The sequence below is a fragment of the Carcharhinus amblyrhynchos genome, unplaced genomic scaffold (assembly GCF_965287045.1).
Source record: "Carcharhinus amblyrhynchos unplaced genomic scaffold, sCarAmb.v2.hapA scaffold_40, whole genome shotgun sequence".
In the NCBI taxonomy this organism is placed as follows: domain Eukaryota; kingdom Metazoa; phylum Chordata; class Chondrichthyes; order Carcharhiniformes; family Carcharhinidae; genus Carcharhinus; species Carcharhinus amblyrhynchos.
The window spans coordinates 5,191,272-5,334,365 of record NW_027649781.1 but is presented as its reverse complement, the minus strand read 5'-3'; the positions used below and the strand labels follow the sequence as shown (position 1 = coordinate 5,334,365).

Sequence of the window (143,094 nt, the reverse complement as noted above, 5' to 3'; positions counted from 1 at the left end):
CCAGCGAATGAAGAAAAAAACCCCTTAACTGAGCATTAATTCCAATTATTTAACTGAAAATAGATACTACCCAGTTTAGAATGAAATGGCCAGGGCTGTTCCCAATATAGAATCTATCCCCATAGTCTCTGAAGATGTTCTTCAGGGCACACTTCTTCTTGTGATGGTTGATCTGTAGCGTTATCACGACAGCCAAAAGGCTGCACGTGTGTCTAATATCCTCAAAAATGTTTCAATGTGGGGTAGTACGGTACCACAGAGTGTTAGCACTGCTGCCTCACAGTGCCAAGGACCCGGATTCAATTCCTGGCTTGGGTCACTGTCCGTGTGGAGTCTGTACGCTCTCCTTGTGTCTGCGTGGGTTTCCTCTGCGTGCTGCGGTTTCTTCCCACAATCGGGATGTGCAGGATTGGCCATGCTAAATTGTCTCTTAGAGTCAGGGGGATTAGTTTGGGTAAATGTATGGGGTTATGGGGATAGGGCCTGGGTGGGATTGTGGTCAGCACAGAACACGATGGGCTGAATGGCTTCCTTCTACACGCTAGGATTGTATGATTCAACGTACTTCTATGATTCTATAACTTTCCAGAAGATTCATAAGAACATAAGAAATAGGAGCAGGAGTAGGCCATCTAGCCCTTCGAGCCTGCCCCGCCATTCAATAAGATCATGGCTGATCTGTCGCTGCTCAGTTCCACTTTCCCGCCCTCTCCCCATAACCCTTAATCCCCTCTCTTATCAAAAACCCATCAACCCACGTCTTAAAAATATTTAGCGAGGCAGCCTCCACCACTTCAACGGGCAGAGAATTCCAGAGATTCACCACCCTTTGAGTGAAGAAGTTCTTCCTCAACTCCGTTCTAAACCGCCCCCCCCCCCTTTATCTTGAGGCTGTGCCCCCTAGTCCTACTGTCCTTTCTGAGCGGGAAGAGTCTCTCCACCTCTATCCTATCCATCCCATTCATCATCTTATATGTCTCAATGAGATCTCCCCTCATTCTTCTGAACTCTAACGAGTACAAGCCTAGTTTATTCAGCCTCTCCTCATAGCTCAACCCCCTCAACTCCGGTATCAGCCTAGTAAACCTCCTCTGCACTCCCTCCAAAGCCAAAATATCTTTGCGCAGGTGCGGCGTGCCCTCCCTACCTCTGTAATCCCCTCCATCCCTAAAAACCTCTGAGATATCTGTGCTCCTCCAAAGCTCGGTCGCTCCAACACTAGCAGCTGCATTTGCAGTCGCTTGGGCCCTCAGTTTTGGAATTCCTTCCTCTACACCTCTCTTCAATCTTTCATTTTGCTGCTTAAACCTGCCTGTTCCCAGGATTGTTTTGCCTTAGACTGAAACTTCCGGGGGTTAGAATGTGAGCTGATGTTCTTCCAGGATTACTGATCCGGTAACATGACCCGAGAGCAGCAGCTGAGTTACTGCGAATTTCAACCCCCACCTCCCCCCCCCCCCCACCCCCCCCCCCCCGCCACCCGCCAACAAAGGCCGACGGAAGAGAACCCTAAGAGACTCCTTACAGGGCAGGTGCTGGGAGTCTGCTCCCTCTTGGCTGGAGAACGCTGGAACATTGGGCGGACCATAGTCTGATGAAATGAGGTGTCAGCCCACTCAGGACTGAGATGAGAAGCAATTCCTTCACTCAGAGGATTGTGGATGTTTGGGACTGTGGACATTCACCTGTTGAATATATTCAAGGCTGAGATTGATAGCTACTTGGGCAATAAGGGAAGTGAAGAGATGTGGGGATCAGATAAGGAACCGAAATTGAGATAAAATATCTGCCATTCACAGAACCCTACAGTGCAAAAGGAGGGCATTCGTCCCTTTGAGTCTGCACCAACCACAATCCCACCCAGGCCATGTTCCCGTAAACCCCACATATTTACCCTGCTAATCCCCTCGACACTAAGGGGCAATTTAGTACAGCCAATCAACCTAACTGGCATATCTTTGGAGTATGAGAGGAAACCAGACGACCCAAAGGAAACCCACGCAGACACAGGGAAAATGCCACACAGGCAGTGACCCAAGCCAGGAATCGAGCCCGGGTCCTTGGCGCTGTGAGGCAGCAGTGCCAACCACTGTGCCACCGTGCCGCCCTAGAAAAAGGCAGAAGAGAGTCCGTCCAGATTCCTTGATTATACTGGCTGCTTCGCCAAGGCAGCGGGAAGTGTAGACGGAGTCAATGGATGGGAGGCTGGTTTGTGTGATGGATTGGGTTTCATTCACGATTCTTTGTAGTTTCTTGTGGTCTTGGGCAAAGCAGGATCCACACCAGGCTCTGGTACAACCAGAAAGGATGCTTTCTATGGGTGAGTAAGAAGAGTGAACCGGCTGGGATTTTTTTGAATACAAGAGTCTAACATCACGGCCCCTGACACCAACACCAGATCGTTATTCCCAAATTTATTTTCTAATTCTCAAACAAAGCTTTGAACTCACGTTCTTCTATATATTCTGTCCCTGCTTCTGGTGCAGTGAGAAGTATAGCCACACTACCATACCCCACGTTAGCAGGGTAGTCAGGCATGGAGCACACATTAAGAAGGGTAAAGTAATTCCAGTTGTAGTATAACTTGCGTATTATGTTTCCAATGCCTGGCACACCTTCCCTGAACTATGTGGGGAATGTCAATTAGAAATAACTTCTGGGATTGAAGTATCAGGTAACCCAAATCCCTTTGATTTAAACATCAAATGCCAAAAGTTAGTGATTAATATGATTACTACCAGGGACCAACCTGAGGTACCAGTTAACCCTTAATTAACTAGGAATATGGTGGTAGTTGTATTATCGGAGTAGTAGTAATCCAAGGAGTGGGAGTTTAAAATTGCACCCTGACAGTTATGAGAATTAGGATTCATCTGAAAATGGATAAAGTTTGGGGTTTTACAGCTCACTTGTCCCGAAACCCGTAAAATCCCGCCCAAGATCAACGGATCTTTCATTGAATCCTTACAGTTCAGAAGGAGGCCATTTGGCCAATCAAGCCTGCACTGACTACAATTCCACCCAGGCCCTATCTCCGTAACCCCATATATTTACCCTGCTAATCCCTCTGACGCTAGGCTCAATATTAGCATGGCCAATCAACCTGACCAGCAGATGTTTCAGACTAGGAGGGAACCTAGAGCACTAGGAGAGAACCCACGCAGACATGAGGAGAATGTGCAAACTCTGCACAGACAGTGACCCAAGCTGGGAATCGAACCTGGGTCCTTGGCGCTGTGAGGCAGCAGTGCTAACCACTGTGCCACCATGATCACCCCAGATACTGGGTCGTCACCTCACCACTTATATCTTCACAAATGCAGACAGGTGTTTGAGGATGACACAAGACACAGTATGTATCTTATGGGAAGGTTATGAGAGGCTACTCTAAAGACGCACTGGGGAATCTCCTCCAGATGTTCCTAAGTAAGGGTTTGCACAGCAATTGCCCAGAAGCCCTGCTCACCTCCACAGGACTCCCACCACACCCCTAATCCCACCAAGGGGCTGCCGCTAATCTCCAATTTCCCTCCTCTCATATGACTCCTCTAAAGCCCCTCAAGCCCCCCAAGGGACTTCCCCCATCACCTTCCTCCTCCCCCGCACAACATCCCTCCCCCTACCCCTGTACCCTGGGATGGCAGGTCTGTTATATGAGGAGAGATTAAGTCAGTTAGGATTGTATTCACTGGACTTCAGAAGGTTGCGAGGGGATCTCATACAAACATCTAAAATTCTAACAGGGTTAGATGGGGTAGATTCAGAAAGAATGTTCCCGATGTTGGGGGAGTCCAGAACTAGGGGGTCATAGTTTGAGGATAAGGGGTAAACCTTTTAGGGCTGAGCTGAAGAGAAATTTCTTCATCCAGAGTGTGGTGAATGTGTAGAATTCACTACCGCTGAAAGTAGTTGAGGCCAAAACGTTGTGTGATTTCAAGAAGGAATTAGAAATCTTGGGGCTAAAGGGATCGAGGGATATGAGGGGAAGGGGGATCAGGATATCGAATGTGATGATCAGCCATGATCAAAATGAATGGTGGAGAAGGCTCGAAGGACCGAATGGTCTACTCCTATTTCTAGTCTTTATGTTTCGATGTAAAGTGGAGAATCAGACATGACCATATTGAACGGCAGAGCAGGATCTGTGGTTTTACTCCCTACGCCTCTTTCTTGTATTCCTAAACTTAAACCGGACAAAAAGAAGAATAAGCGAACACTCCGTGATTACAGGACCAGACTTTGGTCAATAAAGAGCCTCTTTTTCTTAATCAAGACTAACATCATGTTTGAGCTTTAACTGTTCCTTTCACGATCCAAAAAATAACCCCATTTCTTCCTGCTTTCCACCGGCGTTTTATTCACTCTTTCTTCATTTTTAACTACTGCACCTCTCTGTTTTCAGCGACGCAGATCCAGATTCATATCATGAGGAACCAGAACACCAGGCTCTGCACGATAGAATCGAGGTTATACTATACAGTAAGCAAAAGTGACATGAATACCAAGTTCCTTTGTGAAGTGGTGTATCCTGTTGAAGGTGGCAATGATAAGCAGAGCTCCAAACCGTTTACGATGGAAGTGCATTGTAAGTATCGATTTGACTCTTTCAGAAGAGTTGAATACTGTCCCATTTTTGGGGGCTTAATACCTAAACCACCTCCCACTCTCATTTCCTCTCCACCTCCCCCCCCACATTCAATGAGATTGTCCAATGGGACTCCAAAGGGGTTAGGTTGATTGGCTATGCTAAATTGCCTCTTAGTGTCCGGGGGGTTTAGCAGGCAGCACCAGAGATCCGACACAGGGAGGACGTGCAGACTCCAGACGGCTTGGTTCACTGTCTGGGCAGAGTCTGCATGTTCTCCCCATGTCTGCTCTGGATGGGTTTCCTCCGGGTGCTCCGGTTTCCTCCAACAGTCCAAAGATTTGCAAGTTAGGTGGATTGGCCATGCTAAGTTGCCCCTTAGTGTGCAAAAATGTGTGGGTTAGGTAGATTAGCCATCCTAAATTGTTCCTTACTGTCCAAAGATGTGTAGGTTAGGCGGATTGGCCGTGTTAAATTGTCCCTTTGTGTCCAAAGATGTGTAGGTTAGGCGGATTGGCCGTGTTAAATTGTCCCTTTGTGTCCAAAGATGTGCAGGTTAAGTGGATTGGCCGTGTTAAATTGTCCCTTTGTGTCCAAAGATGTGCAGGTTAAGTGGATTGGCTGTGTTAAATTGTCCCTTCATGTCTAAACTTGTGCAGGTTAGGTGGATTGGCCATGGTAAATGCATGGGGTTACGGGTATAGAGTGGGGGTGGTCTGGGCCTGTTCGCTTTTGGAGAATTGGTGCAGACTTGATGGCCTGAATGGCCTGTTTCTGCACTGTGTATGTAAGCACCTCTAACAGTGTCATCTGCCCTGCGAGAGGGGCTAGCAGAGCCCTGCCCTACCACCCTCTGAGCCAGAAGGTCATGGAGTTCAAGTGCCACTCCAGATAGTAAATACCTTTTCCCAAAGGTAAGGGAGTCTAAAACTAGAGGACATAAGTTTAAGAAGAGAGGGGAGAGACACAACAGGGTCCAAAGGGGATATTTTTTTCACACAAAGGGTGGTGAGTGTTTGGAACAAGCTGCCAGAGGTTGTAGTAGAGGAGGTACAATTTTGTCTTTAAAAAGCATTTAGATAGTTACAGGGGTAAGATGGGTATAGAGGGATATGGGCCAAACGCGGGCAATTGGGACTAGCTCAGAGGTATAAAAACAAAGGGTGGCATGGACAAGGTGGGCCAAAGGGCCTGTTTCCATACTGTAAACTTCTCTGACTCTATGAGTGTAAAACAGCAGAGTGGTGTGATCAGTGATGGCAAAATCAAGGGAGCTCTGCACCATCAAAGAGGTACTGGACTGTCTCAAAGACAATTTCCATGTTCTAATGAGAATGGCGTCTTGTAACAATATGCTAATTACCTAAACTAATTAACTTTGATGTTTGTAATGGATTGAGACATTAAAACAGGGACTGGGACTACCAATAAAAGTTTCCATGGCCATTATTTCAGGACAGTTTGCCCTGGTACTATGACCAAATGTCCAGGCTTCAACGAGTGCCACTGAAACAAAAAGGAAAGGCAGGTGTTCCGGCTGCTATTGTTTGTGGGATCTTTCTGTGCATGAGCTTATGACCGTGACGTCACTTCTAAAGCATTTGATTGGGTGTAAAGCGTTTCTGGGGGGATCCCGAGCTCCCCAAAGGCCGTGTACAAATCCAAGCTCTTTCTCTTGGTCCCTAAGCAATGCTTGTTTCCCACCTTTCCTCCGCCCGCCCCCGATCTTCCTGGGCACAGATTCCATCCAAAGCGTTACGATAGCGGTGAGCCCATCCAGAGGCGAGATCAAAGAAGGCGACACCATCACCCTCCATTGCCTGGCAGACACCAACCCTGCACCAACAGAGTATTCCTGGAGGAAAGATGTAAGTCACAAAGGCTGAATGGTATTGACTTCTTCTGACTAGATTTGATTTATTATTGTCACATGTAGCATACAGTGAAAAGTATCATTTCTCGCTCGCTATACAGACAAAGCATACTGTTCATAGAGTATATAAGGGAGAAGGAAAGAGAGGGTGCAGAATGTGGTGTTACAGTCATATCTAGGGTGTAGAGAACGATCACCTTAATATTCGATTTGATTTATTATTGTCAAGTGCATTGGGATACAGTGAAAGGTATTGTTTCTTGTGCTATAAAGACATACCATTCATAGAGTACATCAGGGAGAAGGAAAGGATAGAGTGCAGTCATAGCTAGATTGGCCAGGTTAAATTGACTCTAGTGTCGGGGGATTAGCAGGGTAAATGTGTGGGGTTACGGGAATAGGGCCTGGGTGGGATTGTGGCCAGTACAGACTCGATGAGTCAAATGGCCTCTCTCTGCACTGTACAGATTCTATGATTCTAGGATGTGGAGAAAGATCAACTTAGCGCAAGGTAGGTCCTTTCAAAAGTCTGATGGCAGCAGGGAAGAAGCTGTTCTTGAGTCGGTTGGTACATGACCCCAGACTTTTGTCACCTTTTTCCCGATGGAAGAAGGTGGAAGAGAGAATATCCGGGGTGCGTGGGGTCCTTGATTATATTGGCTGCTTTTCTGAGGCAGTGGGAAGTGTAGACAGAGTCAATGGATGGGAGGCTGGTTTGAGTGATGGTCTGGGCTATGTTCATGATCCTTTGTAGTTTCTTGTGGACTTGATCAGGGCAGAGGTCAGACCAAGCTGTGATACGACCGGAAAGGATGCTTTTGATAAAAGTTGAATGAATCTGGTCAACTTTTCTTCAAGCGTCTGGGCAGGATTCCAGTATTTCCCTTAGCTTAACTATCCCGTGGGTTGTCCCAGAGTAGGTTCAGGGGAGATTCTGACTCAGAGGGGTTTAGTTTCGACCGGACATCCCATTGGCACCTCAGACAACCTTGTGTACCAACTGCCCGCACCTGTGGAGTCATCACAGTGCAGGAGGAAGTCATTCAGCTCATCGATTCCTTACTTTGTCTCTGTCGAACAATGCAGTCAGTCCCATTCCCCGCACCCCACCACCTCCACCACACCCCCCCCGCCCATCCACCACCGCTCTACAGGTTTATTTCCCATGGGTCGGGCAGCACGGTGGCACAGTGGGTTAGCACTGCTGCTTTATAGTGCCAGGGATCCAGGTTCAACTTCTGGCTGGGGTCACTGTCTGTGTGGAGTTCGCACATTCTCCCCTTGCCCGCGTGGGTTTCCTCCGTGTGCTCCGGTTTCCTCCCACAGTCTGAAAGACGTGCTGGTTAGGGTGCATTCGCTGTGCTAAATTCTCCCTCAGTGTACCCAAACAGACGCCAGAGTGTGGTGACTAGGAGATTTTCACAGTAACTTCATGGCGGTGTTAATGTAAAGCTATTAATAAATAAACTTTAAAAACTTTGCCGAACCAATTTATTCTAGAAATTGTAGGGTTGCTATTTCAACAACCTGACGCTGGTATAGCAATAACCCCATCACTCAGCAGTGTTTTGGCAGCAGAGATGGTGATGCCACTGGCAATGGTCTTATGCTGGGTTCAATCTGCCAGATTAACCCTTGGCTTGCTGCTGGGTTTGTGGAGAATTAGGTCAGCTCCTGCCTCGAGTGTTGAAGGCCGGATTATAACTCGACCCCACCCAGTGGGAATACGGTGAAGGGGGCTTTACTCTCTGGCCACAAATCAGGCACCTGAACCCAACCCAAGCCACTCCGGCTGGGGTTAGGTTATTGATTCCGAATCCACCCCCTCCCTTCCCAACTGCCTGAGGATCCTTCGGCAGCACCTTCCAAACCCACGGCCAGCACCCTCTAGAAGGACGAGGATAGCAGATATCTGGAAACACCACCACCTGGAGGTTCCCCCTCCAAGTCACCGGCCATCCTGCCTTGGAAATTGTGGTAATGAATGAGGGGTAACAAGTGAGGTAGTCAAACACATCATGATCTTCATTCATCTTCACTTGTAAGGGAATAGAAATGCAATACAGCACGGACTCAGAACTGGAGGCAGCTAGTTAGACAGCTTCCTCCTGTAAGATTAGACCCACGTTACTGACAACATCACTGCACGCTCACTCCTGCTGAAGGTATCCATGTTTATATTCAAATAGGAAGGTGCTTTCTGTAACACTCAACAACAGAAATATATCACTGTTCCCGCACTGTTGCTGGCTCAAAATCCTGGAATTTCCTTCCTAACAGCACTGTGGATGCACCTACACGTCAGAGACCGCAGTGATCCATACTCACACACACAACATATACATACACATATAAACATATGCACACAAACATATGTGTGCACACACGCAACACACACACGTAAACATACACATGTAAACATACACACAAACATACACATACACAGATATGGACGCGCGCGCGCACACACACACACACACACAAAAACTGTTACAACACAGAGGTTTTACCTCACATCGTAATCTGCTACTATTATTTGGGAAGTTGTTAACTATTCTTAATTAACATTTCAAGATTTTTTAATATAAAGGCCTGATACTCGCTTTCAGTGAATAATTAACAAGGTATGTTATTTAAATAGCCAGGAAGTTTAACTAAACAAGTAACATATTAATTAAGGTAAGGTTCAACTGAAATACTGCTCGAATAATACAAGGAGCATTCATTACCAAAACAGTAATAACAGAATTTTAGTCACTCTCAAAGAAACTATATACAACCAGGCCTGATAGCATTTAGAAGTTTAGAAGGTCGTCGGTAGGTATCCACTGTCTGTAGGCACTCTCTGATTTGGCACTTCTCACTGGTTAGAGAGTGATTTATCTCATGAGCTGTCTGAAGCTGGCAGAGTTAAGAACTAACTGCTCCAGTTGATCTAACTGCCTTTAACTACTGCAGGTGGTCTGTCCCTGCTTCTGGTTGAATTCTTGGCTCAACCCCTGGTGGAATTGAACTCAAGGCAGCTGAGTTCCTCTTTTATAGTCAAAATGACCTATCACCATGCCTGTACTTGGATTGGCCTGAGGCTGACAGCAACAGCAAATTCAAATCTGATAGTTTCCCTTGAGCTGAGTTCCTTCTCTAAACTCATAGGCTAACAAAATGCGAAAACCTGCAGAGCTGGTTACCAAGGCAACCATGATACTTTTAGTCTCTGAAACAAATGTTACAACTTAGAGTCTGTGTGCATTCTGCCTTTTAAACATCTCAGCATTCAACAACACCAGCTTTTAAAGGTATCGACACAAGCCAGTTTTAAAGGGATCACACACTGTATTTTACAATCTTTACAGACATTCTGTACATCTTCATAAGCTCAAATTCACAACACACATACAGACACACACGCATGCACATACACACACACACATATATATATACACACACACACATATATACATGCATACATAATCACACACATACACATATATACACACACATACACACATATACATACACACATGCACAATCACACACATACACACACACATATACATACTCACATATATACATGCACACACAATCACACATACAAACAGATATGCATATACATACATACATACACAAACACACACACACATATGCACAGAATATACACACACACACATATGCACAGAATATACACACACACACACACATATGCACAGAATATACACACACACACACACACACACACACACACACACAGAGTGTTTATGGTGATATGCTGTCAGTGTTTTACTAACTCTTGGATTTGGATCTTAGGGGGTGCTGATCAGCAATGAGCCCCAGCTCATCCTCCGGGCAGTGACCAAGAGTGATGAAGGAGAGTATCACTGCACTGTCTTCGACTTTGACTTCAATCACAAGTCAGCCGTCACAGTAATCCGAGTGAGAGGTAGGCCTTTCCCTCCTGGGCTCATCAACTACACCAATAACAGTGTTTATATCTCTCTCCACTCAAAAACTGGTAAACGTTCTGAATTCTCTTCCCCAGAGGGCACTGGATGTTCCGTCATCGAATACAGTCAAGGTTGGGATAGACAGATTGTTCATCTCTTGGGGAATCAAGGGAGTGGGCAGGAAAGTGGAGTTAAACGGAAGATCAGCCGTGATTGTATAGAATGGCGGAACAGGCTCGATAGGCCAAATGGCCAATTCAAAAAACAAAGAAAATTACAGCACAGGAACTTCAGCCCTCCAAGTTTGCACTAACCATGCTGCCTGACTGAACTAAAACCCCCTACCCTTCTGGGGACCATATCCCTCTATTCCCTTCCAATTCATGTATTTATCAAGATGTCCCTTAAAAGTCACTATCGTATCTGCTTCCACTACCTCCACCAGCAGCGAGTTCCAGGCACTCACCACCCTCTGTGCAAAAGATCTGCCTCGTACATCTCCTTTAAATCTGTGTCCCCTAGTAATTGACTCTTCTACCCTGGGAAAAACTTCTGACTATCCATTCTGTCCATGTCTCTCATCATCTTGAAGACTTCTATCAGGTCGCCTCTCAACCTCCGTCGTTCCAGTGAGAACAAACCAAGTTTCTCCAACCGCTCCTCATAGCTAATGCCCTCCATTCCAGGCAACATCCTGGTAAATCTTATCTGTACCGTCTCCAAAGCCTCCACATCCTTCTGGTAGTGTGGCGATCAGAATTGAACACTGTATTCCAAGTGCAGCCTAACTAAGGTTCTATAAAACTGCAACTCTTGATATCTTCTCTTGCCCTGATGGAGTGAAGCACTCCCAAAGACGCCTCACAGAAGAGTTATCAGGCAAATCCTAACAACCAACCACACAAGGCACGGTGACACAGTCATTAGCACTGCTGCCTCACAGTACCAGGGTCCCGGGCTCGATTCCCGCCTTGGGTCACTGTATATGAAGAGTTTACATGTTCTTCCCATGTCTGCATGGGTTTCTTCCAGGCACTCCAGTTTCCTCCTACAGTCCAACGATGTTAGGTGGATTGGCCAAACTAAGTTGTCTCTCAGTGTCAGCAGGATTAGTAGGGTAAATATTTGTGGTTACAGGGATAGGACCTGGGTGAGATTGTGGTAATTGCAGACTCGATGAGCCAATTGGCTACTTATTCTGCAGTGTGGGATTCTATGATGGCAATGTTTGTGGGACAAGAAGTGAAAGCCTTTGTCAGAGGACTGAGTTTTGAAAGAGGCAGAGAGATTCATGGAGATAGTTCCTACGCTTGGGAATCAGGAAAGCACGAAAGTGGGAGTGCTTTAAGGAGGGGGTGGTGGGAGAGTGGAGGAGGGAACAGAGGAACTGGAGGCACACAGAAGGTTGTATGGTTGGAAGAGAAGGTTACAGAGCAAGGAAGGAATGGGATAATGGAGGGATTTGAAGAAGAAGACGGGAATTTCAAACGCAATGGTATGGTCGGACTGTAAGCCAATGAACTTTAACAGATATACTGATTTAGTTGGTTTCTTTGTGTACTTTTTTTTGCAACAAGAGACAATAAGGATGAGTTAGATGGATTAGGAGGCCAGATATGATTAGTATACATGTGACAATAATAAGTAGTATATTGTATATTAGTATAAAACTAGTATAACTATTATAATTAGTAGTATATTACTATAAAACGAAGAAGAGTGGCAAAAGTAAACATTGGCCCTTTAGAGGATGAGAAGCGGGATGTAATAACTGGAAATGAGAAAATGGCTGAGGCATTGAGAGGTATTTTGTGTCGATATTTTGTGTCGATCTTCACAGTGGAAGACACAAATAACATGCCAAAAATTGATGACAGGAAGGCGATGGCAGGTGAGATCCTAGAAACTATCATTATCACGAAAGAGGTAGTGTTGGGCAAGTTATTGAGGCTAAAGATAGACAAGTCTCCTGGTTCTGATGGAATGCATCCCAGGGTACTAAAAAAGATGGCAGGGGAAATAGCAAATGCACTAGTGGTAATTTACCAAAATTATCTGGACTGTGAGGTGGTTTCTGCAGATTGGAAAACAGCAAAAGTGGCGCCACTGTTTAAAAAAGGAGATAGACAAAAGGCAGTTAACTATAGGCCAGTTAGCTTAACTTCTGTAGTAGAGAAAATGCTTGAATCTGTTATCAAGAAAGAAATAGCAAGACATCTGGATATAAATTGTCCCATTGGTAAGACGAGGAATGGATTCATGAACGGCAGGTCATGTTTGACTAATTTGGTGGAATTCTTTGAGAACATTACATATGCAGTGGACAATGGGGAACCTGTGGATGTGGTGTATCTGGATTTCCAGAAGGCATTTGACAAGGTGCCGCATCAAAGACTGCTGCATAAGATAACGGTGCACAGTGTTACGGGTAATGTATTAGCATGGATAGAGGCTTGATTAACTAATAGAAAGCAAAGAATGGGGGTAAATGGGTGTTTTTTTGGTTGGCGATCAATGGTGTGCCTCAGGGATCAGTGTTGGACTGAAATTGTTTACGATTTACATAGATGATTTGGAGCTGGGAATCAAGTGTAGTGTGTCAAAATTCGCAAATGACACTAATATGGGTGGAAGAGCAAAGTGTGCAGAGGATGCTGAAAGTCTGCAAAGGGATATAGATAATCTAAGTGAATGGGTGAGGGTCTGGCAGGTGGAGTACAATGTTGGTAAACGTGAGGTCATCCATTTTAGTAGGAATAACAGCAAAATGGACTATTATTTAAATGGTAAAAAATTGCAGCATGCTGCTGTGCAGAGGGACCTGGGTGCCCTTGTGCAGGAATGTCAAGGAGTTGGTTTGCAGATGCAGCAGGTAATTAAGAAGTCAAATGGAATTTTGTCCTACATTGCTAGAGGGATGGAGTTTAAAAACAGCGAGGTTATGTTGCAGCTGTATAAGGTGCTGGTGAGGCCATACCTGGAGTACTGTGCACAGTTTTGGTCTCCTTATTTGAGAAAGGATATACTGGCACTGGAGGGGGTGCAGAGGAGGTTCAACAGGTTGATTCTGGAGTTGAGAGGGTTGGCTAATGAGGAGAGACTGAGTAGACTGGGTCTATACTCATTGGAATTCAGAAGAATGAGGGGAGATCTTATAGAAATATATAAGATTATGAAGGGAATAGATAAGATAGAAGCAGGGAAGTTGTTTCCACTGGTGGGTGAAACTAGAACTAGGGGCAACAGCCTCAAAATAAGGGTAAGCAGATTTAGGACTGAGTTGAGGAGGAACTTCTTCACACAAAGGGTTGTGAATCTGTGGAATTCCCTGCGCAGTTGAGGCTACCTCATTGAATGTTTTTAAGGCAAGGATAGATAACTTTTTGAACAGTAAAGGAATTAAGGGTTATGGTGAGTGGGCGGGTAAGTGGAGCTGAGTCTACAAAAAATCATGACCTTATTGAATGGCGGAGCAGGCTCGAGGGGTCAGATGGCTTACTCCTGCTCCTAGTTCATATGTTCAGATACAGTGAAAAGTAATATTTCTTGTGAGCTATACAGACAAAGCATACTGTTCATAGGGAAGGAAAGGAGAGAGTGCAGAATGTAGTGTTACAGTCATAGCTAGGGTGTAGAGAAAGATCAAACTTTTAAAAGGACCTGCCTTATATTATATTAATATAAGGTAGGTCCTTTCAAAAGTCTGATGGCAGCAGGGAAGAAACTGTTCTTGAGTTGGTTGATATGTGACCTCAGCCTTTTGTATCTTTTTCTTGACCGAAGAAGGTGGAAGAAGAATGTCCAGATACGTGGGATCCTTGATTATGCTCCAGATACGTGGGATCCTTGATTATGCTGGCTGCTTTTCTGAGGCAGTGTGAAGTGTAGACAGAGTCAATGGATGGGAGGCTGATGGATTGGGCTACGTTCATAACCTTTGTGAACTTCCTTGTGGTCTTGGGCAGAGCAGGAGCCGTACCAAGCTGTGAGACAACCAGACAGAATGTTTTCTATGGTGTATCTGTAAAAGTTGGTGAAAGTTGTAGCTGACATGCCAAATTTCCTTAGCCTCCTGAGAAAGTAGAGGTGTTGGTGGGCTTTCTTAATGGTAGTGTTGGCATGGGGGGACGGGGACAGGTTGTTGATGGCCTGGTCACATAGAAACTTGAAGCTTTTGATTATTTTCACTTCATCTCCATTGATGTAAGACAGTGGCATGTTCTCCACTGCGTTTCCTAAAATCGATGAATATCTCCTGCGTTACTTGCCTTTTCTGGTTTAATTGATTTCTTTGTGTACTCTGTTGCAGGAAAAGAAGATGACAATGAGTTAGATGGATTTAGAGGTAAGATATCCAATGGTTCATTGTCACAGAACTGCTCAATGCTCAATCCTGCGTTGACCATCAGGCCATAAGATATAGGAACAGAATTAGGCCATTTGGCCCATCTAGTCTGCTCCACCATTCAATCATGGCTGATATGATTCTCATCCCCAATCTCCTGCCTTCTCCCCATAACCCTTTGTCCCTGATATTATTGCTAGACTATTAATCAAGAAACTCAGCTCATGACCTGGGGACCCGGGTTCAAATCCCACCACAGCAGCTGGTGGAATTTGAATTCAATGATTTTAAAAAATCTGGAATTAAAAATCTACTGATGACCATGAAACCATTGTCGATTGCCAGAGGAAAAAACCATCTAGTTCACTTATGTCCTTTAGGGAAGGAAATCTGCTGTCCTTACCCGGTCTGGCCTACATGTGACTCCAGAACCACAACAATGTGGTTGACTCTCAACTGCCCTCCAAGGGCAACTAGGGATGGGCAATAAATGTTGGCCAGCCAGCAACGCCCATGTCCCACGAATGAATACAAAGAAGTTATTTGAGGAAATGGCATGATGCAGAAGGAGGTCATTCAGCCTGTTGTACCCATGCTAGCTCCTTGAAAGTGTCTTCCACCTTCATCCCACTCCCCCTGTTCTTTTACCATGACCCTGGAGTATTTATCCGATTCCCTTTTGAAATTTATTAATGGAACTTCTTCCACCTCCCTTTCAGACAGTGCCTTTCAGATCACAGCTTACTGTATTGCTACCTACAAAGGCGGCACAGTGGTTAGCATTGCTGCCCCATAGCTCCAGGGACCCGGGTTCAACTCCCGGGTTGGGTCACTGTCTGTGTGGAGTCTGCACATTCTCCCTGTGTCTGCGTGGATTTCCTGCGGGTGCTCCAGTTTCCTCCCCCAGTCCAAAAGATGTATGGGTTAGGTTCATAGAATCATAGAATCCTTACAGTGCAGAAGGAGGCCATTCAGCCCATTGAGTCTGCACCGACCACAATCCCACCCAGGCCGTATCCCCATAACCCCCCATGCATTTACTCTACCTAGCCTCCCTGACACTAAGGGACTCTCAACTACCCTCTGAAATGAAGTTAGGGATGGGCCATAAACGCAGTGATGTGGAGATGCTGGCATTGGACTGGGGTAAACACAGTAAGAAATCTCACAACACCAGGTTAAAGTCCAACAGGTTTATTTGGTAGCACAAACCACTAGCTTTCGGAACTGGCTGTTCCTTCATCAGGTGAGTGGAGGTTGTGTTCACAAAACAGGGCATATAAAGACACAAACACAATTTACAAAATAATGGTTGGAATACAAGTCTTTACAGGTACTCAAGCTTTAAAGGTACAGACAATGTGAGTGGAGACAGGGTTAAACACAGATTAAAGAGATGTGTATTGTCACCAGCCAGGACAGTTAGTGAGATTTTGCAAGCCCAGGCAAGTCATGTTGATTACAGATAGTGCAACGTGAATCCAGGATCCCGGTTGAGGCTGTTCTCATGTGTGCGGAACTTGGCTATCAGCCTTTGCTCTGTGACTCTGTGCTTTCATGTATCATGAAGGCTGCCTTGGAGAACGTTTATCCAAAGCTCAGAGGCCAAATGCCCGTGACCGCTGAAGTGTTCCCCAACAGGAAGGGAACACTCTTGCCTGGTGATTGTCAAGTGGTGTTCATTCATCCGTTGTTGTAGCGTCTGCATTGTCTCCCCAGTGTACCATGCCTTGGGACATCCTTTCCTGCCATGTATCAGGTAGTCAGATGGCAAGTGTATGTACCTGGTGGATGGTATTCTCATGTGTGATGATGTCATCGATGTCGATGATCCGGCATCTCTTGCAGAGGTTGCTGTGACAGGATTGTGTTGTGTCGTTGTCACTGTTCCCCTGAAGGCTGGGTATTTTGGTGTGAACAATGGCCTGCTTAAGGTTGTGCAGTTGTTTGAAAGCAAGAAGTGGGGGTGTGGGGATGGCCTTGGCGAGGTGTTCGTCTTCATCGATGACATGTTGACAGCTCCGGAGAAGACGTCGTAGTTTCTCTGCTGCGGGGGAATACTGGACTTCGCAGAGCAGAGACTGATAGCCAAGTTCCACACACATGAGGACAGCCTCAACCGGGATCTTGGGTTCATGTCACACTATCTGTAATCCCCATGACTTGCCTGGGCTTGCAAAATCTCACTAACTGTCCTGGCTGGAGAAAATATATACTTCTTTAACCTGTGCTTAACCCTCTCTCCACTCACATTGTCTGTACCTTTAAGACTTAATTACTTGTAAAGACTTGCATTCCAACCATTAATTTGTAAATTGAATTTGTGTGTTTATATGCCCTGTTTGTGAACAGAACTTCCAATCACCTGAGGAAGGAGCAGCGCTCTGAAAGCTAGTGGCTTTTGCTACCAAATAAACCTGTTGGACTTTAACCTGATGTTGTGAGACTTCTTACTATAATTGCTGGCCAGTCAGTGATGCCCATGTCCTACGAATGAATGTAAGAAAATCCCCTCCCACCCCAGACAATGGTGAGCTGTCTCTGCCTCGGGGAAAACACACACGGGGAAGCGGGGGGGGGGGGGGGGGGGGGGTATCCCGGCAAAGGTGGGGGGGTCGGTGAGGAGGGAAATGCGAATAAGGATTTTGCTGCAAAATCTTTCTCATTTTATTTCTTTAATGTTTTTTGCAGTGGTTGCTGAAGAAAGTCATTCTAAAGGTATGAAACCCGTCAGGAGGATGTCTGCAAACTGGTTAAACTCCACACGCACATTGAGTGTACAACTGGAGTGAGATTGGTGGAGGAGCATTTAAGACAGTCACGTGACATTCTCCCCCCTCTCTCCCCGTGCCCCCCACCCACTTTATCAGAAATCTATCGGCAAGCAGAACGGGGGTTGGGGGGACTGCCAAACGATGACCACGGGAACCTTTAACCTGAAATCCCTGCGATATGATTTCTATTAAGACCGCATGAAACAGGCAACTCAACAGGCTTTGTGTGACGGATTGTTGTTTAGGGAGCTAATGTGCAGGGGGCCTCCTCCTTACAGCCCGTGGGAATTAAAGCTCCGTGTTTCAATAATTGGTGACATTGCAATGCCAGAGGCGGAAGGCTCATGCCACTGTCCAACCAGGTCTTCAATGTACACATGAGGCCAATATTTGTGTAACTGCCTTACACTGAATCCTGCTGAACTCCATTCGGCCCATTGACTAGGCATTGTTTCCTCTCTGACTCTGTCCCATTACGTAGCCTCTATATCTCATTGCAGTCTACTATCTGTCCCATGTATCCCTCACTACTATATTTAGTTACCTCTATATCTCACTGAACCCCACATTGTGCTCTCTCTCTGTCCCACTTTGATATCGTCAATATTATTTGTACCCTTTCTGAGTTGCCTGTCTTGCCTGGTCTTAATAGAAATAATATCACAGGAATTTCAAGCTAAAGGTTCCCGTGGGTGGTGGTGGATTGAATAGTTGTCGTTTGGCAGGCCCCCTTCCTCTCGTCGGTAGGTTTCTGATAAAATGGGTTGGGGGGTGGGGAGGGTGCGTGGGGAGAGGGGGGATTTCTGTCTACCACATTCTCTATCCTAATGAACAGCACCTTGTCCTATTCCTATGCTTGTCTCTTACATTCTGTATGCTTGTTAAGTGACCAGACCCTATTGTTGGTCTCCTATTGTGTATCTATCTCCCACTGTCTCCCAGTGTGTATCTATCTCCCACTGTCTCCCAGTGTGTATCTATCTCCCGCTGTCTCCCAGTGTGTATCTATCTCCCGCTGTCTCCCAGTGTGTATCTATCTCCCGCTGTCTCCCAGTGTGTATCTATCTCCCGCTGTCTCCCAGTGTGTATCTATCTCCCGCTGTCTCCCAGTGTGTATCTATCTCCCGCTGTCTCCCAGTGTGTATCTATCTCCCGCTGTCTCCCAGTGTGTATCTATCTCCCGCTGTCTCCCAGTGTGTATCTATCTCCCGCTGTCTCCCAGTGTGTATCTATCTCCCGCTGTCTCCCAGTGTGTATCTATCTCGCGCTGTCTCCCAGTGTGTATCTATCTCCCGCTGTCTCCCAGTGTGTATCTATCTCGCGCTGTCTCCCAGTGTGTATCTATCTCCCGCTGTCTCCCAGTGTGTATCTATCTCCCGCTGTCTCCCAGTGTGTATCTATCTCCCGCTGTCTCCCAGTGTGTATCTATCTCCCGCTGTCTCCCAGTGTGTATCTATCTCCCGCTGTCTCCCAGTGTGTATCTATCTCCCGCTGTCTCCCAGTGTGTATCTATCTCCCGCTGTCTCCCAGTGTGTATCTATCTCCCGCTGTCTCCCAGTGTGTATCTATCTCCCGCTGTCTCCCAGTGTGTATCTATCTCCCGCTGTCTCCCAGTGTGTATCTATCTCCCGCTGTCTCCCAGTGTGTATCTATCTCCCGCTGTCTCCCAGTGTGTATCTATCTCCCGCTGTCTCCCAGTGTGTATCTATCTCCCGCTGTCTCCCAGTGTGTATCTATCTCCCGCTGTCTCCCAGTGTGTATCTATCTCCCGCTGTCTCCCAGTGTGTATCTATCTCCCGCTGTCTCCCAGTGTGTATCTATCTCCCGCTGTCTCCCAGTGTGTATCTATCTCCCGCTGTCTCCCAGTGTGTATCTATCTCCCGCTGTCTCCCAGTGTGTATCTATCTCCCGCTGTCTCCCAGTGTGTATCTATCTCCCACTGTCTCCCAGTGTGTATCTATCTCCCACTGTCTCCCAGTGTGTATCTATCTCCCACTGTCTCCCAGTGTGTATCTATCTCCCACTGTCTCCCAGTGTGTATCTATCTCCCGCTGTCTCCCAGTGTGTATCTATCTCCCGCTGTCTCCCAGTGTGTATCTATCTCCCGCTGTCTCCCAGTGTGTATCTATCTCCCGCTGTCTCCCAGTGTGTATCTATCTCCCGCTGTCTCCCAGTGTGTATCTATCTCCCGCTGTCTCCCAGTGTGTATCTATCTCCCACTGTCTCCCAGTGTGTATCTATCTCCCGCTGTCTCCCAGTGTGTATCTATCTCCCACTGTCTCCCAGTGTGTATCTATCTCCCACTGTCTCCCAGTGTGTATCTATCTCCCACTGTCTCCCAGTGTGTATCTATCTCCCACTGTCTCCCAGTGTGTATCTATCTCCCACTGTCTCCCAGTGTGTATCTATCTCCCACTGTCTCCCAGTGTGTATCTATCTCCCACTGTCTCCCAGTGTGTATCTATCTCGCACTGTCTCCCAGTGTGTATCTATCTATGTGATTATATTCTCTATACTCTCTATGTGGTCATACACTCCAGAGAAAAAAAATCCCAGTCTATCCAACCTCTCCTTATAACTCAAACCATCAAGTCTTGACAGCATTCTAGAACATCTCTTCCGCACTCTTTCTAGTTTAATAATATCCTTTGTATAATAGGATGACCAGAATTGCACGCAGTATTCCAAATGTGGCCTTACCAATGTCTTGTGCAACTTCAACAAGACATCCCAACTCCTGTATTCAATGTTCTGACCAATGAAATCAAGCATGCTGAATCCCTCCTTCACCGCTCTGTGTACCTATGACTCCACTTTCAAGGAGCTATGAACATATACCCCTTTGTTCTGTAAATTTCCCCAACATCCCACTATTAATTAAGTCTTGCCCTGATTCTGTCTACCAAAACGCATCACCTCGCATTTATCTAAATTAAACTCCATTTGCATTCATCAGCCCACTGACCCAATTGATCAAGATCCCATTGCAATACTAGATAGCTTTCTTCACTAACCTTCTACTGTTATCTATTATCACCTCCTGTGTCCTGTTGTTACTTATTGTCCTGTATCTGAGCCTGTCCCATTTACATTCCCCATGTCTTGCTGTTACCCTGTTGTGTATTCTCTATGTCCAAGTGCAGCCCGTTATGTACAGTTCTGAAGCCTCTTGCCACTCAATAACTTGTATTTGGTGCAACACCTTAATGTAGGGAAAGATCCCAAAATACTGGAAACAAACAGTTACGGTTAAGGTTAAAGTTGGCATTAGAGTTAAAGATATGGCTGGAGCTAAGGATAGGATTAGGGCACGGTGGCACAGTGGTTAGCACTGCTGTCTCACAGCCCCAGGGACCTGGGTTCAATTCCAGCCTCATGTGAGTGTCTGTGTAAAGTTTGCACATTCTCTCTGTGTCTGTGTGGGTTTCCTCCAGGTGCTCCGGCTTACACCCACAGCCCAAAGATGTGCAAATTAGGTGGATTGGCCATGCTAAATTGCCCTTTAGTGTCCAAAGATTGTAGGTTAGGTTGATTTGCCATGCTAAACTGCTCCACAATGTCCAAAGATGTGTAGGTTAGGTGGAATGGCCATGCTAAATTGCCCCTTCATGTCTCAAGCTGTGTAGGTTTGGTGAATAAGCCATGCTAAATTGCTTCTTAGTGTCCCAAGATGTGCAGGTGAGGTTGATTAGCCCTGCTAAATTGCCCCTTAGTGCCCAAAGATGCATAGGTTAGGGAGATTAGTGGGGTAGATACATGAGGCTGCAGGGTTAGAGCCTGGGTGGGTTGCTGTGTTGGAGAGTTGGTGCAGATGCAGTGGGCTGAACAGCCTCCTTCTGCACTGCAGAGATTCTACGATTCTAAGTCAAGCCTTGTTATCATGAGGCACAACAAAAAGCTTGGGGGAAAAAGTGCCTCTTTTAATAAGAGGTCTTATAGGAAGCGATGGAATTGGAGTGATGAGGCTGGGAGTACCAGAGCATGGGTGTCTTGGTTGTTCAAGATAAGGCTGGTGTTGGGAGAAAGAAGATAGGAAGAAGTGGGAAGGGGCTTAAGACTGGAGGAGGTCATAGGGACAGGGAGGGAGGGAGGCCACGTAGTTATTCAATGGCAAGAGGGAGGAGTTAACCTGTAGCTTTGTTTCTGGTTGGCATACCTTTATATATGTCTCACTACAGATTGGTATGATTGCTTGCAGATTATCAGGGGCAGTCCAAGTCACTGAACGGGACTGGCATGGTTATTGGAATCTTAGCGACGTTAATGTTGGTGGCCATAGTCACCATCATCGCCTACTACATGTGCTACTACAGGAAGAAGACAGAGAAGTGAGTCAACTTTTTATATGGGGGAGGTGATGGCCTAGTGGTATTATCGCAAGACTGTTAATCTAGAAACTCAGCTAATGTTCTGGAGAAGCGGGGTTCAAATCCCACCATAGCAGATGGTGGGGTTTTAATTCAATAATTAAAAAAAAAGCCGGAATTAAGAATCTATTGATGCCAATTGTCAGAAAAATAAATCTGATTCACTAATATCCTTGGACACCTTAGAGTCCTCACACAACAGTCACTGAAAGTAAGCGTTCAGGTACAGCAGGCAGTAAGGAAGGCAATTGGTATGTTGGCCTTCATAGTAAGAGAATTTGAATGTAGGAATAGAAATATTTTGCTACAATTGTATAGGCCTCGGTGAAGCCACACCTGGAGTATTGTGTGCTGTTTTGGTGTCCTCATCTGAGGAAAGATGTCCTTGCTATAGAAGGAGTGCAGCAAAGGTTTACCAGACTGATTCCTGGGATGGTGGATCTGTCATATGAGGAGAGACTAAGTTGGTTTGGATTATATTCACTGGAGTTTAGAAGAGTGAGAGGTGATCTCATAGAAACTTATAAAATTCTAACAGGATTAGACAGGGTGGATTCAGAAAGAATGTTCCTGATGCGGGAAGTCCAGAACTCAGGTGTCACAGCTTGAGGATAAGAGGTAAACCTTTTAGGAATGAGGTGAGGAGAAATTTCTGCACCCAGAAGGTGGTGAATGTGTGGAATTCACAACCACAGAGAGTAGTTGAGGCCAAAACTTTGTGTGATTTCAAGGAGAAATTAGATATAACTCTTGGGGCTTAAGGGATATGGGGGGAAGGGGGGAATCAGAATATTGAATTTGATGATCAGCTGTGATCAAAATGAATGGTGGAGCAGGCTCGAAGGACTGAATGGCCTATTCTTGCTTCTAGTTTCTATGTCCTTTAAGAGAGGAAATCTGCCATCCTTACCTAGTCTGGCTAAACATTACTCCAGAGCCACAGCAATGTGGTTGACTCTCAACTGCCCATGGGCACCTGGAGATGGGCAATCAATACTGGTCCAGCCAATGACGCCCATGTCCCATAATGAATTAAAAAAACTCTCTGAAAGATGCAGTGGAATTACTCAGGCCATTCAACCACCAAGCACCTATCTATTCCCTTCCCATTTTCTCAAACTTGGTCTGCAACTTTGTATGCTTTGGCCCTTCAAGTGCTCATCTAAATGCTTCTTAAATGTTGTGAGGGTCCCTCCACCACCCTTTCAGGCAGCAAATTCCAAATACCCACCACCCTCTGGGTGAGAAAGTTTTTCCTCAAATCCCCCCCTAAATCTCCTGCCCCTTATCTGAAATCTATGTCCCCTGGTTATTGACCCCTGCACAAGGGGAAAAGTTTCTTCTTGTCTACCCTATCTATGGAGAATCTAGGATCAGAGGACTTAATCTCAGAATAAAGGGGGCACCAATTTAAGACTAAGATGAGGAGGAATTTCTTCTCTCGAAAGGGTTTGGAACTCCTTGCCACAGAGAGCTGTGGGGGCAGAGCCCTTGTATATATTTAAAGTTGAGCTATGAGGAGAGGCTGAATAAACTAGGCTTGTACTCGTTAGAGTTTAGAAGAATGAGGGGAGATCTCATTGAGACGTATAAATGATGAATGGGATGGATAGGATAGAGGTGGAGAGACTCTTCCCGCTCAGAAAGGACAGTAGGACTAGGGGGCACAGCCTCAAGATAAAGGGGGGGCGGTTTAGAACGAAGTTGAGGAGGAACTTCTTCACTCAAAGGGTGGTGAATCTCTGGAATTCTCTGCCCGTTGAAGTGGTGGAGGCTGCCTCGCTAAATATTTTTAAGACGCGGGTTGATGGGTTTTTGATAAGCGAGGGGATTAAGGGTTATGGGGAGAGAGCGGGAATGTGGAACTGAGACACAACAGATCAGCCATGATCTTATTGAATGGCGGGGCAGGCTCGAAGGGCTAGATGGCCTACTCCTGCTCCTATTTCTTATGTTCTTATGTTTTTGATCAGTAAGGGAATCAAGGGTTACGTGGAAAAATTAGGAAAGTGGATGTGAGGAATGATGGATCAGCCATGATCCTATCAAATGGCAGAGCAAGCTCAAAGGGCCAAATGGCCTCCTCCTGTTCCAACTTCTTATGGTGTTGGGTAACTCAGCACAGACTCAGGATGAAGAGAGGCCTTGCTGTGTGCCCCACAGACTCAATGGAGCCTGAGACCTTGCTGTGTGTATCACAGACTCGATGGAGCCTGAGGCCTTGCTGTATGCCTCACAGACCTTATGCAGCCTGAGGCCTTGCTGTGTGTCTCACAGGCCTGATGCAGCCTGAGGCCTTGCTGTGTGTCTCACAGGCCTGATGCAGCCTGAGGCCTTGCTGTGTGTATCACAGACCTGAAGGAGCCTGAGGCCTTGCTGTGTGTCTCACAGACTCAATGGAGCCTGAGGCCTTGCTGTGTGTTGTCCAGACTCGATGGAGCCTGAGGCCTTGCTGTGTGCACCACAGAATAGATGGAGCCTGAGGCCTTGCTGTGTCCCACAGACTCAAGAGAGCCTGAGGCCTTGCTGCGTGCACCACAGATTAGATGGAGCCTGAGGCCTTGCTGTGTCCTGTGTGTCCCACAGACTCGATGGAGCCTGAGGCCTTGCTGTGTGCCCCATTGATCTGATGAAGCCTGAGGCCTTGGTGTATGCCCCACGGACTAGATGGAGCCTGAGGCCTTGCTGTGTGTACCACAGACTAGATGGAGCCTGAGGTCTTGCTGTGTGTCCCACAGACTTGATGGAGCCTGAGGTCTTGCTGTGTGTCTCACAGACTTATTGGAGCCTGGGGCCTTGTGTGCAACTTAGCACAGGTAAAGCCTTATGTAACTTAACTGTTCTACCTGGCCTAGTTGATAATGAAGCTTTCTTTTATCATGACATTGAGTTAAAGTTTGTTTGTTAAGGAAACCTTTGGAGGACGTAGAGGAGAAGAATGCTTTGGATCCAGGAATTGCCTCTCCCATTGGGGAAAAAGATGTCAGAGAGGTGGGTCCTTAATTCACAACATGGTATAGTCCAGGTCAGAGACTCCAAGGTGTTTTATGAAGTCAGCCTAGACGATAAGATTTGCACTTTGAGTTTGGCGTGTGTAAGCATAAGATGTGATTCGAACGACCCACTAGGGAGCTTTTATCAAACAATGTTTATTCAAGAATACAGTTAACACGTATCGAAAGAAAATTAGCAATTACTTTTACCAATCACAAACAAAAAACAATCATGATATTGTAATGGGGTGTCACAGTGGTTAGCACTGCTGTCTCACAGCACCCAGGGACACGGATTTGATTCCCGGCTTGGGTCACTGTCTGTTTGGAGGCTGCACATTCTCCCTGTGTCTGTGTGGGTTTCCTCCGGGTGCTCCTGGTTTCCTCCCACAGTCCAAAGATGTCTGGGTTAGGTAGACTAACCATGCTAAATTGCCCCTTAGTGTCAGGGGGACTAGCTTGGGTAAAAGCATGGAGTACAAGGATAGCGCCTGGGTGGGATTGTGGTCGGTGCAGACTTGATGGGTCGAATGGCCTCCTCCTGCTCTATAAAGATTCCATGAACATGAACAACTAAATGCACTGTTCCAACGCAACAAGCCTCCCTATAAACGTACACCCAGGCTTAGCACAGAAAATAAGTATCCTCTCATGATGCTGGATCTTGCAGCTTTGCAACACCCCACTTTGAATTAGTCCATTGAATGGAGAATTGAAATTCTGCCCTCCCAGCCCTGTAACCTTCAGCAGACCTCAAAGGTCGAGACAGAGCAACTGTCGGCCTCTAGCTTTTAGCCAGCGAACCGCTTCAAGAGACAGAGGCAATCCTTGCCTCCAGTTACTAGCCATCCAGCCACCAAGAACTAAATTTCCAATACCAGGGAGGGATACAGAATCATCCTGCTTGTCACTCTAGAGTCCAAATATCTTCTAACTAGCCATCAGCCAAAACTGAAAGTGAAAGAACTCTTGGGAGATAAACTGTCCCGTCAGACCTGTCAATCAATCTTCCCACAATAACTCCAAAAAGGTCATAAACTCCCAGAGAGTGCATTCAGCCCAAATTAAAAAATAAACAAAAACCAATTTAAATCATTTAAGCAGCAATGAAAGATGCCACTACAGACCTCACAGTGTCAATAGTAAAATAAAATAGGCTTGCTTGGGGTGGCACGGTGGTGTAGTGGTTAACACTGCTGCCTCATAGCGCCAGGGACCTGGGTTTGATTCCTGGTTTGGGTCACTGTCTGTATGGAGTTTGCATGTTCTCCCCACTGTCAGCATGCTCCGGTTTCCTCCCAAAGTCTAAAGAAGTGTGGGTTCGGTGGATTGGCCATACTAAATTGACCCTTAGCGTCAGGGGGACTAGCTAGGGTAAATGCATGGGGTTACGGGATTAGGGCCTGTGTTTGATTGCTATTGGTGCAAACTTGATGGGCTGAATGGCCTCCTTCTGCACTGCAGGGATTCTATGATTCTTACAAACTGCAGAGAACTTGGTTAGAAATAAATTTTTCAAAGGTAGTGTCACAAACAGGATTGTTATCTCTTTCCCAGTTCCCTCTGTCATATATATTCCCTCCAGATTGAGTTGATTGTAGCATCCGTTCTCACAGTTGGCTCTCATTCAGAATCCCTGGTCTTGTAGTCCCGATTTCTGCCTCTATGGGCCATGACCCTTTGCTGATGGTCCCTGGATCATTCAGCCAGTTGGATGTCTCCAACTGCTCCATTTCCCTCTCTCTCTATCGCCACAGTTGTTACTTTCCAATGGATGCAGAGCCTGGCATGCGCCTCAGTGCCCTCCATCCATTGTGTTGTACCCATGCCAGCTGAGACAGACTCGTTCCAGCCGAGGGCGTGTGGGCAAGCACATCATTGGCATCACATGGGTGGATACTTAATGGCCAAAATGGCCTCCATTCAGCTCCCATCGCACAAAGATGCCTTTCTTCAACCAAGTCAATCACTTCACGGGCTGGCACGGTGGTTAGCACTGCTGCCTTTCAGCACCAGGGACCCCAGGTTCAATTCCTGGCTTGGGTCACTGTCTGTACAGAGTCTGCACATTCTCCCCGTATCTACATGAGTTTCCTCCAAGCGCTGTGGTTTCCTCCCACAGTCCAAAGATGTGCAGGATAGGTTAATTGGCCATGCTAAATTGACCCTATGTCAGGGAGATTAGATAGGGTAAATATGTGGCGTTATGGGAATAGGGCCTGGGTTGGATTGTGATTGGTGCAGACTCAAAGGGCTGAATGACCTCCTTCTGCACCAATTCTATGATTCCCACCCTGTCCGTGTTTTACCACTTCATTCCCCATGGCTTAGTGGTATTATCGCTAGACTATCAATCCAGAAGCTCGGCTAATTTTCTGTGGACCTGGGTTCGAATCCCACCATGGCAGATGGTGGAATTTGAATTCAATAAAAAATATCTGGAATTAAGAATCCACTGATGACCGTGAAACCATTGTCGATTGTCAGAAAACCCCCCACCCGGGTTCACTCACGAATGTTCTTTAGGGAAGGAAATCTGCTGTCCAAACCTGGTCTGGCCTACATGTGACTCCGGAGCCACAGCAATGTGGTTGACTCTCAACTGCCCTCTGAAATGGACCAGCGAACCACTGTGTGTCAACCGCTACAAAGTCTAATGGCATTGCAGGTCAACCCACAGCACATGGACTGCAGCGATTCAAGAAGGCAGCTCACCACCACCTTCTCAAGAGCAACCAGGGATGGGTAATAAATGCTGGCCAGCCAGCGACGCCCATGGCCCAGGAATGAATGAATAAAAAGAAATTGGGAGCTCAGCGGTTTACACTCCCACCTCTAAGTCGAAAGGTTACGCATTTTGATCCCCCGTTCAGAGTCTTGAGTACATGAGAAATATGAGAACATAAATCGAGATCCCCTGGGCCGAGTGGAAAGTGGCACATGGCTATTTTTTAAAGTTTATTTATTAGTCTCACAAGAAGGCTTACATTAACACTGCAATGAAGTTACTGTGAAAATCCCCTAGTCACTACACTCCAGCGCCTGTTCGGGTACACTGAGGAAGAATTTCGCATGGCCAGTGCATCTAACCCGCGCGTCTTTCGGACTGTGGGAGGAAACCGGAGCACCCGGAGGAAACCCATGCAGACACGGGGAGATCGTGCAAACTCCACAGAGACAGTGACCCAAACTAGGAATTGAACCCGGGTCCCTGGTGTTGTGAGGCAGCGGTGCTAACCCATTTTGCCACCATGCTGCCCCCAGTGGATAATTTATTCGATAATAGCACCCCCCCCCACCCCTCTCCTCTCCCGTGTGAGCACCCGGGGGGGGGGGGTCTTGCTATGTTAAAGGCGCTATACCTGTGCAGAACCTGCACATTCTCCCCGTATCTGTCTGAGTTTCCTCTGGATGCTCTGGTTTCCTCCCACAGTCCAAAGATGTGTGGGGTTAGGTGGATTGGCTATGATAAATTGCCCCTCAGTGTCAGGGGGAGTAGCTTGGGTAAACAGGTTGGGTTATGGGCTTAGGGCCTGGGTGGGATTGTGGTCGGTGCAGACTTGATGGGTCGAGTGGCCTCCTTCTACACTATAGGGATTCTATAATTCTATGCTAAATGTGAGCTTTGGTTGCTCTGTTGAGTGGCAATATTTCGAGACCAACACCCACTCCCCTCCCCCCACCATCAGTGCTAACCACTGTGCCATCCACTTTGAAGTGGCCCTGGGTAGCAGGAATTGCTCCTGGGCAATACTTACCCTCAGCCCTCATCATCACAACTGGTCATCATCACCTTTCTGTTTGTGGGAGCTTACTGTGCGCAAATTGACTTCCCGCAGCACATCCGACAAAGCTCTTGATTGGCTGAGAAGTGGGGCTTCCAGCGGTGGGGGGGGTGAGGTTGGGGGGGGGCAGGGAGGCAGCTAAACAAATTCAGATCTTTTCTTTGTTTCTTCTGCCTCAGGAGCCGTGAACCCGCAGACAGAAGATCCACCCTGGCGAGGTCCCCTCCAGCAAAGATTCCAGGACAGAACTCAGGCGTAAAGAAAGCCAACGGTCCACTGAAGTCCTTTGCTGCGAACGTTTTATTTCTGGTTTTTCAATGTAATTTAACAAGAAGCCTCCAATATCCATGACCTTGCCATAACAATTATCTGCTAAGTCTCCATGGGGAAAAGTTGGCCTGCCCTTTGCACTATTATCGTTGGGTCATTTTTTTTGCTTTTTGTAAACTTATTTTCCTTGTCAAACGAAATACTCATTTTCTTAGCCGATGCTCTAATGACTGCCCATGTGAGCTAGTGAGGAGCCAGAGGTTCTATCCTCTGGATTGCTGCATATATGTTCTATAGAAATGCGGGTAATTTTAAGGAATACTCAAATTCTCTTCATACCATTCCCTATATCTTGCTCATCAATGCCCATGTTTTATATAATAAGGTTGTGGGGGTGGTGTATGGGGTCTTTGATTATGTCCAGGTTCGTGGGGTCCTTGATTATGCTGGTTGCTTTCCCCAGGCAGTGGGGAGTGTAGACGGAGTCAATGGATAGGAGGCTGGTTTGTGTGATGGATTGGGCTACATTCACAACCCTTTGTAGTTTCTTGCAGTCTTGGACAGAGCAGGAACCATACCGAGCGTGATACAGTCACTGCCCCACAACCCTTCATTTGATTCAAAGGATCCGATGCAAGCATTGGGTGGACCTTTGTAAGCTGTGGACTGACTTCGCTGCTTTGTATAACATTTCAAACCTAAATAAAGTCATTCCATTTTAAAGAACGCAAAGAGTCCTAACATCATTACAGCACAGAAGGTGAACATTTGTCCCATAGAATCATAGAACCCTACAGTGCAAAAGGAGGCCATTTGACCCATCGAACCTGCATCAACCACAATCCCACCCAGACCTTATCCCATGCATTTACCCGAGCTAGTCCCCCTGACACTGAGGGGCAATTTGGCATGGTCAATGCAGCTAACCCACATGTTTTTCGGATTGTAGGAGGAAACCGGAGCACCCAGAGGAAACGCATGCAAACATGGGGAGAACATGCAGACTCCACACAGACAATAACCCAAGCTGGGAATCGAACCCCTGCACTGTGAGGCAGCAGTGCTAACCATCAAGGGCATGCCAGCTCTCCGTTCAATCTAGTCAGTCCTACTCCCCCTCGTGCATGGACATTTAGTTAAAACAAGTAACTAATAGCAGCATGAATGTCTGGCAGCAGAAGGTGAAACAAGGGTCAGTGCCACGCGGAAATGAAACATGGGAGGGCTGGGTGATGTTACCCACTGTGTGGGTGACGATACCCACTTTCTGGATGAGGTGCAGTGAGTTCACGGGGGTTGCAAGATGCTGAACTCGATGTTCGGTGCAGGAGGCAGTGAAACGCTGGATGGGAAGAAGTGGGGGGCAGTTTAGATCGGAGTTGAGGAGGAACTTCTTCACTCAAAGGGTGGTGAATCTCTGGAATTCTCTGCCTGTTGAAGTGGTGGAGGCTACCTCACTGAATATATTTAAGTCACGGGTAGATAGGTGTCTGATAGACAGGGGAATTAAGGGTTTTGGGGAGAAAGCAGGAAAGTGGAACTGATCCACTTCAGATCAGCCATGATCTTATTGAATGGCGGGGCAGACTCGAAGGGCTAGATGGCCTACTCCTGCTCCTATTTCTTATGTTCTTAGAAACACTGCTTGGGCAGCACAGTCGCACAGTGGTTAGCACTGCTGCTTCACAGCTCCAGGGACCTGGGTTCGATTCCCGGCTTGGGTCACTGTCTGTGTGGAGATTGCACTTTCTCCTCATGTCTGTGTGGGTTTCCTCTGGTTTCCTTCCACAATCTAAAGGTGTGAGGGTTAGGTTGGTTGGCCATGCTAAAATTGCCCCTTAGTGTCCTGAGATGTGTAGGTTAGGGAGATTAGTGGGTAAATATATAGAGATATGGGGGTGGGACCTGGGTGGGATTGTGGTCGGTGCAGACTCGATGGGCTGAATGGCCTATTTTTGCACTGTAGGATTTCTATGATTCTATGCTTGTCTCCCCAGGACTCCGATTGGTGAGAGAGTGAGTAAAGTCACCCAGACAGTGGACAATGTCACTTAGACATGGGTAAGGTCATCCAGACAGCAGATAATGTCACCTGGATGTGGGTAATGTTGTCCAGTGGGTAAAATCACCCAAACAGTGGGTAACGTTATCCAGTGGGTAAAATCACCCAGACACTGGGTATCGTCATCCAGTGGGTAAAATCGCCCAGAGGGTGGGTAATGTTGCCCAGTCAGTGCGTAAAATCTCCCAAGCGGGGGGTGCAGTGTTAGCGGAGACCACAGGATTTGATCACATCTTTTTACCCCCAGAGGAAGTTGGACAATTTCCAGAAGCACTGGGGGGCATGAGTGAGTCTGCTGTTACCATTTACACCTCCTCTGCCCCTAAACATCTCCCAGCATTCCCTGCCCCAGCTCACTGCCTTCCCGCCTCCAGCCACTGAGCGGCGCTGCACGTATAGGTCCTCCAGCCACTGAACAGCGCTGCATACGGAGATCCTCTAGCCACTGAGCGGCGGTGAATGGGGAAGTCCTCCAACCACTGAGCGGCGCTGCATGGAGAGGTCCTCCAGCCACGGAGCGGCGCTGCACGGCGAAGTCCTCCAGCACTGAGCAGAGCTGCACGGAGAGGTCCTCCAGCCACTGAGCAGCGCTGCACCGAGAGGTCCTCCAGCCACTGAGCAGCGCTGCACGGAGAGAACCTCCAGCCAGGCATGGCGCTAGAGGTGGAGGTCCTCCAGCGTGGTGTGGCGCAGGAGGCGGAGGACTTCCAGCCTGGTGTCGCGCTGGCGGCAGAGGTCTCCCAACCATCGGCCGTCGCTGTTACAGGTCCTCCAGCCTGTGGGGGCGCAAAGACTGGCCATCCAGCCTGGCACTGGACGGGGAAGTCCTGCAGCCATGACAGCCGCTGTTCCTGCGTCCTCCAGCATGTGGGGACGCTGTTACTGGTCCTCGAGCGCGGCATTGTTCCTGGTCATCCGGTCGATGGCGGCGCTGATCCTGGTTCGCTGATCTGTGAGAGCGCTGTTCCCTGGTCAGGTCCTCCGGCCACTGAGGGCGAAATTTCCAGTGATCCTCCGGCCTGCAGGGGCGCTGCTCATGGTGGTCCTAATTCCTCCTCTCCCGGCCCGTGGAGGCGAGGAATGGCCGGCGGTCCTCCCCGCCTGTAGGGGGGCTGTATTTGGCCATCCTCCGACCTCCTACTGGCATCTTGGGCGCTGCACCGGCGATATTCCTGCCACTGAGCGGCGCGATTCGCGGAGGGTCCCTGGACTATCATCCCGTCCTGTGGGGATGCTGTATTAAGGCGGTCCTCCGGCCACCTAGCGGCGGAGTTCCGGGCGGTCCTCCGGCCTGTGGGGACGCTGCAGATCTGGGTCCTCTGGCCTGTGGGGGCACTTTTCCCGGCGGTGTTCGGGCCGCTGAGCAGTGCTGTTCTGGACGGTCCTCCGGCCACTAAATGGCGCTGTAGAGGTCGGTCGTCCCTCTATCCATCTGCGGGGGCGCTAGAGACGGCGGTCCTCCGGCCTGTGGAAGCGCTGTACCCGCCGGTTCTCCAGCCTGTGGGGGCGCTGCAAATGGTAGTCCTCCGGCCTGTCGGGGGCGCAGTGCCGGGCGCTCCTCCGGCCTGTGCGGGCTCTGCAGACGGCGGTCCTCCGGCCTGTGGGGGCGCTGCAGACGGCAGTCCTCCGGCCTGTGGGGTGCGCAGTGCTGGGCGGTCCTTCGGCCTGTGAGGGCGCTACACCCAGCGATATTCCGGTCTCTGTCGCTCCCAGTTTGCGGCCTAGACGGGCGGGCTGCGCTGGGACCTGGAGCTGGATTTATTCCCCGAGCCCAAAGGGTGAAATGGCGGCGGCAGCAGCGGCAGCTCAGCAGCAACAGCCAGCGGGGGGATTGAGCCTGGAGCAGGCGAAAGGTGAGGGCGAGCAGGAGAGAGAGGGCCTGAAACTGGGCCCTCACCCAAGGGGATCTCTGATACTCTCTGTGACACACACTGATTCTTGTCTCTGTGACACACACTGATTCTTGTCTCTGTGACACACACTGATTCTTGTCTCTGTGACACTCACACTGATTCTTGTCTCTGTGACACACACTGATTCTTGTCTCTGTGACACACACTGATTCTTGTCTCTGTGACACACACTGATTCTTGTCTCTGTGACACACACTGATTGTGTCTCTGTGACACTCACACTGATTCTTGTCTCTGTGACACACACTGATTGTGTCTCTGTGACACACACTGATTCTTGTCTCTGTGACACTCACACTGATTCTTGTCTCTGTGACACACACTGATTCTTGTCTCTGTGACACACACTGATTGTGTCTCTGTGACACACACTGATTCTTGTCTCTGTGACACACACTGATTCTTGTCTCTGTGACACTCACACTGATTCTTGTCTCTGTGACACACACTGATTCTTGTCTCTGTGACACTCACACTGATTCTTGTCTCTGTGACACTCACACTGATTCTTGTCTCTGTGACACACACTGATTCTTGTCTCTGTGACACTCACACTGATTCTTGTCTCTGTGACACACACTGATTCTTGTCTCTGTGACACACACTGATTGTGTCTCTGTGACACTCACACTGATTCTTGTCTCTGTGACACACACTGATTCTTGTCTCTGTGACACACACTGATTCTTGTCTCTGTGACACTCACACTGATTCTTGTCTCTGTGACTCACACTGATTCTTGTCTCTGTGACACACACTGATTCTTGTCTCTGTGACACACACTGATTCTTGTCTCTGTGACACTCACACTGATTCTTGTCTCTGTGACTCACACTGATTCTTGTCTCTGTGACACTCACACTGATTCTTGTCTCTGTGACACACACTGATTGTGTCTCTGTGACACACACACTGATTCTTGTCTCTGTGACACACACTGATTCTTGTCTCTGTGACACACACTGATTCTTGTCTCTGTGACACACACACTGATTCTTGTCTCTGTGACACACACACTGATTCTTGTCTCTGTGACACACACACTGATTCTTGTCTCTGTGACACACACACTGATTCTTGTCTCTGTGACACACACACTGATTCTTGTCTCTGTGACACACACACTGATTCTTGTCTCTGTGACACACACACTGATTCTTGTCTCTGTGACACACACACTGATTCTTGTCTCTGTGACACACACACTGATTCTTGTCTCTGTGACACACACACTGATTCTTGTCTCTGTGACACACACTGATTCTTGTCTCTGTGACACTCACACTGATTCTTGTCTCTGTGACACTCACACTGATTCTTGTCTCTGTGACGCTCACACTGATTCTTGTCTCTGTGACGCTCACACTGATTCTTGTCTCTGTGACGCTCACACTGATTCTTGTCTCAGTGACGCTCACACTGATTGTTGTCTCTGTGACGCTCACACCGATTGTGTCTCTGTGACGCTCACACTGATTGTGTCTCTGTGACGCTCACACTGATTGTGTCTCTGTGACGCTCACACTGATTGTGTCTCTGTGACGCTCACACTGATTGTGTCTCTGTGACGCTCACACTGATTGTGTCTCTGTGACGCTCACACTGATTGTGTCTCTGTGACGCTCACACTGATTGTGTCTCTGTGACGCTCACACTGATTGTGTCTCTGTGACGCTCACACTGATTGTGTCTCTGTGACGCTCACACTGATCCTGTCTCTGTCTCTGTGGTACTTACACTGATCCTCTCTCTCCTTTCCTAAGTGGTTTTAGCTGAGGTGATCAAGGCCTTCAGTTCCCCTGACAATGCCATGCGTTTGGAGGAGGCTCGGGACAATGCCTGTAACGACATGGGGAAGATGCTACAGTTCGTGTTGCCTGTGGCAACCCAGATCCAGCAGGATGTTATCAAATCGTATGGCTTCAGTAACGACGGTGAAGGCAAGTATTACACTTGATGTTGGAATCCAACTCACAACCACACAGAGGAGAAGTAGGAGGCAGCCACCAGCCCCTTCAACCTCTGCCGGCCTTAACTCCTCTCCGTTCCATTTCCCCATCGCCCTCTCTCTATTCCTCACTCTGTCAAATGTTTGTCCATCTCCACTTTAAATATTTCCAATAATCCAGCTCCACCACCCTTTGGGGCAGAGAATTCCAGCGATTCGCCATCCTCTGCACAAACAAATTTCTACACACCTCAGTTTTAAATGACCGGCCCTTTATCTTGTCGCTTTGTCCCCTTGTTTGGGACTCTCCCACTCGTAAAACCTCAGCATCTACCCTGTCAAACCCCCTCAGGATGTTTGAAAACCTCACTCTTCTAAACTCCAAGCTAACCAGATCCAGACAGTCCGATAGGATAACGCTCTCATCCCAGGAATTAGCCTGCTGATCTGCTCTGGACTGCCTCCAATGTTCCTCCAGCCTTTTTTAGATAATGGGATCAAAACTGTACACAGTACTCCCGGTGAGGCCACACCAACACTGCACAACTTCAATAAAACCTCCCTGTTTTTAAACTCCAATCCCTTTGCAGCAGTGTTTGCCTTCTTAACCACTTGTTGGATTGGCCTGCTAGCTTTCTGTAGAATCCCTACAGTGCAGAACAAGGCCATTCAGCCCTTTGAGCCTGCACCAACAACAATCCCACGCAGGCCCTATCCCTGAAACCCCACATGTTTACCCTGCTAATGGCCCCAACCGACACATCTTAGGGCCCTAAGGGTCAATTTAGCATGGCCAAGCCACCTAACCCTCACATCTTGGACTGTGGGAGGAAATCGGAGCCCCAGGGGGAACCCACACAGACATGGGGAGAATGTGCAGACTCCACACAGTCAGTGACCCAAGCCAGGAATTGAACCCAGGTCTTTGGCACTGTGAAGCAGCAGTGCTAACCACTGTGCCTGATTCACAGACAAAAACCACCTTCCCCGGCTCCCATCAGGCTGGGTACCATCCCCTACACTGGAGGACAACAGGCTCCCACCCCCGGTCCCTCCCTATGCTGGACTTCCCCTCCCGCTCCACGCTGGTGTTGGGTGGGCGGTGGCCCCTGGCCCTCCCCGCGTCGGGGTGGGCGGTGGTCCCTAGCCCTCCCCGTGCCGGGGTGGGCGGTGGTCCCTCGCCCTCCCCACGCTAGAGGGGGGTGGTGGTGGCCTTCCCCATGCTGGTAGGGGGTGGGGGGGCCATTCCACCCTATGCCTGGGTGGCCCCTCCCTTCCCCACACTGGGTAAGACCCCTCCCCCTTCACGCTGGAGTCCCCTCCTCCTTGCTGGGGTTTCTCCAGCCTGCCTTCTGAGTGAGTGCGTCCAGCAGGATTCCAGCTCCTGTGTGTAATGTTCTGGTGGACTGTCATGGGATGAGTTTTAGAGGGAAGCTGAATTGTAAGGACATGTGTACGAAGGTTTTGCAGCCATCGGTGACCCTGTCACCCAAGCTGATTGACAGTAACCAGCTTAATTTACTCTGATCCTCAGGCTTCAGTAGAAACCTCTGGGTCAAAGAGATTAGTTTAAATTCTTTTGCAGGATGTGGCAAGGCCTGTGTTTATTGCCCATCTCTGGTTGCCCCTTGAGAATGTGGTGGTGAGCTGCCTTCTTGAACCGCGGCAGTCCCTGTGATACATTCACAGTGATGTAAGGGTGGGAATTCCAGGATTTTGACCCAGCCAATGTATTTCCAAGTCAGGATGGTGAGTGACTCGGAGGGGAACTTGCAGGTGGTTGGGTTCCCAGGTATCTGCTGGCCTTGTCCCTGTAGATGGAAGTGGTGGTGGGTTTGGAAGGTGCTGTCTAAGGAGCCTTGGTGAGTGTACCTGCAGTGCATCTTATAGATGGTACACACTACTGCTACTGTCAGTGATGGAGGGATTGAATGTTTGTGGATGTGGTGCCAATCAAGCGGGCTGATTTGACCTGGATGGTGTTGAGCTTCTTGAGTGTTGTTGGAGCTGCACCCATCCAGGCGAGTGGGGAGTATTCCACCACACTCCTGACTTGTGTCTTGTAGATGGTGGACAGGCTTTGGGGAGTCAGCAGGTGAGTTACTCACCGCAGTATTCCTATCCTCTGACCTACTCTTGTAGCCACAGTATTTATATTCCCGGCCTGGGTCATTGTTTGACCAGAGTTTGCACATTCTTCCTGTGTCTGCGTGGGTTTCCTCCCACACTCCAAAGATTTGTGTATCGGTGGATTGGCCATGCTAATTGCCCCTTGGTGTCCCAGGATGTGTAGATTGGAGGGATTATTGGAGTAAATATGTGGGGTTGAGGGCTTGGGTGGGATTGTTGGTGCAAACTCAATGGCCTGAATGGCCTCCTCCTGCACTGCAGAGATGCTATATGGCTGGTCCAGTTCAGTTCCTGGTCAGTGTTAATCCCCAGGATGTTGATAATGGGGGCTTCAGTGATAGCAATGCCATTGAATGTCAAAGGGGCAATGGTTCGGTCCTGTCTTGTTGTCATGGAGTCGTAAGACTCAATAACTGAGTCTGTCTGAGCAGTGATGTTTATTCCCCTGTTTTTGATTTTCTCTTTCAAAGGTGTGCTGAAGTTTGCGAGAATCATCAAGACTTACGAAGGGCAGGACCCAGAGGTCGCAGCGATGTCAGCCAAGCTCAAGTCCATGTTTCTGCCCCCCATGACAGTTCCTCCCCACAGCGCAGGTCTCTCTGCGTCCTAACACCCCTCAGAGTGATGGAGGCTGGGTGGGGGGGTGGGAATGGTGCTGGATTTCTCGTTTGAGATTTCAACACAACGATCATGCATTTAAAAGAAAATTCATTTCTCTCCAGTGGGAGTGCGGACACTTGTCTCTGAAGCGGGCGCGTTCAGACTCCTTCCTCCCAAAATCGGTGTTCTCGTGGTTGGTTTTGGGACATTGCCGAGCCTCCGGCCTCCCTCGCTGCCACAGTCTTTCCGTGGCACTTTGGTTAGAAGCTCTGACTGACTGGGGAAGTGATTGGCTGGGCATCGAGCCCAGTGGTAGAAGGACGATGTCCATAGCACGCCATTCTGAGGCAAGGCAGTGTTCCCTGCATCATATTGAAGCGACCTTTGTGTTCCTCGGGCTGCGTTGGGCAGCATCAGCTGAAGGATATTCCCCCCTACCCATTCTCCATGCTCAAGAGTCCTCTGTGAGTCTACCCCGATAGGGCTTGGCTCTGCAGTCACCCATTGCAACTTTTCCTTGCTGAGCTCCCCCCGCCCAAAATCCAGACCTGCTCTCCGGACGTTTGTGGCAGGCACCCTTTGGGTTGGCAGTAAGGGGAGTGGCTGCATGAAGGGCCTTGGAAAATTCCAGCAGGGCAGCATAGTGATTAGCACTGCTGCCTCACAACGCCAGGGACCCGGGTTCAATTCTGGTTCTGGGCCACCATCTGTGTGGAGTTAACACGTCCTCCCCATGTCTGCATGGGTTTTCTCCCATGCTCCAAAGATGCACAGATTAGGTGGATTGGCCATGCTAAATTGCCACTTAATGTCCAAAGACGTGTGGGTTAGGTGGATTGGGGGGGGCTAAATACATGGTGTTATGGGAAAGGGCCTGGGTGGGATCCTGTGTTGGAGAGTTGGTGTAGACTCGAAGGGCCGAATGTCGTCCTCCTTGCGCTGTTGGGATTCTGTGGTAACTCACCTCCCCAGCCACTCCAACCCCTCCAGTTTCCATTCAGCAGACACTCTTTGGCAGGTTTGGATACAGACTCATCACCAGTACCATGTCGTGGGAGGGACTGGTGTGTGGTGTGCCTGAACTGCCTGTTTACAGCATTCGAGTTTTTATTTTCATTTAGTAGAATTTGTAAAATAGCGGAAAAGAGAAGCCACAGTGGCTCTCGCTGGGGACGGGGAGAGTGGCATGTTTCGCCTCTGCATGTTTAAATATGGGTTTCCTCTCCATCTCAACCATCGACCACAAACAGACATCTTGTCTCCCACTCTCTGCTACCAAACGGGGAACCTAACTGTGGCAGTGGGGCTGGCTGAAGGAAGGAAAATTCTCCACCCTCACTCCAACCAGTAAAATCGGAGGCTCCTTTAACCGAGCGGTGTATCTGCTAAGGGACAGCAGGGGAAAGGCTGCATCTCTATACTGCCTGTCACATCCTCAGGCAGTGTCTCCCCCCATCCCCCCCAGGCGCTTTGCAACCAATGAAGTTTTTACACTGAAGACTATTTGTGACGCAGCGTAGAATAGAATTGTAGAGCCTAGGGCGCAGAGATGGGCCCTTCAGCCCAAACTGCTCCATGCTGACCAGTTTGGACTGCTCAGGGAGGGGCAGACGAGGGGAGGTGGAGTGGGCTTAGGTTCAGGAGAAGGGGAAATCTTCCAGCCATGTTAAGAAAATGGAGCCCCTCGTATTAACTCAACGTAGCCGGCAGGCAGGATGGAAGAGGAGGCTGCTTCTCGCAAAGTCGTGCATGTCATGGCTTGCCTTGATTGTGTGCCCCTATGATGGATGGTACTTCTCTCCAGCTCCTCTCTTCCATCCCCTGAACATGCAGTGCACTCGCCCTCCACATTCTCCTTCTGAATGTAAAAACGTGTTTTTCAATACATTATCATGTGCTTGACAGTTTCATATCATGTACAATAAAATGGGATAGCGTGCTTGAGACCACGTTTTGGAAATTGCATCATTCCTCTCTGTGCCTTCCCCTCGATTAAAATATCATTCAGAAAATAAATGAATCATCCAGATGCTAACAAGGTCCAGTAAGAAGTCTCACAACACAGGTTAAAGTCCAACAGGTTTATTTGGAATCACGAGCTTTCAGAGCGCTGCTCCTTCATCAGGTGAGTGGAGAGGTGGGCTCATAAACATGGCATATATAGGCCCCTGGGTTTGATTCGCGGCTCAAGTCACTATCTGTGTGGAGTTTGCACATTCTGCCTGTATCTGCATGGGTTTTCTGCAGGTGATCCGGTTTCCTCCCACAGTCTGAAAGAAGTGCTGGTTGGGGTGCATTGGCCGTGCTAAATCCTCCCTCAGTGTACCCGAACAGGCGCCAGAGTATGGCAACGAGGGGATTTTCACAGTAACTTCATTGCAGTGTTAATGTAAGCCTACTTGTGACACGAATAAATAAACTTTAAAAACTTCAGTGATTTCCATCTGGGGGGTGAGATGGGGTATAAATATTGGCCAGGATAGAAATGGAAGGGACTGCCCTGTTCTGTTAGTGCCACAATGCCCACCCCGAGCAGGAAGACAGAGTTCAACAAAGCACAGTAGGTTAGTGCTGCTGCCTCACAGCACCAGGGACATAAGAACATAAGAAATAGGAGCAGGAGTAGGCCATCTGGCCCTTCGAGCCTGCCCCGCCATTCAATAAGGTCATGGCTGATCTGTCGTGGCTCAGTTCCACTTTCCCGCCCTCTCCCCATAACCCTTAATCCCCTCGCTTATCACAAAACCCATCAACCCGCGTCTTAAAAATATTTAGCGAGGCAGCCTCCACCACTTCAACGGGCAGAGAATTCCAGAGATTCACCACCCTTTGAGTGAAGAAGTTCCTCCTCAACTCCGTTCTAAACCGCCCCCCCCCCCTTTATCTTGAGGCTGTGCCCCCTAGTCCTACTGTCCTTTCTGAGCGGGAAGAGTCTCTCCACCTCTATCCTATCCATCCCATTCATCATCTTATATGTCTCAATGAGATCTCCCCTCATTCTTCTAAACTCTAACGAGTACAAGCCTAGTTTATTCAGCCTCTCTTCATAGCTCAACCCCCTCAACTCCGGTATCAGCCTAGTAAACCTCCTCTGCACTCCCTCCAAGGCCAAAATATCCTTGCGTAAGTGCGGCGACCAAAACTGCACCCACTACTCCAGCTGCGGCCTCACCAATGCCCTATACAGCTGCAGCAAGACCTCCCTATTTTTATATTCAATCCCCCTCGCTATGAAGGCCAGCATCCCATTCGCCTTCCTGACCACCTGCTGCACCTGCAGGCTGGGTTTTTGCGACTCATGCACAAGGAACCCGAGGTCCCTCTGCACCGTCGCCTGCTGCAGTTTTTCGCCACGTAAGTAATAATCCTTCCTACCATTATTCCTACCAAAGTGGACCACCTCGCACTTGCCAACATTAAATTCCATTTGCCAGTTCCTGGCCCATTCGCCCAGCCTATCTAGATCCTTCTGCAGACTCTCCACCGGGACCCGGGTTCAATTCCCGGTTTGGGTCACTGTGGAGTCTGTGCGTTCTCCCCATGTCTGTGTGGGTTACCTCCGGGTGCTCCGGTTTCCTCCCACAATCCGAAAGATGTGTGGCTTAGGTGGATTGGTCGTGCTAAATTGACCCTAGTGTCAGGGGGATTAGGAGGGAAAATATGTGGGGCTACAGGGAGAGGGCCTGGTTGGGATTGTGCTCAGTACAGACTAGATGGGCCGAATGGCTTCCTTCCAGGGATTCTAAACACATCATCCGGAAGGTGACCTCACCAATAGTGGAGCACTCCCTCAGCACAGCACTCCCTCTGACGAAGGGTCATCCAGGCTCGAAATGTTGGCCTTGTTCTCTCCCCGGATGCTGTCAGACCTGCTGAAATTTTCCAGCGTTTTGTTTGTTCTTTTTCCTTTCAGATTCCCGCAGTATTTTTGCTTTTATCTTAGCTGGAATGTCAGGCTGGCTTTGGAAGGGAAATGTCTCGGAAGTAGTGGGGGGGGGAGAAGGGGAGGGGGGGGCTGGTTCTGAACCCACAACCTTGTGATTCAGAGCAGAAGTGCGATGTGCCGAGTCGCAGCTGCCAATGAGTAAGAGTGGAGAATGTTCTGGAACGTTGCATTCACAGAATGTGTGTCATCGCCAGTTGATTGCCAAGTGGAGGCCAGGCACTAGCAGTTACTGGGACTGCAGTTTTAGTCTATAAAAAAACAACCAACTCTGTGTGTGTGTGGATTTACTGAAACCTCACCAAGCGCTCTAGGTTAGATATGTTTCTCCTTCACCCTCCGTCCACCCCGCCCAGTTGCTGCCTTTCAATGGACAGCGAGAGGAATGATACAAACCGAGAATGCTGGAAACACTCAGCAGGCCAGCATTTGCGGAGGATGAGACAGAGAGAGTTCCAGCTCCAACCAAGACACCTCATCAGAACTGGAATGTGATCTGAAAGCAGAGTAGTGCGGATGCTGCAAATCTGAAAACCCTGGCAAAACTCAGCAGATCTGGCAACATCTGCAGAGAAGGAGAGAGAAGCAGCAGGCTAAATTTTCCAAGCCTTCCCTTCAGTGATGACAAGCCCCTCCACCCTCAGACCTGGTTCCCTGCCAGTCTGGCTAACAAACAGCCCGTTTGCTGCTGACACCACCATATTGGGTCAGAACTCAAACAATGACGAGACAGAGTACAGGAAGGGGATAGAGAATCTGGTGAACTGGTACAGCGGCAATAATCTCTCATGGTGGCACAGTGGTTAGCACTGCTGCCTCACTGCGCCAGGGACCTGGGTTCAATTCCTGACTTGGGTCACTGTGCGGAGTTTGCACGTTCTTCCCGTGTCTGCGTGGGTTTCCTCCGGGTGCTCCGGTTTCTTCCCCCGCGCTCCAAAGATGTGCAGATTTGGTTGATTGGCCATGATAAATTGCCCCTTAGTGTCAGGAGGACTAGCTAGGGTAAATACATGGGGTTATGGGCATAGGGCTTGGGTGGGATTGTGGTTAGTGTAGTCTCGATGGGCCAAATGGCCTCTTACACTATAGGGTTCTATGATTCTCAATGTCATTAAAACAAAGGAGATTGTCATTGAATTCGGGAAGCTTGGTGAAAGACACGCCCCTGTTTATATCAATGGAGACCAAGTGGAAATGGCCGAGAGCTTCAAGTTTTTAGGCATCCATATCATTAACAACCTTTCCTGGACCCTCCATACCAACACTGTAGTTAAGAAAGCCCACCAACACTTGTACTTTCTCAGAAGACTAAAGAAATTTGGCATGCCAGCTGTGACTTCCACCAACTTTTACAGATGCACCATAGAAAGAATTCTTTCTGTTGTATCACAACTTGGTATGGTTCCTGCTCTACCCAAGAACCGCATGAAACTACAAAGGATCATGAACAAAGCCCAGTCCATCACTCAAACCAGCCTTCCATCCATTGACTTTGTCTACATTTCCTGTTGCTTTGGAAGAGGACCCCACACACCTCGAACATTCTCTTTTCCACCTTCTGTCAGGAAAAAGATACTAAATTCTGAGAGTCATGTGCTAACCGACTCAAGAACAGCTACTTGAGACACTAATAAAGTTTTAAAACAAGTAACTCAGAGAGCACAGTTGAAGAGTTGTTTTGGAAGTGTAAGATCTGTGCTGGAGGGTACAGTGTAACTGTAAACCACAACCTCAGCAGGGCAGGGGTGAGGTGGGGTTAGAATTTGGCAAGTCGCACTGGGTGAGAAGGTCAGAGGGAAGGGCAGTCTAGACATTCAGGTATTAACTTGGAACCTTAAACATAGTGAGGCAGTTAACAAGGTGAAATCAGGCTAGCAATGGGTAGTTCAGCAGTTAACAGTCAGCTGCGAGTGACGGTTTAAATTGCTTGGAGGCAGGAGCAGTTAGGAGTTGCTGTGGGACTGATCACACATCAAAGTACAGATGCAGCAGGCAGTAAAGAAGACAAATGTATGTTGGCGTCCGTAACAAGAGGATTTGAAGGTAGGAATAGTGTTTTGCTGCAATTGTACAGGGTGTTGGTGAAGCCTGACATGGAGTATTGTGTGCAGTTTCTAGTGTCCTTGTAGAATAGAATCATAGAAACCCTACAGTGCAGAAGGAGGCCACTCTGCATCAACTACAATTCCACCTATTCCTGTAATCCCGCATATTTATACTGCTAATCCCCCTGACACCAAGGAGCAATTTAGCATGGCCAATCAACCTAACCTGCACATTTTTGGACTGTGGGAGGAAACCCACTCAGATGCAGGGAGAATGTGCGAACTCCACACAGACAGTGACTCAAGGCTGGAATTGAACCCAGGTCCTTGGCGCTGTGAGGCAGCAGTGCTAACCACTGTGCCACCATGCTGCCCATCTAAGGAAGGATGTCCTTGCTATAGAGGGAATGCAGTGCCACTCAGCCCATCGAGTCCGCTTTGCCATGATGGTTGATATTTTTCTCATCCCCGTTCTCCTGCCTTTTCCCCATAACCCCTGATCTCCTTATTAATCAAGAATCTATCTGTCTGCCTTAAAGACACTCAATGACCTGGCCTCTACAGCTTTCTGTGGCAAAAAGTTCCACAGATTCACCCTCTGGCTGAAGAAATTCCTCCTCATCTCTGTTTTAAGAGATCGTCCCTTTAGCCTGAGGTTCTGCCCTTTGGTTCTAGTTTTTTCTACTAGTGGAAGCATCCTCTCCAGATTCACTCTATCCAGGCCTTGCAGTATCCTGAAAGTCTCAATAAGATTCCCCCTCACCCTTCTAAACTCCAACCAGTGCCCAGAGTCCTCAACCGTTCCTCATACAACAAGCTCTTCATTCCAGGGGTCATTCTTGTGAACCTCCTCTGGACCCTTTCCAAGACCAGCGCTTCATTCCTTAGATACAGGGCCCAAAACTGCTCACAATATTCCAAATGGGGTCTGACCAGAGCCTTATACAGCCTCACAAGTACATCCCTGCTTTTGTATTCTAGCCCTCTCGACATGAATGCTAATATTGCATTTGCTTTCCTAACTGCCGACTGAACCTGCACATTAACCTTAAGAGAACCTTGAACAAGGATGCCCAAATCCCTTTGTATTTCTGATTTCCGAAGCATTTTCCCATTTAGGAAATAGGAGAGACTAAGTCGGTGAGGATTATATTGATTGGAGTTTAGAAGAATGAGAGGGGATCTCGTAGAAATTTATAAAATTCTAACAGAGTTAGACAGGGTAGATTCAGAAAGAATGTTCCTGATGATGGGGGGGTCCCAAACTTGGGGTCATGTTTGAGGATAAGGGATAAACCTTTTAGGACTGAGGTGAGGAGAAATTTCTTCACCCGGAGGGTGGTGAATGCGTGGAATTCAACACCACAGAAAGTAGTTGAGGCCAAAATGTTGTGTGATTTCGAAGAAATTAGATATAGCTCTTGGAGCTAAAGGGATCAAGGGATATGGAAGGGAGGCGAGATCAGGATATTGTATTTGATGATCAGCCATGATCAAAATGAATGGCGGAACAGGCTCGAGGGCCATGGCCCACTCCTACTTCTAGTCTTGATGTTTCTATGAAGTCACACTGTCCATTTGGGAGCCAGGGCTGACATGTTGGGCCAAATAGCCTCCTTCTACACCAAAACCATTCTGTGAAGTAGAAATATATACTCAGGGAGGTTCAAAGCTGGTCTTCATCTCACACAACACCATGATGACACCCCCTTGTCACCACAGGACTTCACTATGCTCCCTGTTCAAGGTCAGTCCTCATCACAGTGGAGGCCATCACCTTTTGGAACAATCTACCTCAGCCTTCCTTCAAAAGAATCTTAAGAATCCAATTCTTCCTTTCACTTGGCTCCATCATTATCTTTCCTGCCTACGTTTCGAGTGCCGTCTTCTCCCCTTGCACCCACCCCCCCCCCCCCCCCCCCCACCCCCCGCCACCCAAACTCTCTGAGATGTTACATACATTAATAGGATGGGAATAGAGGGATACGGTCCCCGAAGGGTAGGGGGTTTAAATTCAGACGGGCAGCATGGTCGGTGCAGGCTTGGCGGGCCGAAGGGCCTGTTCCTGTGCTGTAGTTTTCTTTGTTCTTTATCCCTGTTTGCTATTGCTCCACCAGCTCTTTGGCAGGCTGGGCCTGAAGCTCTGAAATTCCCTCCCTAAACCTTTCCTTCCTTAGGGGCCCCCTATTCTAAACCTACCCCCCCTGAAGAAGCCCATGCCCATCTAGACTAGTGTCTCCTTAGGTGGCCTGGTGCCAGATTTTTTTTAAACGCGGTAACACTCCCGAGCAGGGCTTTGGGACACTTCAGTATGTCAAAAGATGCTATATAAATGCAGGTTGTTTTTGCCATTTTCATGGTCAAACCTTTTATCGGAAATTTGCACTACATTCGAATTAGAGGACTACCCGGAAGCATCCTTCAAGCTAAAAAGCGGGAGTAAGAAGCATAAACGGAAGGTCATTTTGAGTGCCACTGCTCTCACTTTGTGCGAGAGGCCAGCACACCCCCATTCGTTCAATTTTTACATGCAAATTAACAGGGGGGGGTATTGATTTGATTTGATTTATAATTGTCACATGTATTAACATACAGTGAAAAGTATTGTTTCTTCTGCGCTATACAAAGCATACCGTTCGTAGAGAAGGAAAGGAGAGAGTGCAGAATGTAGCATTACAGTCATAGCTCGGGTGTAGAGAAAGATTAAGTTAATGTGAGGTAGGTCCATTCAAAAGTCTGATAACAGCAGGGAAGAAGCTGTTCTTGAGTCGATTGGTACGTGACCTCAGACTTCAGTATCTTTTCCCCTCAGAAGAAGGTGGAAGAGAGAATGTCCGGGGTGCATGGGGTCCTTGTTTATGCTGGCTGCTTTGCTGAGGCAGTGGGAAGTGTAGACAGAGTCAATGGGTGGGAGGCTGGTTTTGGCTGGTATTGAACAGGATTATAAGAGGTGTCAGTCATGGCGCAGTGGGTATCACTGCCACCCCTACTTCAGAGATTGTGTCTTCAGTTATCCCTCCTAGAGACAAGAGCTCATGGGCCATTGGCCAACACTCCGGTGTGGGACCTGGAAGGTGTCATCTGAGTGCTGAAGGGGACGCCAAATAGAAGCACCTGCCTGCTAAAGTTTATTTAGGGTCACAAGTCGGCTTACATTAACACTGCAATGAAGTTACTGTGAGAATCCCCGAGTCGCCACACTCTGGCACTGAGGGAAAATTTAGCACGGCCAATGCATCTTAACCAGCATGTCTTTGGGAGGAAACCGGAACACCCGGAGGAAACGCATGCTGACATGGGGAGAATGCGCAGACTCTGCACAGACAGTTACCCAAGCTGGGAACTCAATCTGGCTCCATGGCACCATGAGAGAGCAGGGCTAAGCACTGTACCACCGTTCTGCTTCCAAGGTATATTATGAAGTGAGCCTACATCCCGACTATTTTTGATTTTAGCATTAGGGTCAGCTGGGTGGCCCAGTGGCACAGTGGTTAGCACTGCTGCCTCGCAGTGTCAGGGACCCGGGTTCAATTCCTGCCTCGGGTCACTGTCTGTGTTCTCCCCGTGTCTGCGTGGGTTTCCTCTGGGTGTTCCGATTTCCTCCCCCTTCCAAAGATGTGTGGGTTAGGTTGACTGGCCATGCTAAGTTGCTCCATAATGTCAGAGGGAATAGCAGAGTAAGGGGGGCTAGGGCCTGGGTGGGATTATGGTCAGTGCAGACTTAATGGACCGAATGGCCTCCTTCTGCGCTGTAGGGATTCTATGTTCTATGATAAGGCGTTTCAACAAAGAAAACAAAGAAGTATACAGCACAGGAACAGGCCCTTCAGCCTCCAAGCCTGTGCTGATCAAGATGCCCTAACTAAACTAAAAAAAAACCTTCTGCCCTTACTCAGGTTCTGCTCCAGGTATGATTCCAGTGACCCATAGGAAGTTCTTGTCAAGACAAACTTTATTTAAGAACGCAGTTAGAATGCAGCAAAAAGTATATGCATAACTTACACCAATTAAAATTCTTAAACATTTGACAAAGTATAATTCTTAACAGATATTCTCTATTGTTCCAATTTAAGCAATATCCCCATCGATATAAATCCTACTTTGGAACCGATTCGAACCAAAAGCAGGTATGCTCATGTGGGTGCTAGAGTTCCAACCTTTTAACCCCTCTGGACAGATACAAAAAGACACTTGCATTCACAACAGTCTCCACAGCAAGATCTGCCTTCAAGCAGCAGAACTTCAGAGAACCTATTTTCCGCAGGTTCCCGTCTCCAGAGAGACTCAGAGCAATTCCTGCTCTCACAACTCCCAAACAGCAACTGAATGTCATTTCTATGTGTAAGAGCCTCGCTCCACCCAGTCACCTGATTTGTTCCCTGTCAATCATCCTAATCAAGCCCTACTCTGCAAAATCTCAGGGAAAAAACACGAAAAATAACAGAACAGCATTTGTTCAGATTAAAACACTTATTCTAGCAATTAGGGGCAATTATGCTGCTGCAGTAACAACAGGTCAGCCAGATATAGACAAAATGGCACCAATAATAAAACAAACTGCTAAAATGGATGCTGCACAAGAAACATGACCCAAATATATTTCTAAAAGGCACAATATCGTCACACATAGCCTAGTGTGGAGGAGAGTTTGGGAGTCCTCCCAAATCTTTATCTCTCAGCCAACACCTGAGTATCTGGTAATTGTTACATCTCAGCTTGTGGGTCTTTGCTGTGAGCTAACCTCCACAGTAAAAAGGAACAGGAGTAGGCCATTCAGCCCTTTGCACCTGCTCGCCACCCAACCACTTGTGGCTGGCCATCTACCTCAACATCACCCTCCCACTGTTTTCCCCCATTCCCATCATTCCCTCAGTACTGATGTCAGTCTTCAATATTCCATGACTGTTACTTCCGGATAGAGAATTTCCAAGGTTTGGGACTGGGACTAACTGGTGTGTGTGTGTGTGTGTGTGTGTGTGTGTGTGTGTGTGAAAGAGAGAGAGAGAGAGAGTTTGTGCATGTGTGTATGTGTAAGAGTGAGAGATTGTGTTTGTGTATGTGTGTGAGAGAAAATGTGTTTGTGTGTGAAAGTGTGTGTGTGCATGAGTATGAGAGAGTGTGTGTATGTGTGTGTGTATGTGTGTGAGAGAGTGTGTGTGTGTGAGAGAGAGGAAAAGTTTGTGTGTGTGTATATGAGAGAATGTGGTGTGCGAGTGTGTGTGTGTGTGTGTGTGTGTGTGCATATGAGAATGTATGTGTGTGAAAGAGAGTATGTGTGGTGTGTCAGAGAAAAAGAGGATGTGGTGTGTGAGGGACAGAAAGTGTGTGTGTGAGAGAGAGAGAGAAAGAGTGTGTGTGTGTGTGTGTGTGTGAGAGAGAATGTATGTGTATGAGAGAGAGAGTGAGGGTGTGTGTGTGAGACAGAGTGTGTGTATGCGAGAGAGAGAGAGAGCGTGTGTGTGTGTGTGTGTGTGTGACAGAGTGTGTGTGTGTGTGTGTGTATGTGAGAGAGAGAGAATGTATGAGAGAGAGAGTGAGGGTGTGTGTGTGAGACAGAGTGTGTGTATGCGAGAGAGAGAGAGAGAGAGCGTGTGTGTGTGTGTGTGTGTGTGACAGAGTGTGTGTGTGACAGAGTGTGTGTGTGTGTGTGTGTGTCTGTGTGAGTGTGTGTGACAGTGTGTGTGTGTGTGTGTGACAGTGTGTGTGTGTGTGTGTGTGTGTGTGTGACAGAGTGTGTGTGTGACAGAGTGTGTGTGTGTGTGTGTGTGTGTCTGTGTGAGTGTGTGTGACAGAGTGTGTGTGTGACAGAGTGTGTGTGTGTGTGTGTGTGTGTGTCTGTCTGAGTGTCTGTGTGTTTTTGATCGTTTGTTTTTCAATGACCTGGTTGAGGGAATAAGTATTTCCCCAGCAAAGCGGATTGAACTGAAACAGTGGTGGAGAAACATCTACAATGAGGTGCTTCTGGGCAGCACGGTAGCACAGCGGTCAGGACTGCTGCTTCACAGCGCCAGAGTTTGATTCCTGGCTGGCGTCACTGTCTGTGTGGAGCCTGCACAAAGAATGAGGGGAGATCTCATTGAGACGTATAAGATGATGAATGGGATGGATAGGATAGAGGTGGAGAGACTCTTCCCGCTCAAAAAAGACAGTAGGACTAGGGGGCACAGCCTCAAGATAAAGGGGAGGCGGTTTAGAACGGAGTTGAGGAGGAACTTCTTCACTCAAAGGGTGGTGAATCTCTGGAATTCTCTGCCCATTGAAGTGGTGGAGGCTGCCTCGCTAAATATTTTTAAGAAGCGGGTTGATGGGTTCTTGATAAGAGAGGGGATTAAGGGTTATGGGGAGAGGGCGGGAAAGTGGAACTGAGCTACAACAGATCAGCCATGATCTTATTGAATGGCGGGGCAGGCTCGAAGGGCTAGATGGCCTACTCCTGCTCCTATTTCTTATGTTCTTATGCATGGGTTTCCATCGGGTGCTTTGGTTTCCTCCCACAGTCCAAAGATGTGCTGGCTAGGTGGATTGGCCATGCTAAATTGCCCCTTAGTGTGCAAAGATATGGAGGTCAGTTGGGTTGGTCATGATAAATTGCCCTTCAGTGTCCCCTGAAATGTAAGTTAGGGGAATTGGCCATGATGAATGTGCAGGGATACAGGGTTAGGGCAGGGGATCGGGCCTAGGTGGGGTTTTGGAGATTCGGCACAAACTCAATGGGCTGAATGGCCTGTTCTGTGCTGTAGAGATTCTATAATGCGGTGAGATGAAGTGGGAGGATGTATCAGAGGCTCACGGAGAACACTAGCTGATTGGGCCTAGGGCGGCCTATTCCAGCATCATTCCATCTTCTGGTAAGTGTTCTCCAAGGCGGCCTTCGTGACACATGACTGAGCAGAAACATGGGCATCGCTGGCTCGGCCAGCATTTATTGCCTATTCCTAATTGCCCTTGAACTGAATTGCTTGCCAAACCATTTCAGAGGGCGGGTGAGAATCAACACATTGCTCTGGAGTCACATGTAGACCAGACCGGATAAGGAAGCCCCTTCAGAATAGTAGTGAACCTTATTGATCACGAACCTATATGTCTCTGTCTTGAGTATCTTTAGTATCCTGATGTGAAAATGCGGGCGTTGGACTGGGGTGAACACAGTGAGAAGTCTCACAACACCAGGTTAAAGTCCAACAAGTTTATTTGGTAGCACAAGTCATAAGCTTTCAGAGTGCTGCTCCTTCATCAGGTGAGTGGAGGTTGTGTTCACAAACAGGGCATATAAAGATACAAAGTCAATTTACAAAATAATGGTTGGAATGCGAGTCTTTACAGGTAATCAAGTCTTAAAGGTACAGACAATGTGAGTGGAGAGAGGGTTAAGCACAGAACATAAGAACATAAGAAATAGGAGCAGGAGTAGGCCATCTAGCCCTTTGAGCCTGCCCCGCCATTCAATAAGATCATGGCTGATCTGTCGTGGCTCAGTTCCACATTCCGGTTAAAGAGATGTGTATTGTCACCAGCCAGGACAGTTAGTGAGATTTTGCAAGTCTAAGCAAGTTTGAAAAAGACCTCTTCACCACACAGGACCTTCAACCAATGCTATACACTAGATACATCATGACATTTTGGACTCATGATGAACAATCAGTAAAACAACTATACAATGACATCAACAAGTTCCATCCCACCACCAGACTCACCATGGACTACTCTCCAGAATCGGTTGCATTCTTGGACGCATGCATCTCCATCAAGGTTGATCACCTCAGCACCTCACTGTACCGCAGGCCCACGGATAACCTCACGATGCTCCACTTCTCCAGCTTCTACCCTAAACACGTGAAAGAAGCCATCCCCTACGGACAAGCCCTCTGTATACACAGGAGGGTCGCAACAGACACCTCCAGGCACTGAAAGATGCCCTCATAAGAACAGTATATGGCGCTCAATTCATCAATCAACAGTTCTGACACACCACAGCGAAAAACCGCACCGACCTTCTCAGAAGACAAACATGGGACATGGCAGACAGAGTACCTTTGTTGTCCAGTACTTCCCCGGAGCGGAGAAGCGACGACATCTTCTCCGGAGCCTTCAACATGTCATCAGTGAAGACGAACATCTTGCCAAGGCCATCCCCACACCCCACTTCTTGCCTTCAAACAACCGCACAACCTCAAACAGACCATTGTCCGCAGCAAACTACCCAGCCTTCAGGAGAACAGTGACCATAACACCACACAATCCTGCCGCAGCAACCTCTGCAAGACATGCCAGATCATCAACACGGATGCCATCATCTTATATGAGAACACCATCCACCAGGTACACAGTACATACTCTTGCAACTCGGCCAACGTTGTCAATTTGATACACTGCAGGAAAGGATGTCCTAAGGAGTAGTACACTGGGGAGACAATGCAGACGCTACGACACTGATGAATGAACACTGCTCAATAGTCACCAGGCAGGAGTGTTCCCTTCCTGTCGGGGAACACATCAGAGGTCACGGGCATTCAGCCTCTGATCTTCGGGTAAGTGATCTCCAAGGCGGCCTTCACGACACACAACAATGCAGAATCATTGAGCAGGAACTAGCGCCAAGTTCCGTACTTCAGGATCTTGGGTTCATGTCACACTATCTGCCACTGCCACAACTTGCCTGGGTTTGCAAAATCTCACCAACTGTCCTGGCTGGAGACAATCCGCATCTCTTTAACCTGTGCTTAACTCTCTCTCCACTCACATTGTCCGTACCTTTAAGACTTGATGACCTGTAAAGACTCGTATTCCAACCATTATTTTGTAAATTGAGTTTGTGTCTTCATATGCCCTGTTTGTGAACAGAACTCCCACTTGCCTGATGAAGGAGCAGCACTCCAAAAGCTAGTGGCATTTGTTACCAAATAAACCTGTTGGACTTTAACCTGGTGTTGTGAGACTTCTTATTGAGTGTCTTTAAGACAGAGATAGATAGGTTCTTGATTAATAAGGGGATCAAAGTTATCGGGAGAAGACTGGAAGGTGAGGATGAGAATCATATTAGCCATGCTCGAATGGCAGAGCAGACACGATGGGCTGAATGGCCTAATTCTGCTCCTATATCTTATAGGTTTCTTTGATGAGTGGGAGGTGTGTGTCAGGTGAGTGGGAGTTAATATAATATGCCCTGTTTATGAACAGAACTCCCACTCACCTGATGAAGGAGCAGCGCTCCGAAAGCTAGTGGCTTTTGCTACCAAATAAACCTGTTGGACTTTAACCTGGTGTTGTGAGACTTCTTACTGTATAACTGAAGCATAACGGTGACCAATTCCTCTTGTAATTATAGGACAGCATTCCATTCTCCTTAATAAATTGTGGTAATTTTACAAATCCTCATCCTTGTTTTCACATTTCTTCAATGCCCCCGCCCAACGCAAAAGCACTGTGATCTCCTCCAATCACCCTTCCCCTTGGTCTGATTTGATTTATTATTGTCAGAAGTATTAGTATACGGTGAAAACCACCATTTCTTGCACGCTTTACAAAGCATACTGTTCATAGAGAAGGGAACAAGAGAGTGCAGAATGTTATTTACAGTCATAGCTAGGGTTTAAAGATCAAGTTAATGGAAGGTAGATCCATTCAAAAGTCTGACGGCAGCAGGGAAGAAGTTGTTCTTGAGTCAGTCGGTACATGACCTCAGACTTGTGTATCTTTTCCCCGACAGAAGAAGGTGGAAGGGAGAATGTCCGGGGTGCCTGGGGTCCTTCATCCTGCTGGCTGTTTTCCGAGGCAGTGGGAAAAGTTTAAAGTTTATTTATTAGTGTCACAAATACACTTACAGTAACACTGCAATGAAGTTACTGTGAAAATCCTCTTTAAGTGTAGATGGAGTCAATGGATTGGAGGCTGGTTTGCATGATAGATTGGGCTACATTTTGTAGTTTCTCACAGTCTTGGTCAGAGCAGGAGCCATACCAAGCTGTGAAACAACCAGAAAGAATGCTTTCTATGGTGCATCTGTAAAAGTTGGAGAGAGTCGTAGCAGATGTGCCAAATTTCCTTAGTCTTCTGAGAAATTAGAGGTGTTGGTGGGTTTTCTTAACTATAGTGTCGGTGTGATGGGAACTGGACAGCTTTCTCTACATTTTCCCAATTTTAACCTCTTGAACATCCTAGATTTTCATTGCTCCACTATTGATGACACCACCTTCAGCTGTCCAGACCCGAAGTTCTGGAATTCCTTCCGAAACTTTTTTCCTTTTGCTTACCTCCTTTAAGAAACTCCTTAAAACTCACCTCTTTGACCAAAATATGTCTTTAAATTTATTAGAACATAAGAACATAAGAAATAGGAGCAGGAGTAGGCCATCCAGCCCTTCGAGCCTGCCCCGCCATTCAATAAGATCATGGCTGATCTGTCGCTGCTCAGTTCCACTTTCCCGCCCTCTCCCCATAACCCTTAATCCCCTCTCTTATCAAAAACCCATCAACCCGCGTCTTAAAAATATTTAGCGAGGCAGCCTCCACCACTTCAACCGGCAGAGAATTCCAGAGATTCACCACCCTTTGAGTGAAGAAGTTCCTCCTCAACTCCGTTCTAAACCGCCCCCCTTTTATCTTGAGGCTGTGCCCCCTAGTCCTATTGTCTTTTTTGAGCGGGAAGAGTCTTTCCACCTCTATCCTATCCATCCCATTCATCATCTTATACGTCTCAATGAGATCTCCTCTCATTCTTCTAAACTCTAACGAGTACAAGCCCAGTTTATTCAGCCTCTCCTCATAGCTCAACCCCCTCAACTCCGGTATCAGCCTAGTAAACCTCCTCTGCACTCCCTCCAAGGCCAAAATATCTTTGCGCAGGTGTGGCGCCCAAAAATGCACACAGGACTCCAGTTGCGGCCTCACCAATGCCCTATACAGTGTCATATTATTATATATTATATAATATATATTATATATATTATATACACTATATTAGTGTCACAAGTAGGTTTACATTAACACTACAATGAAGTTACTGTGAAAATTCCCTAGTCGCCACACTCTGGTGCCTGTTTGTGTACAGTGAGGGAGAATTTAGCATGGCCAATGCACCAGCATGTCTTTCAGACTGTGCGAGGAAACCTGAGCACCCAAAGGAAACCCATGCAGACACGGAGAGAATGTGCAGACACCAAGATTGGTGGCATAGTGGACAGTGAAGAAAGTTATCTCTGATTGCAACAGGATCTTGATCAATTGGACCAGTGGGCTGATGAATGGCAGATTGAGTTTAAGTTAGACAAATGCGAGGTGATGCATTTTGGTTGATCGAACAAGGTCAGGACTTACTCAGTTAATGGTAAGGCGTTGGGGAGAGTTACAGAACAAAGAGATCTAGGGGTACATGTTTGTAGCTCCTTGAAAGTGGAGTCACAGGTAGACAGAGTGGTGAAGAAGGCATTCAACATGCTTGGCTTCATTGGTCAGAACATTGAATACAGGCATTGGGACGTCTTGTTGAAGTTGTACAAGACATTGGTAAGGCCACACTTGGAATACCATGTACAGTTCTGGTCACCCTATTATAGAAAGGATATTATTAAACTAGAAAGAGTGCAAAAAAGATTTACTAGGATGCTACTGGGACTTGATGGTTTGAGTTATCAGGAGAGGCTGGATAGACTGGGACTTTTTTCTCTGAAGCGTAGGAGGCTGAGGATGATCTTACAGAGGTCTATAAAATAATGAGGGGCACAGATCAGCCAGATAGTCAATATCTTTTCCAAAAGTAGGGGAGTCTAAAACTAGAAGGCATAGGTTTAAGGGGAGAGGGAAGAGATACAAAAGGTTCCAGAGGGGCAATTTTTTCACACAGCGGGTGGTGAGTGTCTGGAACAAGCTGCCAGAGGTAGTAGTAGAAGGGGTACAATTTTGTCTTTTAAAAAGCATTTAAATAGTTACATGGATAAGATGGGTATCGAGGGATATGGGCCAAATACAGGCAATTGGGATTAGCTTAGGGGTTTAAAAAAAGAAGGGTGGCATGAACAAGTTGAGCCAAAGGGCCTGTTTCCATGCTGTAAATCTCTATGACTCCACACAGATAGTGACCCAAGCTGGGAATGGAACCAAGGTCCCTGGCGCTGAGAGGCAGCAGTGCTAACCAGTGTGCCACCATGCATTTAATGAAGTGCCTTGGGGGTTTATTACTCACATTGAATGATGCTATTGTGTTTTTGTTCTTGAGAATGGTGCTGTTGTTGGCAGATTTCTGTCTATTTGTGTTGAGATGCTGTGCTGTGGTTGTACCTTTGTCAGCAGAGGAATCGGAAAGTTCTCCAGTCCAACTGGAGTGAAAGCAGGTGGAAGGCACATTCACCACAAGGATTGCAGTGGTTTACCAGCCACCGCCCTTGCAAGGGCAACCAGGATTGAAGTGAGAGATGTGAACAATGCTCACATCCTGAAAATTGAGGAGATAACCATTGGAAGGTGGCCATTTGATCGACTGTGCTAAGGCCAGCTCTTCGGTGGAATCACACTCCCCCTGCTTTATCCCTATAACACCACCTCCCCCATTCCCCACCGTTCTTCTCAACAATACCACTTTCTTTTGAAGTGTACTACCAAAGCACAATCGGAAACCGAGCACTCCACCACAATGGGCAAGGTTTATTGGGTGGCCTGTCTCATTTATGGCATTGTGGGATCTTCCTGTACGCAAAATTGGCTGTCCTTGCAAAAGAAGATGTTGATGGAGCATCCATAGATCTTGATTCTTGTGACACTATCTACAATTGGATCTGAAACCCCCCAAAACACACACTGAAACTGACATTGTAAACTACTCTGTGGTACTCCCCACACTGCAAACACACACTGAAACTGACATTGTAAACTACTCTGTGATAGTCCCCACACTCCCCCCCCACCCAAAAAAACACACTGAAACTGACATTGTAAACTACTCTGTGATACTCCCCACACTCCCCGCCAAAAAAACACACACTGAAACTGACATTGTAAACTACTCTGTGATACTCCCCACATTCCCCCCCCAAAACACACACACTGAAACTGACATTGTAAACTACTCTGTGATACTCCCCACATTCCCCCCCCAAAACACACACACTGAAACTGACATTGTAAACTACTCTGTGATACTCCCCACATTCCCCCCCCAAAACACACACACTGAAACTGACATTGTAAACTACTCTGTGATACTCCCCACATTCCCCCCCCAAAACACACACTGAAACTGACATTGTAAACTACTCTGTGATACTCCCCACATTCCCCCCCCAAAACACACACACTGAAACTGACATTGTAAACTACTCTGTGATACTCCCCACATTCCCCCCCCAAAACACACACACTGAAACTGACATTGTAAACTACTCTGTGATACTCCCCACATTCCCCCCCCAAAACACACACACTGAAACTGACATTGTAAACTACTCTGTGATACTCCCCACATTCCCCCCCCAAAACACACACACTGAAACTGACATTGTAAACTACTCTGTGATACTCCCCACATTCCCCCCCCAAAACACACACACTGAAACTGACATTGTAAACTACTCTGTGATACTCCCCACATTCCCCCCCCAAAACACACACACTGAAACTGACATTGTAAACTACTCTGTGATACTCCCCACATTCCCCCCCAAAACACACACACTGAAACTGACATTGTAAACTACTCTGTGATACTCCCCACATTCCCCCCCCAAAACACACACACTGAAACTGACATTGTAAACTACTCTGTGATACTCCCCACATTCCCCCCCCAAAACACACACACTGAAACTGACATTGTAAACTACTCTGTGATACTCCCCACATTCCCCCCCCAAAACACACACACTGAAACTGACATTGTAAACTACTCTGTGATACTCCCCACACTCCCCCCCCAAAAAACACACTGAAACTGACATGGTAAACTACTCTGTGATACTCCCCACACTAACCCCCCCAAAAAACACACTGAAACTGACATTGTAAACTACTCTGTGATACTCCCCACACTCCCCCCACTGCAAACACAGACTGAAACTGACATTGTAAACTACTCTGTGATACTCCCCACACTAACCCCCCCCAAACACACACTGAAACTGACATTGTAAACTATCTGTGATACTCCCCACACTAACCCCCCCCAAACACACACACTGAAACTGACATTGTAAACTACTCTGTGATACTCCCCACACTAACCCCCCCCAAACACACACACTGAAACTGGCATTGTAAACTACTCTGTGATAGTCCCCACACTAACCCCCCCCAAAACACACACACTGAAACAGACATTGTAAACTACTCTGTGATACTCCCCACACTAACCCCCCCAAAAAACACACTGAAACTGACATTGTAAACTACTCTGTGATACTCCCCACACTCCCCCCACTGCAAACACAGACTGAAACTGACATTGTAAACTACTCTGTGATACTCCCCACACTCCCCCCACTGCAAACACAGACTGAAACTGACATTGTAAACTACTCTGTGATACTCCCCACACTAACCCCCCCCAAACACACACACTGAAACTGACATTGTAAACTACTCTGTGATAGTCCCCACACTAACCCCCCCCAAAACACACACACTGAAACAGACATTGTAAACTACTCTGTGATACTCCCCACACTAACCCCCCCAAAAAACACACTGAAACTGACATTGTAAACTACTCTGTGATACTCCCCACATTCCCCCCCACAAACACACACACTGAAACTGACATTGTAAACTATCTGTGATACTCCCCACACTCCCCCCAAAAAACACACACTGAAACTGACATTGTAAACTACTCTGTGATACTCCCCACACTCCCCCCCCCAAAAAACACACACTGAAACTGACATTGTAAACTACTCTGTGATATTTCCCCCCACTGCAAACACACACTGAAACTGACATTGTAAACTACTCTGTGATATTCCCCCACCCCGTTAACAAAAAAGCAATCTGCAAAACAAAATTCTGTGAGTTATTAAATAAAGAATTCAATGCCTTCATTAATCTCTCCTCCCTGGTAGAATCCAGAAAGTTTTGTTTTGCATTCACAGGATGCAAGTAAGTTGGCAACAAACTTTATCCTGCCCCCCCCCGTTATGAAATAAAATGTATCAAATAAAAAGTAGGATTTCAGAATACATTGGGAAGCATTTGTGTGTGTGCGCATTACGTAACCACATCCGGATAGTGCTACAGTGCAAGGGAAGACATCAGCCCACAGACCCCGCACTTGTTTATAAGATTCCTCTCTCTCTCTCTCTGAATTTCCACACACACAGATTGAATTACAATCTCTGGACTGACATTAAGCTGTTAGTCTGCGTCACAGCAAGATGGCTACTGGTAGTAGGGGAGGAGACGTGTGTTGAATGTTTTTGATCTGACTTGGAAGAAATCTGCCTGTACAGCAGCCCCAAAGCAGAGACAGAGAGCGAGAGAAGCTGGGAGAGGCAGCAGAGAGGGTGCAGCCAGCCCCATTGTGGGTGGGTATCCTGCATTGCTTCAGGTGAGTGCTGTCAAGACAAGTTGGGGCGTAGGAGGAGGTGAACTCAAAACAGGGTGGACACACCTAGATGTATCTACTCTACGCTAAAAATAATCACCCACCCCCTCCCTCCCCTCCAGCAGGATCAAGCCTCACTGCGCATTTTTTTTTTAACCAAATTTTTTTTTTACTTCCCATTTCATGCAGATGGAGATGGAAGAGAGAGGGAAATCTTGCAGCAAATATTTCCCAGTCTGTAGAGCAAACCTCCTCTGGACAAGTGTTTGCATAGCAAGGTCTCTCATTTCTCCCACCCACTGCAACTAAAATCTGTAGATGAAATGTGAGCACAGGGTGGGAGATACTGTCAATGTGGTTAATTTCAGTTGGGGGGGGGGGGGGGGTGGGGACAGTGTAAATGTGGTTAATTTCAGTTGGGGGGGGGTGGGGACAGTGTAAATGTGGTTAATTTCAGTGGGGGGGGGTGGGCACAGTGTAAATGTGGTTAATTTCATTGGGGGGGTGGGGACAGTGTAAATGTGGTTAATTTCATTGGGGGGGTGGGGACAGTGTAAATGTGGTTAATTTCAGTGGGGGGGGGGGACAGTGTTAATGTGGTTAATTTCAGTGGGGGGGTGGGGACAGTGTAAATGTGGTTAATTTCATTGGGGGGGGGGACAGTGTAAATGTGGTTAATTTCAGTGGGTGGGGACAGTGTAAATGTGGTTAATTTCAGTGGGGGGGGGACAGTGTAAATGTGGTTAATTTCAGTGGGGGGGTGGGGACAGTGTAAATGTGGTTAATTTCATTGGGGGGGTGGGGACAGTGTAAATGTGGTTAATTTCATTGGGGGGGTGGGGACAGTGTAAATGTGGTTAATTTCAGTGGGGGGGGTGGGGACAGTGTAAATGTGGTTAATTTCATTGGGGGGTGGGGACAGTGTAAATGTGGTTAATTTCAGTGGGGGGTGGGGACAGTGTAAATGTGGTTAATTTCAGTGGGGGGGGGGACAGTGTAAATGTGGTTAATTTCAGTGGGTGGGGGGGGACAGTGTAAATGTGGTTAATTTCATTGGGGGGGTGGGGACAGTGTAAATGTGGTTAATTTCAGTGGGGGGGTGGGGACAGTGTAAATGTGGTTAATTTCAGTGGGGGGGGGGGACAGTGTAAATGTGGTTAATTTCAGTGGGTGGGGGGGGACAGTGTAAATGTGGTTAATTTCAGTGGGGGGGGGGGACAGTGTAAATGTGGTTAATTTCAGTGGGGGGGGGGGACAGTGTAAATGTGGTTAATTTCAGTGGGTGGGGGGGACAGTGTAAATGTGGTTAATTTCAGTGGGGGGGTGGGGACAGTGTAAATGTGGTTAATTTCAGTGGGTGGGGACAGTGTAAATGTGGTTAATTTCAGTGGGGGGGGACAGTGTAAATGTGGTTAATTTCAGTGGGGGGGGACAGTGTAAATGTGGTTAATTTCAGTGGGTGGGGACAGTGTAAATGTGGTTAATTTCAGTGGGGGGGTGGGGACAGTGTAAATGTGGTTAATTTCAGTGGGGGGGGGGACAGTGTAAATGTGGTTAATTTCAGTGGGGGGGGGGACAGTGTAAATGTGGTTAATTTCAGTGGGGGGGGGGGACAGTGTAAATGTGGTTAATTTCAGTGGGGGGGTGGGGACAGTGTAAATGTGGTTAATTTCAGTGGGGGGGGGGGACAGTGTAAATGTGGTTAATTTCAGTGGGGGGGGTGGGCACAGTGTAAATGTGGTTAATTTCAGTGGGGGGGGGACAGTGTAAATGTGGTTAATTTCAGTGGGGGGGGGGACAGTGTAAATGTGGTTAATTTCAGTGGGGGGGGGGACAGTGTAAATGTGGTTAATTTCAGTGGGGGGGGGACAGTGTAAATGTGGTTAATTTCAGTGGGGGGGGGGACAGTGTAAATGTGGTTAATTTCAGTGGGGGGGGGGACAGTGTAAATGTGGTTAATTTCAGTGGGGGGGGGGGACAGTGTAAATGTGGTTAATTTCAGTGGGGGGGGAACAGTGTAAATGTGGTTAATTTCAGTGGGGGGGACAGTGTAAATGGACAGTGTAAATGTGGTTAATTTCAGTGGGGGGGGGACAGTGTAAATGTGGTTAATTTCAGTGGGGGGGGGGGGAACAGTGTAAATGTGGTTAATTTCAGTGGGGGGGGGACAGTGTAAATGTGGTTAGCGCTGCTGCCCCACAGCGCCAGAAACCCAGGTTCAATTCCGGCCTCGGGTTACTGTCTGTGTGGACTTTGCATGTTCTCCCTGTGTCTGTGCGGGTTTCCTCGGGTGCTTCTGTTTCCTCCTACATTCCAAAGATGTGTGGGTTTGGTTGACTGGCCATGCTAAATTGACCCTAATGTCACAGGGATTAGCAGGATAAATGTGGGGGGAACGGGAACACGGCCTGGGTGGGATTGTGGTCAGTAGAGTTTCGAGGGGTCGAATGGCCTCCTTCTGCACTATAGGGATTCTGTGATTCTATGACAAGATGTGTGGGTTTTAAGGTAGGGATGTGCGCTTGTGTGCATTTGCATGTACATGTGTGTGTGCATGCTTGTGTGTGCATCTGCGTGCGTGTGTCTGTGGGCACGTGTCTGTGTCAAAACTGGGTCAGATCCCAACTCTGGGTCCAGTCAGGAAGGATAGTACAGGTCTTAAGAGTGTGCACAGCGGCACGGGTTTACCAGATTTACTGACCTGAAAGGGATAAATTGTGTGAACCAGTTGTGTAGGATGGGCGTGTATTGCCCTGAGGGGAGAGAGTTAAGTGGTTTGCTAATCCAAGTGTTTGACATGTTTTGGGTTGTTTGGATAGACACTCGAGAAACTCTTAATGGGAAAGGGTTGCGGTTGGAGAATGGGGAGTTTTAGGGACACAGAATCTTAACCCCTGACTGACATTTCTCTCTCTTTGTCAGCAAGGACTTTGTCCCAATATGGATGGTGGAAGTCTCTCTTTCCTCTTCCTTGCCCCACGTCACCCCCCCTCACCCCCACAAAGCCTGGTGAGGCTGAAGGTCAAATTAAAATTTCAGTCCTGAGATTGATAAATTATTGTTGGGGGATCACAGGTGGCACAGTGGTTAGCACTGCTGCCTCACAGTGCCAGGGACCCGGCTTCAATTCCTGGCTTGGTCACTGTCTGTGTGGAGTTTGCACATTCTCCCCGTGTCTGCGTGGGTTTCCTCCAGGGGCTCCGGTTTCCTCCCACACTCCAACGATGTGCATTTTAGGTGCACTGGCCATGCTAAATTGCCCCTTAGTGTCAGGAGGATTTATCAGGGTAAATACATGGGGTTATGGGGATAGGGCCTGGATGGGATTATTGCTATTGAAGGCTCAATGGGCAGAATGAGTCCATTTGACCTATTGAGTGTGCACCGCCTCTCTGATAGTGTATCTCACCCAGGCCTCCCACCCCCTTCACCCCCTCACCCCCTCTTTCACTGCAACCTCACACATTTACCATCTCACCTCCACATCTTTGGACACTAAGGGGCAATTTAGCATGGCCAATCCACCTAACCTGCACATCGTCAGACTGTGGGAGGAAACCAGAGCACCCAAAGGAAACCCACGCAGACACGGGGAGAATGTGCAAACTTCGCACAGACAGCCGGGAATGGAACCCTGGTCCCTGGCGCTGTGAGGCAGCAGTGCCTACCACTGTGCCACCGTGCCGCACCTATCTTGAGACGTTTAAACATCTGGCAATGCTGATGCTGTGGCAGCCACACTGGGGGAAGAGTGCACCAATACACCAATTACATAGGGAGTTACCATTGTAACGGTGTGCATGGAAGGTTATAACAAATCTGTGTATGATAAGAAAGCATAGATAACGTGTGTGTACGTAAGATTACTAAGATATTCTGAATAGGGTTATTGACAGGCTCTGGGCCTGCCGCCCTGACTTACTGAGTAGTCTAGGCTTAATTTATCTGTACTGTTTAAAGATTTATACAAACCAGTCCCCATTTTAACTCTGTTCCATGGGGAGACTCTCTGTCATCCCTTAGAGACCACCCTTTTACAGAGGGGAACAGACACTGAACGATCAGTTGGCTGCGTAGTAAGGTTGTTCGACAAGGGAGCGAGAGGAGACTTTAACTCTCCAAGATACATGAGTCCAAAGGCAGATAGATTGAATTCAGCATTGAAAAAAAAATCATAGAATCCCCACAGCGCAGAAAGAGGCCATTTGGCCCACCAAGTCTGTACCAACCACAATCCCACCCAGGCCCTATTCCCATTACCCTCTTTTATCCTGCTAATTCCCCTGACACTAGCATCAATTCAGCATGGCCAATCAACCTAACCCGCACGTCATTGAGATTGTAGGAAGAAACCGGAGCACCCGGAGGAAACCCACGCAGACGTGGGGAGAATGTGCAAACTCCACACAGTAATCCAAGTCAGGAATCGAACCCAGGTCCCTGGTGCTGTGAGGCAGCAGTGCTAACCCACCGTGCCGTGCAGACCCGATGCAGGTTAATTGCTAATGTCACTTGTATCAAAGACAGTGATATTATCTGAGTGTTCAAATTATTCCGCACACAATTCCCACTTTTCCCTATTACTCTCAGTAGTTAACTCAGATTGCTGATTCATTCTGAAAGTATTAATGTTAAAACTGACTCAGTCATCTGGGCTTTACAGGTTTGAATATTTTAACTACATGATTGCACATCCGTAGTTCAGTAGCTGGATAGAATTTGCAAAGACATGGACTTCCTGAGAGTGTAGAGGGAGCTTTACTCTGTATCTAACGGCGTGCTGTACCTGTCCTGGGAGTGTTTGATGGGGACAGTGTAGAGGGAACCTCTCCTCTCCTGCCTGTGCGGCCCGGGATGGAGCCTGTGGCCTGTGCGGCCCGGGATGGAGCCTGTGGCCTGTGCGGCCCGGGATGGAGCCTGTGGCCTGTGCGGCCCGGGATGGAGCCTGTGGCCTGTGCGGCCCAGTTAACTCTGAGCGCAAACACATTGACAAACCTGAGCTGGAGGGGTTTCCATTAGGAATGCTGCTCTCAGGGAAGTTAGTAGTCTGCGGCATTCCTCCTTCCCCCTCCCGTGCCCTCCCCCTCCTTCCCCCTCTCTCCCCAAAGTCTCAAGGCAGGTAGATTGAATTCAGCGCTGAAAACATCATAGATTCCCCACAGTGCAGAAGGAGGCCATTCGGCCCACCAAGTCTGTACCAACCACAATCCCACCCAGGCCCTATTCCTGTTACCCTCTTTTACACTGCTAATTCTCCTGACACTAAGGTCAATTTCGGATGGCCAATCAACCTAACCCGCACGTCTTTCGGACTGTGGGAGGAAACCAGAGCATCTGGAGGAAACCCACACAGACACGGGGAGAATGTGCAGACTCCACACAGACTGTGACCTAAGCTGGGAATCGAACCAAAGGTCTATCTGTCAATTGGAAACTTTGGAAGTGTAAATACCTGACTGCTGTTTCACTGCTACATGTGTGAGAGCACTAACAGTTTTAATTAAACAGCAGCACTAGATTATTAATTCATATCAGAGATGTAAGTGTAGATATTCTCACATTATAAACATTAGATGGTGTCTGAGAGAAGGTTATTACTTACATGGGGAGGGGCTGCAGATTGTTACGGTACAGGATCAGAAAACGACAGTGTTCAGGGACAGTAAGTGACTCAGGGCAAAAGGAGCACTGGCCTTTGTTGCAAAAGGGGTTGAGGTACAAAAATAGGGCAGCCTTGTTACAAAAGTACAGAGCCTTCTGGGGAAAGCACCCAGAGTTCTGTTTGTGTCACTATAAAGTAACAGAGTTACAGCCCCTTATGTCGGAGCTGCACTCAGCCAGGCAAGCCCAGAGTATCCCATTGCACTAGTGCCTTGTAGATAGTGGACAGACTTTGGGGGAGCCAGGAGGTGAGTTACTCACCGCAGGATTCCCAGCCTCTGACCTGCTCTTGTAGTAACAGTGTTTGTATGGCCAGTCCAGTTCAGTTTCTGGTCAATGATAACCTGCAGGATGTTGATAGTGGGGAGTTCAGCGATGGTTAGATCTTTTGTTTGCAATGGTCATTGCCTGACGCGGTAGCACAGTGGTTAGCACTGCTGCCTCACAGCGCCAGGGACCCGGGTTCAATTCCTGGCTTGGGTCACTGTCTGTGTGGAGTTTGCACGTTCTCCCTGTGTCTGTGTGGGTTTCCTCCGGGTGCTCCGGTTTCCTCCATTACCTAATCACCATTACCGAGACTAGCTGTCTATGTTCCAGATTGATTTATGCTTTTTTTAAAGGAGAAAAGTTTAAAGGGAATATTAGGGGGGGGGCTTCTTCACGCAGAGAGTGGTGGGAGTGTGGAATGAGTTGCCAGACAAAGTGGTAAATGCGGGGTCACTTTTAACATTTAAGAAAAACTTGGACGGGTTCATGGATGAGAGGGGTGCGGAGGGATATGGTTCAAGTGCAGGTCAGTGGAACTAGGCAAAAACTGGTTTGGCACAGACAAGAAGGGCCAAAAGGCCTGTTTCTGAGCTGTAATTTTCGATGGTTCTATGGTTCTATATTCCAGATTTATCAGTTGAATTTGAAATCTACCAGCTAATGGGCTGGGATTTGAACCTCTGGCCCTGCAGAGACGTTATCACAGTGTGTCACTTCTCATGGCGATTGGGACTGTGCTGTGGGTGGGGTTTGGGAGGGATTCAGAGGGGGTACCTGGTCTGGTTGTGTGTGACATGCGAGCAGTCAGGATGAGAGTCCTGGTTCCCTTCCCCCCGTGTGGTCCCTGTCGTGGTGTAGAGGGCACATGGTTGATGGAGTGATTCGTGGGGACCAGTCACTAATAACCAGTAGCTACGACACACACCACCCCCGCCCCCCCCCCGACTTCCAGTGTGAGTTTTGTGAATATCTGATTTGATTTGACTTATTATTGTCGCATGTATTAGTATACAGTGAAAAGTATTGTTTCTTGCTCACTATACAAAACATACCATTCATAGAGAAGGAAAGGAAAGAGTGCAGAATGTAGTGTTACAGTCATAGCTAGCGTGTAGAGAAAGATCAGCTTAGTGCAAGGTAAGTCTGTTCAAAAGTCTGACAGCAGCAGGGGAGAAGCTGTTCTTGAGTTGGCTGGTACGTGACCTCAGAGTTTTGTATCTTTTTCCTGACGGAAGAAGGTGGAAGAAAGAATTTCCAGGGTGCGTGGGGTCCTTAATTGTACTACTGTTGCCTCTCAGTGCCAGAGACCCGGATTTGATTCCCTGCTTGGGTCACTGCCTGTGTGGAGTCTGCATGTTCTTCCCGTGTCTGTGTGGGTTTCCTCCGGGTGCTCCGGTTTCCTCCCACAGTCTGAAAGACGTGCTGATTGGTGCAATGGCTGTGCTAAATTCTCCCTCAGCGTACCTGAACAGGCGCTGGAGTGAGGCGAGTAGGGGATTTTCACAATAACTTCACTGCAATGTTAATGTAAGCCCACTTATGACACTAACAAATAAACTTTAAAAGGACTGCTTTGCCGAGACAGCGGGAAGGGTTGACAGAGTCAGTGGGTGGGAGGCTGGTTTGCGTGAAGGACTGGGCTACGTTCACAACCGTTTTGTAGTTCCTTGCGGTCTTGGGCGGACCAGGAGCCATACCAAGCTGCGGTACAACCAGAAAGAATGCTTTCTGTGGTGCATCTGTAAAAATTTGGTGAGAGTTGTAGCGGATGTGCCAAATTTCCTTAGTAGTGAAATGGTGCCACCTTCTGGTGATGCAGCATGTGACATGAAGGTCATGTGATGACAATCTCGCAGTCAATAGGTTCAGAGCAAGTCATCTGATTGTAACAATTTAGATACAACAGTAACACTGGCTGCCAGCAAGCTGTGTGTGCCTAGGTTGGTGAAGACTTCAAGGTGGAGCTCATGCTGTGAGTACGCACATTGCTGGAGAACTTGCTTGCCTTTATGGCCTGACTGAACTTATCTGTGGCACCCCCAGAGACTGCCTCATTTGCTGAGAGTTGTGCTGTACTGAGACAGACCATTTAGCCCCATCCTGGTGTTTGTGCTCCATCTGAGACTCTTCATCCCCCTCTCTCTCTCTCTCTCTCTCTCCCCCTCCATCAGTGTTCAGTCTCCACCCAGTTTTCCCTCAAATGCTCGGGAGTGATTTTGCCTCAGAGAGCACTCTCCGTGCTTCGCAAGTTACATGATTCTGAGGCTCTGACCTCTTACTGGGCCACCCCTTGGGATTTGAGGGGAAAGTCCAGTGTGTTCTGTCTTTCTTTGTAGCCTTGCAGCTGTTTTAAAGTTTTATTTATTAGTGCCACAAGTAGGCTAACGTTAGCAGGGTCCCGGGTTCAATTCCTGGCTTGGGTCACTGTCTGTGTGGAGTTTGCACATTCTTTCCGTGTCTGTGTGGGTTTTCTCCGGGTGCTCCGCTTCCCTCTCACAGTCCAAAGATATGCAGATTGGCCATGATAAATTGCCCCTTAGTGCCCCGAGGTGTGTAGGTTTGGGAGATTAGAGCAGTAAACATATGGGGTTACGGAGATAGGGTTGGGAGGGAGGGCCCTGGTTAAGATGCTTAGTCAGAGAGTTGGTGCACAGTTGATGGGCCAAATGGCTTCCTTCTACGCTAGGGATTCTATTTGGAATCAAAGGTTGTGGGAAGATGGGAGAGTGGAGTTGAGAATCATGTCAGCCATGATTGAATGGCGGAGCATACGCGATGGGCTGAATGGCCTAATCCTGCTCCTATATATAATGGTCTTATTGTTTTTACTGTTCACAGCTTTGAGGCATTGGGAGTGTCCTGCCTGCACCACGTAATGTACTCACCGTGCCAGGGTCAGCACTGCGTACTGTGCAGAGAACCCGCTGCTCGATGCCAACCTGAGGGGAGACGGGATATCCTTGGACCTCAAGCGGACCCTCTCTTTTAACCCAGTGGACTCCCACCTCAGTGTAAGTGGTGCTCTCTGTCTGTACCTCCTGGGCAGGTAACGTCATTGAATGAACGCCAAGTGCCAGTGCGGCGCACTGTGCAACCATACAGGTAGGCCCAGGCTCCACCCTTTGCCAGTGGGGAGTCACTTCCCTGGCCTCTGTTTCCCCAATGCCCGGAAAAATGTTTGTTCCCCTCTTCCAGAGTTTATCAGATGTGGAAGATGACCATTTTCGGACAAGTCATTCGGGATTGTTGAGGGAAAAGGAATCTCCCTTTCTCTAAGGGAGCAGACTCGATGGGCCGAGTGGCCTATTTCTGCTCCTGTGTTGTAAGGACTGCTGAGACTTGTGCTCATCTGGTTACTGACCGAATTACAACCCCTTTAAAATTTTGAACACTCTATCACATCTCCTCTCCACCTTTCCCGCTGTCAAGAGAACAAGCCCTCAGCTTCCTTGGTCTGTTCACATGGACTGAAGTCCCCCTTTTCTGGCATGGCGGCACAGTAGTTAGCACTGCCGTCTCACAGTGTCAGGGACCCAAGTTCAATTCCTGACTCAGGTCACTGTGTTGAGTTTGCACATTCTCCACGTGTCTGCGTGGGTTTCCTCCCACAGTCCAAAGATATGGGTTAGGTTGATTGGCCGTGCTAAATTGACCCTAGTGTCAGGGGACTATCAGGATAAATATAAAGAGTTATAGTGATAGGGTCTGGGTGGATTATTGTTGGTGCAGACTCAATGGGCCGAATGGCCTCATTCTGCACTGCAGGGATTCTGTGATTCTATTCGCAGAATCCCTACAGTGCAGACACTGCTTGCTGACATCTCGGCAGAGGCAGGAAGTAGGGATAATTTTGGATGGGCTGTCAGGTCCGGAAAGAGATGGGGGAGCAGCGTTATCCTCCGACCACACACACACAACACCATCTGTAAAGAGGAAAAGCCAGCTAAAAGTCACAGGGTTAACTGGGCCCACTGCAGGCCAATCGACCTGGATTAGGGAATGAGATGAGTGAGAGGCTAAATGTCAGGGAACATTTGGATACTTCCGAACTGGACTGAGGCAGGTTCAAGGGCTTGAAGAGATTTCAGCCTCAAATAACTCGGCTGCCCTTGGAACATGGCAATCGTTAGCAGTAATTTTGGGGAAATCATGCAACAGTTACGTCACAGTTGGATGTCGCCAGTCCTGTGCAGAAGGAGGCCATTCCATCCATCGACAACAATCCCACCCAGCCCTATCTCCGTAACCCCACATATTTAACCCTCCTAATCCCTCTAACCTACGCAGTCCGGGACACTAAGGTTCAATTTAGCACGGCCAATGCACCTCACCTGCACATCTTTGGACTGTGGGAGGAAGCTGGAGCACCCGGAGGAAACCCACGCAGACACGGGGAGAATGTGCAAACTCCACACAGACAGTGACCCAAGCCTGGAATCAATCTCAGGTCTCTGGCGCTGTGAGGCAGCAGAGCTAACCACTGTGCTACCATGCCGCCCGTTCCTCCATGGTGAGACATTGAATGGAGATGTATCCAGTCCTGGGCATCTCCAAGGTGGGACCTGCAGTGGAAATATTCTAAGCCATCCAATGTCGAGGGACCTGGATTCTCCCCCTCAATAAATGTCCCTCTGTTTTCTTCCTGTAATATAATTCTGGAAGAACCCTTAGAAACATTAAGATACAGGGGGATCGAGGTGTTCGGGTCCACCATTCCCTAAAAGTGGCAACACACGTGTCCAAGGTGATTAAGAAGGTATACGGCATGCTTGCCTTCATCAGCCGGAGCACAGAGTACAGGAGTTGGGACATCATGTTGTAGCTATATAAAATCTGAGGCTGCATTTGGGGCATTGCTTGCAGTTCTGGGCATTGCCACACTATCAGAAGGATGTGGAGAGAGTGCAAAAAGGAGGTTTGTGAGGATTTTGCCTGGTCTTGTTGGCTCTGTGAGGAGAGGTTGAATAAACTGGGATTGTTTTCACTGGAAAGACGGAGGCTGAGGGGAGACCTGATAGAGGCCTATAATATGATGAGAGGCATAGACAGGGTGGATGGTCAGAGGCTTTTTCCCAGGGTGGAAGTGTCAATTACAAGGGGGCACTGGTTCAGGGGGAGAGGGGGAAAGTTTAAGGGAGATATGCGGGGGAAGTTTTTCACGCAGAGAGTGGTGGGTGCCTGGGATGTGCTGCCTGAGGAGGGGGTGGAAGCAGGCACATTAACAAGAGCCATCTGGATGGGAACGTGAATAGGGAGGGAATAGAGAGATACGGACCGAGTAAGGGCAGAAGGTTTTTCTTAGTTTAGTTACAGCATCATGACCAGCACAGGCTTGGAGGGCCGAAGGGCCTGTTCCTGTGCTGTATTGTTCTTTGTTCTTTATTCTCTTAGTTCTTTGTGTTTTTTTTTTGACGTGGTTTCTCTGTGCTTCCTGTAGATAACAGCCTGTCCCCACAAACACCATGGAGGGCGGGACTGTGGGGAAAAGTCCAAAGGTCAGAAGAAGCAGCTCCTGCACGCCGGCGAGTAAACCACGAGCGCGAGCGAGCCGGGCCGGCGCCAAACCTCGGCTGTGGGAAGGTCAGGATGTGTTGGCCAGGTGGACCGATGGCCTACTCTACCTGGGGAACATCCGGAAGGTGAGAGATGGGGCGGGGAACGCTGGGGTGGGCAATGCCAGGGTGGGGAACGCTGGGGCGGGCAATGCCAGAACGGGTAACGCCAGGGCAGGACGGAGATGTGAGGACCAGCTCAAAATGTCTCCTCTTGCAGAGAAGGAACTCAAGGCGATGATGGCAGAACGAGAAGGCTATTCCCACTGGGAAAGGTTGAATAGGCCGACTCTACATCCTCTGGGATGGAGAAGGGAAAGGGAGTGGGGGGGTGGGGGGGGGTGGGGTTGTGTGTGCGTGACCTGAATGAGATTGTGAAAGGTTCGCCTCGGGTAGATGTTGCAGAGGGAAGGGGAGATGGTGGACCAGTGATATTGTCACTGGAACAGTAATCCAGAGGCCCCAGACTTGTGGGAGACACGAGTTCAAATCCCACCAGGACCGCTGGTGAAATTTAAATTCGGTTAGTGAAGTGTGGAATTTAAAAAAAAAACTTTGGCTTTCTTGAATGGTGCCATGAAACCATTGTCGTAGAAACCAGTCTGATTCACGAATGTCCTTTAGGAAATCTACTGTCCTTACCCTAAATAGACGTTCGGAAGTTCTTCCTGGAAGGTGGGACGGAGGAGAGGGGCGGGGAGGTGGATGGATGGAGTGAGCAGAGGTAGGGAGGGAGTAAATAAGTAGAAGGTGTATTAATGGAGGATTGGAAGTAGAAGGAGGATGGATGGATGGGTGGACAGATAAATGCAGGGAGGAGAAGAGATGGATGGAGCGATGGATAGATGGATGGAGGGAGGGGAGGAGATGATGGAGGGAGGGAGTGAGCAGCAGGTTGGATGGAGGGAGGAAGGGAGGAGTGGGATGGATGGACAGATGGTAGAAGGAGAGGGATGGATAGATGGATGGAGGGAGGGAGGAGAGGGATGGATGGGACAGAGGGATGGATGGGAGATAGATGGACGGAGGAGGAGGGGGAGGGAAGAGAGGGATGAATGGGGATGGATGGATGGAGGAGGGCGGGGGGGATGAGTCAGAAAGGTGGTGGGGAGGGGTGAACCACGTGCTTTCCTTTATGTAGATGTATCTCTGCCTTACTCTGTGCCAGAGGTGGAAGGGTAGATTTGCGAGGGTGGGTTAAAGGGGGAAATAACCCTCGCTGGTACTGCCTGGTCTCTCTGCGGGTTGGGGGGGGGGGGTCTCTCTGCGGGTTGGGAGGGATGACCCTCGCTGGCACTGCCCTGTCTCTCTGCGGGTTGGTGGGGGGGAGGAGTAAACCTCACTGGTACTGCCCGCTCTCTCTGCGGATTCTCTATCACGGTCTCTTGTTTGCTCTACCCATCCCCATTCCCTGGCTCTTTCAGGTGGACCGGTGGAAGCAGCTCCTCCTCGTTCGGTTTGAGGACAACTCTGCGTTCTGGGTTTTGTGGAAGGACATCTATCCCCGTAAGTAGAAAACCAGAAGGCAGAGGAGCAGAAGTAGGCCATTCTGCCCATCGAGTCTGCTCCGCTATTCAACGTGACCGTGACTGATCTGATGTGATGATCTTCAATCCACTCTCCTGTTTTATCCCCATATTCCTCGATTCCTTACTGATTAAAAATCTATTTCTGCCTTGAATAACGACCTCTACAGCCCCCTGCGGTAAAGAATTCCACTCACTGAGAGAGGACATTTCTCCTGAGGGGAGATGGTGGTATACTGTTATTGTAACTGGACCAGTAATCCAGAGGCCCCAGCTAATGCTTTGCAATCAATCCCCACCACGGCAATGTGAATCCAACTAACAAAATATGGAATTAAAAAATTAGCTAATCATCGATTGTTGGAAAATCCCGTCTGGTTTACTCATTTCCTTTTGGCATGGAATCGTAAAATCCCTACAGTGCAGAAGGAGGCCATTCAGCCCATTGAGTAAGCACTGATTCTCTAAAAGGGCATCTTACCCAGGCCCTCCCCTCTGCCCTATCCCTGTATCTCCGCGCATTTACCATGGCCAATCCACCTAACCTGCACATCCTGAGGCACCAAGGGACAATTTAGCGTGGCGAATCCAACTAACTTGCATATCTTGGGGCATGAAGGGACAATTTAGCATGGCCAGTTCACCTAATCGACATGTCTTTGGACACTAAGGGGCTATTTACATGGCTAATCCACCTAACCTGCATATCCTGGGACACTAAAGGACAATTTAGCATGGCCAATTCACCTAACCTGCACATCTTTGGAGTGTGGAAGGAAACTGGAGTACCCGGAGGAAACCCACACAGACACGGGGAGAACATGCAAACTCCACACAGACAGCGACCCAAGCCGGGAATTGACCCTGGGTCTCTGAAACTGTGAGGCAGCAGTGCTACCCACTGTGCTATCGTGCCGCCCTTACCTGGTCAAGACTACAAGTGACTCCAGACCCACAGCAATGTGGTTAACTTTTAACTGCCCTCTGTAATGGCCTAGCAAGCTGCTTATTTCAAGGGCAGTTAGGGACAGGCAACAAATGTTAGTCCAGCCAGTGATGCCCACATTCCATAATTAATAATAAAAAGTTAGTCAATCTCCCCTTGTTCAGAGTCATGCCTTTTACTTGATGGTGGGACATACCGGACAGACTTTGAGTGTTGCGGCATGGAGAGACTTGTTGCTGAAACTTTTGTTCTGATGAGTGCAAGACAAAACACAAGAATACCAAATTTCAAACCTTCGTTATACTGCGGGAGAAAAGGATTGATTAACAAGTGGACTCCGCTGAGGTGTGGCCAACCTCCCAGTGGAAGGGCTTCTAGTTCCCTGTGACCCAGGTGGTGCTGGGAAGCCTGTCGTTCTCTGTGGCCTCCACCATGGCAAACACCTCCGCCACAGTCCACATGCCAACCAGTCAGCACCCAGTTTCCCTTGTAGTATAAATTGCCACCATCGTTTAAAAGTTGGCATTCTTGTGTTTGTCCAGATTAGTGTGGAATAGAAAATTGCTGTGACTATATCTCTCTTTGGCAAGGTTCAAGTTCTAATAGAATCCCTACGGTGCAAAAGGAGGCCATTCAGCCCATCAAGTCTGTACCAACCACAATTTCACACATGCCCTATTCCTGCAACCCCAGCTTGCTAATTCCTGATGCTAAGTGGCAATTTAACACAGCCAATCCGCCTAACCTGCACATGTTCGAACTGTGAGAGGAAACCGAAACACCCGGAGGTAACCCACGCAGACAGTAACCCAAGGCCAGAATTGAACCAGGGTCCTGGCGCTGTGAGGTAGCAGCTCTAATTGTAGAATCACAGAATCCCACAGTGTAGAAGGAGGCCATTTGGCCCATCAAATCTGCACCGACCACAATCCCAAACAGGCCCAATCCCCATATCCCCGCACATTTACCCTGCTGGTCCCCCTGACACTAAGGGGCAATTTAGTATGGCCAATCCACCTAACCCGCACGTGTTTGGAGCTGTGGGAGGAAACCGGATCACCCGGAGGAAACCTATGCAGACATGAGGAGAACGTGTAGACTCCACACAGACAGTGACCCAAGCTGGGGATCGAACCCGTGTCCCTGGCGCTCTGAGGCAGCAGTGCTAACCACTGTGCCACTGTGCTGTACCACCAAGAGCAAGTGTGGTGAATGTGCCGATCTCACTGCCTCGCGTCGCTGTGACGTACTGTTAATCGAAGCCGCTCTCTCTCTTTTCCTTCCAGCTGCCCTCCCTGGGACGGAACACATCTGCTGCCTCTGCAATGATGCCACCTCCAACCAGGGCAACCAGATCGTGAACTGTGCCAAGTGCAAGCAAGGTAACAGGGAAGGGGTAGCGGCTGCACAGAGCGCGCTCTGCTGCGTCTGCGTTCCATCACTGTCATCCACAAACTTTTCCCCAGTGAGACGCCAGTAGAGTCACCTTAGAGCGGTATGCTGGCACAGTGGTTAGAACGGCTGGGTCACAGCGCCAGGGACATGGGTTCAATTCTGACCTCGGGTCACTGCCTGTGTGGAGCCTGCATGTTCTCCCCGTGTCTGCGTGGGTTTTCTTCGGGTGCTCCGGTTTCCTCCCACACTTCAAAGATATGCGGGTTAGGTGAATTGGCCATGCTAAATTGCTCCTTGTGTCAGGAGGACTAGCTAGGGTAAATAAGTGGGATTATGGAGATAGGGCCTGGGTGGGATTGTGGTCGGTGCAGCCTTGATGGGCCGAATGGCCGCCTTCTGCACTCTAGGGATTCTGTGATTATAGAAAGGATATTATTTAACTAGAAAGAGTGCAGCAAAGATTTACTCGGATGCTACTGGGACTTGATGGTTTGAGCAGCTGGATAAACTGGAATTCTTTTATCTCTGGAGGCTGAGGATGATCTTATAGAGGTCTATAAAATAATGAGGGGCACAGATCAGCCAGATAGTCAATATCTTTTTTCAAAGGTAGCGGAGTCTAAAGCTAGAGGGCATAGGTTTAAGGCGAGAGGGGAGAGATACAAAAGTGTCCAGAGAGGCAGTTTTTTCACACAGAAGGTGGTGAGTTTCTGGAACAAGCTGCCAGAAGTAGTAGTAGAGGCAGGTATAACTTTGTCTTCTAAAAAGCATTCAGACAGTTACATGGGTATGATGAGTATAGAGGGATATGGGCCAAATGTGGACAATTGGGACTAGCCTAGTGGTTTAAAAAGAGGAGCGGCATGGACAAGTTGGGCCGAAGGGCCTGTTTCCATGCTGCAAACCTCCATGACTCTGAGAACGGGAGTTAAAATCATTGAGAAATAGTTTTGATGTTAGCAGTGTCTCCTCAGCTGTTGTGGTAGTTCTTGTGAGCCTCTCCAGTGCTCGAGCCCAACATTCGGGCTGACTTTGAGGTGCTTTAAAATGTTACGCCATTAGCACCCTTGCATTTGCGCACACTCGCTTGAGCTATTAAACCGAGGCCTAGTCTTCCTGCTGCAGTATACGCTGAGGGTCCTGTGTCAGTATTCTCAGCTCAGTAAGAAGTCTCACAACACCAGCTGAGGAAGGAGCAGTGCTCCAAAAGCTCGTGATTCCAAATAAACCTGTTGGACTTTAACCTGATGTTGTGAAACTCCTTATTGTGGCTACCCCAGTCCAACGCCGACATCTCCACATCACTGTTATGCTCAGGGGATACAGAAATCAGTAACTCCCCCTCTTAGTTTGTAACCGTGCCCCCTTCTCCATAGCTGCCAACTCATTGGCCAATACATGCACAGAAGCCCCACCCTCCCCTTTAGCTGCCAGCTCATTGGCCATAACACCCACAGATGGCACCCCCCCCCACCCAAGCCAGCTGAGTGCTGATTGGCCAATACATTCATAGAAACCCCACCCTCCCTTCTAGCTGTCAGTTGATTGGTCAATACACCCACAGAAGCCCCCCCCCCAGCTGTCAGCTGATTGGTCAGTACATCTACAGAAGCCCTGCCCCCAGCTGTCAGCTGATTGGCCAATACATCCACAGAAGCCCCACCCTCCCTTCTAGTTGCCAGCTGATTGGCCAATACATCGACAGAAGCCCCACCCCCTTCTAGCTGCCAGCTGATTGGCCGATATGTCCACAGAAGAAGGTGCCAGGGTTTAATAATCCAGAGAATTCCCTCTAGCGGTCCCGAGCAAAGTATGGCCCCACCTGGCTGTGCCTCATTTGCCTCAGGATCAACGTTGATCGCTCTTTTGACCCAACAAGTCGGAAAACGATGCCTTTAGCTGCAGCTTACATTCTGGATTCGGTCCTTTTTTTTTGCTTCAGTTTTGGGACATGGGTGTCGCTGGCACAGCATGGTGGTTGGCATTGCTGCCTCACAGCACCATGGACCTGGATTCGATTCCAGCCTCGGGTCACTGTCTGTGTGGAGTCAGGACATTCTCCCCATGTCTGTGTGGGTTTCCTCCGGGTGCTCCAGTTTCCTCCTACAGTTCAAAAGACTAGGGGATTTTCATAGTAGTTTCAATGCAATGTTAATGTAAGCCTACTTGTGACACTAATAAACAAACTGTAAATTTTAAAGGCGCTTTGACAAAGGGTCACCTGGACTCGAAACATCAGCTTTTTTCTCTCCTTACAGAGGATGCCAAACCTGCTGAGATTTTCCAGCATTTTTCCTTTTGGTTTGTAAACTTTAAAACTTGTATTCATGCTGCCAGGGTACCACCAAGAGTGCCACGCCCCCAAGATCGAGGCTGATGTCCGGCCCTCTTGGATTTGCCGTTCCTGTATCTTTGCTGTGGCCACCAAGGTAAGATCAGCATTGCTGATTTTTTTTTTTATTGAATTCAAATTCCACCATCTGCCATGGCGGGATTTGAACCCGGGTCCCTAGAACGTTAGCTGAATTTCTGGGCGGCGTGGTGGCTCTGCTGCCTCACAATGCCAAGGACCTGGATTTAATTCCAGCCTCGGGTCACGGTCTGTGTGGAGTCTGCACATTCTCCCCGTGTCTGCGTGGGTTTCCTCCGGGTACTCCGGTTTCCTCCTACAGTCCAAAGATGTGCAGGTTAGTTGCATTGACCGGAAAAGGCACCGGAGTGGGGCGACTAGGGGAATTTCACAGTAACTTCATTACAGTGTTAATGTAAGCCTACTTGCAGGCTTGTAGGCACTAATAAGTAAACTTTAAATTTAAATTTTCCTCTGGGTGCTCTGGTTTCCTCCCGCAGTTCAAACGATCTGGGGGATAGGTGGATTGGCCATGTTAAATTGCCCCTTAGGGGGATGCATGGGGTAACAGGGATAGGGGCTGGTTAGGATTGTGGCCAGTGCAGACTCGATGGGCCGAATGGCCTCCTTTCGCACTGTAGGGATTCTGTGATTCTGGGTTGGTAGTCTAGCGATAATACCACTAGGCCATTGCCTCCCTCGAGTTATTGAATTGAAGTGGATTTAATCCATTGGGATTCTCCTTTATGGAAGAGAATGGAATGCGTGGATGGGATTGAATCCGTTGGGATTTCTGTATGAAGGGACTGGTTTGCATCCGCTGGGACATCGGGATGAGATTGGATTAGAAGGGAGGCAGATTGGCTGTGGAGGTCTGCGCCTCGTCACCCAGCGCTTGCTTAAGTTATAAATGTTTACGCGCGCGTGTGCTTAATGTTTGCGGCAGAAAGGAGGTGCGTTGAAGAAGGGACCATACGCCAAAGCTATGCTGACCATGAAGAGGGTGCTCCCCTACGAGCTCAAGTCACTCGACTGGGACTCTCAGCATCTCTCCAATCAGCAGCAGTGTTACTGTTACTGTGGAGGCCCTGGAGAGTGAGTATTTCCTCCGCCTTATCTGCCTACTTCATAGAACCACACAATTCTTCAGCCCATCGAGTCCATACCAACACTGACCTCCCACCTAATCCCATCTACCAGCACTTGGCCCATAGCCCTGAATGTTCTGATGTGCCGAGTGCTCATCCAGGTACTTTTTAAAGGATGTGAGGCATCCTGCCTCCACCACCCTCCCAGGCAGCGCATTCCAGAGCCTCACCACCCTCTGGGGAAAAAGATTTTTCTTCAGATCCCCCCCTAAACCTCCTGCCTCTCACCTTGAACCCGTATCCTCTTGTGACTGACCCTTCAACTAAGGGGAACGGTTGCTCTTATCCACTTTGTCCACGTCCCTCATAATCTTGTAGACTTCTATCAGGTCTCCTCTCAACCTCCGTCGCTCCAGTGAGAACAAACTAAGTTTCTCCAACCTCTCCTTGTAGCTACTTCCCTCCATATCAGACAACATCCTGATAAATCTTTTCTGTACCCTCTCCAAAGTCTCCACATCCTTCTGGTAGTGTGGCGACCAGAATTGAACACTGTATTCCAAGCAGGGCCTAACTAAAGTTCTATAAAGCTGCAGTATGCCTTCTTGACTACCTTCTCCACCAGCATTGCCACTTCCAGTGACCCGTGTACCTGTACACCCAGATCCCTTTGCCTATCAATACTCTTAAGGGTTCTGCCATTTACTGTATATTTCCTGTCTGTGTTAGACCTTCCAAAATGCATTACCTCACATTTGTCCGGAGTAAACTCCATCTGCCATCTCTCTGCCCAAGTCTCCAACCGACCTATATCCTGCTGTATCCCCTGATGGTCCTCATCGCTATCCACAAATTCACCAACCTTTGTGTCATCCTCAAACTTACTAATCAATCCGGTTACATTTTTCTCCAAATCATTTATATGTATTACAAACAGAAAATATCCCAGCGCTGATCCCACTTGTCACAGCCCTCCATTCAGAAACACACCTTCCACTGCTGCCCTCTGTCTTCTTTGACCGAGCCAGTTTTGTATCCACCGTGCCAGCTCACCTCTGATCCCATGCGACTTCACCTTCTGCACCAGTCTGCCATGAGGGACCTTGTCAAAGTCCTTACTCGAGTCCATGTAGACAACATCCACTGCCCTACCCTCCTCATTCATCTTCGTCGCTTCCTCAAAAAACTCAACCAAGTGAGACACAACCTCCCCTTCACAAAACCATGTTGCCTCTCACTAATACATCCTCTTAATTCCAAGTGGGAGTAAACCCTTTCTCGAAGAACTCTGTCCAATAATTTCCCTACCACTGATGTAAGGCTCACCGGCCTGTAATTACCTGGATTATTTTGCTACCCTTCTTAAACAAAGGAACAACATTGGCTAATCTCCAATCCTCTGGGACCTCCCCTGTAGCCAGTGAGGATACAAAGATTTTTCTCAAGGCCCCATCTGTTTCCTCCCTTGCCTCTCTCAATCCTCTGATTGGGTATATCCCATCAGGCCCTGGGGACTTGTCTACCTTAATGTTTCTGAAGAACCCCTAGACCAGCTCCTTTTTGATCTCAACATGACTCAAGCTATCTACATACCCTTTCTCAGACTCGATGGGCTGAATGGTGTCCTTCTATACTGTCGGGATTCTATGATTCTAACCTCACTGTTAACCACTCAGCCAATCTTTGTGTCATCTGCAAACTTACTAATCCTACCCCTCACATAGTCATTTATGTAAATGATGAGTAATCGGGCGCCCAGCACAGATCCCTGTAGTACGTCACTGGACACTGGCTTCCAGTCACTAAAGCTGCCTTCTGTCACTGCCCCCTGTGTCTTCATCTTGGAGGGGAACCTCCAGGCGGTGGCATTTCTATGTATCTGCTGCCCTTGTCTTTCTAGATGGTAGCAGTGGTGGGTTTGGAAATCTACAGTGCAGAAGGAGGCCATTCAGCCCACTGATTCTGCACCGATCACAATCCCACTCAGGCCCTATCCCTGTAACCCCAGGCATTTACCCCAGCTAGTCCCCCTGACTATTGAAGGAGCCTTGGCAAGATCCCACAGTGCATCTTGTAGATGGCACACATGGTGGCACGTGTGGGGAGAGGTGGGTGTGTGTAGAATTCTGTCTGCCAAGAGAGGCAGTGACTGGTGGGACTGGTGACCAGGTCTGCTGTGCAGTGAGGTATAAATAAGATTCCCCTTGTTAATGCATGGGCCATGCTAAATTCTCCTTCAGAGTGCCCAAACAGCTCCCGGAGTGTGGTGACTAGGGGATTTTCACAGTAACTTCATTGCAGTGTTTAAATGTGAGCCTACTTGTTACACTAATCAATAAAGGTGAACTTTTGATGATCTGTGTACCTGGTTGCCTCATGTCTCTGTTAGCCTCCACTTAGAATCGTAGAGTGCAGAAGAGGCCATTCGGCCCATCGAGTCAGCACCGGCACTTTAGGAACACCTGAACCCCCAGCTCATCCCATCTGCCAGCAATTCCGAGCTTTTTCATCTTCCAGACAAATTCTGGAACACGATTGTCTGTCAGATCTGCTTCAAACTCGTGAATCCTCAAAGTATCCCGACTAGTTAGTTGGTTTCCCGTTTTCCCTAACCCACTCTGCAACTTGACTGCCTGTGTTCGCAACACTACAATCAGTGACTTCACCTCTCCAATATTTAGTTAAACTGCAGCCGGAGATTGTGATGGACACTGTAATGTCCTAACTATGTTAGGGGTTGTGGGTTTTACGCAAAAACAGAAAAAGATGTGGCTTGCACGCGGAGATTCAATCTAACAGCAAGGGATTTATTAAAGGGATTGAAATTGTTGCCCAGACAGAGGAGAAGCTGAGTGTACATGGGAGCCGGTGAAGTACCCTCACCATCAAATCTGGGGATAAGGCCTTAAATGCTATCATGCAACCAGTTAAATATGTAACAGACCCCGAGGGGGTTTCCTTTTGTTCTTCCATCAGGTGGAACCTGAAGATGCTGCAATGTTGCCGGTGTCAGCACTGGTTCCATGAGGCATGTACCCAGTGTCTGAGCAAGCCACTACTCTACGGGGACAGGTGAGACACCTGGGCACAGCATCCTGTGCCCATCCCTTGTTTTTATACCCGGTAGGTTCAGTGTCGCGATACAGGGCCCTGTGCCCATCTGTCCCCCGTCAGTGAGGATAGTCACAAAGAGTGCTGGGAACTTCCTTTAAGTTCCAACAAAGAATCCTTTGACCTACGTATTTTTTCCTTTATTCTTTCTTGGGATGTGGCCATCGCTGGCAAGGGCAGCACTTGTTAGAAGGTATTTAATTGCTTCTAAATTGCTTTAAGATGCCATGAGGTTGTGTAGGACGAAACATAAGCTGATTAACCGTGGGTTAAATCAGAGACCAGCACCACACTCTATTAATAAAACCAATCAGTGATTTATCTGTGGTTCCCCAACCTGTAAAACTGGGATTAATCTACTCGCTTGATCCACTGTTGACTACTTAATTCCACCTCTACACTCCCAGGACAGGTACAGCACAGGGTTAGATACAGAGTAAATCTCCCTCTACACTGTCCCCATCAAATACTCCCAGCACAGGTACAGCACGGGGTTAGATACAGAGTAAAACTCCCTCTACACTGTCCCCATCAAATACTCCCAGCACAGGTACAGCACAGGGTTAGATACAGAGTAAAACTCCCTCTACACTGTCCCCATCAAATACTCCCAGCACAGGTACAACACAGGGTTAGATACAGAGTAAAGCTCCCTCTACACTGTCCCCATCAAATACTCCCAGCACAGGTACAGCACAGGGTTAGATACAGAGTAAAGCTCCCTCTGTATTATCACAAGTTAGATACACATCCGTCAATATATTCCAGGCCCTCGTTAAGTCAGAGTTTTTTGTCCTGTGTAAATAGATGTGATGTTTTGCACCAAATATAGTTTTCAAACCGCCTAAAGGATTAGCGATTAACCTTCGGCCTTCTGTTGAACATTCTAGGTTTTACTTATTTGTGTGCTGTGTCTGTACTGGTGGCGCGGAGTATGTGAAGCGACTGCCCCTCGAATGGTAAGTACAGTGTCCTTAACTACAATGGTGTTGCTTTTATAAAGAACAGTGACATTGGTAACCACTGCACCTTCCAAAGGATGGACTGGCCTTGGAGGGAGGTCTGTGTAGATTTACAGAATGAAGCCTGAATTCCGAGCGTTCAGTCACAAGGAGTGATTAAAGAAACTCGGGCTGTGTTTCCTGGAATGTAGAAGATTCAGGAGTGATTTTAATTGTAATTGCTAAGATAGGGCAGCACGGTGGCACAGTGGTTAGCACTGCTGCCTCACAGCGCCAGGGACTCAGGTTCGATTCAGGCCTCAGGTCACTGTCTGTGTGGAGTTTGCACATTCTCTCCGTGTCAGTGTGGGTTTCCTCCGGGTGCTCCGGTTTCTTCCCACAGTCCAAAAATGTTAACTGTGTGGATTTACGGGAATAGAGCGGATGTGAGAGCCTGGGTAGGATTCTGTTTCAGAGAGTCGGTACAGACCCAATGGGCCAAATGGCCTCCTTTAGCACTGTAGGGATTCTGTGGATTTTGTTGAAGTAGTTAAGAGCATTCGCCGACATTTTAACCTTCTTATTGAGCAGGGCGTGTGTGCTGTATGTTCCACCCTGACGTACTCAGGTGAACCTTTTGTGGCTTCCCCTCAATGCAGTGAAATTTGTACAAACGGGAACTAATGGAGGCCGTTTGGCCCATCCATCCAGCCCTAACCCCAGTGTTTGGTGCGCAGTCCTGTCGGCCAAAGTGCACCCCCAAATAATGTTGATAAACGCAATGTGAAATTTCTAGCCTCTCAGGCAGTGAGTTTGTGGCCCACACCCACACTCTGGGGGGCAATGTGTCTCTAACTCCCCTCTAATCCTTATATCAATTATTTTAAGTCTATATTACACCCCCCCCATACCCGCACCCCCAAGGGTGAGGGAAAAGTCTTGGGTTCAATGGGGAGTCTTTTTTATCCAGCATCCACAGCTCCATCTTTGGGATTGAACACTCACACAGCTCTGTCCCAGGGACTGAGGGCTTTCTCTGCTGCCGAGGATGCTGGGTAAAGCAGCCCGCCATTCAACCAAAGGCAGGCACAGGATAATGACGTGCCTCTGGCACAATGTCAGGTGGCAATACACTGCCGACAGCTGCTTTATCTCCCCGCCGTCTCCTCACCCTCAGAATAAAGGGACGACGCTTTAGAACAGAGATGAGGAGGAATTTCTTCAGCCAGAGAGTGGTGAATTCATTGCCACAGAACGCTGTGGAGGCCAGGACACTGTGTGTCTTTAAGACAGGGAGCGATAGGTTCTTGTCTGGTAAGGGGATCAAAGGTTACAAGGAAAAGGCAGGAGAAAGGGGGTTGAGAAACATATGAGCGTTGATTGACTGGCAGAGCAGACTCGATGGGCCGAATGGCCTAATTCTGCTCCTACAGCGGCACGGTGGCACGGTGATTAGCACTGCTGCCTCTCAGTGCCGGGGACTTGGGATCGATCCCCGGCCCAGGTCCCTGCCTGTGCAGAGTCTGCACATCCTCCCCGTATCTGTGTGGGTTTCCTCCGGGTGCTCCAGTTTCCTCCCACGGTCTGAAAGTTTGGTTAGAGGTGCATTGGCAATGCGAAATTCTCCCTAAGTGTACCCGAACAGGCGCCGGAGTAACTTCATTGCGGTGTTACTATAAGCTTGCTTGTGACACTGATTAATATTCTTTAAAATGTTAAGGTCTCAGCACATGGGAGGGGAAGGGTAGGTTTTGCCCCCAGACAGGATGCTAATAGCCACCCCTCCTGCACTCTCTTTAATTGGCTGGGATCTCAGAGGAATCTGTGTCCGCCCAGGCTGTGCAAGCCGTTGCTATGATGGGACTCTGCTTCGGTATATCCCATCTCCCAGGTGGGAAGAGGACTATGGGGTAACAACGGGCTGGGAAACCCAAATGTGGAATTGGGCCTGATCCCAGATGTTTGTGAAGACTGTGGGATGATGTGGCCAATCCTGGGATTTTTGGCTCACAGAGTTACATTGTTGTATGAAGAGAGATTGAACAGTTTGGGCCTATATGGTTTAGGCCAACACTCTCTGGAATTTAGAAGAATGAGGGGAGATCAAATTGAGATATCGAAGATGATAAAAGGTATGGGTAAAGTAGACATGGAGTGGATGCTTCCGCTGGTGGGACATTCTAGGACGAGCGGTCTTAGAATAAGGGGTAGCAAACTTAAAACAAAGTTGAGGAGAAACTACTACTCCCAAAGCATTGTGAAACTGTGGAATTTGCTACCCCAAATTGTGGTGGATGCTGGGACAGTGAGTAAATTTAAGGAGGAGTTAGATTTTTCAGTTGGTAATGGGTTGAAGGGTAATGGGAAAAAGGCAGGAAAATGGGGATGAGGAGCATATCTGCCATGATTGAATGGCAGAGGGGATTCGAAGGGCCAAATGGCCTTTTTGCTCCTGTATCTCATTTGGACCACATCCCTCTCTACCCAACTTACCCCTGTAACTGTCTAAACACGTTTTAAAAGACAAAATTGTACCCGCTTCTATTACTACCTCTGACAGCTTGTTCCAAACACCAGACACCATCCTCTGTGTGGAAAAAATAACCCCTCTGGACACTTTTGAATCTCTCCCCTCTCACCTTAAACCTATGTCCCCTAGTTTTAGACTCCCCAACTTTGGGAAAAGATATTGACTATCTAGCTGATCTATCCCTTCATTATCTTCTAGCCGTCCATTAGATTACCCCTCAGCCTTCTACGCTGCAAAGAGAAAAGACCCAGTCTATCCAGCCTCTCCTTATAACTCATAACTCAAACCATCAAATCCCTGTAGCATCCTATTAAATCTTTCCTGCAGTCTTTCTAGTTTAATAACATCCTTTCTATAACAGGGCGACCAGAACTGTACACAGTATTCCAGGTGTGGCCTCACCAATGTCTGATACAACTTCAACAAGACATCCCAACTCCTATATTCAGCGTTCTGACCAATGAAACCAACCATGCCGAATGCCTTCTTCACCACTTTGTCTGCCTGTGGCTCCACTTTCAAGGAGCTATGAACATGTACCCCTAGATCGCTTTGTTCTGTAACTCTCCCCAGTGCCCTACCATTTAATGAGTAAGTCCTGTCCTGGTTCAATCTACCAAAATGCATCACCTCACATTGATCTAAATTAAACTCTATCTGCCATTCATCAGCCCATTGGCCCAATTGATCAAGATCCTGTTGCAATCCAAGATAACTTTCTTCACTGTCCGCTATGCCACCGATCTTGGTGTCATCTGCAAACTAACGAACCAGGTCTCCTATATTCTCATCCAAATCATTAATATAAATGACACTTCCCCACCACCATTCCCCTCACTTCCCCCCCCCACATTCCTGATTTCCAGCTCTCACTGTCGTTTAGGTTGGGAGACACCGAGCTGAGGATTGGTGAGAGGTGGGTGAGACTGGTGGGGGTGGGGGTGAACAGCAGCGAGTTAATCTCTTGGCATTCTCGTGTGGATTTTTCCAGGGTGGACCTTGTGCACCTGATCCTGTACCACCTCAGCACCTGCTGCCGGAAGAAGTACTTTGACTTTGAGCGAGAGATCTTGGCGTTTGCCAATGAAAACTGGGACAACCTCTTGGTTGGCCAGGTACGTGCCTGCTGACAGAAGCTCGTGGTGGCGCACTTTCTCGATCGCCCTTGTACCGTACACGGGAAAGGGGTGGGGCGTGCGGAAGGATAAAATCATAGCCAGTGCGGTGACACCATTTTTCCAATTTTCAGCATGATAGCACAGTGGTTAGCACTGCTGCCTCATGGTGCCAGCGACCTGGGTTTGATTCCCGGCTTGGGTCACTGTCTGTGCAGATTCTGCACATTCTCCCTGTGTCTGTGTGAGTTTTCTTCGGGTGCTCTGATTTCCTCCCACAGCCCAAAGATGTGCAGGTTAGGTTGACAGGCTATGTTAAATTGCCCCTTAGTGTCAGAAGGACTAGCTAGGGCAAATGTATGGGGTTACGGGGATAGGATCTGGGTGGGATTGTGGTTAGTGCAGACCTGATGGGCCAAATAGCCTTATCCTGCACTCTAGGATTCGATGATTCTATGAAAATCCTTGGGAGATGATAGGCTCACAGAGCGTTATCTTTATAGCATTCCTACAATGTGATAATAACAAACAAGACGTTTATTTGGTAAACTCAATAAAACTGACACGGTGGCACAATGGTTAGCACTGCTGCCTCACCACGCCAGGGACCTGGGCTCGATTCCTGGCATGGGTCACTGTCTGTGCAGACTTTGCACGTTCTCCCCATGTCTGCGTGGGTTTCCTCCAGGTGCTCCTGCTTCTTCCCACACTTCAAAGATATGCTGGTTAGGTGGATTGGCTGTGCTAAACTGCACCTCAGTGTTAGGGGGGCTCGCAGGGATAAATGCACAGGGTTATTGGGATGGGGTATGGGATTGTGCTCAGTGCATACTTGATGGGCCCAATGGCCTCCTCCTGCACTGTAGGGATTTTATGATTCTAACCTCTCTGTTCCTTTAGCCCTGCCCCCAATTTTCTGGGAAGCTGACTGCTGGATATTGGGGTGGAGGAGGAACTTTACCCTCTAATGTGCCAGGTGGGAATACCATGGATTTGAGTGGAATTCTAGCTCCGTTAGCCGTGACTGCAAGATGGGATGTACAACCACTGTTAGTGCCCCCTCCCCGATTCCTTATGGCTGAGGTTAAACTTCCGACAATCCCAATATTTCATGGTTCATTTGAGAGTGTGCGCTGATGGGGAACACAGGAAGGGTCCGGTATTCCGGGTGATGTCAGGGTAGGAGGGGCTGGAATCTCCAGATGTTTGGAAGCCAACTCTGGACAGGGATCCAGTTGCAGTGTAACTGGGTGACAGGGGAGCGGGTGTTTGACCTCTAGCTCCACCCACCCGTCCCTCCTGCACTGGTGCATGGGTGAATGGTGCCTCTGGTTGGTCGGGGTAAGGTTTGTGATGGGTGCCGAAACACTTGCATCCTTACCCAAGGCTCTGTCGGTGTCATGGGGGCAGATGGTGCTCAGGTGGTTTATAGTGCCCCTTCTTGTTGCCCCCTCTTCCCCCCTCCAGAGAGTGTCATTTCATAAGAACATAAGAACATAAGAAATAGGAGCAGGAGTAGGCCATCTAGCCCTTCGAGCCTGCCCCGCCATTCAATAAGATCATGGCTGATCTGTTGTGGCTCAGTTCCACTTTCCCGCCCTCTCCCCATAACCCTTAATCCCCTCGCTCATCAAAAACCCATCAACCCGCGTCTTAAAAATATTTAGCGAGGCAGCCTCCACCACTTCAACGGGCAGAGAATTCCAGAGATTCACCACCCTTTGAGTGAAGAAGTTCCTCCTCAACTCCGTTCTAAACCACCCCCCCAGCCCCTTTATCTTGAGGCTGTGCCCCCTAGTCCTACTGTCCTTTCTGAGCGGGAAGAGCCTCTCCACCTCTATCCTATCCATCCCATTCATCATCTTATATGTCTCAATGAGATCTCCCCTCATTCTTCTAAACTCTAACGAGTACAAGCCTAGTTTATTCAGCCTCTCCTCATAGCGCAACCCCCTCAACTCCGGTATCAGCCTAGTAAACCTCCTCTGCACTCCCTCCAAGGCCAAAATATCCTTGCGTAAGTACGGCGCCCAAAACTGCACACAGTACTCCAGCTACGGCCTCACCAATGCCCTATACAGCCGCAGCAAGACCTCCCTACTTTTATATTCAATCCCCCTCGCTATGAAGGCCAGCATCCCATTCGCCTTCCTGACCACCTGCTGCACCTGCAAGCTGGGTTTTTGCGACTCATGCACAAGGACCCCGAGGTCCCTCTGCACCGTCGCCTGCTGCAGTTTTTCTCCACGTAAGTAATAATCCTTCCTACCATTATTCCTACCAAAGTGGACCACCTCGCACTTGCCAACATTAAATTCCATTTGCCATTTCCTGGCCCATTCGCCCAGCCTATCTAGATCCTTCTGTAGACTTTCCACACCCTCCGCACAATTTGCCGTTCCACCAATCTTGGTGTCATCGGCAAATTTCGACACCCTACACTCGGTTCCCTCCTCCAGATCATCTATATAAATGGTAAATAGCTGAGGCCCCAGCACCGACCCCTGGGGCACTCCACTGGTCACCATCCGCCAATCCGAATAGCACCCATTGACCCCCACTCTCTGCCTCCTATTTGACAACCAATCCTCTATCCACGCTAACACCCTACCCCCAACTCCATGTCCCCTGACCTTCTGCAACAACCTCTTGTGAGGTACTTTGTCAAACGCCTTCTGAAAATCAAGAAAAACCACATCCACCGGCTCTCCTCTATCCACCGCCCTAGACACATCCTCATAGAACTCCAGTAAATTTGTCAGACACGACTTCCCTTTAAGGAAACCGTGCTGCGTCTGCTCTATCAAGCAATTCCCCTCAAGATGCCTCGCTATTTCCTCCTTGATGACGGATTCTAACATTTTACCTACAACAGACGTTAAACTAACCGGCCTATAATTCCCTGCCTTTTGCCTGGCACCCTTCTTAAACAACGGCGTAACATTAGCCGTTTTCCAATCTTCCGGCACTTCCCTGCCTGGCTTCATAGTTTTCTGCTCCCCCCCACCCCTTCCTTTCCTGCATCCTGCTGCAGACTGACTCTGCGATCGGTTGTCAGACATGGTGCTGTTGGTGTAACGGCAGCCATTGCTGTCCTGTCCCCAACAAATGTCCCACTTTCCGAAGGGCTGGGTGGGTGAGGTGGATTGGGTCAGGAAGTGATTGCCCACACTGGTCAGAGCACCCTAACCTTTGATGTCCAAGGAATCCAGTAAGCAGCTCCCTCTCTCTATATATCTCTCCCTCCCTCCCTCTCTCTATATCTCTCTCCCCCCCCCGCCCCCCGTCATCCTGAAGGTTTTTTTGCTGTAAGTGTTATCAGTATGATTTAGGTGCCCATTTTACTTCTGTCCCCGTTTGACCTCTGTCCTTTCCTGTAATTTGCAGCTGTCCAGTGCCTCAGAGTCGGAACGTTACGAGCAGATCCTCAACGCCCTGAACAGCCACCGGAGCAGGTAAGAAACCAGGGCCCTCCCCCAGTCTCGGGCTATCCGCCGGTCCGGACTGCTCCTGGCCCGGGCCTTCCCCCAGCCTGGCGCGCTCCCCCACCCTGGGTGTTCCCCAGCCTTGGCCTCTGGAAGAGGCTGTGGGAACAGGTCCCAGTCCAGCTATCCAGGCGTGCGTTCCAGGCCGACACTGCCGGCACAGCACTAGCTGCCTTTCATCCCCACTTCGCAACACAGGAGGAGGTCATTAGGCCCCTCCACCCTGCTGCACCATTTAATGAGACATTGGCTGTTCTGATTGTGGCCTTGACTGCCTCACCCCTTGTTCCCCTCTGACCCATAACCTTTGACCCCTTTCACAATCAGAAATCTGTCTAAGTCAGTAGTGGATAGATGCAATGACATGCCCCCCCCCCCACCCCCCACCAAATTCCTCAGCCCCGACTACTCCTGTGGAGGGGAATTCCAAATACTAATTATCCTCTTGAGGGAAGGAAAGCCCCCTCATCTGTATCAGAAGTGGGAGTCTCCTTATTTTTAAACTGTGTTTCCCTCCCCATCTCAATCAACTTGACAAAGTAGCACAGTGGTTGGCACTGCTGCCTCACAGCGCCAGGGACCCGGGTTCGATTCCCGGCTTGGGTCACTCTCTGTGCATCTGCATGTTCTCCCTGTGTCTGCGTGGGTTTCCTCCAGGTGATCCAGTTTCCTCCCACACTCCGAAAAATGTGCTGATTAGGGTGCATTGGGCATGCTAAATTCTCCCTCAATGTACCCAAACAGGCGCCGGAGCGTAGCGACTAGGGGATTCTCACTGCAGTGTTAATGTAAACCTATTTGTGACTAATAAATGAACTGTAATTTTAAAAACTTTAAACTTTCCTTTTTCCTTCCTTTCGCCTTCTCTTTTCTCTCTTTTCCACTCTCTCTTTGTGACTCTTCGTTCCTCCTCTCTCATTCCCTCACTCTTTCTCCCCCTCCCTCCTTATTTCTTACTCTCTTTTATTAATTTCTCTCTCTGCGCAAGGTTTGTGTCCGGGAAGGAGATTAAGAAAAAGAAGTGCATCTTCGGCCTACAAGTGAGGCTTCCGCCTCAGCCTCCGCCCGCTGCCACTCTCTCTGAGATCGCCAACCAGCTGATGCCCACCTCTGCCAGCCCTACCCCCAACAGGTTGGTACAGTCTGGGGACAGGGTTTGATGTGACGCAGAGTCGTCCTGTTGTCTGAAATGTGTCCCCCCCACTGTATATATGGCAGGTGTGTCTGTGCCAATGTGGTTTACCTATGTGGATGGTATATATGGCACTATTACTGCTATCAAACACCCTGTGGACAAAGCCTTTTGTTCCCATGTTCCTGGTTCCAGTCTGGGTGGTGATGGTCTGGAATGTGCTGCCTGGGAGGGTGGTGGAGGCGGGATGCCTCTCGCCCTTTAAAAATGACCTGGGTGAGCACTTGGCGCACCATAACATTCAAGAGGCCCAGTGCTGGTAAATGGGATTAGGTGGGAGGTCAGGTGTTGGTGCAGACCCGTTGGGCTGAATGGCCTCTTCTGCACTGTCTGATTCTATGATTCTGTCAGCTAGTTCAGAGGAGGGCGAGGGAAGAATCAAAAGGAGAAGATCTACAGTAAATGCAGGAAATGTTGGAAAGACTCAGCAGGTCCAACAGCATCTGTGGAGAGAGAAGCTGAGAGCTAATGTCCCTTATGACACTCACCAAAGAGAGGGAGATGTAATGGATCATACACTTGGAGAAGAAGGTGGAGCAGAATAAAAGGTCAGGGGTCAGTGGGAGTTCAGGAGAGACTGGATAAAGGTCATGGGCACAGGACAAAGGCAGTGTTAACGGTTGTGTTAAAGACTAAAGAAGGTGCAAATAGTGGCATTGAGGCAAGGTAGCCGATTGTGTTAAAGCAGCACAAAGGTCAGCGCTGTGTGAAAGTGAAGCTAAACAACAAGATGGTTCAGTGGAGGAGGGGATTGAAGGAAAGAAATACAAATGGAGGCAGAGTTCAGGTTCTGAAGTTGTTAAATCAATGCTCAGTCTGGAAAGGCTGTAAAGTACCCAATGGGAAGATGAGGTTCCTCCAGTTTGCGTTGGCCTTCACTGGGACATTACAACAGGCCAAGGATGGAGGTGTGGACAGGAGAGCAGGGTGGTGTTTTGGAGTGACAGGCGGCAGGAAGGTCCGGCTCCTGCTTGCGGACGGGCCGAAGGTGTTCCACAAAGCGGTCACCCAGTCTGCGTTTAGTCTCCGCGATGTAGAGCAGATGCACTGGGAGCAGCGAATACCGTGGATTGAATTGAAGGAAGTGTGAGTGAAATGCTGCTTTATCTGAAAGGAGTGTTTGAGGCCCTGGACAGTGAGGGGTTAAAGGAGCAGGCGTTACACCTCCTGTGATTGCAGGGGGAGGTGCCGTGGGAAGGGGATGGGGACTGGAGGGAAGGGTCTGTGATGGGCAGGGAAGATTCAATGATAAAATGGTGGTGTGAGGGTAAAGGGGACAGAAATGGGACAGTGATTTATTTGTTTGTTGTTGTGCTTGTTGCCTTTAATGTGGTCTGAGCCAGTGAGTCAGCAAAACCCTTTGTGCCCAGAATCTACGCAGCACTCAACACACCGTAACCGGCAAGGCAGAATTCGGCAATGCTCCAGATGATTAATGGTAGCCAGTTCGGAGGTTGGAAGGTTTAAAGCAACAGGGGCCCATACTGGTGGAGGGTGCGGGGAGGCCCCTGTACAGATTAACACCAACTTCCCCACTTCATAGAGTGATATGGTGCAGGAGGAGGATGTGGCCATTCAGCCCATCATAGATTTCACTCCTGCTTTGAAAGAGCTACCCATGAGTCCCATTCTCCATGTTCACCAACTTCCGCACTTCCCCAAATTCCACTTTCAGTCGATCCTGGATCACGACGGCTCACTGTGTTATAAGATTTTGATGAATCCTGACTCCCCTTGAGTCCTTTTGCCGTGCATGGGGAGGGGGAGGGGGAGGTGGGGGAGAGGTGGGCACTCAGTAGAAATAGAAGGCAGAGAGGCCCCCAGGCCTGAAAGCCTGGCCTGCCATTCAATACAATCCTGTGCCAGCCTCAACTCCTTTTCCGTGCATTTCCCCATTCCTTGATTTATCAAATATTTCTCCACCTCCACTTTAAATACCTCCAATGATCCAGCCTCCACCAACCTTTGGGACAGAGAATTCCAGAGATTCACCATTCTCTGCCAGAAGAAATTTCTGCGCATCTCAGTATTAAATGACTGGCCCTTTATCTTGCAGCTATATCCCCTTGTTTGAGACTTTCCCACTCACAGAATCCCCACACTGCTGAAGGAGGCCCATCAAGTCTGCACTGATGGCCCTATTCCCGTAATCCCACGTATTATCCCACTAATCCCTTAACCGACACATCTTTGGACACTAAGGGGCAATTTAGCATAGCCAATCCACCTAATGTATATATCTTTGGACATGAAAGGGTAATTTAGCATGGCCAATCTACCTAATGTGCATATCTTGGGACACTAAGGGGAAGTTTAACGTGGCTAATCCACCTAACCTACACATCTTTCAGACTGTGGGAGGAAACCGGAGCACCCGGAGGAAACCCATACAGACATGGGGAGAATGTGCAGAGTCCACACAGACAGTGACCCAAGCCAGGAATCGAACCTGGGTTCCGGGTGCAGAGAGGCAGCAGTGCTAACCACTGTGCCATCATGCTGCCCAGTGAAAACATCTCACCATCTGCCCCTCAGGATCTTACCTGTTTGAATAAGTTCAGCCCTCACTTTTCTGTACTCCATGGAACTCAGACCCTGACTCCCTCCTTGTCCCCCTTCTCTCCAGGTCGGAACTCGAGGGGGTGAAGAAGTTGAAGGCTAAGAGGCCACCTCGCCAGAGGGACCCACAGGACCTGTACGAGCTGAAGACCAGGCGGGCACGTCGTCTGCTGCAGAAAGCTATCAGTCAGGTAGGCAGCCGGGGAGGGGGTGGACGTGGGAGAGTGGGTGAGTCGTGTGTAGAGACCGAGAGAGAGATTGAGTGTGCAGGCAATTGCGGGGGGATCTGCGAGAGGGTGAGTCGAAGGGATGAACGTCTGAAAAACTAACCAAGAGAAGATGGCAACCTTGGGGGCCCTAGAATGGTAGGAAGAGACCATTCAGCCCCTTGAGTCTGTTCCACTATTGATTGAAATTATTGATTTGATTTAATGCATTCATGTGTTATGGGCATCACTGGCTGGCCAACAACCAGAGGTGAGATAGGAATAGAAAACAAAGGTGAGCAAATGGGATGCTGAGATGCAGTTCAGCCAGGGTCCCTTGTTGCCCTCAGAGAAGGTCGTTGAGAGTCAGCCACATTGCTGTGGCTCTGGAGTCACATGTAGGCCAGACCAGGTAAGGACGGCAGATTTCCTTCCCTAAAGGGACATTAGTGAACCAGGTGGGTTTTTCCGACAATGGTTTCATGGTCATCAGTAGATTCTTAATTCCAAATATTTTTTATTGAATTCAAATTCCGCCATCTGCCGAGACGAGATTGAATTATAGAATCCCTACAGTGCAGAAGGAGGCCATTTGGCACCAACCACAAGCCTACGCCGACCCTATTCCCGTAACCTCAAACATTTATCCTGCTAATCCCCTGACACAATTTATCATGTCAATCCACCTAACTGTGGAAGGAAACCGGAGCATCCAGAGGAAACCCACGCAGACACGGGGAGAACGTGTAGACTCCGCACAGACAGTGACCCCGAGGCCGGGAATTGAACCTGGGACCCTGGCGCTGTGAGGCAGCAGTGCTAACCTCTGCACTACCATGTCCTAGAACATTAGCTGAGTTTCTGGATTAATAGTCTAGCGATAATCCCACCAGGCCATCGCCTCCCCTCAACATGAAGGGAATGCAGAAACGGGAAGAGGATGAGGCCATTCAGTCTCTCTAATCTCATTAGCTGGACCCTGGCTGAGCTGCATCTCAGCGTCCCATTTGCTCACCTTTGTTTTCTATTCCTATCTCACACCAACCCAACCAAATCTGTGGACCTCCATATTGACGATTCCATTGCCCTCTTGCAGCCGTAGCCCCTTTGTGGGAGGAGAGAGGTTTCCATGCCAATCTGTCTGTGGAATAGAAACATGGAAGATAGGAGTGGGAGGAGGCCATTTGGCCCTTCGAGCCTGCTCCTCCATTCATCGCGATCATGGCTGTTCGTCCAACTCAACAGCCTAATCCTGCTTTCTCCCCATGACCTTTGATCCCATTCGCCCCCACGTGCTATATCCAGCTGCCTCTTGAATGCATTCAGTGTTTTGGCAAAACACGTATGATTTGCTGTGTCTGAGAAGGGGGGACGTGAAGAATTTGGTTCAACCATAAAGCGTAGGAGCAGAATTAGGCCACTCAGCCCACCAAGTCTGCTCCGCCATTCAATCATGGCAAATGGTGACGAGTGATGGACCTGGGACCCGCTGACAGAGAGAGAGTGAATGTTGGTGATTTGAAATATGGTTTTCTTCAGCCACGATTGTGTGTATTTTGTGACGGGGGTGGTTTTGTGTGGGGGTTTGCAAGCGCTGTGTACAAGCATATGCTTTGGTGTCTTTGTGCTTACAGAACGTGGTAACGAATCCTTCCAGCCCCAACCAGTCCTATCAGGGCTGCAGAGGCAGCGCCAGTGCGTGCCCCGTCCGGGACAGTACAGAGAGGTAAGTGGTGGGGTGGGATGGGCTGGGAGAAAGACGGGCAGTGAAGAAGGCCAGTGTTATGCTGGCCCTAACAGTGAGATGATTTGAGTGGAGGGATAGGGACATTTTGCTGCAATTGTACAGGGCGTTGGTGAGGCCATATATGGAGTATTGTGTGCAGTTTTGCTGTCCCTTATCTGAGGAAGGATGTTCTTGCTGTAGAGGGAATGCAGTGGAAGTTTACCAGACTGATTTCTGGGATGGCAGGTCTGTCATATGAGGAGAGACAAAGTTGGTTAGGATTGCATTCACTGAAGTTTAGAAGAGTGAGAGGGGATCTCATAGAAACTTACAAAATTCTAACAGGGTTAGACAGGGTAGATTCAGAAAGAATGTTCCCAATATTGGGGAGTCCGGAACAAGGGGGTCATAGTTTGAGGATAAGGGGTAAACCTTTTAGGACGGAGGTGAGGAGAAATTTCTTCACCCAGAGGGTGGTGAATGTGTGGAATTCACTACCACTGAAAGTAGCTGAGGCCAAAACATGTGATTTCAAGAAGAAATTAGATACAGCTCTTGGGGCTAAAGGGATCCAAGGATATGAAGGGAAGAGGGATCAGGATATTGAATCTGATGATCAGCCATGGTCACAATGAATGGTGGAGCAGGCTCGAAGGGCCGAATGGCCTACTTCTGCTTCTAGTTTCTATGGGAGGCGCTGGAGATTTGACATCATCGCTCTCCCCCAACAGTTAAGAGCCCGGGTTCAATTCCGGCCTCGGGTCACTGCGTGTGTGGAGTTTGCACATTCTCCCGTGTCTCCATGGGTTTCCTCGGGTACTCCGGTTTCCTGTCACATTCCAGAGATGTAGAGGATAGGTGAATTGGTCATGCTAAATTGTCCCTTAATGTCAGGAGTATTAGCTAGGGTAAATACTTGCGGTTACAGGGATTGGGTCTGGGTGGCATTGTTGTTTTGATGGGCTGAATGGCCCCCTTCCGTACAGTAAGGATTCTATTCGAACTCTGAGCTGAGTAACTGGTTCCTTCAGGCCTTTACATAATTACTTCTCAAAGTTACCATTCAGCCGTTAAAAGGAGGCCATTCAGCCCATTGAGTCCTGGCAGTCCATTCCAGATTGATAGTTATTGGGTATGTGAGCAAGCGTGTGGATTGTGGTGTGGGGGAGAGAAGGGAGGCCCAGCTGACCTGATCCCTCTTCCTTCCCTCCCCTGCCAGGACTCCTCCGAAGATGATGTTCGCCTCGATTCAGCCATCCTCCAACAACGTCCGCAGTCTGGAGTCATCATCCTCCTCTTCGTTAGAATATGGGTAAGCGCTCCCTCATGGTTGTCCATTCTATGCCACTGACCTACATCCAACCGCATGATGCAAACCCAGCTGCCCGTTTTTGGAGAAGTGAGCTGCCAGTTGAAACAGGGAGGTTGGTCCCACTGAAGGAATGCTTTGTAGCCCATTGCTAGCAGAATGGGATGAATCCCACCGTCGATCGCCCTCATGCTGGACCAGAAAACATCCTCTGCTTCAACCGTAAACGAATTTAACATTCAAAATGTCCACATTGTCTGGCTAGAGTTCTCGCTGTGGATAGCCGTCAAGCTGTTGTGACAGGACTTTATTTTATATTATTTCATGGGATATCTGCTGTCCTTACCTGGCCTGGCCTAAACGTGACTACCTCTTGAATTGGCCTAGCAAGCCACTCAGTTCAAGGGCAATTAGGGTTGGGTAACAGATGCTGGCGTGTGTATTTTTATTCACTCGTAGGACATGGGCATCGCTGGCTGGGTCAGTATTTATAGCCCATCCCTAGTTGCCTGAGGGAAGTTGAGAGTCAACCACATTGCTGTGGCTGTGGGGACACATGTAAGCCAGACCGAGCCTACCTAATTTCCTTCCCTGAAGGACATTAGTGAACCAGGATGGGTTTTTCCGACAATCGACAATTGTTTCATGGTCATCAATAGATTCTTAATTCCAGATTTTTTAAAAACTGAATTCAAATTCCGCCATTTGCTGTGGCGGGATTCGAAACCTGGTCCCCAGAACATCAGCTGAGTTTCTGGATTAGTAGTCTAGCGATAATACCACTAGGCCATCGACTCCCATATAAAGCATGCTGTGTGTTACAGGTATGACACTCGTGTCACTCACGATACTTTATCTGGCCATTCACAGGTCTGTTTCACTGATCCTGCTCCCCCTTTTGTCTCTCTCTCTCTCTCTCCTATCGCAGTGAGAACTCAGGCAGCCAAGCGAAGGCCGTTGGCGCTAGCGGCCGGCTGTCAGACGGAGAGGAGGGCGCAGAGGACCCTGTCGAGACGGAGCAGGAGGACGAGGAAGAGGAGGATGAGGAGGAGGAAGAGGAAGGCTCCGACAACCCGATGGACAGCCGGTCCCAGTGTGATTCCAGCGACGACGACCTGCCTCTCTCCTACCTGCGTTCCTCCGTCAACAGCTACTTTGGAGCCATGGGCAGACTGGCGCGGGGTGAGACCGTGCGAATTCTGGCCCGCAGACTCACCCTGGACAACAAAGTGCAGTACCTGGTGGAGTGGGGAGGCTCATCTATATTCTAGCACAGAGTCTGAGCCATTCTGGCCTGGCAGGAACTGTGGAGGGGGGTAAAGGGGTGAAGAGACAAGTGCCAACCTGAAGCAGTTTCTTTGAAATGGACTCTGATGGGCGATGGGCTTATCCAGGTTTTAAATAGGCAAAGTTTTGAATTTTTGGAAGTCTTTCAGTGACATTTGCTTTCTTTTCATAGGATCCTGGAAAATGTGCTCACACAGAGAGACCTTTCTGGGGAGGAGTGGGGGTGCAGGGTTGCCCCGGGTGTTTGGGGGGAGGGTGCTGACCTCTCGTGTCAAGGAGGAATAGGAATTGAGAAGAAGCCAAGAGGTATGGACCAAGGTGGAATATGAATCGGAAGGTGCGGGGTGATTCCCAGGCAGGATTCAGACTGCGGAAGGGAGTCCTGGGGGGTGGGTGAAATCAGACTGTTCTAGGGGAGCGTCCCTGGGACTTTGGTGGTGGGGGGGGGGGGGAGGGGTGGGATTCAGAATGTGTCAGTGGGATCTGGAGGTGGGAAATATGAATAAGACAGTGCAGGGCGTCCCCAGGAGATGTGGATGGGGCTGCACATTGATCTTGACTGACATATATTGGGCTGAGGTGGAGTTGGGAAGGTGTATTAGTGTTTCAGGCTGTTCCTTGTCTCCCCCCTCCCCTGTCCCACACCCATCCTGACCCTCGTACATTATTCTTCATTTGAAGTTTGAAAGCACTTTCTATCTGGGTGGTCGGCCCCTGTCGATGTGTTCCCCACCCTGCCGTGTTCCTTCTCTGTGTCAACCACATCCTCTGCATTGGACTCCCTGCTTGTCTCGACTTATCGGTGTGAGCGTCTCCTCGTTTTCCCCTTTCCCGCTGTATGTTCTTCCCGTGTACGTTTCTTTTCCTCTTGTTCTCTCTCTGTGCAATATATTGCTGTTTCTCTTCCCACCCCAGGTGATGCGCATAGGGCAGACTCTCATCAGTTCTGGTAGCAAAGGTTTTATCCCTGGAGTGGGTTGCTAGTCTGTTATAGCCTGAGGGGGTACCACTCTTCACAAGCACAGCTGACTCTAAGTCTCTCTCGCTCTTACCTGCCTGCCAGGTGTTGGAAGGATTTTGCAGGTTGACACTCAACCTACTTGGCTGCGTTATGAATCTTGGTCGTCTAGTCCTGGGGTGGGGCTTGAACCCGGAACCTCTGGCTCAAAGGCAGGTACGCTGCCCACTGTGATGTGAGATCTCACTCTGCATACTTCTGCCTTGTAGAGAGCAGAAAAGACCCTTTGACCCATCGAAACTGCACTGACAATAACCACTATGCCAATCCCATTTCCCTGCACTTGTCCTATATCCTTGAATGTTACGATATTTCAAATAGGGCAGCACTGCTGCCTCACAGCGCCAGGGACCCGGGTTTGATTCCTGGCCTGGGTCACTGTCTGTGTGGAGTCTGTACATTGTCCCTGAGTCTACGTGGGTTTCCTCCCACAATCCAAAAGATGTGTAGGTTAGGTGGCTTGGCCATAGTTAATTACCCCTTAGTGTCCAAAGATGTGCAGGTTAGGTGGATTAGCTGTGCTAAATTGCCCCTTAGTGTCCAATGATGTGCAGGTTACGTGGATTGACCGTGCTAAATTGCCCTTTAGTGGCTAAAGATGTGTGGGTTAGGTGGATTGGCTATGCTAAATTGCCCCTTGGTGTCAGGGTGATTAAGAGGTTAAATACATGGGGTTACAGGAGATAGGGCCTGGGTGGGCTTGTGGTCAGTGCAGACTCAATGGGCCAAATGGCCACCACCTGCACTGTAGGGATTCTGTGACATTTTTTTAAAGGTTGTATGGATTCCGGCCTCCACTACCTTCCCAGGCAGTGCATTCTTAGATCATTTGTAAGGCCTCTGTAATTGAGTTGTCTCTCCGCGCCCCCCCCCCACACCCCCACTCCTCCCAGCTCGTTCATCCTCTGCTGAGGGTGTAACCTCACCATTCTGCTTTGCAAGTGAGCACTCTTCAGCAGTGTGTTTTCTATTCCCCCCCCCTTTGCGTTAGTGTTTTATTTAGTTGTTTTCTCCCCTTGTTGGTCAGATGGGTGGTTCCTGACGTTCGAGGTCTTTTTTTGGGCGGGTGGGGGGAGAGATTATTTTGCTATTATTCTGTAATTTAAAATGAAGTTCTACACACACATCCCACACACACACTTACACATATATATATATAAATATATATAGATATATTATATAAAAATAAAGTTTTTGTTTTGTTTGTGTAAAATTTACTTTGCAAAATGAAGTTTATTTTTTTTTCCCTCTTGTGAAAGCTGCTGTGTTTTTATTGTATGAGATGCTTTGGTTTGGGCAGAAATCTTTTTCCTGCTTTGACCATAAGATATAGGAACAAAATTAGGCCATTCGGCCCATCGAGTTCACTCTGCCATTTAATCATGGTTGTTGTGTTTCTCAACCCCATTTTTCCATAACCTTTGATCCCCTTTGCAATCAAGAATCTATCTCTGTCCTAAAGGTGCTCAATGACTTGGCTTCCACAGCCCTCTGTGACAACGAATTCCACAAATTCACCACCCTCTGGCTGAAAAAATTCCTCATCTTGGTTCTAAACATTACGCTGAGGCTGTGCCCTCAGAGTCTCTCTCACTAATGAAAACATCTACCCCACGCCTTTCAGTATTCCGTAAGTTTCAATGAGATCCACCCCCCCACCTTCTAAATTCCATCAAATTCAGACCCAGACTCCTCAAACACTACACACACAAGCTTTTCATTCCTGGGATCGTTCTCGTGAATCTCCTCTGGACCCTTTGCCCAAAACCACTCTCAATACTCCGGATGTGCCTTGACCAGATCCTGATACAGCCTCAGCAGCATATCCCTGCTCTTATATTCTAGTCTTGCCTGAGGTGATCTCTTCTTAAAGATAAAGGCGTCCAAAGCACCCACTATTTCATACATTTCTCCTTCCAATTTGGTCACGAAAATGCACCGTGGGTTTGGGGTAGACTAAGTCCGTTCAGCCCCTCGGGCTCTCTCCTGTTCCGTGCCATTATGATTGCAGCTAATCTCTGTCTTCACTCTTTCTACCCTGTCTCTTCACAAATCCCTGAAAACGTTACCTGACAGATATCTATCAGTCATAGACGTTTACAGCATGGAAACAGGCCCAACTTGTCAATACCACCCTTTGTTTTAACCACTAAGCTAGTCCCAATTGCCCACATTTAACCCATATTCCTCTATACCCATCTTATCCATGTAACTGTCTAAATGCTTTTTAAAAGACAATTGTACCTGCCTCTACTATTACCTCTGGCAGCTTCTTCCAGATACTCATCACCCTCTGTGTGAAAAAATTGCCTCTTTGGACCCTTTTGTATCCCTTCTCACCTTATATCTAAATCCTCTAGTTTTAGACTCCTCTACCTTTGGGAAAAGATGTTGACTAACTGGTCTATGCCCCTCATTATTTTATAGACCTCTATAACATCACCCCTAAGCCTCCTACACTCCAGAAAAAAAAGTCCCAGTCTATCCAGCCTCTCCTTATAACTCAAACCATCGGGTTCTGGTAACATCCTAGTAAATCTTCTTTGCACTCTTTCTAGTTTAATAATATTCTTCCTATAATTAGGTGATCAAGGCATCAGAAGTTTCAAAATTTTCAGTTGATTCCCTCGACTCAACAGGATTTGGACACCGCGGAACGAGTTTCAGATTTCCACAAAATGCTTCCTGACATTACCTCGGGCTCTAAGTGAAAGTCATGTCTTTGTCCTGCCTTCTTGATTTACACAGGTTGCCAAAATTCATCATCTGTAAGCAAGAGAACTGATTCACCCCATTTGCTTGGATGAGTGTAGCTCCAACAGCACTTGAGAAGCTCGGTATCATCCAGGTCAAAGCAACAGTGCTTGATGGACCCCCCCCTCCCGCACCACTTTCACTGTGCACAACACCACCACGCCCGCTCCCCCCCCCCCCCCCCACCAGTGGCAGCCAAGGGTGCCATCTGCACTATGGGAACTTGCCAAGGCTCCTTAGGCAACATTTTCCAAACACAAGACTCCGACCATCTAGAAGGACAAGGTCCAAACACAAGACTCCGACCATCTAGAAGGACAAGGGCAGCAGACACCTGGGAACACCACCACTTGGAGGTTCCTCTTCAAGTCATTCACCATCCTGACTTACATAAAAACTAGAAGCAAGAGTGGGCCATTCGGCCCTTTGAGTTCCATTCATCTTGATCGTAGCTGATCATCAAATTCAATATCCTAATCTCCCCTTCCTCCCATATCCCTCGATTCCTTTAGCCCCAACAGCGCTATCTAATTTCTTCTTGAAATCAGACGATGTTTTGGCCTCAACTACATTCTGTGGTAGTGAATTCCACACATTCACCACCCTCTGGGTGAAGACATTTTTTCTCCATTGCTTCAAAGTGGCTCGGTTTAAATCCCAGAACTCCCCCTCTAACAGCAAGGTGAGTATACCTGCGCCTCAGTGATGGCAGCGGTTCAGAATGGCGGCTCACCACCACCTCTTCAAGGGCACCTAAGCATGGACAACATTGGACTAGCTCACCGCCACCTTCTCAAGGGAAGGAATTGTGTGTGTGAAGCATCGAAAATGAAGGGGGACTTTTTCAAACGTATATATTATAAAAGAAAAACTGCACAGCAGAACGAGGAGAAACAAACCAGATTGAACTTTTAATTAGAAATTAACAGAGGGATGATCACTAAAGTAGATAATGCGGTCCCCTGCACATGATAAATATCTTCCTTTGTTCTATGCTACATCACAGTGTTATCCAATGACCCCAAAGTCCTTCAGCATTGGCAGCTATTACCCCGGCCAGTGCTCGGAGCCAAGGATCCCCCCCCCACCCCATCCGCACACAGGTCAGGGTTTTTGCTACAGAGATTAGCTTTTCCAAAGCTCGCAGCAGGCTTTGAACAGAAGCAGGCATTAGGTTGAGTTACTGGAGGAAAGCGAGGAGCGCTGGGGGGCTGGTGGGACAGAAGGGAGAGACTTCAGAAGGAAAAAAAAAGTGTCCCAGGCAACGTTAAGGATGAAAAAAAAACTGCAGCCAGTGCGCTCACAGTAAGCATCCCTCCCTCCTCCCGGCCGACTGCTTTATTCCGGAACCACCTCGCTGAGCCACTTCAAGTAAGGTGGGTTTCCCTGGTCGATGGGCAGACTGATCACCTCCGCCACCTCGTACGGGTGAACCGACCTGAGGGAGGAGACAAAAGGAGAGAGGGACATCACTGACACTTGACCGTCAAACCACTTGAAGGCCCACGAGAGGCTTTTCCAGCTCAGGCCACAGGAAGAAGCCATTAGATCCCTCAAGCCCATTCCATTATTCAGTGAGATCAAGGACGACCTGTGCCTTCATTTCATTTGCTCACCTGGGTTCCCCCCACCCCATAATAAGCTTACATTAACACTGCAATGAAGTTATTTGTGACACTAATAAATAAACTTTACCCAAGATTAATGGCAGTTTTATGGTTAGACAACAAATCCTGGCCCAGCTGTGAATGAATTTCAACATATCATCAATATATTTTATTATCATCAAATTCAATATCCTGACCATCAAATACAATATTCAGCTGCATGAGGCATTGGTGACGCTGCACCTCGAGTATGTGTGTACAGTTTGGTCCTCTTACTTAGACATGCATTAAAAGCAGTTCCCCAGGCTGATTCCTGGGACAAGTGGGTTCCTGAGGAGAGAGTTAGGAGGTTGGTGGATTGGTGTTTAGAAGAATGGGAATTTGTATTCAGAGAGAGCTTGACAGGGTGAATGCTGGGAGGCACGCTCTCTTCTCTGCCCACCACAAACGTGTAGGAATTGAGAAGGAAGCAAGGAATTGCCTGCACTCTCAGGCGCCATACAGTGCAGAAGGCCATTCAGCCCATCAAGCCAGGACCGACATTACCCAGGCCCTTTCCTCCACCCCCATCCCGAATTTACCAACGCCAATCCACTTAAGCCACACATCTTTGAACACAGTTTAAAAATAAGGCTTCTCCCATTAAGACAGAGATGAGGAGGGAGTCCTTCTCTCAGAGGTTCGTTAGTCTTTGGAATCCTCTTCCACAGAGGGCAGTGGAGACTGGGTTATCGAGTATATTCAACGCAGAATGTTGATCTACATGGGATTGGAGGGTTATATGGGAGAGGATGGAGTTAAGGCCAAAATCAGATCAGTTATGGTGTAATGGAATGGCGGAGTAGGTTCGAAGGGCTGAATGGCCCACACCAACACCTCTTTCTTATGGTTTTAACTATCTTTGTGTGAATGAGTGCTTCATGAGTGGCCTAGCTGTAATACTTTCAGGGAATGGTTTAGCTCAGTTGGCCGGCTGGCTGGTTAGTGATTCAGAGGTGACGCCAACAGCACAGGTTTGATTCCCATATTGGCTGAGGTGTGGTGACCTCTCAGGTTAAATCACTGCCAGTCACTTCCCCCCCTCATGCGTGCAGAAATGGAACGGCGATAATTATGGGAGATTTTAATCTGCATATTGATTGGATGACCCAAGTCGGACGCGGTGGGCTTGAGGAAGAGTTCTTGGAATGCTGTTGGGATAGTTTCCTTGAACAGTATGTGACGGAACCTACGAGGGAGTGAGCTATCTTGGATCTGGTGTTGTGTAACGAGGCAGGTAGAATTAGGGATCTTCTTGTGAGGGAACCTCTTGGGACGAGTGACCATAGTATGGTTGAATTTTTGATGCAGATGGAGGATGAGAAAGTAGGGTCCCGAACCTGTGTCCTCTGTTTGAACAGAGGGGAGTAAGATAGGATGAGAGCGGAATTGGCAAATGTAGACTGGGGGCGCAGATTGGTTGGTAGGACGGCTGGGGAGCAGTGGAGGATTTTTAAGGAGATCTTTTTTGGTGATCAGCAGAAATATATTCCGATGGTAAAGAAGGACTGTAGGAGAAGGGATAACCAGCCGCGGTTATCTAAGGAAATAAAGGAGAGTATTAAATTAAAAGCTGATGCATTCAGAGTGGCTAAAAGTAGTGGGCGATTAGAAGATTGGAAAAATTTAAAAATCAACAAAGAATGACTAAGAAGGTGATAAAGAAAGGAAAGATAGACTATGAAGCTAAACTAGCACTAAATATAAAAAAGGACAGTAAAAGTTTTTACAAATATATAAAAAGAAGGCTGGCTAGAGTGAATGTTGGACCCTTAGAGGGTGAGAGGGGGGATTTAGTGGTGGGAGATGAGGAAATGGCTGAGGCTTTAAGTAAGTTTTTTGCCTCGGTCTTCACCGAGGAGGACAGAAATAGTTTGCCGGATCTTAAAGAAAGAAGGATGGTAGTTGAGGGCCTGAATGCGATTACTGTCACTAGAGAGGTAGTGCTTGATAGACTAATGGGACTGAAGATGGACAAGTCCCCAGGACTGGATGGAATGCATCCCAGGGTTCTGAAAGAAATGGCAGAGGTAATAGTGGATGCCTTAGTAATTATTTACCAAAATTCGCTGGATTCCGGGGAAGTGCCGGAAGATTGGAAAATGGCTACTGTTACGCCACTGTTTAAAAAAGGTAGCAGACAAAAGGCAGGGAATTATAGGCCAGTTAGTTTAATGCCTGTAGTTGGAAAAATGCTAGAATCCGTCATCAAAGAAGAAATAGCGAGGCACCTAGAAAAGAATGGTTTGATCGAGCAGACGCAGCACGGATTCGTTAAGGGGAAGTCGTGTTTGACAAATTTTTTGGATTTCTATGAGGATGTGACTAGTGCGGTAGACGGAGGGGAACCGGTAGTGTTTTTAGGTTTCCAAAAGGCATTTTGATAAGGTGCGTCATAAAAGGTTGCTACAGAAGGTTAGGGTGCACGGAGTTGGGGGTAAGGTGTTAGCGTGGATAGAGGATAGGCTGTCTAATAGGAAGCAGAGAGTTGGTATCAATGGGTGCTATTCTGGTTGGCGGTTGCTGACTAATGGAGTGCCGCAGGGGTCGGTGCTGGGGCCTCAACTATTTACCGTTTATATAGATAATCTGGAGGGGGCTGATTGTAGGGTGACAAAATTTGCTGATGACACGAAGATGAGTGGAAAAGCAAATTGCGTGGAGGGTGTGGAAAGTCTGCAAAGGGATCTGGATAGGATAAGTGAGTGGGCGAGGACCTGGCATATGGAGTATAATGTTAGTAAGTGTGAGGTTATCCACTTTGGCAGAAATAATAGTAGGAGGGATTATTATTTAAAAGGTGAAAAGCTGCAGTGTGCTACAGTGCAGAGGGACCTGGGGGTCTTTGTGCACGAGTCGCTAAAACCCAGTCTGCAGGTGCAGCAGGTGATCAAGAAGGCGAATGGAATGTTGGCCTTTATAGGAGGGGGATAGAATATAAAAGTAGGGAGGTCTTGCTGCAACTGTACAGGGTACTGGTGAGGCTGCAGCTGGAGTACTGTGTGCAGTTTTGGTCGCCGCAGTTGCAGAATGATATATTGGCCTTGGAGGGAGTGCAGAGGAGGTTCACTAGGCTGATACCGGAGATGAGGGGGTTGGACTATGAAGAGAGACTAAATAGACTGGGTCTGTACTCGTTGGAGTTTAGAAGGATGAGGGGGGATCTTATAGAGACATATAACATAATGGAGGGGATGGATAGGGTAGAGGTAGAGAGATTCTTCCCGCTTAGAAAGGATAGCAGGACTAGAGGGCACAGCCTCAAGATGGGGGGGGCAGTTTAGATCGGAGTTGAGGAGGAACTTCTTCACTCAAAGGGTGGTGAATCTCTGGAATTCTCTGCCCGTTGGAGTGGAGGAGGCTATCTCGCTAAATATATTTAAGTCACAGGTGGATAGGTTTTTGATAGACAAGGGAATTAAGGGTTATGGGGAGAAAGCAGGAAAGTGGAACTGATCCACTTCAGATCAGCCATGATCTTATTGAATGGTGGGGCAAGCTCAAAGGGCTAGATGGCCTACTCCTGCTCCTATTTCTTATGTTCTTACAACAGCCTATGGTCACCTGGGACTCCGGCGACTTTACCTTTAAGCTCCAATTTTAAGGTTATGCCACCTTGTTCTGGACTTCATTGGAGGAAATTGCTTCCACTTCCCCTATCAAATCATTTAATCATCTTAAAAACCTTGAGGGAGATGGTGGCACAGTGGTAATGACACTGCAACAATAATCCAAAGGCCCAGACTAATGCTCTGGGGTCATGGGTTCAAATCCCAATGAACTAAATTAATAAAAACTGGAATTAAAGGTTATTTTCAATAATAGTGACCATAAAAACTCTGAATGAATCACTCATGTACTTTAGACACAGAACCCTACCATCCTTATCTGGTAACTCCAGACCCACAGCAATGTGGTTGACTTTTTGAAATAGCCAAGCAAGCCATTGAATTCAAGGGCAATTAGAATACCCACAGTGCAAAAGGAAGCCATTCAGCCCATCGAGCCTGCATCACCCACAACCCCACCCAGCCCCTATCCCTGTAACCCATGCATTTACCTAGCCAGTCCCCCTGACACTAAAGGGTAATTTAGCATGGCCAATCCACCCAATCCGCACATCTTCGGAGCGTGGGAGGAAACCAGAGCACTCGGAGGAAACCCACGCAGACAAGGGGAGAATGTGCAAACTCCACACAGAAAGTGACCCTAGCCGGGAATCAAACGCAGGTGCCTAGCGCTGTGAGGCAGCAGTGCTAACCACAGTGCCACCGTGCTGCAGTTAGGACTTGGAAATAAAGTCACTGGAGTTTGGAAGAATTTTGGAATCTGATCCGGGCTTAAATTCTCCAGGGCTAACCCTCAAATTATCACTGAGCAAAGTGAAAGCAATAAGTTCACAAATTCACGTGCCAATATTAACGCGTGACTTAGCTCCCAATTTAGCCTGGCAGACAGGCTGTGCTTTGTGCTCAGTGATGCTTTATGCTGACCACGCAAATAACAGTGCAGTGTGTTAGGGCCAGGAATGCAGTGATGGCATTATGTTGCATGGCCATTCTCCTTGCCTTCCTTAGGGATAGCCTGTCAATTCTCAATGAATGGACTGCAGGGCAAAAAGCGGATGACAAGTGTGGCAGAACGCTCTGCATTCCTCCGATACAGGTTTATGGAAACTGAGTCACCCCCACTTTTTTTTATTCATTCCTTCATGGGACATGGGCATAGCAGGCTGGGCCAACATTTATTGCCCATCACTGAGGGCAGTTGAGAATCAAAAAATTGCCGTGGAGTCGCACAGTGGCACAATGGTTAGCACTGCTGCCTCACAGCGCCAGGGACCCGGGTTCGATTCCACGGCTTGAGTCACTGACTGTGTGGAGCTTGCACATTCTCCCCATGTCTGTGTGGGTTTCCTCTGGGTACTCCAGTTTCCTCCCACAGTCCAAAGATGCGTGGATTAAGTTGATTGGTCATGCTAAATTACCCATAGTGTCCTGGGATGCGTAGGTTAGAGAGATTAGCTGGGTAAACATGTGGGGTAACAGGATAGGGCCTGGGTGGGATTGTGGTTGGTGCCAAATGGCCTCTTCCTGCACTGTAAGGATTCTATGAATCACCAGATTGGGTAAGGGTGGCAGATTTTCTTCCTTAAAGGACAGGTGGGATTTTCCAACAATCGACAATGGTTTCATGGTCATCAGCAGATTCTTAATCCCAGATATTTTTTATTGAATTCAAATTCCACCATCTGCTAAACCAGGTCCCCCAGAACATTAACTGAGTTTCTGACTTAACGATTATACCACTAGGCAGTCGCCTCCCCCATGCCACTTACCGCACGTAGTCTGATAAATTGCCAACCTTGGTACTTCGTGTTTTAATCATCTGTTCAAAAGGCAAACAGAAACTGTGGTGAGAATGTGAGGGTTTTACCAAACTCCAACTGGTGACACAGTGGTTAACTCTCCCACTTTTTGAGTCTGAAAATGATGGGGATCAGACCAATCAAAAAAATCACAGTCCAAATATGTGCAGGTTAGGTGGATTGGCCATGTTAAATTGCCCCTTAGTATCAGGGGACTAGCAGGGTAAACACGTGGGGATAGGGCCTGCGTAGGATTGTGGTCAGTGCAGTTTTGACGGGCCGAATGGCCTCCTTCTGCACTGTAGGGTTTCTATTCTCTGGATCTAAACACTAGCATGGTCCAGCTGGGCTGAATGGCCTGCTGACACACTAAATGCTATCACCCCGCCTCTGGTCTGCTGCGCAATTGACAATTTTCCACACCCAATTAACTGGACCAGTCAGCGTTCTGGAAACACAGTACTTTCAAAGCCAACGCATTTGCTGAACCCACCATTTTCAGCCTCACATCTATTCTGATAATGCACTGTTCCACACGGGAACAAAACTGACCAGAAACAAAAGAATAAAACCCTGCACTGACACGCTGTGTAACCTATACTGGAACCCCAGAGCCTGTCTGTAACTCAACAAGATGTTCTACAGCTGATTTTGATCACCTCTCTCCTGGAAACATGATCGCTGACAGATAAAGAGCCTGACTCTCCGACTGTTATTCTCACAATACTTAAAAAACTGCAACGTTCAGTAAAGACCTGCTGACCCCACAGTAATGAAACTCCGATCATCCCCCTCCTGCTGAATCAGAACGGCTGACAGATAAGGAACAGACTATTTCCATCTTCAGCTTGCTGAGTAGACAGGAATTGTGCGTTATTAACAAAACGCAATGGGTGTGCAGCACAGGAACAGGACACACCTTAACCAGGACCTGTTAGTATTTGCACCCCACTGGACCCCCCCACCTCCATCCTTCCCCATTTAAATCTATCACCATAATCCTCTATCCTCTTTGCTTCTACCCCTGACTGTCTGCCTTCCTGCTGAATGCGCCTACATTACACTCCCTGTGGTGGCTGGCTCTCACCACTCTCAGGGTCAAGAGTTTTCCTCAGAATTCTCTTTACTTTGCCAGCCACGACGGGACTTATCTCATCTCCTCCAGCCCCATTTTTCTGGCCATGCCCTTTCCCACGTCTTACTATGTCTTCGCTCTCCTCTTTCGTCATCTGCAGGGTTGTCAGTGATCAGCCCTTGGGTCACTGTCTGTGTGGAGTCTGCATGTTCTCCCCACATCTGCGTAGGTTTCCTCCGGGCACTCCGGTTTCCTCCCACAGTCCAAAGATGTGAAGGTTCGGTGGATTGGCCAAGCTAAATTGCCCCTTATCATCCAAAGGTGTGCAGGTTCGGTGGATTGGCCATGTTAGATTGTCCCTTAGTGTCCCAAAACGTGCAGGTTAGCTGGATTGGCCACGGTAAATGCACAGGGGATAGGATGGGGGAGGGGTGGGAGGCTCTGTCACTGAGAGTTGGTGCAGACATAATTGGCCAAATGGCTTGGTTCTACTCTGTAGGGATTATGGAAAGCGACGGAAGCCATTCTGTGCATCGATTCCATACCAGCTCTCTCTACAGCAATCTAATCAGTCCCACTCCCACAACTCCGGGAGTTTCCTACCCTCAAGAGTCCATCCAATTTCATTCTGAAATCATTGATTATCGCTGCTTCCAACAGCCTTGTGGACTATGCAACAAATAAAGTCCCCCGCCCACATTTCTTTCCCAAGAATTTAAATCTGTTTCCCTGCAATCAGTTGATGGGAGCCGGACTTCTTTGACTGCCTTATCGTGGACGACCCTAAGTGATTAAGAAGGCATTTTGTCCTTTATTGCAAAGGGATTGGACTTTGAAAAGATCTCATCTGGAGTACTGCGTACAGTTTTGATCCCCTTACCTTAGAAAGGATATATTGGAGATTCACCAGGCTAATTCCTGGGATGAGTAGGTTTCCTATTAAGACAGGTTAAATAGTATGAGTCTGGTTAACTTGGAGTTTAGAAGAGTGAGCGGTGATCTTATTCAAACATCCTGAGGGGGTTTGACAGGGTAGATGCTGAGAAGGTTTCACCAGTGGGAGAGTCCCAAACAAGGGGACATAGTGACAAGATAAAGGGATGGTCATTTAAAACTCAGGTGCACAGAAATTTCTTCATGTAGAGTGTGGTAAATCTCTGGAATTCACTGCCCCAAAGGATGGTGGAGACTGGATCATTAGAAGTATTCAAAGTGGAGGTGGACAAGTATTTGATAGGTGGAGGAGTAGAGGAATGGGGAAATGGAACAGAAAAGGAGTTGAGGCTGTTGTGTTGAATGGCAGGACAGGCTTGAAGGGCCTGGTGGCCTTCTCCTCCTTCTATTTCTTGTGTTCTTATCTGAATCTGTCAGAATCTTGGGTGACCTCAATCAAATCTCCCTCAAACTCCATTCCTCCCCTCACTGTCCTACTGCCAGGCCAAATCTCTCTGTCCCTCGACGCTGGCTACCTTTCTAATCAACATCTCTGACCACACTGTCATTTCCCAAAGCATGCTGGGATCTGACCTCCAGCTATGAAGCAGCGGAAGCAGTTCTGCTGCCATTAGGGCGCCGCTGCCTTCAAATGTTAATTTGTCACGTGATGCAATTTGTCCAAGAAAGGAAGGTTGTATTCTGAAAACTCACAAGTAGAACTTCGCTATCCTCCTCAATGTTCCCTTTCCACTCGTATCTGCAGATGGAAGTAAAGAAAATTACAAACATTGTTCAGTCAAATCCATAGAATTCCTACAGTACAGAAAGAGGCAATTTGACCCATCGAGTTTGCACTGCCCAAAATCCCTGTAACCTCATGTATTTACCCTGCTAATCCTCCTGACATTACAGTCAATTTACCACGGCTAATCAACTGAACCCGCACATGTTTGGACTATGGGAGGAAACCAGAGCACCCAGAGGAAACCCACACAGACACATGGAGAATGTGCAGATTCCCCACAGACGGTGACCCAAGCCGGGAACTGAACCTGGGTCCCTGGCGCTGTGAGGCACTAGTGCTAACCACTGTGCTGCCCATATACATGTACAAAACAAAACATGTACTCAGGATGAATAAAATCTTGCATCTATATAGTGCCCTCCACTAAAATGTAAAGTTCATTTAATAGTGTCACAAGTAGGCTTACATTGACACTGAAATGAAGCTATTGTGAAAATCCCCTAGTCATCACACTCCGATGTCTAGGGGACACTGACGGAGAATTTAGCATGGCCAATGCATCTAACCAGCACATCTTTGGATTGTGGGAAGAAACCCGTGCAGACAGCAGAGAATGTGCAAACTCCATAAAGACAGCGACCCAAGCCAGGAATCAAACCCGGGTCCCTGATGTTTTGAGGTGACAATGTTAAGCACCTTGCCACCCTATGGGGTGCAGGCAGGAAAACGGAGTTGAGACCAGGATAAGACCATCCATGATCGGACTGATTCAGGGTGGTGGGCTCAAAGGAATGAACTGGCTACTCCTGCTCCTAATGACTGTTTGTGTGTATGACCTCCATGTATTCCACACAAAGACTCACGTACACGGATGTTATCTGTGGGACAATATTTACACAGGCAGCCAGCTTCTTCTGCACAATGTCCCTGGAGGATTTAAGCAAAGCAAGAAACATTAATGTTAACCATGCATTACAAAGTTAAAGGTAAAGTTACAGTTTATTTATTAGTGTCACAAGTAAGGCTTACATTAACACTGCAATGAAGTTACTGTGAAAATCCCCTAGTCGCCACACTCCAGCACCCGTTCGGATCATTACATCTAACCTGCACGTCTTTCAGACTGTGGGAGGAAACCAGAGTACCCGGAGGAAACCCACGCAGACATGGGGAGAATGTGTAAACTCCACATTCACAGTGACCCAAGCCAGGAATCGAAGCCGGGTCCCTGTCTGTGAGGCACCTCTCCCATTTTCTTGAAGTGCAATCTGCAATGGTGTCAAAGTGGCACCAAATGAATGGACTGGCGGCACTGCGGACTCACGGCACCAGGGATCCAGCCTTGGGTCACTGTCTGTATGGTGTTTGCACATTCTCCCCATGTCTGCATGGGTTTCCTTGGGGTACTCCAGGTTTCCTCCCACACTCCAAAGATGTGCTGGGTTAGGTTGAATGGCCTTGCTAAATTGACCCTTAGTGACAGGGGAATTAGGAGGGTAAATATGTGGGATTACGGGGATAGGGCCTGGGTGGGATTGTGGTCAGTGCACACTCAATGGGCCGAATGGCCTCCTTCTGCACTGTAGGGATTCTATGATTCTACTTTTTTTAAACTACCATTTTCTTTTTGTCAAGGACTCGCTCTGATTAACTAACAAGGCTGCAGGTCCAGGCAAAGAAGGAACACATTTACAAATCCACAGGCCCCTTTGGTTCAATTCTCTGCCGCACTGGGAAAAACCTCCTGATAGTTCCACAAACACTGTGTCCAATTAATTGGGTGCATTGCGTTAGATAAATTTATTCTGTCGACAGACTATCAATCTTAATGCTTCACTGGGGGAGGTTTTAAATCACTTTCAGAGCCTAGTCAGCTACACTAGCTCCAGACTTTGTCTTAAAATAAATGCCCTTGCTCCCAGGAGTGTTTAAAGTAAACAAAGTTCCCTCAGAATAAAATATACTTACCAGAATATATAATTACAGCAGAGATAACCTCTCTCAATACATGCACTCCCTCTTTATAGAATTCAGGAGAAATTAATGCCTTGAGGGGTACAAAGAAAGTCTACAACTTTTTATAATGGTTGCTTAATATTATTTTCTTAGCAGCTAAATCTTAAGAGTACATTATAGTGTTCATAGAATCCCTTCAATACGAAAGGAGGCCATTCGGCCTATTGAGACTGCACCAATTCTCTGATGGAGCATCTTACCCATCGAGTCTATACTGACCACAATCCTACCCAAGCCCTATCTCCGTAATCCCACATATTTACCCTCCTAAGCCCCTTGACACTAAGGGTCAATTTATCAAGGCCAATCAACCTAACCTGGCACATCTTTGGACTGTGGGAGGAAACCTGGAGCACCCGGAGGAAACCCATGCAGACATGAACATGCAAATGCCACACAGGCAGTGACCCAAGGCCAGAATTGAACTCGGATCCCTGGCGGCATAAGGCAGCAGTGCTATTTACCCTGCTAGTCCCTGATACTTGGGTCCAATTAGCATGGCCAATGCACCTAATCCGCACATCTTTGAGGTGTGAGGGGAAATGCGGAGCACCCGGAGGAAACCCACGGAGACACAGGGAAAATGTGCAGACTTCACATAGACAGTGACCCAAGGCCACAATCGAACCTGGGACCGGGGCACTGTGAGGCAGCAGTGCTAACTAACCACTCTGCCACCATCTGTCCCTAGTTAGATGAATAGAAATGCACAAAGATCTGTATGATAACATGGTCGATGGAAAACATGCTGAATAGAATTGCCCCCATTGCAATATTATAAAGAGTAAAGTAAGTAAAATGAAACAATCCATTCAAAAAAATGAATGCAAAATAAACCCATCCATCTACAAGTAAATGCACAATACAATTCCACCTAAAAATAAACGTTGGATACTCAAACAAATAACAAACTAAATATATACTCACAAGTAAAGTATAAAGCATAGTTTCTGTTTTGTCTCACCTAAGAGGTCTACAACATTTCAACTCTGAATCTAACGTTTACCCAAAATAAAGAAAACCTTTTGTTTAAGGTTAACATAACCATTGTCTATTTTATTCTTTGGCTTGTTTTAGAATTCTTGAAGGATTAATTACTGTGTTTTTTGTGTATGCAGGTGTCCTGAGCTTGATAATGAACATTCCCACGGCCTTGATTGATAAGCCTTGCCAAGGTTTTCTGAGTTAATGTGTGTGTGATGTTGTCCCTTAGCGAGGATTCCAATTTTTCACTAGCCAAGTTAAATCCTTCACACCTTAATGCGTTCTCACGGCGTGGCAAAGCATTTCAGGACAAGAATATTGCCCTTGAAGTGTATTTGTTTCGTAGGCAGCCAACTTTCCCAAGCAAGGCTTATAAAGAGCAATGAGGTGGCTAAAGTGAAATCCTGGGTGGGGGAGAGGCAGCAAATCTGATTAAAAATTGGTCCAGCGAGAGAGATAGAAAGCAAGATTTAAGGCCAGTTTCTCAGAAGAAGTAATTAGTGGGGTGCCATAGGGATCGGTGCTGGGACACTAGCTATTCACAATATATATTAATGATTTGGATGCGGGGACAAAATATATCCCAAAGTTTGCAGATGATACCAAGTTGGGTGGGAGGGTGAACTATGACAAGGATGCAGAGATCCTTCAGAATGATCTGGACAGGTTGGGTGACTGGGCAAATCAATGGCAGAGACAGCATAATTTGGATAAATGTAAGGTTGTTCACTTTCAAAACCTGAAGGCAGGTTACTACCTGAAGGCCTGTAAATTGGGAAAGGGGAATGTGCAGCAAGACCTGGGTGTCTTTGTGCACCAGTCACCGAAGGTAAGCAGGCAGGTGCAGCAGGCGGTAAAGAAGACAAATGGCATGTTGGCCTTCATTGCAAGCGGTTTCAAGTATAAGAGCAAGGATGTGTTGTTACAATTATACAGGGCCTTGGTGAGGCCACACCAAAAGTAGTGTGTGCAGTTTTGGTCTCCTTTTCTGAAGAAGGACGCTCTTGCTCTCGAGGTAGTGCAGTGAAGGTTTACCAGGCTGATTCCGGGGATGGCGGGATTGATGTATGAAGAGACATTGACTAGGTTACGATTGTTTTCTCTGGAGTTCAGACGAATGAGGGGTTTGGGGAGGCGGTGGGGGGAGGGAGTGAAATCTCACACAGACTTATAAAATTTTAACAGGCTAGACAGGGTAGATGCAGGAAGGATGACCCCGATGGTGGGGGTGTCCAGAACCAGGAGTCACAGTCTGAGGCTTCAGGGTAAACAATTTAGGACGGAGATGAGGAGATAAGGAAATATTTCTTCTCCCAAAGAGTGGTGAGTCTGTGGAATTCATTAATTGACCCAAGCCGGGAATCAAACCTGGTCCCTGGCGCGTGAGGCAGCAGTGCTAACCACTATGCCACCTGACAAAGATGTATGAGCCATGGCGGTTGTGTGGGCTTATGGGGATAGAGCTGGGTGGTGGGCCTGAGTAAGATGCTACGTCAGAGAACAGTATAGACTCAATGGACTGAATGGGGACTCTATGATTCTATGAACTGGCTGCTGTGAATGCAACAGTGAATGGGTGGCATGGTGGCACCGTGATTAGCACTGCTGCCTCACAGTACCAGGGTCCTGAGTTCAATTCCAGCCTCGGATCACAGTCCGTGAAGAGTCTGCGTGTTCTCCCCATGTCTACTGGGTTTCCTCCGGGTGCTCCAGTTTCCTCCCACACTCCAAAGGTGCGCAGGTTAGGTGGATTGGCCATGCTGAATTGATCCTAGTGTCAGTGGGATTAGCAGGGTACGTGTGTGTGAGTTCAGGTGTAGGCCCTGGGTGGAATTGTGGTTAGTGCGGACTTGATGAGCCAAATGGCCTCCTTCTGTACTGTAGGGATTCTATGAATTGGCCAGTGTGAGTACAGCAAACAATGTGCTTACCTCCTTGACTTTAAAGCAATTTGATATGACAAAGTCACGAAGAACACTTTACTGCAAGACTTCTTTACCCCTTGGTGAAGCCAGAATTGCTGTCACAGAACAGGAGAAGGCCATTCGCCCCCCCATGTCCACCCTGGCTCTTAACAACAGCAACTCTACCAGTCTCTCTGCCCCACCCAGTCTCCTTAGGCCTGTATATTTTCTCTTCAGGTGCTTAGCAAAGTTCCTTAAAGCAAGCTAAGTCGAGGAGTGATTTAATAGGGGTATTAAAAGTGATAAGGAGTTTCTTTAAAGGCTATATAGGGACAAACTGTTTCGACCGGTAGAAGGGTCAGAACAAAGAACAGTACAGCACAGGAACAGGCTCTTCAGCCCTCCAAGCCTGTGCCGGTCATGATGCCCTAATTAAACTAACAACAAACCTCCTGCCCTTACTCGGTCTCTATCCCTCTATACCCTATTCATGTACCCATCCAGACGCCTCTTAAACGTTACTAGTGAGCCTGCTTCCACCACCTCCTCTGGCAGCACATTCCAGGCACCCACCACTCTCTAGGTAAAAACTTTCCCCTGCACATCTCGCTTAAACTTTCCCCCTCTCCCCCTGAACCTGTTCCCCCTTGTAATTGACACTTCCACCCTGGGAAAAAGCCTCTGGCCATCCAGCCTGTCTACGCTTCTTAAAGTCTCCCCTCAGCTTCCACCTTTCCAGTGAAAACAATCCCAGTTTATTCAACTCTCCTCATAGCCAACACCCTCGTGACCAGGCCACATCCTGGCGAACCTTCTTTGCACTCTCTCCAAAGCTTCCACTTCCTTCTAGTAGTGTAGTGACCAGACCTGTCCACAACACTCCAAATACGGTCTAATCAAGGTTTTATATAGCTGCAACATGATTTCCTACTCTTATGGGAAACAATCCCACATAGGCCCAATTCCCATAACCTCACATATTTACGCCGCTAATCCCCCGACACCAGGGTCAATTTAGCATGGCTAATCAACCCAACCCACACATTTTTGGACTGTGGGAGGAAACTGGAGCATCCAAGGGAAATCCACGCAGGCACGAGGAGAACATGCAGACTCTGCACAGACAGTGACCCGAGGCTCAAATTGAACCCGGGTTCCTGGCGCTGGGAAGCAGCAGTACTAACCAATGTGCCACCATGACAAGCATGCCATATGCCTTCTCAATCATCTTGGCCACCTGTGTTGCCACTTTTAGGGTACTGTGGACTTATACGCCCAGATCCCTCTGCAATGTTAATGTTCCTAAGAGTTCTGCCACTTACAGTACAATTCACACCTAAATTTGATTCTCCAAACTGCATCACCTTGCATCAGTCCAGATTAAACTCCATCTGCTATTTCTGTGCCCAAGTCTCCAATCTATCTACATAACTACTTTCCAAACCCACCACCTCTACCACCTAGAAGGACAAAGGCAGCAAACACATTGCCATCTGCAAGTTCCCCTACAAGCCACAGACACCATCCTGACTTGGAAATATAAATTGCTGGGTGAAAATCCCTCCTTAACCACCTGGGCACAGGTCAAGGCAGTGGCTCATCTCCAGCTTCTTGGGGGCAATTAGGGATGTGCAATAAATGCTGGTCTAGCCAGTGAAATGAAACAAGAGAACAAGTATAAGGCCACTTAGAGCTGACATTATGAATATTGGACAGCATGGTGGTGCAGTGGCTTGGGTCACTGTCTGTGTGGAGTTTGCACATTCTTCCGGTCTCTGTGTGGGTTTCCTCCAGGTCTCCAGTTTCCTCCCACACTTCAAAGATGTGTGGGTTAGGTTGATTGGCCACGCTAAATTGTCCCTTAGTGTCACGGGATGTGTAGTTTAGAGGGATTAGCGGGATAAATCTGTGGGGTTTTGGGGATAGAGCGCAGTTGGGATTGTTGTTGGTGCAGACTCAATGAGCCCAATGGCCTTCTTCTAAGGATTTTGTGAGAAGAAAACATACACAGTGAGATTTGTGATTGGAACATACTGCCTGACAGGTTAGTGGAGACTGATTCAGTGGTAACCTCCAATATGGAATAGGAGAAAAAAAAACGAAGGTCTATTGGTATTGGGAGTGGGACTAGTTGCGATCGTTCTATCATAAAGCTGGTACGTGTGTGAAGGACCGAATGGGCTCGTCCTGTGCAGCATGACTTTATGATGATCCTTGGGCAGTTACATGGGCTGGTGGGAAGAAACTGCTTAATCCAGAGACACAGGGTAATGCTCTGGGGACCTGGGTTCAAATCCCGCCACGGCAGATGGTGAAATTTGAATTCAATAAAAATCTGGAATTAAAAGCCTACTGATGACCATTGTCGGTTGTTAGAAAAACCCATCTGGTTCACTAATGTCCTTTAGGGAAGGGAATCTGCTGTCCTTACCTGCTCTGACCTACACATGACTCCAGACCCATAGCAATGTGGTTGACTCTGAGGAACGAGCAATAAATAGGCATTTTGATAACAGCAGCCTAACAGATTTAAATTTGGTGTTTTGGTAACCTGAGAACCAATTCTATTGTGGGGATGTTGCTACTTCATCAGGGGTATAAGAGCTCAACTGCCCTCAGGGATGGGCAATAAATACTGGCCTAGGCAGCGAAACCCACATCCCATGAACGAATAAAAAAAAGCTACATGCCAGGAGAACTGAATAGGTGTAGAGGAACTGGCTCCTATCTCACCGAGCAATGTCTTTAGCAACCGTCATGTTGGGGCAGGTGATGAAGGCCGCTGAGTGGGTACCAGGCACGTAGGTCTCTGTCGCCATGGAGAACAGTCTTACTCCCACACTCCTCAGGCTGGAGAACATCAACAGTGTGAATAGCAGAGTCTGCAGGAGATAAGGGGATAAGGCAGATCAGCGGAGCATTTTCCCATAGTATTATCTGTGAGGTCCAGCTAGGTACAGGCATTTACATGCTTTTTCCACATGAATCCTGCTATCAGGTACTGGTAGTCACGGGGATGCAGAGAATGATAATTGTAGAGATTCACACGCCACATGGACCATATGTTTTTCTTCGATGGGGGAATCCAGGGTGTAAGGTCTGGAGAGGGCAGATTACATTCACTCATAGAAATGGACAGTCAGGAAATTCAGGGTGAGTTGATGGCCTAGTGGTCTATTGGTATTGGGAATGGGACTAGTTGAGATCAATTGCTGGACTATTAATCCAGAAACTCAGCTAATGTTCTGGGGACCCAGGTTTGAATCCCATCATGGCAGGCGGTGGAATTTGAATTCAATTAAAAAAATCTGGAATTAAGAATCTACTGATGACCATGAAACCATTGTCAGAAAAACTCATCTGGCTCACTAAAGTGCATTTATTAGTGTCACAATTAGGCCTACATTAACACTGCAATAAAGTTACTGTGAAAATTCCCTAGTTGCCATATTCCGGTGCCTGTTCGGGTACACTGAGGGAGAATTTAGCACGGGCAATGCACCTAACTAGTCTTTTGGATTGTGGAAGAAAACCCACGCAGATATGGGGAGAAAGTGCAGACTCTGCACAGACAGTGACCCGAGCTGGGAATTGAACCCGGGTCTCTGGCGCTGTGAGGCAGCAGTGCTAACCACTGTGCCACTAATGTCCTTCGGAAGGAAATCTGCCAGTCCTTACCCAGTCTGACCTACATGTGATTCCAGAGTCACTACAATGTGGTTGACTCTCAATTGCCCTCTGAAATGGCCAGGCTAGCCACTCCGTTCAAGGGCGACTACAAATGGGCAATAAATGCTGGCCCATGAATGAATAAAAACAAATGGAGTGCTGGGGAATGGGGAAGAAACGCTCAATGAGGGAGAGCATCACGATTGTATAGGTAAGGGAGGGTCATTAAGCACTCTCTCATTAGGACAAGGCAGCAGCCTCGCCAGTGTCCCTGCCTCACTCAGTGGGGGCAAGAGGAGGTGGAAGAGAGTTAGGGTATCTCTCTCTCTCGCGCACACACACACACACACGTACGTTCACACGACCTTCACAGCGGAGGGGCTTCAATTATTTGATATCCTGTACCATTAAGCAGTACACTAGTAAGCAGCTGATGTTCACAGAAACTGATAACTCAAGTCAGGACAGCCATTACAGCAACTCCCTTCAGCCAAAGGGATTCTGGAAGAACCTCAGGATCGCGGACCAGCACGGCAGCACAGTGGTTCACATTGCTGCCTCACAGCGCCAGGGACCTGAGTCCGATTCCCCCTTGGGTCACTGTCTGTGTGGAGTCTGCTCGTTCTCCCTGTGTCTGTGTGGGTTTCCTCCGGGTGCCCGTTTCCTCCCACTGTCCGAAAGACATGCTGGTTAGGTACATTGGCCATGCTAAATTGCCCCTCGGCATACTCGAACAGGCACCAGACTGTGGAGACAGGGGATTTTCATAGTAACTTCATTGCAGTGTTAATATAAGCCTACTTCTGACATTGATAAATCAACTTCAGGATTTATTGATGACAACCTTACACTCAATGGTTCTTTAGTTTTGGTCTCCGCCCACCGCCCCCCACTCCTCCCACACATAAGTGGAAGGATCTTTCTCTATCCTGGGTTCGAACGTAGCTCGGCACAACAGAGGGCCAAAGGGCCTGTGTTATTCTATGTTCTTTTCAGTTCAAACGTTAGTCTCCCTCGTACAGAGGAAATAATTACTCAGGGATGGTGGAATGTGGAAATGGAAACTTGGTTTAATGTTGTTTGTTTATTAATTTTAAGTTTATTAGCGTCACAAGTAAGTTTACATTAATACTGCCATGAAGTTACTGTGAAAATCTCCTAGTTGCTACACTCTGGTATCTGTTCGGGTAACACTGAGGGAGAATTTAGCACGGCCAATGTGCCTCACCGCCACATCTTTCGGACTGTGGAAGGAAACCAGAGCATCTGGAGGAAACCCACCTAGACACGGGGAGAACATGCAGACTCTACACAGACAGTGAGCCAAGCCGGGAACCGAACCTGGGTCCTGGCGCTCTGAGGCAGCAGGGCTAATCACTGTGGCACCGTGCTTTCCTGAGGTTGAGACAGAGAGAGAGCGAGAGATCAGATAAGGCTCATGAGTGAGAACAAAAGGAAAAATTAACTTACAACCATCGTGGCTTTGAAGGGGCTTAGTCTCAGGCTGCCCAACGCCTGACTGAAGTCACGCATTCCCCTGTGCAGATACAGAATTAGGTTATGGGATAGTATGCTCAGGGGGAGACCACTCAGCCTTCCAAATCTGCAGCAGCTGTTTAGAAAATGTTCTGCGTTCAAAGCTAAACCACAACTGCAGGCCTGGTCTGGACAAAATAGTTTGGCCTTCATCCAGAGCGACAACGCCCTCAACAGGCAGCCCAAGGACATTCAGCTCTGTTGATGGGCGAGGACAGGGCAGAGAGGGAGAAATAATTTCATGCAAACGTGCAGAAAGAAAAACACAATTACTCCCCCTCAGACCACAAATTCCCTCTCCAGTGTTGGCTGTGGCTCACACAGGTTTGCATTTGGATCTGCAAATCAGATTGTGCACCCAAGCATCGCTCCACAGTTTTGAGCGCAATAATTCAGGCTGAGTGCAGTGCAGCAGGAAAGGGTGCTGCACTGCCAGAGGCGCCGTCTTTCACACCGAGGGCCTTCTCAGATGAATCATAGAATCCCTACAGTGCAGGAGGCCATCTGGCCCACTGCACTGATCACAATCCCATCTAAATCCTATCCCCATAACTCCATGCATTTACCCTAGCTAGTCCCCCTGGCAGTGAGGGAGAATTTATCATGGCTAATCCACCTAACCCATACATCTTTCCAACTGTGGGAGGAAAACGGAGCACCCAGAGGAAATCCACACAAACCCGGGGACAATGTGCAAACTCCACATAGACAAGCCAGGATTCAAGCCCAGGTCCCTGCCGCTGTGAGGCAGTAGTGCTAACTTCTCTGCTACCCCACACATGGAATGATCAGGTTTTCTCCCACACTCTCAAGATGTGTAGGTTCTGTGAATTGGCCGTACTAAATTGCTCTTTAATTTGATTTGATTTATTATTGTCACGTGTTAGCATACTGTGAAAAATATTGTTTCTTGCATGCTGTACAAGGCATACCGTTGATAGAGAAGGAGAAAGTGCAGAATGTAGTGTTACAGTCGTAACTAGGGCGTAAAGATCAAATTAATGCAAGGTAAGTCCATTCAAAAGTGTGACGGCAGCAGAGAAGCAGCTGCGGGATGGCTGTTAAAGGTCCCACATCACCCATTTTGAAGATTAGGCAGGTTACCGTGGTGCACAAAGGCTGTGTTGAACCTAGTCAGGAGGAAAGGGAAGGTGTATAAGAGGTTCAGGGAATTAGGAGAGGTTAAAGATCTTGAGGAGTATAAGGACTGTAGGAAGGAACTTAAAAGGGAAATTAGGAGAGCCAGAAGGGGTCATGAGAAGACCTTGGCGGGTAAGATTAAGGAGAATCCCAAGGCCTTCTATAAATATGTGAAAGGTAAAAGGATAAGAAGAGAAGGGATAGGACCTATAAAAGGTGAGGGGGGAAAGGTTTGTGTGGAACCAGAAGAAATGGCAGAGGTGCTTAACGAGTACTTCGCCTCAGCATTCACAGTGGAAGCTGATCCGGGAGATTTTGTTATGGATTTGCAGCTGATGGAAAAGATTGAATACGTGAATATTAAGGAGGAGGATGTGTTGGAACTTTTGAATTCTATCAAGGTAGATAAGTCGCCTGGACCAGATGGGATGTACCCCAGGATACTGTGGGAGGCGAGGGGAGAGATTGCGGAGCCCCTGGCGATGATCTTTGCGTCGTCAATGGAGACGGGAGAGGTTCCGGAGGATTGCGGATGTAGTTCCTATTTTCAAGAAAGGGAACAGAGATAGCCCGGGAAATTACCAACCGGTGAGTCTGACCTCAGTGGTTGGTAAGCTGATGGAGAGGCTTCTGAGGGACAAGATTTACGAACATTTGGAGAGGTTTGACATGATCAGGAATAGTCAGCATGGATTTGTCAAGGGCAGGTCGTGCCTTACAAGCCTAGTTGAGTTCTTCGATAATGTGACTGAACACATTGACGAAGGAAGTGCCGTGGACGTAGTGTACATGGACTTCATCAAGGCGTTTGATAAGGTTCCCCATGCAAGACTTCTTGAGAAGGTGAGAGGGCATGGGATCCAAGGGCCTTTGGCCTTGTGGATCCAGAACTGGCTTGCCTGCAGAAGGCAGAGAGTGGTTGTGGATGGGGCTTTTTCTGAATGGAGGTCAGTCACCAGCGGAGTGCCTCAAGGGTCTGTTCTGGGACCCTTGTTGTTTGTCATTTTCATAAATGACCTGGATGAGGAAGTGGAGGGATGGGTAAGTAAGTTCGCTGATGACACTAAGGTCGGTGGTGTTGTGGATGGTCTGGAAGGATGGCAAAAGTTGCAGCAGGACATAGATAGGATGCAGGACTGGGCGGAGAAGTGGCAGATGGACTTCAACGCGGATAAATGCGTAGTCGTCCATTTTGGCAGAACCAACGGGATGAACGAGTACACTATCAAGGGCAGAAGTCTGAGTAGTGTTGAAGAGCAGAAGGATCTAGGGGTCCGGGTCCACAGGACTCTTAAATCGGCCTCGCAGGTGGAGGAGGTGGTCAAGAAGGCGTATGGTGTACTGGCCTTCATTAATCGAGGGATTGAGTTTAGGAGTCGGGAGGTAATGCTGCAACTTTATAAGACCCTTGTCAGGCCTCATTTAGAGTATTGTGCGCAGTTCTGGTCGCCTCACTATAGGAAAGATGTAGAAGCTATTGAGAGGGTACAGAGGAGATTTACAAGGATGTTGCCTGGACTGGGAGGCATGCCTTATGAAGTTAGGTTGAGGAAGCTGGGACTCTTTTCCCTGGAGAGACAAAGGTTGAGAGGCGACCTGATAGAAGTTTACAAAATGTTGAGAGGAATAGATAGGGTGGACTCTCAGAGGCTATTTCCCCGGGTTGAAAAAATGGTTGCTATGAGAGGACACAGATTTAAGGTACAGGGAGGGAAGTTCAGAAGTGATGTTAGGGGTAAGTTTTTCACTCAGAGGGTGGTGAGTGAATGGAATCGGCTGCCGTCAGTGGTGGTGGAGGCGAACTCGCTGGGGTCTTTTAAAAGACTTCTGGATGAGTATATGGGGTTTAATGAGATTGAGGGTTATAGATAGGTCTGTAGGTTGGTAGGTGTTGATGTGATCAGCACAACTCGTGGGCCGAAGGGCCTGTTTGTGCTGTAGTGTTCTATGTTACCCCCGCATTGCCTGGTCAACAGTGAGCACTCGATCAGACTCAGAAGATTATCTGTGAGCTTGCTGTTTGTTGGACATTCCACTGATCAATTTTATAAATTACAACAGTAATAAAATTCTGGAGAAGTACTGCGTTGGCTGTGAAGCGCTTTGGTAAATACTGAGATCATGAAAGGCACCATTTAAATGCAGGTCCCTCTTGAATTTTGTTTTCATTTGCAAGCTTGGAAAGAGAGTGGATTACTCGATAGGTTATTTTGCTAGTCCCAGGAGTTACAATAGGATGAATGACCAATGATAGTATGTTGACCAGGATATTAAGAGAATGTTGGCCTTTTTATTGTTAAAAGTAATGCATTTACATCCAACCCCGAATGGGTAGGTGGGACCCTGGTTCAGCATCCGTTTGAAATGTTGAATGTCCGATAGTGCAGCACTCCTGCGGAACTGTACTGAAACGTTGGCCTTTGCATAAAACCACCAGTTCCTTGTTTCAAGATTGAGTGACACCAAGAGAGCCAAGTGGATTTAAGAGGCAACTGGACGTGGAGACAAGAGGGGTACGGTGGAAAGACACCCGACTGGAATCGAGATCCCACATCACACTGGGGTGGCACGATGGCGAGCGGCACAGTGGTTAGCACCACTGGGACCCAGGTTCAATTCTGGTCTTGGGTCATTGTTTGTGTGGAGTCTCCATGTTCTCCCCGTGTCTGTGTGGGTTTCCTCCATATGCTCTGGTTTCCTCCCACAGTTCAAAGATTTGCAGGTTAGGTGAATTGGCCATGCTAAATTAGTGTCCAAAAACGTATCATTTAGATGGGTTAGCACAGGGTTATGGGGATAGGGTGGGAGGAAGAGGGGGTCTTTCGGGTCAAACCAAGTAGACAAACTCAAGTTACATTAGGATAAAGTAAAAGGGGCAGCTCCCCAAAAGGAAGGGGAATGGCCCAAACAAAAACAAAAGTACAAAGGAAACTTAAGACACATCAAATCAAAATGTGATTGTCAGGGTCTATAACGCACCTCGGCCCCTGCAGTGCCCAACAGGCACGGAAGGCGTGGACTGTGCCCGTGGACACCGCATGCTCCCTCTCCAGGGACACCTGGCCGTGAGTATCGCTGCGGTAGAGGGGCAGACAGTCAGGACGGACGCCGCCCCCCCCCCCTCCCCCCACCGATCGCCCGCTGCCTGGACCTATTGATGGCGCGTCTCGCCAGGCCCAGGAGCAGGTTCACGAGGAGACTGGCATCCCGACCCTCCCCTCTCCGCACCAGGTGTTGTAGATCAGGAGCGTGGGACTGAAGTGCAAACAAAACATCAATAAAAGGTGTTTCAGAAAATCAAAAAGGGTGTGCAATCTATAACTTGAAACGTAGACGTGGTCCACGGACTCCACGAGGCCACAGAAAGGGCAGTCTCGGAAGTCCATGAACCAGTGAATCCTATGGTTGTACGGCACCGCTGTGTGCAGCAGCCTCCACCCCAGGTCCCCAATGTAATTGGGGGACATCCCTCCATAGAGTGACCTCCATTGGGGACCTCCGCCACCTGGCGGCAACAAGGCCCGCCAAGGTATATCCGGGCGACAGGCGAGGACGCGGTAGTGGAAGGTATGCAGCAGCGGCAGCCCGTGCTGGAAAAAGGCACAGAGGACATTTCCGCGAGACGGCTCATGCTGTGGGGCATCTGACCCGGGGAGGGGGGTCTAGGCTTCAGGCCAATGTGGAAACCCGTCCGAACAGAGATACCCTGTCAGAGAGTCAGTACATGCTCAATGGGCCAAGTGGCCTCCTTCTATATTGTCCGAATTCTATGACACTATGGGTGAGCAGATTCAGTCACTGACTCAGGGTCACAGAGTAAAGATGCACATGTATGTCTGGGGCTCTCCTTTGTGTGAACAGTCAGAGGCTTTTTCCCAGGGTGGAGGTGTCAATTACAAGGAGGCACACATTCAAGATGAGAGGGGGCAAGTTGAAGGGAGGTGTGCGGGGGAGGTTTTTAACGCAGAGAGTGGTGGATGCCCAGAATGCGCCACCAGAGGTGGTGACGGAAGCAGGCACATTAGCAACATTTAAAAATGTATCTGGATGGGTACATGAATAGGGAGGGAATAGAGGAATACAGACCGAGTAAAGGCAGAAGTTTTCTTTTAGTTTAGTTAGGGCATCATGATCGGCATGGACTTGGAGGGCTGAAGGGCCTGTTGCTGTGCTGTAATTTCCTTTGTTATTTGAACGAATGTTTTCTACATTTAATTAGATCTGCTCCCTGAGGCCAGAAGTGAAAGTGGGGGGGGAAGCTGTAGTGATGTGTTTCTTTCACCTAACTCTGCAATCAGCTGAAATAGAGAGCAGGGGACCAGGATGACAAAGATGATGAATCTGCATTTAGCTGAAGCCTTGATGTTAAGCTTAGATATCTACACGAGACTCGGGAGAGGTAATTAGCATTCAGTAATGTCATGTGGGTGCATCTTTAAGAAAGGTTTTGTTTAGAAAACCATGCAGCTTACAGCTTCAGCAATGTCACCGGGGGTGGGAAAGGGATACAGCTATGCTGTGAAGGTCAGGCAATAGGGCTTTTTTCCTTTGGACTTTCAGTGTTTTGGGGAGCAGCTTAGCAGCAAGCTAAGAAGCAGTTTCTTTCTCTCCCTCTCCTCTTTAAGAAGTGGTGTTTTGGGAAACAGATTCAACTACAACCTCCTGAGTTTCTCCACAAGGGATTTTCAGCACTCAATCCAGGAGGCTGGATTCCTGTAACAAGTGGCCATTAACCCATGCTGTATTGTGTTTATTTGGAGGGTTTTGTGTATTGGATGTTGGCTTTGTTTGAAACACATTAGAGATATTTCCTTATGAGTTATACATTATTGTGGCGGTTGTTTTCTGATTGTAATGGTTAAAAGTTCTTGCTAAGTGTCTTACTCTACATGGCAACAATATTCTTCATTAAACTTTGTTTTTGATAGAAGTTCCTCGTGGGTCAGTTGAATCACAGCTGGAGTGAAACCTCTCAGGCTCATCCCAGCCACATTCAACCTAAAACGTTACAGGTCAGGCGAGCTTCATAGAACGCTGTGAAATATCCAACCCGACTTGTAACAATAACACATCCTTACTGATATATCAGTAGTAGGCTGTATCAGCAGCGGTTTCTCCTGCTTGATCTCTGAACGTGTAAGCCTGAACCTATGGGCTCCTCGACGATTTAGTGGGTGCGCTGCACCATTCAGTCAGATACTGAGTCAACTCACTGTCAAAATATCCCTGGGCATTATATATACCTGACACGGGAGCTCTGGGCAATAGTTCCGTTATTCATTCTCAGACATCGGCTTTGTTGGCTGGCCAGCATCTATTGGCCATCCCTAGTTGTCCGAGAGAAGTTAAGAGTCAACCACATTGCTATGGCTCTGGAGTCACATGTAAGTCAAATCAGATAAGGACAGCAGATTTCCTTCCCTAAAGGACATCGGTGAACAAGAAGGGTTTTTCTAACAATCGACAATGGTCGATCAGTAGATTCTTAATTACAGGTATTTTTTATTGAATTCAAATTCCACCATGGTTGGATTCAAACCTGGGCCCCCAGAATATTAGCTGAGTTTCTGGATTAATAGCTAGTGATAATACCACTAGACCATCACCTCCCCTGTTGTTCAAACAGGTTATCTGGTTACAATCGCAGTGCTGTTTGTGAGCTGGTCAAGGTCAAATATAGAAACTAGATTGGCCATTCAGCCCTTCGAGTCTGTTCTGCCATTCATTATGATCATGGCTGATCAAGTTCAATCTCTCGATCCCACCTTCCCCCCAATATTCCTTGATCCCTTTAGCCCCAAGAGCTATTATCTAATTTCTTCTTGAAATCATGCAATATTTTGGCCTCAATTACTTTCTGCAGTAGTGAATTCCACATATTCACCACTCTCTGGGTGAAGAAATTTCTCCTCACCTCAGTCCTAAAAGGTTGCCCCTTATCCTCAAATTATGAACCCGTAATTCTGGACTCCCCCACAATAGGGAACACTCTTTCTGCACTTATCCTGTCTAATGGCTGGTGGCATTTTATAAATTTCTATGAGATTCCCTCTCACTCTTCTAAACTACAGCGAATATAATCCTAATTGACTTCGTCTCTCCTCATATGACAGATCTGCCATCGCAGGAATCAGCCTGGTAAACCCTTGCTCTACTCCCTCTGTAACAAGGACATTCTCCTTCAGATAAGAAGACCAAAACTGCACACGATACTCCAAGTGTGACCTCACCAACGCCCTATACAATTGCAGTAAAACATCCCTATTCCTGGACCATATTTGGCTATGGTTTCCCCCCCTCCAACCTCCACAAGGTCAAATACCTCACCAATCCTTCTAAACCCACAACTTCTACTACCTAGAAGAACAAAGGCAACAGATGCATGGAAACACCGCCACCCGGAAGTTCCCCTCCAAGTCACTCACCATTCTGACTTGGAAGTATATCAACCGTTCCTTTACTGTCCCTGGGTCAAAATCCTGTATCTCCCTCCCTAACACCACACAGACTGCAGCTCACCAACCCCCATCACAACGGCAATTAGGGATAAGGGTGGACAATAAATGCTGGCCTAGCCAGTGACTCCCACGTTCCATGAACAAATAAACAAAAAAGTTAAATCCTCATGCCTCACAGCGAAGATGGTTCCATAAGGAGTTTTGAAAGCTATACTGCCATTGGAGACAGTCCAGAGAAGGTTCATTCGCTTGATCCTAGGTATGGAGGGATTTTCTTATGAGGAGACGTTGAGTAAGTTGTGCCTGTACTCATGGAAGCTTATAAGGACGAGAGGCAACCTTATTGAGACATATAGGATCCTTAGGAACCTAGACAGGGTAGATGCTGAGAGGTTGTTTCCACTTGTGGGAGAGTCTAAGGTCAGAGGGTATAATCTCAGAGTAGGGGGTCACCCATTTCAGACAGGAATGAGGAGGAATTTCTTCTCTCAGAGGGTAGTGAATCTGTGGCATTCTTTACTGCAGTGAGCTGCCAAGGCTGGGTCACATGTTCTAGGTGTCAGCCTAGACCGACAGTAAGGGAGTCAAGGGTTATGGGGGGTAGGGTGGGAAACTGGAGTTGAGGATTATCACATCAGATCAGTCATGATCTCATTGAGTGGTGGAGCAGGCCTGCTTCATGGGTAAAATGCCAATGGGCTACCTGGGCCCTTGGAAACGCCAGCAAAAAATGGAGTGGGGGGAGCAAGAGAGAGGGAGAAGACCGACCCTGGTTAATTATAAACCAAAAGAGAAAATGCTGGAAAATGTCAGCAAGTTTGGCCACATCTGTAAGGAGAGAAAAGAGCTGACATTTCGCGTCAAAGCTCCCTCTCCCTCTGTGCCAGGGAGCCGGTTCGAGTCCTGGTTTTGAGGCTCAGGTCCATAGACTCTCGGCTGAGGAGGGGATTTAAAGAGAAACAGCGGTATTTCTCTCTCTCTCCTTCCCCCACTGGGAGAGTCACACAGCCGGGTCTGGATTAGGAGGAGGCCATTCTACCCCTCGAGCCATTCACTCGGCTGTTGGGGCTGTGAGCTCTACGCTGCCACCTCCTTACGGAGAGACTGTAGGCCTCTGCCGGGAGTTTGAACCCGGAGACGCTGGCGCTGTGAACCAGCAGCACTAACCCAGTGAGCTATCAGCCAGCGCGGTCTGCCTCACCCTCACTGTGAGGATCTCTCTCTCTCTCCCAGTACAGAGTTTACTGTCTATTCTCTCACTCAGTATTAGGTTACCATCGCCTCGCGCTCTAACATTACTCTATTATTTTATATTTTTTATATTTCGTTTTTTTTCTCCCTCACCCGCTCCAACGTCAACGGCTCCGGGTCACCGACGTCATCACGCACGGTGCGTGGGGGCGGGTCCCAGAGAGTCACATGATCCCTGATCGTCATCACGCACGGTGCCTGGGGGCGGGTCCCAGAGAGTCACGATCCCTGATTGTCATCACGCATGGAGCGTGGGGGCGGGTCCCAGAGAGTCACATGATCCCTATCATCATCACGCACGGTGCGTGGGGGCGGGTCTCAGAGAGTCACATGACTCGGACCACCTGATCACAGAGGGATGTAGACACTGAAACAGGGAGAGGCCTGTGGATGGATGGAGAGAAGGAAAGGAGGGCTAGGGATAGAGAGATAGGGACAGGGGGAGAATGAAAGGAAAGAGGGTTAGAGAGAATGAAAGAAAAGCTAGGGAGAGAGTGAAAGGAGAGATAGAGGGATAGAGAGAATGAAAGGAAAAATAGGGAGAGGAAATGAAGGAGGGATGGGGGAGAGTGAAAGGAGAGAGAGTGAAAATAAAGATGGGGAGAGAGAGTAAAGGAGGGATAGGGACAGTGTGAAAGGAGAGATAGGAAGGCAGGGATAGCGAGTGAAAGGAGAGAGAGTGAAAGGAAAGATAGGAGAGAGAGGAATAGAGACAATGAAAGGAGAGAATGATAACAAGTGGGAGCACTAGGATATGGAGGCAGGATGGTGGGATAAAGAATTGATAAAGCAATGGGGGGGGGTGGAGGAGAGGGAGCAGTAGGTTATTGGGAGGGAGAGGTTTAGAAAGATGAGAGGTAGGGGAGAAAGAAGAGAAGCAGAGATGGGAAGGAGGAACTGAGGGAGGGGAGGAAAGAATGCGATGGAGGAGAAAGGGATTGCGAGAGAGATTTTATGGGGAGCAAAGAGGAGATGTTGGAGAAAGAGAAAGAGGAAATGAAAGGGGAAGAAGGGGCAAGTCAAAAGGGTAGAGAGCGCAAAGGAGTGAAAGCGAGGGAGAGGATGAAGAAAGAAGTGGGAAGGCTAGGGGAAAAAAGAACAGATGGAAGGAGAAGGAGGCAGTAGGAAAGAAAGAGGAGAGACAGCGCTGTGAGGGGAGGAAGGATGCAGGCTGCTGAGGGGAGGTAGGATGCAGGCTGCAAGGGGAAATGAATAGGTGAAAGATGATCAGAGTAAAATCACACAGTTGTCTTGGCAAGTGGTCATGCCCCAGTGAACTTTGTGCATAGCAGTAGCATAACTTGTCTGATGAACTTACACGCCCTAAAGATCTGAGATCAGAAAGAAACCCTGGCTGTTTGCTGTTAGCAGGACAGGAATTGAGTAAGGAGGATCTAGTGAGTCCTGTTTCTGGGTAAAGTTTCTATCATAAACCGTGCTGTCGACCAGATTGGAGATTGAAGAATGTTCTGTGTTCTGATTTACAGTAGAAATTTACAAATCGCTGTGAGGGCTGTGTATAGAATCCCTACAGTGCAGAAGGAAACCATTCGACCCATCAAAGCTGCACCGACCACAATCCCACCCAGGCCCTATCCCCATAACCCCACATATTTATAATGTTAATCCCCTGACACTAAAGGGCAATTTAGCATGATCAATCTACCTAACAGCACATCTTTGGAGTGTGGGAGGAAACCCACGCAGGTACGGGGGAGAACTTGCAAACTCCACACAGGCAGTCACCCAAGGCCAGAATCGAACCTGGTCAGAGGACTTGGCATCCATGTGGGGTATGTCAGAAGTAAGCTCTGACAAAGGGTCACTGGGACTCGAAGTGTTGGCTCTAGTCTCTCTCCACAGAGAGAGACCTTTATACCTGTCCGACCTGCAGAGACTTTCCAGCATTTACTATTTTTTATATCATAGAATCCCTGCAATGCTGAAGGAGGCCGTTTGGCCCATCAAGTCTGCAATGACCAGAATCCCATCCTTCCCCCTTAACTCCACATATTTACCCTGTTAATTCCTCTGATAATAAGGGGCAATTTAGTATGGCCAATCCACCCAACCTGCACATCTTTGGAGTGTGAGAGGAAACCGGAGGAAACCCACGCAGACACGGGGGAGAAAGTGCAAACTCCACACAGCCACCTGAGGCTGGAATTGAGCCTGGGTCCTTGGCACTGTGAAGCAGTAGCGCTAACCATTGTGCCACACAGGCATTACCAGGACTGGAGCATAGCAGCTACAGGGAGAGATTGGGGTTATTTTCTTCGGTACGGAGTAGGCTGAATGGTGACATGATCGAGGTGCACAAAATTGTGAAGGGTAGAGGTGGAGTGGACAGGAGGAACCCGTTTACTTGGCAAAGATGCCAACAACCAGGCTTCAGGAGGGCTGAGTGGGGTGCACTGGGGGCTTCTCTAAGAGAGTGCTCACACTCCATGCTTGAGTCATGAATAAGCGATCATAACTTGTGCCCGAGTCTCCTGTGGTCAGTTCATAGAAATCCACCACAGGACCACGACTTGGTCACATCCTCGATGGAAAAGAGAGAGGGTTGAAAATGTTGGATCCTTTTCAGTTTCCAATGGGACTGGATGATGTTGACACTGCCATGCTTTGTCACCTGATCCAGAACAGTCAGAGGAGACAGTACAGCCTGTTGCGTCAATTCAAAATCGACCCAGGGAAGCAATGTTTCAGTCAGAGCTCGGTCTTGTAAAATCCCTACAGAGCAGAAGGAGGCCATTCAACCATTGAGTCTGCAATCCCACCCTGGCCCTATCCCCACAACCCCATGCATTTACCCTGCTAGTCCCCCTGACACTAAGGGGCATTTTAGCGTGGCCAATCCACCTAACCCACACATCTTTGGAGTGCGGGAGGAAACCGGAGCACCCGGAGGAAACCCACGCAGATACGGGGAGAATGTGCAAACTCTGCACAGACAGCGACCCAGGCGGGGAATCGAACCTGGGTCCCTGGCGCTGCGAGGTAGCAGTGCTAACCACTGTGCCACCATGACCGCCCTTAAACCTCGTCCTACCAAAGCACAAACGTATTCAAAGCTGAATTAAACAGATTATTGATTGGCAAAAAAGAGTGCGGGGGAGGGGGAGGCTTCTTGGGAGTTAAGGCCAACGTCAACCATGATCTTGTTGAATGGCCAAGCAGGCTAGTTGGCCCAAATGGCCTAGTCCTCCTGCTATTTCTATTGATCTAATGAGTGAGGGGTAAAGGGGGAAGTGAAGGGAAATTGGAATCAAAGGGCAGGGCAAGGTGAGGAATGAAGAGGGCAGAAGGGAGTCAGGAGTGAGGAGTTCAGGACCATGATGTTGCCCGGGAGGTTAGCTGACATTTCACATCAATTTGCTGGTTCAGTGACACATGTCAGTTCCTCGGAGGAATCTTGTCTCTCTCTCGGTTTTGACCGGTTCCTGTTTCCACTCCTGTCTCTGGGAATGACAGCCTGCCAAGGTTCCTATTATGCAGTCATCTTTATTCATTCCTCTTTTACAAGAGTTAGCTTGTACTTGGCATTCATGCCGGCAGTCCTGGGATATGTTGTTCACAAACGGCTTCCGCAAGGTCGCTGGAGAAGGGGCGACTTTTCGTCCATTGGTGGGAGAGCAGGCAGCCCCTTCGAATGACCCTCGCATCGAAACAAACAGTGAGCAAGAGCGAGGGGAGGGGGAGCAGGGAATGAATCATAGAATCCTTACAGTGCAGAAGGAGGCTATTCAGCCCATCGAGTCTGCACTGAGGCTGTCTACTTGCGACACTAATAAATAAATGTTAATGAAGCAAATGGGTTTTTCCGAGAATCGACAATGATTTCATGGTCATCAGTAGATTCTTAATTCCAGATTTTTTAAATTCAAATTTCACCATCTGCCGTGACGGGTCCCTGGGACATTTTACTGAGTTTCTGGGTTAATAGTCTAGCGGCACAGTGGTTCGCACTGCTGCCTCACAGCTCCAGGGTCGCGGGTTCAATTCCCAGCCCTCGGGTCACTGTCTATGTGGAGTTTGCACGTTCTCCCCCTGTTTGCGTGGGTCTCTTCTGGGTGCTCCGGTTTCCTCCCACAGTCTGAAAGGTTAGGTGGCTCGGACATGCTGAATAGTCCCTTCGTGTCAGGGAGATTAGCAGGAAAAATACGTAGGGTTATGTGGATTGTGGTCGGTGTAGACTCAATGGGCCGAATAGCCTCCTTCTGCTCTGTAGATATTTTATGATGTTTATTTCTTAGTGTTACAACTTACATTAACACTGCAATGAAGTTACTGTGAAAATCTGACCTGTTTGGGTACACTGAGGGAGAATTTAGAATGGCCAATGCACCCTAACCAGCAGATGTTAAATTCTCCTTCAGTGTACCCAAACAGGCGCTGGAGTGTGGCAGCTGGGGGAATTGTCACAGTAACTTCATGGCAGTGTTAATGTGAGTAAGCCTACTTGCACGCTGATAAAGAAAGTTTAAACTTGCTGAATTTCCTTCGCTTCCTGAAAACCAGGGTTGTGAATTTTAAAAATGTGCGGTGTGGCTGGCGCGCGAGGGGTGGGGAAGGTCAGAACAGGACGGGACTGGGACTCCCACAGGCAGTAGGGCTTTGCACTCTGCAGCAGCTGAAAATGACCTTCACACATCCTTGAAAGATGGAAAGAAAATTGAGAGTCCGTGTGCGGGAGAGACAAAAAAAAAAGACAGCAAATTTTGATTGTTGACTGGATTGTCAGAGTGAAGGGAAAGTTATGCTAATGCATGGAAATGTACACAGATATATACAGAGATGTGATCTTTTTAATGTATGTTTTTCCTCAGCCCCAGAACTGCATTGAAAGCAGTTTTCATCGTGAGGGGGATGCAGTCCGCACCACCAGGATGTGCGTGTGTGTGAAAGCCGAGGTGACCGGCCCAGGAACGATCTGCAGGAGGGTACATGGGGGAACAGCAACTGATACTTACACTATTCATAGCACGGCTGTGAGAGCTTGTTCGGGAGGTTTCTCGGGGGGTTGGGGGGGAGAGAGAGCACCTGGGCTTGGGTGACTTATTACACTGCGATCTTGCTGTGTCAGCCGCAGTTATTCATTGATCCCTCAGGGCCTGACTCCCGGGAGTTGGCGGCCCCATACACTTAAATGCCATTGCAGAGACAGGGCCATTCAGCCCGACTGGAATTTGCTGTTCCTTAGGCTCCACATGAGCCTCTCCCAACACTCTCCTCCTCCTTCCCCCACCCCTAACGCATCATCGAACCCTGTCAACAGTAGGAGAGGTGAAGATTGGTGGTAATAACCATAGAATTCCCACAGTGCAGGAGGAGGCCATTCAGCCCATCAAAAATGCACCGACCACAATCCCACCTTGGCCCTATCTTGCAGCCCCACAATTTACCCTGTTAAACCCTCTAACCTACACGTCCCAGGACACCAAGGGGTCATTTAACACAACCAATCCACCTAACCCGCACATCTTTGGATTGTGGGAGGAAACCGGAGCACCCGGAGGAAACCCACACAGACATGGGGAGAATGTGCAGACTCTGCGCAGACAGTTACCTGAGGCCAGGAATCAAACCCAAATCCCTAGCACTGTGGGGCAGTACTGCTAACTGTATTGCTCAACAATTAATTCAGAAACTCAGCTAATGTTCTGGGGACCCGGGTTCGAATCCCACCACGGCAAAAAAAGAATCTACTGATGACCGTGAAACCATTGTCAATTTTTGGAAAAACCCATCTGGTTCACAAATGTTCTTTAGGGGGGGAAATCTGCTGTCCTTACCCTGTCTGGTCTACGTGTGATTCCAGAGCCACAGCAATGTGGTTGACTCTCTGAGGGCAACTAGGGATGGGCAATAAATGCTGGCCAGCCAGCAATGCCTATGTCCCACAAAAGAATAAAACAAGACTAAAGAGGTAATATTGGAGTTGTACAGATCATTGGTTAGGCCACAGCTGGAGTACTGTGTGCAGCTCTGGTTGCCTCACTATAGGAAGGACTGATAACACTATCATAGAATCCCTACAGTGCAAAGGAGGCCTTTTGGCCCACAGAGTTTGTACTGACCACAATCCCACCCAGGCCCTACTTCCACAACTCCTCATATTTACCCTGCTAATCCCCCTGACACTTGGGTGAATTTATCATGGCCAATCCACCTAATCCACACATCTTTGGATTGTGGGAGGAAACCGGAGCAGCCGGAGGAAACTCACGCTGTCACGGGGAGAACGTGTAGACTCTACACAGACAGCGACCCGAGGTTGGAGGGGAGACGTCATTGAGGTGTATAAGACTATGAATCACACGGACAGGGTGAGTAAGAAGCAACTGTTCCCCTTGGTTGAGGGTTCAATCACAAGGGCGCATGGTTTTAGAGAAATTTAGAAGAGATTTGAGAAAAAAAAATCACTCGAATGGTTGTGGGAATCTGGAATGGAATGCACTGCCTGGGAAGACAGTGAAGACCAAAGGAGAAAATGCTGGAAAATCTCAACAGGTCTGGCAGCATCTGGAGGGAGAGAAAAGAGCTAATGTTTCGAATCCAGATGACCCTTTGTCAAAGCTAAAAGGCGTAGAAAGTGAGAGATATTTACACTGCAGGGGGAGGGAATGATAGATGAGTCACAGTCCCAGAAAACAAGAGAAAGGCTGCTAATGGCAGCCCATAGAGAGAATAAAGGGTGTGAACGCTCAAAGGGCAGAGACGCTGAAACCAGAGAGTAAACTGTGACAGATGCAGATGTGGGGGGGGAGGAGAGGGGCGGAGAAATGGGTGGGAGAGAGTTAAAATTGAGAGAAAGGGGAAAAGGGGAAGCAAACGGAGAGAGAAGGGAGGATAAAAATAGTGGGAAAGAGCGGGGGAAACAAAAATGAAGACAATAAAGAAATAAAAGGTAGGGAACAGTTAAAAGTGAAATAAAATGAAAACAGAGGTGGGGTAGAGCAAATCACCTGAAATTGTTGAATTTGATGTTGGGATAGGAAGGCTGTAAAGGGCTGAGTCAGAAGATGAGATGCTGTTCCTCCAGCTTCTCATGAATTGAGCTTCACTGGAACATTTCAGCAGGCTAAGGACAGGCAAGTGGGCATGGGAGCGAGATCATGTGTTAAAATGGCAAAGCAACTGGAAGGTCAGGGTCCAGATCGCGCACAGACTGAAGGTGCTCAGCAAAGTGATCACCCAGTCTACGCTTGGATAAAGAGGAGACCACACTGGGAGCAGCGAATGCCACAATCCTTTAAGAAGTATTTGGATGAGCCCTTGAAACATCATAACATTCAAGGATATGGGATGGGTGCTGAACATTGGGATCAGCATGTCTTTAGTGATAGATACTGTCGGTACAGACTCGATGGGCCAAAGAGCCTTTTCTGCTCTGCGCGACTGTGCCTCTGTGATATTGGCAACCATGCCTTCAGCTAACTTGGCCCTAAGCTGTGGATATCACCTCTCTTCACCTCTCAGCTTCCTCACCCCTCTCGCTGTCCTCTCAGAGCTACTGTAAAAGCCTTTGTGGTCTCCTTTATATCAGAGAGAGCCAAACATAGATTGACATCATCAAGCAAATGTTTATCCCTGATAGCTCCTGCTTTGTGGCTCAGCCTCAGTTTTCAGTTGTGATGTTCTTGTGACGTCCTGTGGGACTTTTCCAACACTGGAGTTTTTCATAGAAGATAGGAGCAGGAGGAGGCCATTCGGCCCTTCGAGCCTGCTCCACCATTCATCACAATCATGGCTGAACATCCAACTCAATCCTTCTTTCTCCCCACAACCTTTGATCCCATTCGCCCCCAAGTGCTATATCCAGCCACCTCTTGAATACGTTCAATGTTTTGGCATCAACTACTTCCTGTGGTAATGAATTCCACAGGTTCACCACTCTTTGGGTGAAGAAATGTCTCCTTATCTCCATCCTAAATGGTCTACCCTGAAGCCTCAGACTGTGACCCCTGGTTTTGGACTCCCGCACCATCGGGAACATCCTTCCTGCATCTACCCTGTCCTGTCAGAATTTTATAAGTCTTTATGAGATTCCCCCTCATTCATCTGTACTCCAGTGAAAACAATCCTAACCTGGTCAATCTCTCCTCATACATCAGTCCTGCCAATCCTGGAATCAGCCTGGTAAACGTTCGCTGCGCTCCCTTGAGAGCAAGAACATACTTTTTCAGAAAAAGGAGACCAAAACTGCACACAACATTTGAGGTGCGTCCTCAACAAGGTCCTGTATAATAGCAACAATGCATCCTTGCTTCTGTACTCGAAACTTCTTGCAAGGAAGGCCAACATGCCATTTGCCTTCTTTACTGCCTGCTGCACCTGCCTGCTTACCTTCAGTGACTGGTGCACAAGGACACCCAGGTCCCTCTGCAAACTCCCCTCTCCCAATTTACAGCCATTCCGGTAGCAATCTGCCTTTTCAGTAAATGGAAGGAGGAACCATCATGGCTGGACCTCTTTGAGATGTGATTGCTGGAGTTCACTTTGCCTGCCACCAGGTGGCAGCCTTCACTACGTACAGGGTTCTGGCAGTCGGTGCAGACATTGTCAAAATGCCAGAGATCCCTGTTCAGAGTCACTGCAGCCAGTGTGGGAGCAAACCAAGTCATACCTTCGACTGACAGGCCAGGCAGTGGGAAGGAGGCAGGGGGAAAGAAAGCACGGTGGCACAGTGGTTAACACTGCTGCCTCATGGCACCAGAGAGCTGGGTTCGATTCCCGGCTTGGGTCACTATCTGTGCGGCACATTCTCCCTGTATCTGCGTGGGTTTCCTCCGGGTGCTCTGGTTTCCTCCCACAATCCGAAAGACGTGCTTGTTAGGATGCATTGGCCATGCTAAATTCTCCCTCAGTGTACCCAAACAGGCGCTGGAGTGTGGCGACGAGGATATTTTGACATTAACTTCATTGCAGTGTTAATGTAAACCTACTTGTGATGCTAATAAATAAACAAACTTTCAAATCTTCCTTTCCACTGGGTGATGTGCTCAGCGGGAGATAAGGAACAGGAAGAAGCCATTCAGTCCCTCCAACTACTTCCAACGTTCAGTCATACTGCAGAATCGTTGAATCCCTACAGTGCAGAAGGAGGCCATTCGGCCCATCGAGTCTACACCGACCATAATCCCACCCGGGCCCTATTCCCGTAACCTCACATATTTACCCTGCTAATCCCCGTAGGGTCAATTTAGCATGGCCAGTCAACCTAACTCTTTGGAGTGTGGGAGGAAACCGGAGCATCTGGAGGAAACCCATGCAGACATGGGGAGAACGTGCAGACTCCAAACAGACACAAGATCTGTATCCTAGTTTCATCTACCCACTTAACACCAAACTAAACTAACTCCCTTATTCAGACCCCTCCCAGGAGAAAGAGGTTCTCCCTGTCTAGCCCTGTGATCATCTTAAACACCTCGATTCGTTAAGTTTATTTATTAGTGTCGCGAGTAGGCGTACATTCACCCTCAGTCATCCACACCCCTATCCACACACTCACCCTCACCTTCACCCTGATTCTCACCCTCAATCCCACACACTCACTGTCTGATCTTTCGATCTCCAAGACCATTCATGGTTACCCGCCATATTCTTTGGTTGGAGTCATGTGATGGCTTGTGGTTGACAGTTCTTGGGGTGTTGGATGATGGGGTGCGAAAACAGAGCGGCAAAGCCTGGGAACAAGTGATTCCACGAGGTGTTTAAAGTTGAAAGCTTATTTATTGGTGTCGTGAGTAGGCTTACATTAACACTGCAATGAAGTTACTGTGAAAATCCCCGAGCCGCCACACTCTGGCGCCTATTCGGCTACACTGAGGGAGAATTTAGCACTCTAACCTGCACATCTTTTGGACTGTGAGAGGAAACCGGAGCCCCCGGAGGAAACCCATGCAGACGTGGGGAGAACGTGCAGACTCCGCACAGACCCAAGCCGGGAATCGAACCCGGGTCCCTGGCGCCGTGAGGCAGCAGCGCTAACCACTGTGCCGCCCAGTTGGCAGAGCGCGGAGAGGAGTGGATGTGAGGGAGAGCAGCAGAGGGTTAACAGGCCGAGGGTGCGCTTTGACTGAAAATGTGGCAAGGTATGGTTGCCACGGCGACAAGGTTCCGGAGTAAAATGATGGAAAACAACAACAGATGGGGAGTAAAATGTGGAGAGATTGAAAAAGTAAAGCAGGAAGGAAGGATGTGATTGCCTGTGAGGGAACCTGAACGGCACCATGGGTGCGATGATGACCTTTCCTCCCGGAGAGCTGGGTTCAAATAAGAACAAAGAAAATTACAGCACAGGAACAGGCCCTTCGGCCCTACAAGCCTGCACTGACCATGCTGCCCAACTCAACTAAAACCCCCTCCTCTTCCAGGGACCATATCCCTCTATTCCCATCCTATTCATGTATTTGTCCAGACGCCCCTGAAAAGCCACTGTCGTATCTGCTTCCACTACCTCCCCCGGCAGCGAGTTCCAGGCACCCTCCACCCTCTGTGTAAAAGACTTGCCTCGTACATTTTATGTAAACCTTGCCCCTCGCACCTTAAACTGATGCCCCCGAGTAATTGACTCTTCCACCCTGGGACAAAGCTTCTGACTATCCAAATCCTGGTCTCTGCTTGGTTTAGAGGTCCTTGTGGAAAGGAAAGTAAGATGATTGGTTATGTTTAACCCACAACATGAAACTGCCCTCATCGCAGCTTGGTATGGGCTCCTGCTCTGCCCAAGACCGCAAGGAACTACAAAAGGTCGTGAATGTAGCCCAATCCATCACGCAAACCAGCCTCCCATCCATTGACTCTGTCTACGCACTCTGCTGCCTCGGCAAAGCAGCCGGCATAATTAAGGACCTCACACACCCTGGACATTCTCCCTTCCACCCTCTTCCGTCGGGAAAAAAATACAAAAGTCTGAGGTCACATACCAAGAAGAGCTTCTTCCCCGCTGCTATCAGACTTTTCATTGGACCTACGCGCATTAAGTTGATCTTTCTCTACACCCTAGCTATGACTAACACTACATTCTGCACACTCTCGTTTCCTTCTCTATGAACGGTATGCATTGTCTGTATAGCGCGCAAGAAACAATACTTTTCACTGTTTCCAATACATGTGACAATAATAAATCATTTGGTGCAGTCCTGTTTGGGATTAAATTTGAGCCTTCCCCCCAACCCCATTACGTTGAACATTGAGGGACGTCCTGGAGGGGGGTGGGGGGGGGGGGGGTGGTTGGTGGGCGAGGGGTGGGGTGGAGGTGGTTACCATTGACCAGAAACTAAACTGGAGCAGCCGTATAAATACTGTAGTTACCAGAGTAGGTCAAAGGCCAGGAATACCGCAGCGAGTAACTCACCTCCTTACTCCCCCAAAGTTGATCCACCATCTACAAGGCACAAGTCAGGAATGTGATAGAACATAGAACATAGAACATTACAGCGCGGAACAGGCCCTTCGGCCCACAGTGTTGCGCCGACCAGTCTTATTTTTAAAAAAAACATTGACCCACTAATCTAAACCAATCCCTTTTCGTCCATAAACCTATCCACCAATCTCTTAAACGCCCCCAAACTAGGCGCATTTACAACTGCAGCAGGCAGGGCATTCCAGTCCCTCACCACCCTCTGGGTAAAGAACCTACCCCTGACATCCGTCCTATAACTACCCCCCCTTAATTTAAAGCCATGCCCCCTCGTGCTAGCTTTCTCCATCCGAGGAAACAGGCTATCACCATCCACCCTATCTAAACCTCTAATCATCTTATATGTTTCTATTAGATCCCCTCTTAGCCGCCGCCTTTCCAGTGAAAACAACCCCAAATCCCTCAGTCTCTCCTCATAGGACCTCCCCTGCATACCAGGCAACATCCTGGTAAACCTCCTCTGCACCCTCTCCAAAGCCTCCACATCCTTCCTGTAATGTGGGGACCAGAACTGCACACAGTACTCCAAGTGCGGCCGCACCAGAGTTGTGTACAGTTGCAACATGACGCTGCGACTCCTAAATTCAATCCCCCTACCAATAAACGCCAAGACACCGTACGCCTTCTTAACAACCTTATCTACTTGATTCCCAACTTTCAGGGATCTATGTACACATACACCTAGATCCCTCTGCTCCTCCACTCTATTCAAAGTCCTCCCGTTAGCCCTATACTCAACACATCTGTTATTCCTACCGAAATGGATTACCTCACACTTCTCCGCATTAAACTCCATCCGCCACCTCGCGGCCCAGCTCTGCAACCTGTCCAAGTCACCCTGCAAACTTCGACACCCTTCCTCACAATCTACCACACCTCCGACTTTGGTGTCATCAGCAAACTTACTAATCCACCCAACTATACCCTCATCCAGATCATTAATAAAGATTACAAACAGCAGTGGCCCCAAAACAGATCCCTGAGGCACACCACTTGTAACCGAACTCCATGATGAATAATTACCATCAACCACCACCCTCTGTCTCCTATCTGCTAACCAATTCCTGATCCAAGTACCTAAATTACCACCAATCCCATACATCTGCATTTTCTGCAGAAGCATACCATGGTGAACCTTATCAAACGCCTTACTAAAATCCATATATACCACGTCTACTGCCTTACCCCCATCCACCTCTTTGGTCACCTTCTCAAAGAACTCAATAAGGTTAGTAAGGCACGACCTTCCCGCTACAAAACCATGCTGACTATCTCTAATCAATTCATTCCTCTCCAAATAACTATAAATCCTATCCCTAATAATTCTTTCTAAAACCTTGCCCACTACGGAAGTAAGACTCACTGGTCTATAATTCCCACTTGCGTGGATGGGTGCAGCTCCAATAACACTCAAAAAGCTCGACACCAACCCATCTCCTACTGTAAATATTCACTCCCTCAATCAGGAATGACAGCAGTGTGTATCATGTACAAGATGCACTGCAGTAATTCATCAGAGATCCTTCATCTACCATCTCGCAGACACCTGGGAACACCACCACCTGGAGGTTCCCCTCCAAGTCACACACCATCCTGACCTGGAAATATATCGGCCGTGTCTGCTGCTCTTGTCCTTCTAGATGGTAGTAGTCATGGGTTTAGAAGGTGCTCTCTAAGGAGACCTTGTCTAAAATGCAGTGCATCTTGTAGATAGTACACACTGTTGCCACTGAGCATCGGTGGCGGAGGGAGTGGATGTTTGTGGATGGGGTGCCAGTCACACGGACTGCTTTGTCCTGGATGGTGTTGAGCTTCTTGAG

At 48.2% G+C, this 143,094-nt stretch overlaps 3 protein-coding genes and 3 long non-coding RNA genes across 10 annotated transcripts; 5 read left to right on the top strand and 1 right to left on the bottom strand.

Annotated features, from left to right (window-relative positions):
* Nucleotides 1–6,331: 6,331 nt before the first annotated feature.
* LOC145335750 (uncharacterized) lies at nucleotides 6,332–14,744 on the top strand. The gene is made up of 3 exons (XR_013885300.1): nucleotides 6,332–6,453; nucleotides 10,263–10,395; nucleotides 14,709–14,744. It is a non-coding gene; the product is annotated as an uncharacterized LOC145335750 (long non-coding RNA).
* Nucleotides 14,745–21,730: 6,986 nt separating this feature from the next.
* Nucleotides 21,731–28,938, top strand: LOC145335749 (uncharacterized). The gene is made up of 3 exons (XR_013885299.1): nucleotides 21,731–21,846; nucleotides 24,795–24,876; nucleotides 28,843–28,938. It is a non-coding gene; the product is annotated as an uncharacterized LOC145335749 (long non-coding RNA).
* A 2,702-nt stretch (nucleotides 28,939–31,640) lies between these two features.
* On the top strand, nucleotides 31,641–39,549 carry grcc10 (gene rich cluster, C10 gene). 2 transcript variants are annotated; one of them, XM_080181478.1, is made up of 3 exons: nucleotides 31,641–31,947; nucleotides 34,672–34,848; nucleotides 37,457–39,549. In XM_080181478.1, the coding sequence occupies exons 1-3, from the start codon at nucleotides 31,647–31,649 to the stop codon at nucleotides 37,594–37,596; spliced, it is 618 nt and encodes a 205-aa protein (XP_080037604.1). In that variant the 5' UTR covers nucleotides 31,641–31,646; the 3' UTR covers nucleotides 37,597–39,549. The 2 variants fall into 2 exon arrangements, with proteins under 2 accessions (XP_080037604.1, XP_080037605.1); XM_080181479.1 differs by lacking the exon at nucleotides 31,641–31,947 and adding an exon at nucleotides 32,617–32,848.
* Nucleotides 39,550–58,793: 19,244 nt separating this feature from the next.
* Nucleotides 58,794–97,749, top strand: phf1 (PHD finger protein 1). 3 transcript variants are annotated; one of them, XM_080181467.1, is made up of 16 exons: nucleotides 58,794–59,080; nucleotides 67,867–68,039; nucleotides 70,466–70,667; nucleotides 72,005–72,086; nucleotides 74,339–74,434; nucleotides 76,785–76,876; nucleotides 77,744–77,892; nucleotides 80,862–80,957; nucleotides 81,887–81,955; nucleotides 85,459–85,582; nucleotides 88,970–89,037; nucleotides 90,056–90,199; nucleotides 92,886–93,009; nucleotides 94,659–94,750; nucleotides 95,970–96,062; nucleotides 96,988–97,749. In XM_080181467.1, exons 3-16 carry the CDS (start codon nucleotides 70,491–70,493, stop codon nucleotides 97,328–97,330), a joined length of 1,749 nt encoding a protein of 582 aa, XP_080037593.1. In that variant the 5' UTR covers nucleotides 58,794–59,080; nucleotides 67,867–68,039; nucleotides 70,466–70,490; the 3' UTR covers nucleotides 97,331–97,749. The 3 variants fall into 3 exon arrangements, with proteins under 3 accessions (XP_080037593.1, XP_080037591.1, XP_080037592.1); XM_080181465.1 differs by having other exon boundaries at nucleotides 58,794–59,103; XM_080181466.1 differs by lacking the exon at nucleotides 58,794–59,080 and adding an exon at nucleotides 66,921–67,000.
* Nucleotides 97,750–97,798: 49 nt separating this feature from the next.
* Nucleotides 97,799–99,581, top strand: LOC145335756 (uncharacterized). The gene is made up of 2 exons (XR_013885301.1): nucleotides 97,799–98,866; nucleotides 98,919–99,581. It is a non-coding gene; the product is annotated as an uncharacterized LOC145335756 (long non-coding RNA).
* Nucleotides 99,582–102,010: 2,429 nt separating this feature from the next.
* On the bottom strand, nucleotides 102,011–130,005 carry LOC145335752 (protein CutA homolog). 2 transcript variants are annotated; one of them, XM_080181474.1, is made up of 7 exons: nucleotides 129,940–130,005; nucleotides 120,932–120,998; nucleotides 118,526–118,674; nucleotides 111,756–111,815; nucleotides 110,855–110,900; nucleotides 108,103–108,152; nucleotides 102,011–102,556 (listed from the first exon to the last, which is right to left on the bottom strand). In XM_080181474.1, the coding sequence occupies exons 2-7, from the start codon at nucleotides 120,992–120,994 to the stop codon at nucleotides 102,457–102,459; spliced, it is 468 nt and encodes a 155-aa protein (XP_080037600.1). In that variant the 5' UTR covers nucleotides 120,995–120,998; nucleotides 129,940–130,005; the 3' UTR covers nucleotides 102,011–102,456. The 2 variants fall into 2 exon arrangements, with proteins under 2 accessions (XP_080037600.1, XP_080037601.1); XM_080181475.1 differs by lacking the exon at nucleotides 120,932–120,998 and having other exon boundaries at nucleotides 129,940–129,997.
* Between the last annotated feature and the right edge of the window lie 13,089 nt (nucleotides 130,006–143,094).

Bases quoted from the DNA above. Each gene is read 5' to 3' on its own strand.
- grcc10 (XM_080181478.1), top strand. From the start codon at position 31,647: ATGGCGCTAGAGGTGGAGGTCCTCCAGCGTGGTGTGGCGCAGGAGGCG. The intron at 31,948-34,671 runs GTGAGAGCGCTG...TCCTTTCCTAAG, and splicing joins TGATCCTGGTTCGCTGATCT to TGGTTTTAGCTGAGGTGATC. The intron at 34,849-37,456 runs GCAAGTATTACA...TCTCTTTCAAAG, and splicing joins CTTCAGTAACGACGGTGAAG to GTGTGCTGAAGTTTGCGAGA.
- LOC145335752 (XM_080181474.1), bottom strand. From the start codon at position 120,994: ATGCGTGACTTCAGTCAGGCGTTGGGCAGCCTGAGACTAAGCCCCTTC. The intron at 108,153-110,854 runs GTGAGTTTTCAG...CCTTTTGAACAG, and splicing joins AGGATAGCGAAGTTCTACTT to ATGATTAAAACACGAAGTAC. The intron at 102,557-108,102 runs GTAAGTGGCATG...CTCCTCCCTCAG, and splicing joins AATTTATCAGACTACGTGCG to GTCGGTTCACCCGTACGAGG.
- phf1 (XM_080181467.1), top strand. From the start codon at position 70,491: ATGGAGGGCGGGACTGTGGGGAAAAGTCCAAAGGTCAGAAGAAGCAGC. The intron at 85,583-88,969 runs GTACGTGCCTGC...TGTAATTTGCAG, and splicing joins ACAACCTCTTGGTTGGCCAG to CTGTCCAGTGCCTCAGAGTC. The intron at 94,751-95,969 runs GTAAGTGGTGGG...CTCCCCTGCCAG, and splicing joins GTCCGGGACAGTACAGAGAG to GACTCCTCCGAAGATGATGT.